This window comes from Lepidochelys kempii, chromosome 26 (genome assembly GCF_965140265.1).
Source record: "Lepidochelys kempii isolate rLepKem1 chromosome 26, rLepKem1.hap2, whole genome shotgun sequence".
Classification (NCBI taxonomy): domain Eukaryota; kingdom Metazoa; phylum Chordata; order Testudines; family Cheloniidae; genus Lepidochelys; species Lepidochelys kempii.
The window spans coordinates 9,481,966-9,626,144 of NC_133281.1; the positions used below are offsets into that span (position 1 = coordinate 9,481,966).

A 144,179-nucleotide genomic window follows, 5' to 3' on the forward strand; every position below is an offset into this window, starting at 1 on the left:
TTATCACTTGTATTGCGGAAGGTCCTGTGGTGCTCGGTGCTGTACAAACCCACAAAACAAATACGCAACACAAATACAGACCATGCCACAAAAATCAGGCAAATAAGCAATCGATTTGTAGCCTGGATCAGAAATTTACTTGCCCTCATCTCGACTAATAAATTACACACCAAGCCTCTGATCCTGCAATTAGATCCACTAACAGAGACCCCAATGAAGAATCCGGGCCTCCCCAGAGGCCCAGGGGCCTATGCTACAAGATCCAATTGCAGTATGACAGCCTTATTAAAGCTTTATAGAACCTCCAGCACTATACGAATCACGTGGATCATGCGGATACCAATTTCTTGCACATTGTGCGGGATCCATGTGACTCTAAAGGTTACTGCTAATTATTCTTGTCACAGAACATTGTGTCCTGTGCGAAGATCTAAGTTTAATGCTTAAGTAAGAGCGTTCTTGTCTTATTGGTTCAAAGTGTGAATTACCATTCGGAAAGGGACTGCTGGAGGATAAAAGTTTTGCGAGAACTGTCAGCTTCTGGGAAGTAGTGATTGGAATTTTCACTCTGGGCCATAAGGCAAAGAGAAACTCCAAGGAGAAGCAATTGCCAAAGGACTGAACATTGCAAAACAGAATCACATGTTTTGTCTTGTTTTTTTCCCCCCTTTGCTCTTTATGAAGACAGAAAGATTTAATTATTAAAAACAACAACAAAAAAAGACCTAAAGGAGCTTGTGTCAATTAAAGTGACTGATAGAAATGTATGATTGTTCTGAAATATTTAATACAGAGAATGGTGAATATTTTATGCAAGAAATATTTGTGCTCACAGAGGAGCCACATCTTAACATACAGAAATGTATATGCATGTCCAACCAGGTTTTTTTTCAAACTCCTGTGGAGAAGCCTCAATAAGGACTTGATCCTGCTTCACTGAAGTCAGTGAAGTTGGAATTTCCCTATTCACTTCAGCAGGAATGAGGTCATATGGCTAGATTTTCAAGAGAGATCTCAATATGTTGGGTGCTGAAAATCTGGCTGTAAGTATAACCATGGGACTTAAGTGCTTATTGCTTTTGGAAATCTGGGCCTCGTTTAGGTGAAAAATCTGTTCCCAATTGTGGATGCTGGACACTTGAGAATCTAGTTGATAAAAGGCTAGAGATAGGGGTTAAGCCACACAATTTGGATCTGGATTCCAACTTCCTGGAAGTTTGCGAATCATAGAATATCAGGGTTGGAAGGGACCTCAGGAGGTCATCTAGTCCAACCCCCTGCTCAAAGCAGGGGCAATCCCCAACTAAATCATCCCAGCCAGGGCTTTGTCAAGCCTGACCTTAAAAACTTCTAAGGAAGGAGATGCCACCACCTCCCTAGGGAACGCATTCCAGTGTTTCACCACCCTCCTAGTGAAAAAGTTTTTCCTAATATCCAACCTAAACCTCCCCCACTGCAACCTGAGACCAAATGTTTGGTTGAAGGCAAACCTCTAATCATGACTGAAATGCAGGGTGGTGGTGGTGGTGTTTTTTTATGCATTACTTTTTCTCTCCTATTTTTTGCTAAGGGAAAAGAGCACCAAGAATGTACAGCATTTACAGAGATTGATATAACCAATAGCAGCTGCTTTTGCATTTTTAAAGCACCTTTCATATAAGAACTTTCTACAAACATTAAATAAGCCTCATATCATCTCTCGATCAGGGCTCCTGGGTTCAAGTCCGTTCTCAACCCTGCCACTGACTCATTGTGAGCCCTTGGGCAAGACAACCTCTCTGTGCCTCAAATTTCTAATCCTATGTGGGCCCAACCTAACTCTGACTGAAGTCAATAGAAAAACTTCAGTGGGAGTTGCTTCGGGCCCTAAAGTAGGTATAACACCATGTGTAGCACCTAACACACAGGGGTGTTGTGAGGCTTAATTAACGTTTCTGATGCGACATGCAATCCTCACATACAAGTTTTCCAGAGAAGTACAAATGAGCAAAAATCAGGGACTGCTGAATAGGAAATACCTTGCAATGAATGGCTCAAATGGTGAGATAAATATGTTAATTATTTTGCATGCTGCGCAGTTTCAGAGAACCACCCCCAGCTTGCTGACCCAGCAGGTAATTAGGCTTCCCCTGACTGTAATATCTCAGTACAACCAAACTTCTAAGAACCAATATGAAGATTATTATTTTGAATCTCTGACACACACACACACAGATTCAAGAGCAATTCCATGCCAATGTTAGATCAAATGTAGTAGTTCACTTACAATACCAATAACCAAGCTTGAACTCAATTTATGAACTGGATTTCATTGAATCACAGAATATCAGGGTTGGAAGGGACCTCAGGAGGTCATCTAGTCCAAGCCCCTGCTCGAAGCAGGACCAATGCCCAACTAAATCATCCATGGATTTATATAAAGGTTCTTTCAGTGCTGCTCTCTTCTTTAGGTACCTTTGGGGAAGTTTCCAGAAAGCTCCCCACTTTCCACTTAAGAAGTGGCTTTTTTAGCTGATACTTTGTGTCTGCTCCAAGTCAAAAGCTGTCCCATTTATTTAACCCGTAACATGAATAAAATGCATGTATTTTAGACAGCCACACAAACACAAAAACCACTCCGCTCTTGTGGTTTTGCTTATCAACCTGTATTCTTTCTGTTAGCACAACCCGACACAGCAATACACTGGTAAGCACTACACCAGCCCAAGTTTAATCACTCACCTTGAAGATGGCAAAATAAATCTTTGTTAAGGTGAAACACAGAGATAAACAAAAGTAAAAGGTGGCACTGGAGGTATGGTATTCTTATCATCATGAACTATCGAGATGCAAGGCCAAATCTTTCCTGCCTCTGTGTAAATCTAGAACAACCCAAATGAACTGCTCTCAATTTGTGTTACTCCAGGTTTATAGCGATGTAATAAAGCTGAATCTGGCCCTGACGCACCACTCAGCCTTCCTCCAACGAAGGCAGTGTTCACAAAAGCCCAGTGAAGCACAAACATATCGGAATCATCATGCACAAACAAATCACATATCGACAAAGCCCCACAGCTCATTTCTATCTAAAATATAACAAGTATTCATCCTCAATCTAAAGCAAAGGGTTGTTCCTCCCTGATGCAAAGCACACTTATTTTATATCAGGAACATCAAGTTTCACTCGCTTCCAAGGATTTGAACTCTGGGAGTTTATAATGGAATAAGTGTCCCACAATTTCCCGCCCCCGCCTCCTGCGTCAGAGCAGTCCTACCTGATCTAGGAGTAGCATTTCCACTTCCTCTCTAGATGACAAGTTCTCTTCAAGGAGGAGCTGCAAAACAAAGTTTAAAGTGAGTGACGGTTTGCCAGCCCTTGCAGATTTTCCTCCAATAAGGCTGCAATACAAAGTGGAGCGTCCCATGCTTCTGCACTAAGTTATGTACAGTAGTCTGGCTCTCCCAGTTCCTTGTTGCTATCTTTTCCGAGCACAGTTCCTCTCTTTACCTGTCACCTGCTCTTTCACATAACCTTATATGACAGCGAATAGATTTGCCTTTCTCCAAACATTTTCTCAGGTTTCTGACTACAGGATCTGATGCTTCCAGGCATGAATTACAAGATTTCTCTAGTTGCTGATTGAGACCATGGTACTAGCACATAGAATTGCCTCCCAAAAATGGTTAGTGTTAGCATGTCTCACAACCCCTTATCGATGTGAGGCTGCAGTAAATTCCATTCAGATAGACGTCTGCAGTACTGCCAATCAAAGCATTTGAAAATCCCGAAATTTGCATACAAACAATGAAATATTCAATATATTGGGTCTTATTTTTATGTTACTTCAGCTGCTAAACACAAAACTACTGCTCTACATTTCTGAGGATCTGACATGTTGCCTAACACAACCCAATAAATGGTGGTTGTGGTTGCTACGTATCACAAATCTAGAGCACCCCCACCAACAAGGAAGCAAAGGTTGTTTTAAAGAGAGATCCTACCAAGACCCCTGATAACACAATTCCAAAGCATTCAAGCTGACAGCGTCAGAAGAATGTTTGTGAATTACCATCAGTTGTATGTTTAGGTCAAATCCAAAAGAATTTCTGGATAGGCAACAGATGTCAGTGAGACAGATCAGTTTTATTAAGTTATTGGTCTGCATTTGAGGGATTTGGAGCATGGAAGTCATTATCTTGATGTGTCTCGCCATTTCAATCTCCATTGGCTTTTCAAAGACTACAGATTACATGCAGGTTGACTGCTTCCATAATCTGTGGCTCAACTCATCCCTGGTTTAGCTCCTTTGACTTCAGTAGAGTTACACTAGCAATGAACTGGACTCCAGCACCAGAGCTTATCTGCTGCCTCAGTTCATAGATCATAGAATATCAGGGTTGGAAGGGACCTCAGGAGGTCATCTAGTCCAACCCTCTGCTCAAAGCAGGACCAATCCCCAATTTTTGCCCCAGATCCCTAAATGGCCCCCTCAAGGATTGAACTCACAACCTTGGCCAATGAGCATTTAGTAGGCCAATGCTCAAACCACTGAGCTATCCCCCCGCCCCCCTTCACATTCTATCTCACATCAAACCAATCACCACCAACTGGTGTTTTCACTGCTGCCCTTCTGCATGTGGTTTATTAGCAAAAAAGAACACTTAAAGCCTTCCAGGCCTCTTTTCCCTGCCTTGCTTAGTACTTTCATCATCCATATCGCTCTTGATTCAAAAGCCTTTCAAGCCCAGCTTCCCCTTCCTGCTAACTCTCCTTCCAGGATCACAGTCCTTTGTGGAACTCCCAGCAAGGACTTCTCACCTAGCACACTCCTGTTCCCTGCAAGGCCCTCCTCTCCCAGATCTTTCATCCAGTAGTTCTGGAGAACATCACCTGCCCTCTTTCTAGTAGTCTCCCTCCCTGAACTCCACTGTTTCTCACTAGCTTCTGTAAACTACACTCCCCTGTTTCAGAACTACAAATAAACTTTCTCCGTGCCTTTTTATCTCCCAGCAGGCCACGTTCTGAGTCACATGGTCCCATCATGGGAGTTGCCCCCACCCTCTCCCTCCTCTTCTTTTCACCTGGGAAGGCAGGCTACACCTGCAACAAACCTCTTAAAGGGCCAGCTCACATTTGGAGATCCCTCTTTCCCTGCCCCTTCCGCTGCTCTTTTCTACAATACAAAATGCTGATAAAAGAATGTTTTATTTTAGAGATAGGCAAGTAAAGCTACTTGTTCCAAAGGCATCCACAGATACCACTTCATACACAGAATAGTCACCATTCAGTCAGAGGAAGAAGCTGGAATAGAGGCGATATCGCCCAGCTGCTTATAATACCGGGCCATGTTTTTCTCTCAGATCGACTCAATCTAGAGAAAGTCCACTGCAGTGGATTCTTCTGAAGGCCAATAGCTGCGAGGATGCAGGTGCACACGTGCACAAACTCCCAAGAGAGAACTAGCGCGCCTATGAACCTCCACTCCCAAATCCTGGTGTAATGGCAGATGTCTTGGCCGACAGACCAGGGATTGAGCAGGGAACCTACAGAGCTAAAAGCATGAGCTACTGCAGCTTGCATTAGAAAGCCAGACTTGGGGGTTGTAACAACACACGTCCTCTGCAGACCAGAACAGCGATGGACTTGTAAGACACACTCACTGGTGAGTTACTTTGGCTTCTAGCATAGAAAAGGAGAGAAAGCCTTTTAACATAATCCTGTAAAGCAACAATCCCTGGCAGAAGTAACAGCCACCTGGGGCCACTGACAGCTGTCTACATTAGCCCAACCATCAGGGAAAAGTCTGGCAACCAGTCATTTCAGGAAAAAGTAATGTGAAGTTGAGCCTTCAGCTGCTTTTGCACCTCCCTTCTGAGTCACCTGACATACAGACTGGACTTTGGACCTTTGCCCTAACAGTTTTATCATGGGATTAATATTTTAATTTCATTTTTAATGGACACGACAAAATTATTTGGACTTGTCCTGCAAATTAGATACTGGCAGCTCCCAATTCCCATGGTGAAATCAGAGCCCCTCAAAATACTTGCTCATCAACTCTGATTTGGCAACCTTAGATCCATACAGAACTCCTGAACCACGTGTTAAGGACAGTGGCCTTTCAGCAGGAAGTAACAGTGCTCTTAAGAATCTCTGGAGGACACTTTTCAAAGACACATTATGCAAGGCTAGGAATCTAATTCTGTCATTGGCATGATTAGAACCATCTCTCTCACATGCACAAAGAGAACATTCTGAATTTCCTGTAGTCATCACTGTAAGGCATAAGCATAACAATAGCATTTACATTAATTTACACCACTGGAGGCTAGAGAATGTTCTTTTATTTATAAATAGATACCCTCAGGTTGGGAATTTGACTATGCTTTAATAATATGATTAGGCAAGTGTACTTCTCTATGCCTGGAAAGAGAAATATTCTGAATGTCCTTCCACACTGGGTTCATTTGAAGGAGTAAAATGTAAGCTTGAATGCTATGGACTAGAAATATGATTATTCTTAGGGAGAACTATATATGTCATGTCATATAGGAGGTAGCAGTCAGAAATGGAGATGTGCATCAGCATGAGTGTAGGCTGGCATAATTTAAGGGAGTTGGGAAGTGTGATCAAGAGGGTAAGGCACTGGATGAGGAATCGTTAGTTTGGGTTTGATTTCCAGATCAAGAGGGTAAGGCACTGGATGAGGAATCGTTAGTTTGGGTTTGATTTCCAGCTCTAGCCCTGATTATCTGTGTGACTTGGGGCAAATCCCTTAGCCACCCTGTGCCCTCAATGGTTCCTCTGTAAAATAATAATATTTACCCACTTGTGTGAACTGCTTTCAGGACTACTGATTAAAGTTCCAGATCAGCAAGGTATCGTTCTGAGGTGGGTGAAATCTTGTTATGGGTTGAATTAAAAACTCTTTGAACTGATGTGTGAATAAATGTCCCATTTAAGAGAGACAAATGTAGGGTAGTGGTGGTTGGTGACTCTCTTTTGAAGGGGGATGGAGGCACCCATCTGCCAGCCTGACATGGAATCCCAGGAGGAATGCTGCCTGCCAGGGACCCATAACTGAGATGTTACGGAGAGACTGTCAAGGATCATCCGGCCCTCTGATTACTACCCCATGCCACTCACCCATGTGGGCATTAATGATCCTGCAAGGTATGACCCTGAGGAAATCAGAAGTGATTACAGGGCTCTGGGAACAAGGGCGAAGGTTTGGGGGTGCAGGTGGTGTTCTCTTCGATCCTTCTGGTCAAGGATAGGGGCCCCGGCAGGGACAGATACATCCTGGAGATAAATGCCTGGTTGAAAGGATGGTGTCACCAGGAGGGCTTCGCCTTCCTTGACAATGGGATGCTGTTCCAGGAAGAAGGACTGCTAAGCAGAGATGGGGTCCACCTAGCAAGGAAGGGGAAGAGCATATTTGGATACAGACTGGCTAACCTAGTGACGAGGGCTTTAAACTAGGTTCAACAGGGGTAGGTGACCAAAGCCCACAGGTAAGTCAAAAACTTGGAAACCTGGGAGAAGGGTCAGAATCTGGGGAAAGCATGGACCTTATAGTAAGCATATGGGAGAGACAAGAGAGAGCATAGGGTGGAAATCAAAATCTCAGATGTCTGTATACTAATGCAAGGTGTATGGGGAATAAGCAAGAAGAACTTTAAATGCTAGTTAATGAACACCACTATAACATAGTTGGCATCATAAAGACTTGGTGGGATAATATGCATGACTGGAATATTGGTATAGAAGGGTATAGCTTGCTCAGGAAGGACTGGTAGAGAAAAAAGGGAGGAGGTGTTGCCTTATATGTTAAAAAATGTACACACTTGGACTGAGGTTGAGATGGAAATAGGAAACAGACTTGCTGAAAGTCTCTGAGTCAGGATAAAAGGGGTAAAAACAAGCGTTATGTCATGATAGGGATCTATTACCGATCACCTAGTCAAGAAGAAGAGGTGGATGCGGCTTTTTGTAAACAACTAACAAAATCATCCAAAGCACAGGACTTCAGCTACCCATCTGTTGGGAAAACAACACAGCAGGGCACAGATTATCCAGTAGGTTCCTGAAATGTACTGGAGACCATTTTTTATGTCAGAAGGTGGAAAAAGCTATCGGAAGAGGCTGGTCTAGATTTGATTTTGACAAACAGGGAGAAACTGGTTGAGAATTTGAAAGCGGAAGGCAGCTTAGGTGAAATCGATCATGAAATGGTAGAGTTCATGATTCTAAGGAATGGTATGAGGGAGAACAGCAAAATAAAGACAATAGATTTCAAGAAGGCAGACTTCAGCAAACTCAGGAAGTTGAAGGTAAAATCCTATGGGAAGCCAGTCAAAAGGTAAAAACAGTTCAAGAGATTTGGCAGTTTTTCCAAGATACATTATTAAGGACACAAGAGCAAAGTATCCCACCGCGTAGGAAAGACAGGAAGTATGGCAAGTAGACCACCCTGTTTTAACCAGGAGATCTTCAATAATCTGAAACTCAAAAGAGAGTCCTACAAAAAGTAGAAACGAGTCAAATGACAAAGGATAAATATAAACAAACAACACAAATATGTAGGGACGAAATTAGAAAAGCCAAGGCACAAAATCAGATTGAACTAGCAAGATAGAGACATAAAGGGTAACAAGAAAATATTCTACAAACACATTAGAAGCAAGAGGAAGACTGAGGACAGGATAGACCTGTTTCTGAATGAGAGGCAAAAAAACACCAACAGAACATGTGGAAATGGCAGAAGTGCTAAATGAGTTTTTTGTTTCAGTTTTCACCAAATAGGTTAGTAGCGATTGGACGTCTAACGTAGTGAATGCCAGTGAAAATGAGGTAGGATCAGAGGCTAAAATAGGGAAAGAACAAGTTAAAAATTACTTAGACAAGTTAGATGTCTTCAAGTCACCAGAGCCTGATGAAATACACCATAGAATACTCAAGGAGCTGACTGAGGAGATATCTGAGCCATTAGCGATTATCTTTGAAAAGTCATGGAAGACAGGAGAGATTCTGTAGGACTGGAAAAGGGCAAATATAGTGCCAATCTATAAAAAGGGAAATAAGGACAACCTGGGGAATTACAGACCAGTTAAGCTTAACTTCAGTGCCCAGAAAGATAATGGAGCAAGTAATTAAGCAATCAATTTGCAAACATCTAAAAGATAACAAGATAAGTAACAGTCAGCATGGATTTGTCAAGAACAAATTGTGTCAAACCAACCTAATAGCTTTCTTTGACAAGGTAAGAAGCCTTGTGGATGGGGGAAGCATTAGATGTGGTATATCTTGACTTCAGCAGGCTTTTGACACTGTCTCACATGACCTTTTCATAAACACACTGGGAAATACAACTATAAGGGGGATGCATAACTAGTTGGAAAACCATTCCCAGAGAGTATTTTGTCCAGTTCTAGGTGCCACATTTCAGGAAAGAGGTAGACAAATTGGAGAAAGTCCAGGGAAGAGCAACAAAAATGATTAAAGGTCTAGAAAACATGACCTATGAGGGAAGACTGAAAAAAACTGAGTTTGTTTAGTTTGAAGAGAACAGAAGACAGAGGGGACATGGTAACAATTTTCAAGTACATAAAAGATTGTTAGAAGGAGGGAAAAAAATTGTTCTCCTTAACCTCCGAGGATAGGACAAGAAGCAAGGGGCTTAAATTGCAGCAAGGGCAGTTTAGTTTGTACATTAGGAAAAACTTCCTATCAGGGTGGCTAAGCACTGAAATAAATTGCCTAGGGAGACTATGCAATCTCCATCATTGGAGATTTTTAAGATCAGGTTAGACTAACACTTGTCAAGGATGTTCTAAATTATACTTATTCCTGCCACGAGTGTAGGGGGTCTGAACTAGATGAGCTCTCGAGGTCCCTTCCAGTACTACAATTCTAAAGTAGGTGAGGTGATATCTTTTATGAGACCAACTTCCATTGGTGGAAGGAACAAGGTTTCAAGCTTCACAGAGCTCTTCTTCAAGTCTGCTTTAAATCAACTGACGGAGAGACACCTAAGACAAAGCCTAATATAATCTGCCCGTGTGGGAGGCGGGTTCAACCGGGCATTGTAACCAAGTGGAGTGGGGAGAGAAGCCACAGAAATGGAGAACAGACTGAGTAAGAGATAGGATTATTGAGCAGCTGCAAGTGTGTGAGTGACCCTGAATCTAGGGAGAAGTATATTGGATATGGGGTGCAGGCTGAAAAAACTGTTCTTGATGCTGTGAGCAAAAGAAGCTCTTTCCTGCTTTTTCATTCCCTCTGCATTCAGACAAACAGGACTTTGTATATTCTTTGTAATCAAACAAAACTGCATCAAAAATATCCATCCCCAATTTCTGCTCCCAATAAAAACATCCACCGGGCCCCAAACTTGGAGTAGCTACTACAGTTGAAAATGGACCACAATATATATTTAAGCATCTCTCTGACCAGAAGCACACAAGGAGTCCCATTAACTTCAATGCAATTACTCACATGCTGAAAGTTATTCAATCGCCTTGCTGAATCTGGGCCTAAAACCACTAAAGAAATTGCAACCTTAGAAGTGACAGCAACCCATTACAATGCTTTGGGCAAGTCTTTACGACAAAATTAAGTCAACCTAAGTTATGTCCACATACAGCCACTGCAGTAATTAAATCACTTTTGCACGTCGGCACTACGTTCCTTGTGTTGGTGGTACGTTTCCTCATCTGGACAGCATGGGGCACCATGGGACGGCCTCTGAAAGGTAGCAACAGTCGACGTAAGCAACACAGCGTCTACACGGACACTGTGTTGACCGAACTATATTGCCCTAAGCGCTACGCCTCTTGTGGAGGTGGAGTTATTAATTCCGTGTCGTGGGCGAGTGACATCAGTTGGATCTACATTTTAGTGTAGCCATTGCTTTACGTCTACCTAACTCTGTCATGCAGTCCAAGCCTAAGTATGACTACCACAATTACGTGCCAAGGGATGGGAGGGGTTGCAGCAGGGAAAGCAATCAAGAAGTAGGGATGCTCCATCTTGCACTGACTTAGGGCCTGTCTATATTGGGTGTTTTGTTTTGCTTTGTTTCTTTGCCGCTGTATCAATGTAGTTATCCCGCTGCAGAGCTCCTTCATCTAGAAAAGCCCTTGCTGTACTAATAATTGATATCATTGCATACCACAAGTAATTGATATCATTGCATACCACACTGTCCTCCTTGAATTTGGCCTGGAAAGTCCTATTAGATCAAGCAAGTGTGTCTCACTGCAAGCACAGGATACAGGGTCAAGGATATAGATCAGGCAGAAAATGGCACACCAGTTCCATATTTTAAAAAAATATTTTTAAGAGGGTTTAGTTCCGAGAAAATAAGCTAAATGGAAAGACGGGAAGAGGGAGGGTACATTGAAAAGGAGGGGCAAGGGGTATAGGGCAGGGGAGAAGAGCATAAAAGGGGGCAAGAGTGAAATGAAGGTGAGGTGAAGGGGCTGTGACAGACAAGGAGGGATGGAGCAAACAGCCAATGAGCCCAGGGAAGAAAAAGTCCCGCCACAACTGTATTTACATGGCAAGCTTTTGGGTGGGCAGGGATTGTCTCCATGGGTTTGCACAGCACATAGCAGAATGGGGCCTGCTCTCAGCTGGGTCCTGGAATATAAGTAATATTCCCCATCTTTACCTGTCTTTTAAAAAAGGTTTTATTCATGATGTCAGTGCTTAAAAACAGAGACTTGTTTTGGTTCTTTGTCTTTAAACAAAGAGATGTAACAATCCCGCTAACATCAACAAAATGAGCACCCCTAATCCCCAGCTGTTAATGATTTTAAACCATCATTTGCATCGTTTGGTGAAATAAGCCTATTATGCATGCAGCGCCATGAGGATAGCTTCAGCACTCAATTCTACTTGGAGGTGGGAAAGGAAAAATTCTGCTGAGCACATACGTCATTGCTGACCATCCGAGAGCAGAACTTTTCTGACAATATTTGGAAATTCGCAAGGAGTTAACTTTATGTATGGACTTCAATTCCCAGATAATGTTATTAATTTATTCATTAAAACATTATCGAGTTATTGAAAAGAAAGCGCCATCCTGAGACTCAGATAACAGGAGCTCCGCTTCCCCTGTGAATGGAACATTCACTTTAACAGGACTTTTAACGACCACGAGTGTTGTTTAGTGGATTTATTATATTATTATTATTATTACTATTTATTATTCAATTCAGGCAAGTGTGGGGGGATTTTGTTTTAATTCTGTTTACACTTTTGAATTAGGTTTTAATCTCTTGGCATGTTTACTCAGATTATTTGTTTTACAAAAAGAAAATGCCTTAAGTGTAAATGAGGAAAGCAAGGCTTCTTTCGACCGGGGTCCAAATCTCATTCTAATTCAAATATTCCTTACTCCTTGGAGGGGAGGGGGCATGGGGGAAGGACACATGGGGGGTTGTGAGAGTACATATGAGTAGGTAGCTTTGCGATTAATTCAGACACAACTCAAACCCTTACGGCGATGCTGTAAATTCCGCAATTCTGAAGAACAATTGATTGTAAAATTAACTTTGGCCTGTTGAGACTCAGATACATTTAAAAAAAAAAAAACATTTTTAAATAAAAGGGAACTTTATCAAGTACCATGGCAAACCTAAAGCTGACATCAGCCACAGCAAATCAACAAGAATTCCCTGAACAGCAAGCAACATGCATTATATTTCATGACATTCCAGGAGTGCTTGATTGCACATTTATTTTCATTGCAGATTTAAAGAGCTCGGCGTGTTGGGTGCATTTTAGATGCCGAGCTCTTTTGAAAATCTGGCATCAGGTCACAATGGGATCTGCTGGGTCCTAAACACTTTTGTAAATCTTGTGCTTAAGTGGAGACTGAGCTCTTTTGGATATCTGGCCATGGGGTGAAATTTACACCTGTGCAGAAGAAAAGTACAAGTCTGTGCAACCATTAAAATTCCAATTAAACCCAGAAAGTGAGGCTTAAAAGGGACTTCCAAGGTGCATACGTTATGCATCGGTACTTGGCATGGGATGAATTCCACCCCTATGGAGAGAGAGTGCAGACATTACCTGAAAATATCCAGTGACCGTCGGATGTTTTATTCGCAGCAGCATTTAGCAGAGGAATTTTGCCACAAGAGTTCCTATCCACCTCCCACAACTCTGGACTGCCCTCGCTTTCAACACCATGGAGGCTAAACTCCAAGGAAAGCCCCTACAAAATCTGAATTGTTGTCTGAAGAAGGAAGCGGAGAACAACAGTCATAGCCAGTGCTTACATGAACTCGCAGATCTGAGGTACTGGGTTCTATCACTGTCTGCCCACAGAAGCTGATGGTAGCATGGAGACCAATCTGCAGGACTAATTGCTCTCACAATTGCAAGGCAGAAACCTCCAAGGCAAGGCAAGAAGGGACATATGACAACACAACAGACCTGTCAATAGGATATAAGTACACAAAATATGTAACTGTACCAAAGGATCATGATCCTGTGGCACAAAATCCTACATCTATGTTATTTACATGGTCCCCATTACCACTGTATTTGAGTCTCTTTATATCTTTAATGTATTTATTCCCCCCAACACTGTCTGAGGTAGGGAAGTGCTATTAGCCACCAATTACCAATGGGGAATTGAGTTGCCCAGGGTCCTGTAACAGAGAACTGGCACAGCAGAGAACTGAACCCTGGTCTCCCACTGGTCTCCCACCTATCCACTAGACCTTCCTTCCCTTCCATGTCCAGGTAAGAGCTATGAAACAGATGGGGAAGCCATTACTCTCATTAGACTGCACAATGGGGCTACTCATATGAATATGTCCTGACGACTATGATTAAGGGCTTCACAATGGGGCCACTTTTGACTAATCATCCTCTTTTTTTTTATAGAATTATCTCAAGATAATTTAAAATTGGACTTTATAGCCATAATCTTCACAGAACAGCAACGTTATTTCAGTTTCTGATGAGAACACCACTTTATATCCAGGGTACCTTTATACTTAGTATATAAAGGATTAGTATATGATTAATCAATTGTTAGGCATCCAGTAGGTTGCTTATAACCATCTATCACACCTCAAGTAGTGTTCTTATAACTAGAATGTGTGGGGGGACAAAATAGCAAATGGTTTCTTCACCATAAAATGCAATTTGAGGTCCATTGCAAGTAAACTCAATGGACATTAGGAGCCTAATGACCTTTGTGGATCTGGGCCTATGTTAACTCTGTGCCATCCAGGTATTCCTCCTATTCCCAGAGGAGCAGATCCACTGACCTTGTGGCCTCTTTATACCACAGGAGAAGTATAAAAGGGGTCATAACTCAGACCTTCGATTTAGAAAAGCACCTTGTCTAAATGCAAGCACAAGAACAGTCCCATTGCAGTTAAAGGAACTACTTCCAATTTTAAAATTAGATACTTGATTAATACCTTGCTTAACATTTTGGGACCTCTGAAGAGTTTCTGGCCCTCAATATTTTCTATTTAGAATGTATACCTTACCACTCTATATGTACAATAGTTAATAAGACGTTTCCAGTTTTAATTTTTGGAGCAATGGAAGTATTTAAAGAAAATTAATAGAGTCAGACTTAATTTACTCTTTTTACCCATGCTTGCAATCATTTTTCGCCATCCTCATGCTAGTTAGCTATTATTTTGTAAATGAAGGAGTTCATTAAAATTTGGTTTCACATTTAATTGTTCCTTATTGGAAATGTCAGCTTTCACAGTTCATTAATAAGGGCACTGGTGTAAAAAAAGAGACGGACTGAGGAAGCATGCTTCATTACAGAACTGTTGTGGGGACCATAAAGCTGTAGTTAAGGTTATGTCCATGGCTCTGTTACAAGCCCCTGTTGACCCTTCGTCCCTGGGATGAAATCACTGAGGCAATTCGCTGGAACCCAACAGATGTGCTTCTTTGATGGATGCTGTCTGATGGCAAAGGAATGAAACAGAATCCTCCCTAGCCTTCCAAGGGCCTGCTTGCAATCTGGCTGAAGGAAAAGGGTTGAGGTGGCAGCCGTCTTGTCATGGAAGGCGTGTTAAGGATTTCGAGAAGAAAATGGCTCCTTTCAAGAGGACCAAATGCTGCTTTTCCCTTCTGCTGTCCCCACCTCATTCCTGAAGCCAGGACAGAGTAAGCGTCCTTCCCTCTCTGAACTCCTGGAATCTACTCCCCTCCCTGGAATCCTGTCACACCCCAAACACAGCAGCTACAGAGGAGACCTTTACACATCTCCAGCATTGGATGGATAAACCAGTCGGTTCCCTTTAGAGTAAACCTACCAGACAATCTTCTTCCCTGCTCCAGACCTACTCCCATCATAGAATATCAGGGTTGGAAGGGACCTCTGGAGGTCATCTATTCCAACCTCCTGCTCAAAGCAGGACCAATCCCCAACTAAATCAATCCCATCATGCCCTCATCTCTGTGATGGAGAGAAGCCATGGAGGGGGTTAAAGTAAAGGGGATCAGAAAAATGGTTCTCCTTCCTGTGCCTGATCTGAGGAAGCAGTGCTCAGCTGGTGTTGCAAGCTGCCATCCACAGCCTCAGAAACAACTCTGACATCATAATCAAAAAGGCTGACAAAGGAGGTGCTGTTGTCGTCATGAATAGGTCGGAATATGAACAAGAGGCTGCTCGGCAGCTCTCCAACACGAGTTTCTACAAGCCATTACCCTCTGATCCCACTGAGAGTTACCAAAAGCAACTACAGCATTTGCTCAAGAAACTTCCTGAAAAAGCACAAGATCAAATCCGCACAGACACACCCCTGGAACCCCGACCTGGGATATTCTATCTACTACCCAAGATCCATAAACCTGGAAATCCTGGGCGCCCCATCATCTCAGGCATTGGCACCCTGACAGCAGGATTGTCTGGCTATGTAGACTCCCTCCTCAGGCCCTACGCTACCAGCACTCCCAGCTACCTTCGAAACACCACTGACTTCCTGAGGAAACTACAATCCATCGGTGATCTTCCTGATAACACCATCCTGGCCACTATGGATGTAGAAGCCCTCTACACCAACATTCCACACAAAGATGGACTACAAGCCGTCAAGAACACTATCCCCGATAATGTCACGGCTAACCTGGTGGCTGAACTTTGTGACTTTGTCCTTACCCATAACTACTTCACATTTGGGGACAATGTATACCTTCAGATCAGCGGCACTGCTATGGGTACCCGCATGGCCCCACAGTATGCCAACATTTTTATGGCTGATTTAGAACAACGCTTCCTCAGCTCTCGTCCCCTAACGCCCCTACTCTACTTGCGCTATATTGATGACATCTTCATCATCTGGACCCATGGAAAAGAAGCCCTTGAGGAATTCCACCATGATTTCAACAATTTCCATCCCACCACCAACCTCAGCCTGGTGCAGTCCACACAAGAGATCCACTTCCTGGACACTACAGTGCTAATAAACAATGGTCACATAAACACCACCCTATACCGGAAACCTACTGACCGCTATTCCTACCTGCATGCCTCCAGCTTTCACCCTGACCACACCACACGATCCATCGTCTACAGCCAAGCTCTGCGATACAACCGCATTTGCTCCAACCCCTCAGACAGAGACAAACACCTACAAGATCTCTGTCAAGCTTTCTTACAACTACAATACCCACCTGCAGAAGTAAAGAAACAGATTGATAGAGCCAGAAGAGTTCCCAGAAGTTACCTACTACAGGACAGGCCTAACAAAGAAAATAACAGAACGCCACTAGCCGTCACCTTCAGCCCCCAACTAAAACCCCTCCAACGCATTATTAAGGATCTACAACCTATCCTAAAGGATGACCCAACACTCTCACAAATCTTGGGAGACAGGCCAGTCCTTGCCTACAGACAGCCCCGCAACCTGAAGCAAATACTCACCAACAACCACATACCACACAACAGAACCACTAACCCAGGAACTTATCCTTGCAACAAAGCCCGTTGCCAATTGTGCCCACATATCTATTCAGGGGACACCATCACAGGGCCTAATAACATCAGCCACACTATCAGAGGCTCGTTCACCTGCACATCCACCAATGTGATATATGCCATCATGTGCCAGCAATGCCCCTCTGCCATGTACATTGGTCAAACTGGACAGTCTCTACGTAAAAGAATAAATGGACACAAATCAGATGTCAAGAATTATAACATTCATAAACCAGTCGGAGAACACTTCAATCTCTCTGGTCACGCAATCACAGACATGAAGGTCGCTATCTTAAAACAAAAAAACTTCAAATCCAGACTCCAGCGAGAAACTGCTGAATTGGAATTCATTTGCAAATTGGATACTATTAATTTAGGCTTAAATAGAGACTTGGAGTGGCTAAGTCATTATGCAAGGTAGCCTGTTTCCTCTTGTTTTTTCCTACCCCCCCCCCCCCCAGATGTTCTGATTTAACTTGGATTTTAACTTGAAGAGTGGTCAGTTTGGATGAGCTATTACCAGCAGGAGAGTGAGTTTGTGTGTGTGTGGGGGTGGGGGGGATGTGAGAACCTGGATTTATGCAGGAAATAGCCCAGCTTAATTGTCATGCACATTGTGTAAAGAGTTATCACGTTGGATGGGCTATCACCAGCAGGAGAGTGAATTTGTGTGGGGGGGTGGAGGGTGAGAAAACCTGGATTTGTGCTGGAAATCACTTTAGATAAGCTATTACCAGCAGGACAGTGGGGTGGGAATAGGTATTGTTTCATATTCTCTGTGTATATATAAAGCCTGCTGCAGTTTCCACGATATGCATCTGAAGAAGTGAGCTGTAGCTCACGAAAGCTTATGCTCTAATAAATTGGTTAGTCTCTAAGGTGCCACAAGTCCTCCTTTTCTCACTGCCATTTCAATTTCCTGTGACCACTGGAAAGCCCTTCTGGAAAAAAATGCCCTGTAACATGATGTTGCCCCGTGGCCTCTCTGGTGCTCGTTCCTCTTCCCCCTGCACGGTAGAACCCTCACAATTCCATTCATTCCTGCTGCTTTAGCCTTGGGATGAGGACCAGGCTAAATGAGGGAGAAAGCTGGTTCTTGCATGAGTTCTAGTGCAGTGCATCAGGCTCCAGAAGTTTAGATGAACATCTAAACCTTTGAGGTGCTCATCTAAACCTGACCTGTAAAATGGAGATAATTCTTCCCAGCCCCACTGGATCATTGCAAAGGCACATTCCTTCATGTGAGATATTAACACGAGAGCTGCACAAATAACTAGTTTTTCAATTCACTGTCAGTACTGAGGGGAAAAAATAAATGTGATACAAAGTGAAAATTCCAACAAAGAATAGTGGTGAATCGAAAAAGCGGACAGATTTTGTCTTGGGTCAAACAAAACCTAATTTCATTTTCCATTACAGCTGCTCCACTTCATATAACATCTTGCATAGTCATTGGCCAAGAGAGAGAACGAGTCTATTGCCTAGTGGTATAGCAAATCGAAAGAGCGAACCCAAAACCAAAACATTTAGTTTCTGGGAGGAGGAGACACTTGCATTCCAGTTCCTACTCCACATCAGGCAGAAGAAGGCATCAAAGACAGGTCTTCCACCTCCCAGATTAGTACCTTAACCACTCAGCTAAAGGTTATCAGGGAATCAGCACCACTGACAATTTGGGGGAATCAAACCCAAAACTATCTGGTGAATTCATGTCAAAATTGGTCATAGTTTCAGGTCAACTGAAAGTTCCTTTTTTGTCAAAAACTATTTGTATGAAAAAAATTGTCCAGCTCTAGTTAACGTACTATGGTGATGAGTGCCATAAAAGAATCCTTGTACATACACAAAGGAACATTTTGGCTTGCATTTTTATGCATCTATTCACTAAGTGCCTCTGAAATAATAATAAATATTAAAAATGTATTTTAAAGAATGGAGCAAAATGGAATGTGACTGAAATAATCTATCATCTTTACAGTTTTGTCTTTAATGAAAGTTGTACAGTGTTTTCTATGCTCTGCAGAGCCTCTCTCTCTCTCTCTCTCTCTCTCTCTATATATATATATATAAAAGCAGTGAAACACTTGGGAGAATGATTGACGTGGATATCATAATGTCACAGTCATCTGCTAATTGGAATACATTAAAGTTTAAGCTTGATCAAAATTTGTCACTGTCAGCCGCCAGTTAATATTAATAAAGTAGATTACCATCAGAACTACCGCCCCTACCCCCCCCCAAAATCCATGAGATCTTTATGACGTAATCAAGACTAGCAGTTAAAACTGATCTATAAATCTAGCAGCAGAACACTGCAGTAATATGTTATTAAAGGAACGTATCTTGCTATTCATCCTGTATTTTGGATACTTTCTCTCTAAAATGCTTGCTAACCTCATTTAGCTCAATTAGCATTTATGAAACACTTTCTATGAAATGACTTTGACTTTGTGTTATCAGTCTGCCTTGTGCTACTTGCACTTATTTAAATGAAGGGATCCCTATAGTTTTTTGGGGCAGGAGGAATGCAATTTCATTTCTTAAACAAGTAAATAGCACATAGAGAATTGTCGGAAAAATAAGAATTATAAATAGGCTTTTATATATTAAAGTTTAGCCTCTCCCCGCAAAAATACAATATCTGACAAAGATCAGAGTTGCTATGTGGGGAATTCATTACACATCTAAAAGGTAAAATTGGCTTTATTTGCCAGGTCCCTAAGAGTGAAAAGTTATGCAGTGTTGCTTGCAGAAGGAGGTATTAAAAGTCAGCTCCAAGTCCCATTGAACTCAGTGGAAAAACCTCACATTGACTTCAAGCGGCTTTGGATCAGATGCCAGAAATAAGGACTCTTAGGTCCCATCCCCAGCTCTGCCACAAGTTTGTGCCCCAGTTCAGCATGGCATTTAAGCACATGGTTAACTTGAAGCGTCTGCAAAATCCCACTGAAGTGAACACGGTCTAGAGTTTGGGACTTTAAAATGCACTGCTGAACAAGACCACTGGGGTGTGAACTTGGCCTCGACACTCAGGGCCTGATTTTCAGCCGTGTCAAGCATTTACAGATCCCATTTTCTTTACCTGGAGTTGTATGTCCACAACACTTCCGAAAAACAAGCCTATTAACTTTTCTGTGCCTCAGTTTACCCACATGTGAAGTGGCAGAATAATAATGCACCATATGTGGGTATTGTGAGGCTTAAGCTAATGTTTCTAAAGCACATTCAGATCCTCAGAGGGAAAAGGCTATATAAATGCAAAATATTGTTATAATAAATATGCAAAGGTACAAACCATAACGTTTTTTCCTTCCCACGCAGCATAGGAGAATGTAATATAAATACTTACCAAGGTGAAATTACCCATCCTGGAGATACTATAAATGGAAAATTCTAACATGATATTTTCTTGGATGAAAGCTGCTACGCAAGTGTAAATTATTATCATTAAAATAATAATTTCTTTGCCATGTTTAAGTTTTGCAGCTTGCACTGGAATTGAAAACTGCTCCCCGCTCAATGAAACCGAAGGGTATAAAGTAAGTTTTCCCATGGCATTTGGGCTCCATCTGAATCTGATAGCCCACGTGATCAGCACAACACAGAATATCTCATTAAGGAAAGAAAAAGACCACAGGGGAATGACCCAAGCCATCTGATGGCTTGTAAGTGTCCCATATGAAATAAGTTCATTCGTTTCTGGGACAGATGTCCACTCAGAACTTGTCAGAGTTAACATCCATACAGCCACTACTGCAGCTGGCCATTCCAGACACCCCTGGTTAGCACTCTCATCAGATAGACCAAGAATTGAAGTGAGCATAGAGGTTGAACTAACCTCTCAACCCTGTAAGTGTTCCTCCCAATAGCAAGGTAGAGATGTGTTGGCCGGGACAGCGTAAAGAAGCCTGCCTGGTGATTATAGCTCCTTCAGAAAGCAATTCAGACACAAAGGATGCCTCTAGTTAGAGCTGGTCAAAAATTTTGTGATTTTCTTTTAATGGGAAGGGCTGATTCAAGTTTCACAGGAACATATTGATTTTGTTAAAATTTTCAACTGGAAATTATCTCAACATTTTATTTTGATGAAGGCCAAAATTGAAACATTTTAACTTTTGCATTACAGAACACAATTCTGATCAGGTCGAAATAAAACATTTCTGATTATTTTGTTTTACTCAGGTATATACCCAGGGTCCTGGCTGGGTGGGGCTGGTCTGTGCTGACACTTCACTGCGACTTCAGCTAACTTTGTTGTAACTAGATCAAACCTAGCTTGGGGGTCTACATGTGCTACAATCATACCCCAGTGGCTGCTTGGGTATGTACCCAGGCAAGCAGGGCTGCAATCCCTATTGCAGCGTGGGCAAAATTTTGGTGTCTGAGGTTCAACCGAGCACCTTTTATCAGCACAAAGTTCACTTCAAAAAAAATTGATGTATAAATGGTTTATAAAGGGCTAACGATCAGTAAATGTTGAAAGCATGTGGCAGACATAAGTATTATGCGTTAGTGATGAATATAAGTGCAATGATAAAAGGTGTTATGTGTACTAAAATGCTTATAAGAAACCTATTGGCCTGCTGGACTCTATAGTAATATAGCAACGGGTTCAGTATAGGGGTAGCAGGGTAAAATATCCTGGCCTGTGTTACACAAGAGGTCAGATTAGATGATCCACTGGCCTTACAGTCTACAAATAAATAATTAAGGTATCTAGTAATTGTGCATTAACCCTTTATAAACTATTTATAAATGGAACTGCAGTATTAAAGCGACCCATATGGTTAGAAAAAAAAGCATGTTATGAAGTTTTAAACAAATCCTTTGCTTTTCATGCTCATCACATTTTACAAGCTCAGCTGAATTACACTATGCTGTTTATGGAGAGAGACTCATTTTTATCCCTGCCATTAGCTGACCTTTTTGGTGCACCTTATTTGCCATCAATCATGTCCTAAGTGCAGCGTAATGCTCTCACGTATCATAGTTCAAGTGATGTAAGCCTTGTCTAAGCAGTGTTCCCTTGTTTACTGCTTATGGAGGGTTGTAACCCCGCTCACGAATGGTCTGTAACTGCTGCAGTTTCATTTCCTTTTGTGACAAAGTTCCTTCTCTACCTTAGGGGATCCTGCACTTATTGGTGGATTTTCTCACCTCAGAGGTTCACGGCAGCCCGCAGTTTGGCCACTTTCGTGGCTCAAATCTGCCGTTCACTCAGTTAGCCTCATCACTGGCCAGCATGGGGAAAGGAAGAAGAACAATCCCTGAAGTCTTTGCTGATCCACCTAGTGGATCGGGGAACAGGCCAGAGACCTTCCCCTCTGGTGGAACCCACAGTCCAGGTCAACTCCTCCGGTATCAAGTAGGGAGCTGGGGGGATGGAGGGATGGGGGGAAGCCGGGCCCGCCCTCTACTCCAGGTTCCAGCCCAGGGCCCTGTGGATTGCAGCTGTCTACAGTGGCTCCTGTAACAGCTGCTTGACAGCTACAACTCCCTGGGCTACTTCCCCATGGCCTCCTCCCAACACCTTCTTTATTCTCACCACAGGACCTCCCTCCTGATGTCTGATAATGCTTGTACTTCTCATTCTCCCAGTAGTATGCCTTCTCACTCTCAGTTTCTTGCTCCCAGCTCCTCACACACACCACAAACTGAAGTGAGCTCCTTTTTAAACCCAGGAACCCTGATTAGCCTGCCTTAATTGATTCTAGCAGCTTCTTGATTGGCTGCAGGTGTTCTAATCAGCCTGTCTGCCTTAATTATTTCCAGAAAGTTCCTGATTGTTCTGGAACCTTCCCTGTTACCTTACCCAGGGAAAAGGGACCTACTTAGCCTGGGGCTAATATATCTGCCTTCTATCACTCTGCTGTAGCCATCTGGCCCGACCCTGTCACACTTTGTATGTCAAAAACAATTAGAACTTTAATTAAAAAATGGAACAAACAACAACTAAAAAAAATTGTGCTTCCACACTACCATCATGTAATTATAAACCAAAAAGGTTCAACACAATGAAAGCGGCTACAGGCACTTCAAAGGTTGCCCAGGTGTCAGACATGGAGCTCCCACAAGACAAACCCTTAAATAAAGAATACGACATTCAACTTAATACTAATGCAAGCACCCACTGAAATGTCTCATTTTCTCAACAAGCTAGCACCACAAAGAGACCAGATGTGAAACATCACAGATGACAACAGCCATTATATCCCACATTGTTGAAGAAGCATGGTCCAGGGGACAACGCACTAGACAGTGACTGAAGGGACAGATCCTCAGATTGTGTAAATTGCTGTAGCTCCACTGAAGTCAATGAAACTATGATTATTTACGCCAGCTGAGGATATGCCCCACCGAGTTCATAGAATCATAGATTATCAGGGTTGGAAGGGACCTCAGGAGGTCATCTAGTCCAACCCCTTGGTCAAAGCAGGAACAATCTCCAACTCTTCTATCCCCAGTTCTATTGCCCAAGCAGAGCTGGAAAGCCACTTGGTACAATCTGCTCCTAGCTCATCATACAGCATTTGTTTATAGTGCTAGAGGCTCCAATGAAGATCTGGGCCCAGTTGTGATATACATTTACAAACACACAGTAAGAGTGTCTCTGTCCCAAACAATTTAGTCTAAAACAGAAAAGATTTAGAAAAGGGTGGGTAAGGAAAATGAGGTACATCAAGAACAAGTGACCTGACCAAAGTTGCCCAGCAGGACAATGTCTGAGCTGGGAACAGAACTCATGTTTTCCCAATTTCCAATCCAGCATGCTGTCCACTGGACTACCTTCTTTTCTATAGCTGAACTGCTATTGTATCTGGGGGCATCACAATGTGTCTACAGCACAGAATACCATCTGCTTAGGATGATCATCAAACAACAACACGAGGATGCTGTGACAGAGTTTACAAGGAACCTGTATAAGAAATACAATTACAAACCTCTATTTTAAACCTGCTGGAACAAAATTCTTGCTCTTAAGTACTCTGCATGCTGTCTGTCACCAACCACCTGATTGCCCAAGATTTTCAAGGACAGGAGCCTAAAGTTAGGATCCCAAGTCCACATTGAAACACTAAATTCCTAAGGCCATATTTGAACATTTGCCTGATTTTCAGAGGTGCTGAGCAGCGAGCAGCACCCAATGACCACCATATCATCAAAGTTCAACAGAGGCTCGTGGGTGCTCAGCATGCTGGAAAAATATCAGGCAGGAGTCGAGGGTCGAAAATTCAAAAGTATGTGTGGTTTTGGAGTACAAGACCCACTGAAATTCAATGGGACATTCAACAGGAACTGTATGCCTAAAGCACTTATTATTTAGGTTGTAAGGTCTTGGAGGCAAGGAGTGTCTTTTTGTTGTGGGTCTGTATAACACCTAACACAATGGTCCATGGCTGGGGCGCTGATGAATAATTTAGGCACTTTTGAAGATCCTACTATACATCCCTATTTAGGAGCTTAACTTGACTGTTCCTGTCTTTTAAAATCTTGGCGTATTTTGATACCGTCAGTCTGGTCCTTAATCTGGAAGAGGCAAGTTTTTAAAGCTTATAAAGATGCAGATGGGCACCTAGTGGGATTTTCAAAAGCACCTACCTTTCAAAATCTCGCCCCAAAGCATCTTTGTTGTGGAAAGATGTGCCCCTTGCCATCCAAAATATATAATATTTCAGATTTCATTAGAGGCAATGGGAAATATTGTGACAGCCAAGTAAAGTGATAGACAAGGTAGAAATCATTCTATAAATATAAAATGTGTTTCCTAATGATTAGAAAAGTGATTGCTCACCCGCAGAGGCTGGTGGGCTATTGTGAAACACAGAAGGCAAACCTTTTGTGTGTACCATGTAAGACTGCAATATTTGCCATTAAGCAGGCGAGGTGCTTGCATCCGCTAGGCTGGCAACTTTACTTTTTAAATGTTGACCAGATGGTCAGTTGCTGAGCAGTAGCAATATGATGGGGGGGGGGGGAGAGAATGTAATTACGAGAGCGTGTGAAATTCGGCTGCTACAACTGCTATAAAATGTCTGAGTAGCAGCATATTTAGATTCCATGCACATAGGACAGTGCATGCATATGAAATATAACTGCCTGGAAGGAATTTTCACTCAGTCACTCTCTTTTTCTAGTCCCCTTTGCCTTATCACTTATGAAATGCTGCAGTACAAGAAAGTCTCAGGGGTGAACAGAAGACTCAGAAGGTGCTTGTTAATGAAAAATAATCGTTACCTGGAGTTGATTAAACAATGTATCAAATCGTAAAATAAATAAATATAAACCAGAGATTGAAATGATGGCTGAGAAATGAGCCAGGACGTGTTGGTTTAAGTATTCTTCCCTTGTCATGAGTAATTAATTTTCTCCAAAATTTATACTGGAGAACTGGATGCCACATCTTCCCTTCGGCCACATTAATTGTTTATTAACATACAAAAGGACCAATGACCTTTCAAATCTCATGCTTATTGTCCCTTGTAGGCAGGAGAAATGAGCCTTGTCACAAAGAGCAGCACTCAGGTCCTTTTTTATTTTGAGGAAAATAACCTTTTAAGCAATGAACTCTTCATCAACGGCATTCTAGACAGCATACTTTAAATATAATAATGATGGGGCTAGATGGAATATTCTGTTAATGTGCTCTTCACCTTTTGAGACTCCGTTTATTTAAAAACATAATAAATCATTTTGAAATTATTATTGAATCTTATACGATGACAGAGATTTCAAGATTTTAAAAGCATACAATAAAGTTTTAGGACTCGGGGTTGAATGTCAGACACTGAAAGTAGTAATAGATATTTCATATTTATTATGAGTAGGCATGTCTCAGCATTGTGGTAACGAAGGTCCAGATTTTTTAAACGCAGTGTTCTTGTAGCCATGTTGGTCCCAGGGTGACAAAGAAACAAGATGGGTGAGAGAACATCTTTTATTGGACCAATTTCTGTTGGTGAGACACACAAGCTTTCAAGCTTACACAGAGCTCCACCTGAAGAAAAGCTCTGAGGAAGCTCAAAAGCTTGTCTCTCTCCCTAACAGAAGTATTACCTCACTCACCTTGACTCAGATTTTTTTTAAAAGGTATTTAGACATTAATCTGTTCAGCACTGCGAGGCCTCAATGATTTAGATGACTAAATCCCATTTTCAGAAGTGACCTAGACATCAGGGGCTAGATTCACAAAAGGACTTAGGTGGCTAACTAGGCTCGCCAACCCCCCAGGATTGTCCTGGAGTCTCCGGGAATTAAAGATTCATTTATGTCATTTGATAAAACTTCCAGGAATACATCCAACCAAAACTGGCAACCCTATGACTAACTGCTGCTTTAGGTGCCTAAATGTCGGAATCAGGTGCCACTGGGATTCACAAAATGCCCGACTCAAGCTGCCGCTGAACCTGTAAACACCTGAACTCACTTTTCGAGGCCGCGCGGCCCTGTACTGAGCAAATGGATTTTTTCCACGGGGCAATGACAGCACCAACCTTTGGTTGGGTCTAGTTTTATCCCCCACTCCTCATTTTGCTTTTCGTAAGACTTCACAATGTATTACTTTCCTCAGGATAAATCTTTACCTTTTCTAGAAGCCCTGATCAGAGCCATGTAGCTCATACTTCTTTATTATCTTCCTAGAGAAAAAAAATATGTAGCTCATTCTGACAACTGAACAGCAAAGTACTTAGTAAGTCCTACTGCAAATGGACACTAATGAAACACACGAAAATTCCAAGAAGCTCTGGGAAAGTAAAAACCAAAGTATTTGAAATGTTTAATACACAAGATGTTGAAATCTGTAAAAGTAAGTAAAGGGACTGGATAGGCCCAGACAACTGGCAGCTGAGCCTTTCATCTAAAAGTCACTGGTTTGAATTCAGTCCATAAAATCAGTAACCAAAAGATGCAGCCAATCTCAAGGTGATCGGTGCTCTACATGAAACGAGCTGGGGGTCCCAGTAAATATTAAGAGGAGCTACTAATCATCATAACCAGTCCTCTTGTTGGCTGTACCAGCACAGAGGCAGAAAAGTAAGCTTCTATTTACGTGAGTGTCTTTAGCAATGGCCTCAGCTCCCTATCGACATCACTGGGAGTGGCAGTTGATTAGCGCTGGTCAGAAAATGGAATTTCTCTTCCCGGGAAATTCCAATGTTTTGAAATTTGTTTTCATTCCATCTCAGAAAGAAAATCAAAAGTTTCCCATGGAACTAAAATTATCCCAAAATTAGATTCAGAACCATCAACATATTTAGTTTCAATAAGGTAAAAATAATATAAAATGTTAAATATAATTTACATAACATTAGAATATTTGACTAATACAAAAGTAGAAACCAAATTAAAAAAAAAAACCTTGACATTATTGAAATGAAAAGGGAAAATGTCAAAAAACTATCAAAAAATTAACTGAAATCAACATGTTCCCACAAAAGCTTTTGATTTTGATGCGACCACATTATCTGATGCACGAATTGGACACAGTCTATGTTAGATTAGCATCTCACAGGAAATGTTTAGCACTTCATACCTTTAGGGCTTGATCCTGACACCCTTTCTTCTTTGAGTACCTCAGTGACTTCCACAATGAGAGCTTCATATGATAGTTACTCATTTTGGTTGCGATCCTGAGAAGTGAAGAGGACCTGCACGTTCCACTGAAATCCATGGCTATTGCAGGCACTCAATACCGTATACGATCAGACCCTTTATATGGTTCTTCTGCCTTCTTTGGCAGAGCCTACATTCAGCAAAACACTTAAGTATATGCTTAAGTCCCACTGATTTAAAATGAAACTTAAGTATGTGCTTAAGGGCCAGAATTACAAAGTCATTTAGGCACCAAAAGATGCAGATAGGTGGTAGAATTTAAAACAACACGCAAGATGAAAGTCAATGGGACTCAGGTGCCTAATGGAATTTTCAAAATTGCCCATCTGCATGTTTAGGCCCCTAAATAAATTTGTAAATCTGTCCATAAGGACTTTGCTGGACTGCAGATGGGGTGCTCAACACTTGGCAGGACTGAGCCCGAGAAGACCTTGGCCTTGTTCCCCAGGCCAAAAGTATAACAATCCACAAACTTACAAGGGCTGAAACCATTTAATGTTTCTTTAGCGAAGTGAAGAGAATGGAAATTTTGACAGTATTTTATTTCCTTCGCTCTGTAGCAAGAACCAGTTGCTACCTGATTAAAGTCATCCGCAACTGACAGATTTCTGAACCCAGCAAGCTGTTCGACATGAAAGCCTTAGTCCATTAAGTTGCTAATCCAATTCATGCTAATGTTATATAGTGTAAATTTCCAATTGGGCACCTGGTAAAGGTTTTGATCAAGAACATTTGTAATTGATTTAGCAATCTCTTTGTGTCCTATTTTCTTTATGTCCAGGCCACGTGGGCATTTTGTGAGCATTCAGAATTACTGTAGTAAAGCCATTCGTTAAGTGCCACAGAACACCCTCCTAGAAGGAAAGGTTTATTCCACACGACTTTCATATATATCTATTTGGGAAAGGGAATGATATATTTTGCCATTTATTATGCTGACATGCTCATTTAAAGTTTTATCGTGTCCCAGACTCACACTTGATTGGATCCCACTGATTCATCTTGACTTGTAAGTTTTGTTTCCTTGGAGCCTGAAGCAGTGATCCCAAAGTTCTCCATGATTTTTCTGGAGATGTGAAGCGGAAAAAAGGCAGGGAAGCCTTTATTCAGCAAAACGTATAAACACATGCTTATTCCATCTCTCCATGTCAGAACTTAAGGATGTGCTTCACTTGAAGTACATGCGAACATCCTATTAAAGTCAATGCATTGCATCAAGTGCATTGACTTCAAAGTGACGTCAGCACATGCTTATCCAAACAGGGATGCTTTCCTGAATCAGAGCCTTAGTCTGGGTGGGTTGGGTAGTGGGTGTGGCCATTTGGGGATAATTGTCCAATTTGTGCATTGAAGATTAGTTTGTACAAGCAGCCAAACATATTGATGGGCACCACCATTTGGAATAGCTCTAAACACAGACTTCAATCCTGAATTAGAATCCATGCGGTTGGACCCTTAGGCTACTGTAAGTCCCGTTAAAATCAAGGGGGCACTGCATAGGCTCAAGGATTTGCTTATGTGGATCTGAGCTATACTATAGACATACAGAGTGCAAAATTTTACAAATGCCTAGGTGACTTAGGAGTCCAAGTCCAATTTCCAAATGTGACTTAGGCACTTGGAAGACTAGGTCCCACGGAAAGTCAGCAGGACTAACCGAGTGATCTTAGATCACCGCACGTTTCCCATCACTGAACATATTTATTTGCACAATGCCCTTGCGAGGTAGGACAGTGCTATTCTCTCTATAGTACAGATAGAGAACTGAGACACAGAGAGGCTAAGTGACTTGCCCAAAGTCACTTAGGTAGTCTGTGGTTCAGGAGGAAATTGAACCCAAGTCTCACAAGTCCCAGGTTAGTGCCCTAACCACTGGACCATCCTTCCTCTCCAAGGTTCTTAGGTTCCTAAGTCACTTTTGGAGGGGGAAATGGGATTTAGGCCCCTAAATCACTTGGGCACATCGGTAAATGCTACCCATGTGTCTGATAAACTTAACATTCTATTTGTCCTGCAGGCAATGCATTTTTACAGGAACTCTCCATTACTCAGTGGCATCAAAGGATCTCAGACCTCAGAAATACAAAGAAAGCAGTATATGGCATCTGCTGCAACAAAACAAATATTGCTCCATACCAAATACATATTGCTTAACCAAATATACATTATACCACCACATACTGGGATAGGTGTAATGAAATGACAACCTCTCTGTAAGGTTTAAAGCCTACTAAAAGTGAGATGTTTCAGACAATGTACAGGAAGAAGGATAAAAGCTTGCAAGGGAATTTTCTAAACTGTTTCGAGTTCATCCCCTTGTGGATATCTTATCTGAATGAAGCTTTGGATCATTTTAACTTGATCCCTTTAACTTACAGCTCTATCTCCTCCACCCCTTTGAGGTGGGAGTCCTTGGGGCTTCGGTCAAAATGTATTGCTGTAAGGCAACTAAGAGAAATAGTGCCAACATACACATACCACAAGTAGGAGAACAACTTTAATAGCCAATTCCTTCAGGGCCCAATTATTTGCCACAAAATTGAAGGACTGGGATACACTTCCGACTTCAGACACTTCCAAGCCTACTTTATTTTGCTGCCGCATTCCAAATATTAACAGACGAAGAAACAAACATTTTACCTATACTACGGGAGAGGCTCCTTTGCTGAAAGTGAGGTTATTTAAAGTTCCAATACAATGTTTTGGTCACTGACCTAATAATGTCCTGTGCCTGGCGCATAATTAAAGCACAGGACCAAATCTACCACTTGCAGAGTTTTGTTTTAAATGTTAATTTTTAGAGCGTCCCTGGCTATGAGTTTCAAACGCGACTACTGATTTTGTGTGCCTTAAATTGTGTGTGCGCCACTTGACACAATTTATAAGGCTGAGTTTTTCTGAGTATGGGAGCTCAGCATTAAAATATATATATATATGTCTTCCACACTCTGGAAACGTGAGCTTTCTTATAAATTGTCTCAGGTTGAAAACTCAAATCCTGAATCACCCAAAGTCAATTAAAAAAAAAATCCTGGCTTCTAAGTTTAAAAAAGCAGCTCTCTCTTCAATGAAAGTGACTTTTTAAAACTTTGCTCTGTCATTTTGTTCACTTTATTTATAATTTTAGCCAAAACGGAATATAAAAAGGATTGTTTAAAAGAAAAAAAACATTAATAGACTCCAGAAATTTTATCGAGTCTTTGAAGATCTGAACTGCATTTGCAAAGTGCAGTACATCTTGTTGAACTCAAGTTCAATTATGACCAGTAACTTTGTAAGACAAGAAACAAAACTCGTTGAATTATTTTTTCTCCCCTTGAATAAGGCAAGACCGCAAAGGAAATACAATGAAATTTGCATAAAGCAGATGAAAACACCACCACCACACAATATGGATGTAAAGTTCTACAGGGAAACTAAGTCACTATAATCTGGTGACTCTTACAGGAGTGAAATGAAAAGACAAAAGCTAATGGTCGATATGCATGAACTAAAAGAAAGCAAGAATAAAAATGGTAGAAAACAGTTGTAGTGTAAAACGTAACATGGTCTCCAGCAATGGTCTCAAGCTGCTGTGGGGGAGTTCTAGGCTGGATATTAGGAAAAGCAATTTCACTCGGAGTGTGATGAAGCCCTGGAATGGGTTACCTAGGGAGGTGGTGGAATCTCCATTCTTCGAGGTTTTTAAGGCCTGGCTTGACAAAGCCCAGGCTGGAATGATTTAGTTGGAGTTGGTCCTGCTTTGAGCAGGGGGTTGGACCAGATGACCTCCTGAGGTCTCTTCCAACCCTAATCTTCTATGATGCCTCAATGCTGGGTCGAGCCAGCCGAGAGATTTAGAAACCTTTTGACACTTTTGGACTCGACTATCCAGACAAGGGGGATTGTGATGTGGGGTGACAGATGTGTGTGATTATGAGAAACATCAAGCACTAGTAGGAAAGGTCTGAAGAGAAAGATGATTAGATGATGCTGGGGAGCAGACTTTATGGATAGGAAGGACAGATAGAATGTGGCAGGGGATGAAGATAACCTACAATGGTTCTGATGCATGTGGATAAACTTCTAGGGCCATATTCATCCCCAGAATAACTCCACAGACTTAAGTGGGGTTACACCTGGGCTGAATCTAGTCTCTCAAATTTTGGACTCTCAAGTTCCATGTCAGTCCACTATACACACACCATGTAACCTTTGGCAACCCACTTAGCCTCTCTGTGGATCACTCTTTGCATTTGTAGAACAGGGTAGCAATACATGTGGGCATCAAACCACTGTTGAGACGCTCAAGCAAGAAGTGTGATATTGCAGTGTCCAAGAAGAGGTGTCACATAATTGCAATTTAAGTACCAGCCATTTGTTTGATTAAATTAAAATTCAGAAACATATTCCTTTGTGTGTGCCAAAGTCAAGTAAGTAGCATAACTGAATCTCTCTGATTGAATTAAAATTATCACAGCCAATCAGCAACATTTCTTAATTTCCTTATTAAGCCTCCTCTTTCTGTACAGCTAGGTGCTGGAAGGACAGCACTGGTAGTAACAGAAAAGCTTTGGGAAGAGAAGTTCTTTCACCATTGTCCGCTTTGTTTGCAACACATTGGGAAGGGAAGCACTCTGCACCTAAAAATGAGAACCAAGAGGTCTATGGAAATAAGCAAGCCACAACAGTGCGTTATATTAGAGTTGGAGTTCAGAAGGAATTGGAAATGATGACCTCCTGAGGTCCCTTCCAACCCTGATATTCTAGTCTATGATCATATTGAACAGAGAAGTTCAAATGCTTGCCAGTCGTGGTGTCTACAGAATCTCCTCATTATCATAATGGCTGTTTTATTGGCTTGCCACACTTCTTTAGTGACTATTATTTCCACTCAGACGCTTTGTGAAATGTACCAACAGAGGGCTCACCCCGTCTCATTAAACAAACAGCCAGACATGTCCATAAGGAGATTAATTCACACCAGAAAACACCGGGAGGAAGGATTAAAACTTTGAGGTCTGGATATGGGCCTTGAAAGAGGTGCAGAGGGGCTGGAATAAGGATTTTTCAAAGCACATGGGGCAGAGTAGACAATGCTACCCCACCCTGCAGAGCAGCTGTTGGCATGGGTGGAGGGCCAGGAGGGGAGAGCTCAAGTTGGGTGGGAGAGGGAGCGGTCGGTGTGCTTTGCAATCCAAATATTGTGGGCTGAGGGGCAGCCCACAATAAACCGTAAATCACAGCAATCCCTGGGGAGCTAGAACTAAGGACGTGCAAATGTGGCCTGAAGTGACTTTTAGCTCCTTTCTTGCCATCCACCTCAAGGTTGTGCCTTCTCAGCTGCATCTGTTAAGAGATGCAGCCCAGAACCTGGCCCTCAGTCTCCAGAATCAGTGTCAATTAAACTCAAGGAGCACGTTCCATTCACTCCAGCCTCCTCTTCATACTGCTCACCAGGCTCAGCTTTTGTACTAAGCTTTCAATATATTTAATAAAATTAGCCAAATATTGATATTTCATCCCCAGAATATGAGGAAAGGGTGTGTGTTGAGATGATCTTAAATGATATGCAGGTGGGGGAAGGTATCTAGTATTTGCTTTTCATGAATAACTGAAAATGCATAAAACCGGGATAACCAGTCAGCCCTTAAAAAGACAAAGGCAGCGTTCATGCCATGCTGAAGAGTAAATATTCATGGTATTTGGGGAGCACATGGTTGAGAAGGCAGGCGGCAAGAAGGTTAAAACAAGTTTTTCCATCCAATATTTTATTTGCATCCAGTCACTTCACCTGCATGCATGTTACCTTAAATAAATCCCATAACCTGGGTTCAGATTCTGCAAAGTGCTCAGCACTGGGACACGGGAATTGTTGCAATGGATCACAGCCACAGTTCATCTAGTCTCCTCTCTCCAGCAGCGGCCAGCACCAGGTGCTTCAGAGGAAGGTGCGAGAGGCCCTCAGCAGGGAATGAGAGATAATCTGCACCCCACATTACATCTCATCCTGGTCTCTGATAGTCAGAGATTGCCTTAAGCCCTGAAGCAGTAGGTTTAATACTGCTTCTCAAATGTAGGTTGTCATTATTTATAACTCTGGATCTTCTTGATAGTCATGTAAAGCACTGAAGCTGTTCAGCAAAGTATGGGATCACACCCTTGATGAGTTGAAGGTGGGACATCTAAGTACCCAAGGTTCCTTTTTTAAACCTCAGCCCGAGTCTTACATATTAACACTGAACAGAAGGGGTCTCTCTGGGGGCTAGACACTCATTGGGATAACAAGGAATTTGCTATTATACATACTATGATAGCACCCAGAGCCCCAGTCAAGGACCAAGACCCCCAAATGCTAGACACTGTACATAAAGACAGACCCTGTCCCCAGTGAGATGACACACAAGATTAACAAACCCCTTCTCCTGAATGTTTAACCACTTTAGAACCAAGCCACATCCAAGAAAATGCTCGGGTAGCTTTCCTTTATAACTTATCAAGTCCCAGAAATCTGCCTATTGTCATTAAGTCTCCTGGCCAATTGTACACAGGTACCTAGATCTTGGATCCAATCATATGACATGTTTATCTGACCTAAACCTCACTAAAGCCAAAATGACAAGATGATGCATATTCTTCAGGAAAGTAGTATCGACTTCCAAGACATACAATTAACAAAAAGCCTGTATTGGGAGGGGAGGGGTAGAAAGCAGCAATCTGAACAAACTCTTGGACTATCTGAGTATGCAGCATCAAGAAAGGTGTCGATGATCCCAAGGGACTAGGTTCCAATATTCATTCTAACAGGCAAACCAGGAAGAGGAAGAAAGAGACCCAGCTAGGTCAGAAACATTGCCAGATGGACTGGTAACCAAAGGAGAGTGGAAGTTTCACAACTCTGTCACAATGGTGAAAGATGAAAGGTGGTGGTGGTCACTTGAAGAAAACCTCTCTGAGGTTTCAGAGTAACAGCCGTGTTAGTCTGTATTCGCAAAAAGAAAAGGAGTACTTGTGGCACCTTAGAGACTAACCAATTTATTTGAGCATGAGTTGAAGTGAGCTACAGCTCACTTCATCGATATGCATCCGATGAAGTGAGCTGTAGCTCACGAAAGCTCATGCTCAAATAAATTGGTTAGTCTCTAAGGTGCCACAAGTACTCCTTTTCTTCTCTGACGTTTGTTCATCACTAGTTTCCTCTGTAATAGGTGTGTTGTTATGGCCCACTCAGAGCAACGCAGCGTATAGATTTTCAGGCTGGAATTTATCTAGAGGAACCTATCTTGCCATCCATCTTTATTGCATTTGGATGACATAACTTGTCTATTAGCAGGAGTGATAATTAAGTGAGAGAAGGATTTAAACAAAATAAATAATGTGGCTGTCTCGAACAGCTATTTGTTGCTGCAAAGCAGCATTCTCTCATATATATTTGACGCTTTGGATCCAATTCTCAGTTACTAAGGTCCTTTTATGCCACTTTGCAGCAAAAGGGGCCACAATGAATTGGGACGGGGGGGTGAAATGCCCCCTAGAATGCTCCCTCCATGGGGTGGGGGCTCTCTAACAAGCATACAGTCTGCAGAAGGTTTCTTCCTCAGCCCTTGGAGTGAGGAACATAAATCAGGGAGTAAGGGACGTGACCAGAATGAACTACACTACAGCTGTTCTCTGCCTTTCAGAACCCATAAGGAGACTTAGGAAGCAGAGAGTAAGTTGCAACAGCCTTAGGGCAGCCCCAGCATACAGGTAAGCACGAAGATAGTGGAAAGGCACCTTGCTCCCCTACTTCTCTGTTCCTTCCCCGAGCACAGGGGTGGAGTAACTGAGGAATTGGGGTCTCTGTTTGTAAGAACATGGGGAGTAGTAGTTGGAACAGGCCACTGGGAATCAGGACCTCTGGGCTCTATTTCTAACAGTGGCGTTGGCTTGCTGTGTGATCATGAGCCAATCATTTCAACTCTGTGACTTGATTTCCCCTTCTCTGAAAAGGATGTCAACACTTTCCTGCAAACAGGTTATCACAAGGCTGAATTAATGTCTCTGATGCCTCCCTGCATCCTCAAGTGGAAAGGTTCTAAATTCGCTTTGGCCACGTTGTCATTAAACACCCACAATGGTAACGCAGTGGTCAAGCATTGCTAAGCAAGAGACAATTAGTTCAAACTCTGCATCAGATTTGCACCATTCCACAAATCATTTATAGGCTACGGACCAATTTCAGACCTGGTGGAAAGCATGTGAAACCCCACTGAATATAAATTCAAAACACAGGCAACCTTAGAGGCTAGGAGGGGATCAACCTTGGTCCCATCTCATCTCCCAGCTCCTGTGACTCATTACAACTCTTCTCCAGCAGTACCTCACTCCCCAGCTTACTGTGTATCTGAAGTTCTATTGGCAGCAAGCTCCTCCTGACCGTTACAACTCAGGCCCACAGGTCAATGGGAAGCAATTAGCTCGTGAGAGAACTTGTTTCCGTATATAGGGCACGAGACGAGAAGTCAGCAGTTCAATTCCCAGTTCTTGCACTTAGCTGTTCAGTGACATCGGGTCAGTCACTTAATCTTTTCGTGCCTTTGTTTTGCCCCCATCGTTGGTCTTGCTGAGTTAGACTGCAAACTCCGTGGAGCAGGGACTGTCTCTGCATGTTCATTTACATCACCTTGCACAACGGGGCCATGATCTCACTTGGGATTTCATGAAAAGCTGGGTGAACAACAGATTTTCCAGTTCACTGGAAATAACAAATGAATTGAAAAAAACGTATTTGGGGTCAAACAGCCATGAGACTTTTCTAAAGTTTCAGTGAGTGCAAATGTTGAAAAACAATTCATTTGGGGTCAAAACATCCCAACATATAGCATTTTGATTTTCAGCATTTTTTTAACAATTTAAATTTTTAAAAATAAAATTAACCCTCAACCATTACTTCAAACTGAAAATTTGAAACTTTTCTTTTTTAAAATGTCGAAACAAAACATTGACTTTTGGGGTGTTTTGTTGGTGTTTCTCTAACAACGATTTGGCAAGAGGGAAACTTTTCAGGGTTGTTTTTTTCAGTGTCACTAAATCTACTTTTTTCTGCGAAAAACGTGTTTGTCAAAATGTTTCGCTCAGCTCTACTCGTGTGTGATACTGCAAGAATAGGGTTGGAGCTTAATCTGCTTCTCCACAGATAAATCCCTGAAGAGAATGCAGAGCTTCAGCGGGAATTGCACCGGTTTACATCAAGATTGGACTTGGCCTGTAGAAGTGGGAAAAGACAGTTCAACGGGGACAGGCAAGTTAATGCTGCAGGTGATTTCTGGCTGAGAGACGGCTGTTATGAGGACACGGGAGACAGTTTAATTTGCAATGGAAATGACAGAGGAATATCAGTGGATTCATCTGTCACATCTGTCAGACCACCAGCTGTATATGTTGCCCACGGCAACAGCGGCATTGCTGGTTTGGCTTGTTGTTGTTGATTGCTTTCTTCATGCTAATTCATTCTACTGTACGAGATTGTTTCAGGGGCTCATCTGTTATTCGTAACAATAATAATCATCCTTGCACTTCTGCCCAAGGAACTCAAGACGCTTTACAAACATTAATTAAGCTTCACAACACCCTCAGGGTAACAACTTTTGAGAGCTTCCGTAAAGGTCAGTCGAGGTTTGGTCTGAGAGGAATGAAGGTCTTGTGGTTAAGTCACTGGACTGGGCAACAGAAGACCTGAATCCAGTTCCCAGCTCCACCAGAAACACTCCATGGTACGTCTACACCGCAATAAAAAAAACCCAGCGACACTGAATCTCAGAGTCTGGGTCAATTGACTGGGGCGCGGGCTGCAGGGTTGATGTTCAGTTTCGGGCTCAGGCTGGAGCCTGGGCTCTGAGACCCAACCCTGCCGAAGGGCATCAGAACTCAGGCTCCAGCTTGAGCCCAAAGGTCTACACGGCGATTTTTAGCCCCTGGACCCCAAGTCAGTTGATACGGGCCCGGTGTGGCCATGCCTCAGAGCTTTTGCTGCAACGTAGACGAGCCTCCGTCTGTCTCTCTCTCGCTCTCTGCCTCACCGGACAAGTTGTTCGTAGCATCTAAACCAACTCAACGTTGTTAATTGTGTGGTCCTTTGTTTTGTTATCCCCCCCCCCCGCCGCCACAGGAGAAAAGAGCAAGAAATCTTCAAAAATTGACATTTCTCACCGACTGGGACTCTGGGTCCCTAGGACTATGGCGGCCTACAGGGGCACAACAGGGTCTGACATTAGGAGTCGAGAGCACAGAAATAATAACAAATAGACACATTTGGTCCAGTTCTGTATTTCCGATGGATAACAGCAGTACACAAGCTAAAATACACCTACCCATCTACATTGTAGCAATTCTGCAAACAACGATGCAAGAAAATTATAAGGTACATCTGAAGTTCTCTCATCAGAATTCCTCCTATAAAGGTGCATGGAATACAGGTTGTATTTCATCGCTCTGGGCTCACTTACTGGTATTTTTGACATTCCTTAATCCCATGCTATATATATATATATATATAAAAAGACAAGCTGTTCCTCTGCTTTCGAAGTAGCTGAAGAGGCAGTAGAAAGGGTAATGGTTCTCTGAATTTGCATGACCTTAGGGCCTTAAACTCATCCCACACTCTCCATGTGGGATAGTTCAACTGCTAACCAACCTCCCTCGCTCAGACTAATGTGCTGTGTGAAATAACACACCTGTCTGTTTGAGAAGAAAAGAAGCATCTCTGTTGATTGCCCATGTGCTGCATTCCTTGTTTCCGGATTTACAGGTTTCTCACTGCTGTTTTGCATAATTAATTTGCATTAAAAAGGAGTCATGCATTATTTTGCCAATGTGATATTTGCCCAGTCTTAGCGCTTCCTAGTGTTGGGGACACTGGGGCATGGCCACTAGGTAACTCGACCACGAGTGTTGATGAAGCCCCCTCGCACTAGGCCCAGGTGTCCTTGGCCCCCCCCTCCTGCCTGGAGGCACTCGCAGCAGCTCTGCATACTAGGCCCAAGTGTCCTTGGCCCCCCCACCTGGAGGCACACACAGCAGTTATGCTGAGAATCTGCAACAGTATGTTGCAGAGTCAGACTGCCTGAAACTAAGCAAGGCCAAACAGGGGAGATATGGAAGAACAATGCTGAATAAAGCAGCTTTATGTATAGTTTAACAAATGATACAGAGAATCAGGGAACTAGCTGGGAACTGGATTGGCTGGCTATATGGATACTTGGGGCAGCTTGCTATTGGATAAGTATGCTGGGAAAAAGGATGTATAAAAGCCTGTGTAACTTCCTGCTCTGTGTGCAGGATTTGAGATTTTATTCTCCCTGTACCTTTTTGCAGCTGCAAATAAACTTTTCTGCTTCTCCACCCCGTTGTGATTATTGGGTGTAGCACACCAGGTAACGAACCACTCAAGCTGTTGTTCAGCCTCTCGGCACTGGGTGCCAGCAACACTAGTGCCACTCACTAACCAGAAACAGTAAGTGAATTCTCACTACCAACTCGTGACTAACATTGAGAGCAAAGGGAGAAGTCGTTAGATTTTCATTTGCTTATTGTTCGGTGGCTTATTCCTTCACCCAATTACTTCCCTGGTCCTTCTCGCATGAACAGAGAGCAACAATACCCAAAGTCCAAAGGTGCAAACAATTCAATGTTTATTGGGGTGAACTTCCAGCAAGCATGAATCCAGTTTCCTTCCTTAGTGTCCCCCTTCCCAGCTCTGACACCACAGAGCCTTATTTGTGTCCCTGTTCCCATTCCTGCCCTTAGCTAAACATGATTCCAATTTCCCCATCCCCATTCCCTGTTCCCATTTCCCCCACCCACACACACTCACACAGTTCCTGATCAACTGCAGACTATAAAGTAAAACTTGAGTTCTGCTTAGCTATACCTTAACCAATCATTTTACGGAAATTTAACTAACCAATCCAAACATATTGTAACATGATTATTTAACCAATTATATCCCACCACCTTAATTAGTTTACACCCAGCAAAATTAATTATACAGCAGACAGGAACAATCACAGAACCGGACAGGGATTATACAGACAAACAATAGCAAAGTGGGAACTATAATGACAAAACAATACAGAAGTGAGGATTTCACATCCCAGCTATTGTAAAAAGAAAAGGAGTACTTGTGGCACCTTAGAGACTAACCAATTTATTAGAGCATAAGCTTTCGTGAGCTACAGCTCACTTCCTCAGATGCATATCGTGGAAACTGCAGCAGGCTTTATATATACACAGAGAATATGAAACAATACCTCCTCCCACCCCACTGTCCTGCTGGTAATAGCTTATCTAAAGTGATCATCAGGTGGGCCATTTCCAGCACAAATCCAGGTTTTCTCACCCTCCACCCCCCCACACAAATTCACTCTCCTGCTGGTGATAGCCCATCCAAAGTGACAACTCTTTACACAATGTGCATGACAATCAAGTTGGGCTATTTCCTGCACAAATCCAGGTTCTCTCACATCCCCCCCACCCCCATACACACACAAACTCACTCTCCTGCTGGTAATAGCTCATCCAAACTGACCACTCTTCAAGTTTAAATCCAAGTTAAACCAGAACATCTGGGGGGGGAGGGAGGGTAGGAAAAAACAAGAGGAAACAGGCTACCTTGCATAATGACTTAGCCACTCCCAGTCTCTATTTAAGCCTAAATTAATAGTATCCAATTTCCAAATGAATTCCAATTCAGCAGTTTCTCGCTGGAGTCTGGATTTGAAGTTTGTTTGTTTTAAGATAGTGACCTTCATGTCTGTGATTGCGTGACCAGAGAGATTGAAGTGTTCTCCGACTGGTTTATGAATGTTATAATTCTTGACATCTGATTTGTGTCCATTTATTCTTTTATGTAGAGACTGTCCAGTTTGACCAATGTACATGGCAGAGGGGCATTGCTGGCACATGATGGCATATATCACATTGGTGGATGTGCAGGTGAACGAGCCTCTGATAGTGTGGCTGATGTTATTAGGCCCTGTGATGGTGTCCCCTGAATAGATATGTGGGTACAATTGGCAACGGGCTTTGTTGCAAGGATAAGTTCCTGGGTTAGTGGTTCTGTTGTGCGGTATGTGGTTGTTGGTGAGTATTTGCTTCAGGTTGCGGGGCTGTCTGTAGGCAAGGACTGGCCTGTCTCCCAAGATTTGTGAGAGTGTTGGGTCATCCTTTAGGATAGGTTGTAGATCCTTAATAATGCGGTGGAGGGGTTTTAGTTGGGGGCTGAAGGTGACGGATCGTGGCGTTCTGTTATTTTCTTTGTTAGGCCTGTCCTGTAGTAGGTAACTTCTGGGAACTCTTCTGGCTCTATCAATCTGTTTCTTTACTTCTGCAGGTGGGTATTGTAGTTGTAAGAAAGCTTGACAGAGATCTTGTAGGTGTTTGTCTCTGTCTGAGGGGTTGGAGCAAATGCGGTTGTATCGCAGAGCTTGGCTGTAGACGATGGATCGTGTGGTGTGGTCAGGGTGAAAGCTGGAGGCATGCAGGTAGGAATAGCGGTCAGTAGGTTTCCGGTATAGGGTGGTGTTTATGTGACCATTGTTTATTAGCACTGTAGTGTCCAGGAAGTGGATCTCTTGTGTGGACTGGACCAGGCTGAGGTTGGTGGTGGGATGGAAATTGTTGAAATCATGGTGGAATTCCTCAAGGGCTTCTTTTCCATGGGTCCAGATGATGAAGATGTCATCAATATAGCGCAAGTAGAGTAGGGGCTTTAGGGGACGAGAGCTGAGGAAGCGTTGTTCTAAATCAGCCATAAAAATGTTGGCATACTGTGGGGCCATGCGGGTACCCATGGCAGTGCCGCTGACTTGAAGGTATGTATTGTCCCCAAATGTGAAATAGTTATGGGTAAGGACAAAGTCACAAAGTTCAGCTACCAGGTTAGCCATGACATTATCGGGGATAGTGTTCTTGACGGCTTGTAGTCCATCTTTGTGTGGAATGTTGGTGTAGAGGGCTTCTACATCCATAGTGGCCAGGATGGTGTTATCAGGAAGATCACCGATGGATTGAAGTTTCCTCAGGAAGTCAGTGGTGTCTCGAAGGTAGCTGGGAGTGCTGGTAGCGTAGGGCCTGAGGAGGGAGTCTACATAGCCAGACAATCCTGCTTTGGATACTATTAATTTAGGCTTAAATAGAGACTGGGAGTGGCTAAGTCATTATGCAAGGTAGCCTGTTTCCTCTTGTTTTTTCCTACCCTCCCCCCCCACAGATGTTCTGGTTTAACTTGGATTTAAACTTGAAGAGTGGTCAGTTTGGATCAGCTATTACCAGCAGGAGAGTGAGTTTGTGTGTGTATGGGGGTGGGGGGGATGTGAGAAAACCTGGATTTGTGCAGGAAATAGCCCAACTTGATTGTCATGCACATTGTGTAAAGAGTTGTCACTTTGGATGGGCTATCACCAGCAGGAGAGTGAATTTGTTTGGGGGGGTGGAGGGTGAGAAAACCTGGATTTGTGCTGGAAATGGCCCACCTGATGATCACTTTAGATAAGCTATTACCAGCAGGACAGTGGGGTGGGAGGAGGTATTGTTTCATATTCTCTGTGTATATATAAAGTCTGCTGCAGTTTCCACGATATGCATCTGAGGAAGTGAGCTGTAGCTCACGAAAGCTTATGCTCTAATAAATTGGTTAGTCTCTAAGGTGCCACAAGTACTCCTTTTCTTTTTGCGAATACAGACTAACACGGCTGTTACTCTGAAACCAGCTATTGTAAGTGAGTTCTTGCCAGACAGGATGCTATCGAACTAAGCTTCCTTTTACATCTTCTAGGCACTTCCCTTTCTCTGGAGGCAAGAGGCATTAATTAGGACAGGACTGTATTCCTAATGGCCCAATAGCACCGTATTTCAATGTGACTAGTTTGGAATGTGAGGAGGTGACTGGTCGCTTGCCAGTTTATGGCTGCCTCTGTTGCTTAGCCAAATGCCTTAGCCTAAGAACAGGACCTCAGACTGTCACATTAAGGGTTTTTTTTTTATACCTCTATAACTAGCCAAGTGATAAGAATACACCTAAATTCTTAGAGTCTAGGCCTTTACAGACAGGCCTGAACACTTATTATGACTGAGCCACATTAAAACACCCAACAAAAATCCTTAACCTCCAGAGATTTTAAAAAATAAATAAAAACATCCAGATTGCAAATCCTCTACAGATACTTTCAGGTTATCAAATATATGTAAACAACAATAATAATACAAGAACTTATCACAGATTTTTATATAAGGAAAAAATGCAAAATTTGTGCCTGGATATGTGTGTATTAAATACACCCATATCAATATACATGTAGTGCGCACACACACACACACACACAAAGACACACTCTCTTATCTGTGGGCTGGACCCACCATCAGCTTCCTGGTCCCAGGAATATAGACACACAGCATGGGAGAAAAAGTAGAGGTCGTGAATGACTCGTATTTTGGGTGCCCAACAGGAGACACCTTGAAGTGGCCTAAATTTTAATAAGCACTGAGCTCTCATCTTCTGAAAATCAGACTCCTTGTAAGTGCCCCCAAGCTGGTCTCCCAAACATGGAGGCACCCAAAGTCACTAAACATTTGGAAATGCAGTCCATATAAGGGCAATTTTCTGAAAGTGCCTAAGTGGGTTAGGAGCACATGGTCACCCAAGGGTCAGTGACAAAGCTGGAAATTAAAGGCCAAACGAATCCCAGTCCAGTGCTTTATCCACTGGATGATGCTGCCAGATGTTTTTCACTCCTTTCCTGGCATAGGTGGAATTTTAAAAGTCCAAGACTGTACAGGCTCTATGGTTCAACCCAGTCATTATTTCCTTTCCTCCTGCTAGTACGGCCTTCCAATTTTCTGGTCATTGGATCATGGATGGGGTATCTGGTCAGGGAAATTTGCTGCTCAGTGTTTGTGGGACAGCTGCTTCTTTGTCTTCTCACCTTAAAAGCACTCATGGAAAATTGAGAGAGAATTTTCAAGTCATTTCCCCAGCCTTCTGGCTCCCAGGAGGCACCAATCAAAGTCCTGTATTTATTTCATCAAGACGATAGCAGCAATCTTGAGAGCTGTGTGAATTCACAAACATTTACCTGACAGAATCTCTGTATCCCAGAATAAACATACAAGTCCAAAGCAGATTCCGCTTCTGTGGCAATGCAGCTGTTCTGAGCTATTATTAAGAGAATATAAACACCACCAGCAAACCATTAAATAAAATACACTCAGTATAGGCCAATTTGTAGCCCTTCTCCCCACCAGAGCAATGTTGGGAGGGATGAGTGGGACCAAGCTTATAGTAGCTTTCCTAAGTCATAACTGCACAGGACAGATGTAACTATCTCCATTATGAGTAGATAGAAGACCCGGGACCTTCCGCACAGCCACTAAGCTATAGGAGTAACTCGGTTAACTGGGTAGTCGTTGCAAAGGAACCTACATCCTAAAGGTATGTCTACACTGAAGGGCAAAAAAGGGTGCGTTCAGCCAGCTAACCCATGTTAAAATAACGAAGACACAGCACCTCTGCTTTTAACTTGTGTTTGCAGCTCGAGTGCAACACCAGGCCTCCCTACACAGGAGTTGCTAACCCAGCTTAAAAGCAGAGTTGCCATATCATCATGGATATTGTAACACAGGTTAGCTAATCCAAGTTAACGCTCCCCCCCCCCCCCTTATTTTATTTTCCTTTTTTCAATGTGGACAGTGAACCAACCACTCAATTAGCCAGCATGTTGCACAGACATAGCGAGAAGAGAGCCCAGTTGATACAATACATTCAGTCGTTCCCAAGTGACTGAATGTCCTTCACTACCCGACTGCGACTGCTCAATGCAAACTGGATTGTGCCAGACTCAGTTGGTGGGCATATTACCTTCCAGAGCTCTTGAAACACTAGTCAAATGAATGCTGCCACTGGTCACCGACAGGGGATGAACCTGGGATCTTCAGCACAAAGTAGTGCAGACTTCTGCCACTTCAGCTGAAGGAATAACTCAACTAGCTGGCAGAAGTAGCAGGACCACTAGAGGAAGATGCGACTCATGCTGTACAAAGCATGTTACACTAGCCGTCGGAACCTGGCGCAGGTGCAGTAATGGGACCGATGTCAAAGGACAAGACGGAAAGAATAGCAAGCAGAGTCTTATGGTTAAGGCCGGAGGCTGGGACCTAAAGAGTCTGGGTTCCATTTCCAGCTCTGAAATAAATGTCCTTGGGCAAGTCACTTCATCTAGGCGTCTCTCAGTTACCCAGCTGTACAAAAGGGGGACACTTACTACTATTATAAGGGCAAAATTGATAAGAAGGGCTTAGTTATTATGGTGATGAAGGCTGTTCCTAGGCCCGCAGCCATGGTGCCCCTTGTGGGCCAACAGGATACTCCTCGCTATGTGGCAGCATCTCTGGTGGTTGGTTGCTGCCTCGCATGGGGTGCAATGCAGTGGTGCTCTAGCTCTCCGGCTAAGGCACGCTTGAGACCCACCCCTTTCTGGGGTCTTAAATTCTAAAAATAAAGGAATGATAAGAAAGCAAAAAACAAGGCTGTCTGGTACTCGTGGCCTATCTTCAGACAAACACGCCTTCGGTCCGTCTCCTTGTGCTCGGTCGTCCCATCCACCAGGACTCTCATCCAGGCAACATGCTGTCTAAACCTCTTTGCTGAAACCAGGCTTCCTTCAGCAAGGAAGAAGCTGAGTTCTGGTCTCCCTCCTGATCAGCTCCAAACTGAGCTGGGCCCTCTCCATATACAATATCTGCTGCAGGTGTAGTGGGGCAGAGCCAATTGTGTCCACAGGCCCACATTATAGCCCTCCTTCCAGGCCAGGGCACAGAGGCCAGTTCAATAACTAGATGACAGGTGTAGAGAGACTCTCCTTTCTCTGCCTCACCTCAAATATCCTGCAAAACAAGCTGGAATTTAGCCCTGGGTTAAAGTTACCTTCGAGATGCACAAATTGTGCACCTTCATTGTGTTTCTGATCCAAGAAGGCTGTATCCTGCCACCTCTCGTACTGTGTGCGTAAATTCAGTGTTTGCATTAAGAACTCCTTGTGATGACTCAGAGGCTCTTAGCAAAGATGTACAGCAATGGATTCCATGACAGACGGCAAGTTCAATAACGAGTTATTAGGGAATTAAAGCAAAAGGCATCAGTCCACCCTAGAAACCAAACACAAATGACAGAAAATATTGCCACTTACACCTGACACCACTGCTGGCATATCTGCATTTTGTAAAGCTATGTAATTCCATGTTCTTTTCTGTTTGCTCTCTCTTCCATGCAGGATGTTATTTACTGATTGTACAATGCTTTGTTTGTTCCATTATTCCTTATTCACAACTGAAAAAAAAAATAGTTAATCAACAAAGAAGAAGGGACAAAAAAAACCTCAACAACTACGAGCTAAGTGCCTGCAAAAAATGGTTTATTTTGCATAATCCCGAAATGCCCGTACAAAGTGCTTGCCTGATGAGTCAAAAATATTGGCCTGCAGATATAGCAGGCTTAACTCTGACTTCTGAAGGCAGGCAGGTGCTTGGGGAAAGCAGCACCGAGGTGATTCTGCTTGCTATCACCTTAGAAAGATTTTAAAATTTTCACTTTTTGTGCCAATTCAAGGTATTTCCATCTCCAACTTTTTCACAGGACATAACATCAATTTTCCAACCATCTCTAATAAAACATGTTCTTCCTATATAGCTGCCTTAGGTAGTCGCAGGCGGGAAGGGAACGCAAGGGTGACAGTGGACGAGAAGCTGGATATGAGTCAGCAGTGTGCCCTTGTTGCCAAGAAGGCCAATGGCATTTTGGGATGTATAAGTAGGGGCATAGCGAGCAGATCGAGGGACGTGATCGTTCCCCTCTATTCGACATTGGTGAGGCCTCATCTGGAGTACTGTGTCCAGTTTTAGGCCCCACACTACAAGAAGGATGTGGATAAATTGGAGAGAGTCCAGCGAAGGGCAACAAAAATGATTAGGGGTCTGGAACACATGACTTATGAGGAGAGGCTGAGGGAGCTGGGATTGTTTAGTCTGCAGAAGAGAAGAATGAGGGGGGATTTGATAGCTGCTTTCAACTACCTGAAAGGGGGTTCCAAAGAGGATGGCTCTAGACTGTTCTCAATGGTAGCAGATGACAGAACGAGGAGTAATGGTCTCAAGTTGCAGTGGGGGAGGTTTAGATTGGATATTAGGAAAAACTTTTTCACTAAGAGGGTGGTGAAACACTGGAATGCGTTACCTCGGGAGGTGGTAGAATCTCCTTCCTTAGAGGTTTTTAAGGTCAGGCTTGACAAAGCCCTGGCTGGGATGATTTAACTGGGAATTGGTCCTGCTTCGAGCAGGGGGTTGGACTAGATGACCTTCAGGGGTCCCTTCCAATCCTGATATTCTATGATTCTATGACCTGGCTAGAAATAAGAATGCTACTCACCTAGGCTCAGGGAAGAAGGAGGGGAAGCATTCTCTGCCTCCTTGGGTGGGGTGGGGTGGGAAGGATAAGGGGCTCCCTATACGCACTTCCCCATGGACACAAGACAAAAATATGACAAGAACATCTCTAGCACAGAGACGTGTGGTTCAATTTAATTCTGCAGACCTCAGTAGCCCTAGGTAACGACAGGGAGGCCCTCTGAATAGCTAACACTTCCTAATGCAGAAGTAACCTGTACAAACAAAATCACATAATGGGGAGTTATGTCAGCATGAGGCTGTGATTGCAAAGATAATTGGCTGATGTGGGGGACGGATGCAGGAAATAAAAAGTATCTGTTCTGAGACAGACCTCGTGGGAAAAGAAAAATGGAGAGGGAGAAATCAGGAGGAAAAAAAACCACATCCTGTTGGTTGCGCAACTGCTTGTCTGAAAAGCTGCATTTGTAAATATAGACAGCACCACATTCAAAGTCTCCCTGACTTAAGTGCAGCTTTGATGCGTGAATTAGAGTTTACAATCACATTTTTCAGCCTCCTTAAAAATTGATTATTTTCAAAGCAAAATAGTAGAGCCGAATGAAATGTGGAATTTCCTGAAGAACAGGGGAAAAAAAAAAATCAAAAAAATTCATTCCTACTCAGAACAAAAAGTTGAAATTTCAAAGTTTCCTACAAAAGGAAATCTCCTCCCACCTCCCCCAAAACTGTTTGTTTTCAAAACATTTTGATAGAATTGAATCAGTATTTTCAAATGGCAAAATGTTCCCTCAGAAAGTTTCCAACCAGATCTACAAAACAGAATACGGAATTAATCAAATGTGTAAGTGTAGTTTGACTTCTGTATTGGAGGGGGGGCAACTCCAGTCAGGCCAATGGGGCCGCACGGGGGACAAATTCCATGCCTGCCTGAGCCTTGCAGTTTGAGGGAGGAGGGGCACCCCTCCCTTTCCTCCCCAAACTACACGCAGGGTCAAATAATATTACTTAAATAATAGAAAAAGCATCTTCTGTATACAGTGGCTAGCACAGTGGGGTCCTGGTCCAGGACTAGGCCTCCTATATGTTATGATGGTAACAACAAATTAATAATCATAATGGCCTGGATTGACCAGTGCTTCACTCCTGTTTTACACCAGAAATCTCCGCATAACTCCAGTCAGTTCAATTTGGTATTTTTTTTTCATAGCTCTGTCCTGTTTCATTTCACCTTTGGCTCCTCTTCATCTTTCCTCCCTTCCTGAAATAATTCAGCACCCTCTGTCTTACCCTTCATTCCAAAAGCTATTTAGCCTGATGTATAAATATATTATACTAGCTCTTATTTTAAACACACATTGATACACACAGAGATGGTCTCTTCTCTGTGTTTGTAGAGCACCCAGTGCAAGGGGGCTAATCCTGACTGGGGTCTTCGGATGATACATAAGATAAATATTGGCTGCAACATACTTTTATAATATGTGTACACGCACACACAAATATGTAGCATCCTCCCAATTATCTGAATAGCATGGAAGACAGATTTTATTTGGATACAACAGGAGTTTGAATAATGGAAAGGGCAGAAGCCATTCAGCAGCGAGGTGGACTTCCCGGCAGACGGGTGCATGTGTCATCCTCCTCTGCCTCACTGTCCTGGCCAGGGGTCTCCATTTGGCTGCAATGGGGCTAAGGCTCTCTGCACTGCTGCAGGGCCGACGACATCCAATCCCTACAGGCGTAAGCTGCAAGGCAAAGCAGAGATTCCGCGGCAGGACTCCGCTCTGCCCTGCGACGACTGCAGGCTTCCCCAAACCCCACGCCTGCAGGGATCGGGTGTCACCAGTCCTGCAGGAGCACAAGGAGCCTTTTGCAGCTCTGCTCCCTCACTCTCTTGACATTAGGGCTGCAGAGAGCTTCCTGCAGTCCCACAGCAGTCATTGAGCAGTAGGACGGCCTCCCTAGCACCCAGGGGCTCCTCCTCCTCACAGTCTCGGCTGGGGCGGGGGTCTCTGCTCTATTATCCAAACCTCCACATTATCCACCTCCCTTCCTTGTCCCCCAGTATGAGATCTTTGCTGCAGGGGACACGTACCTCATGCTGGGGGACCAGGAAGGGAATTGGATAATGACGAGGTTCAGATAATAGGGTTTCAGATAAATGGGTGTATGCTGTGTACGTGGACACACATTTTATTTTTCATATATGTAACACATCCATCCATCCATCCATCCAAAGATATGGATAAGATCAACCGTCAAATAAAACAGCTTATGTTAAGGTTAATAATACCACTCAACTGACAACCTCAGGGGCTGGTATTTGAACTCACGATCAAATGAAAGAGTAATACGATTTTAGAATAGTGGTGGGTTACATCTGAAAATAATAAACACTCAAATAACATAAAGCAATGGCACCAAGTGATACAAGGAAGTGAAATAAATCAATTAAGAAATAATATTACTGTCAGCTTGGGACACCAGCCTAGTCAGTGTGGTCATCAATCAACAGTTGTCACTACAGTACAAAAACAATCACTACTTTTTTTAAAAAAAGGGTATTTCCACTCCTGCTGCCTTTGAGCTTCCTACATGAGGAACTTTCCAGTACCCTCTGAGTTACCTAGCTTCTTTTTATGAAATCATAAGCCCGTACTTATAAGAGCTAAAAAGGAATCGCTCTCTGAAAGCTGGGTCATCAACTAGTACATGTACCTACATGTTTTTTTGCAAAGGTCTGGTGCAGATGCACTCATGGGAGTCTGGCAATGGACCATTACCTTGATTTGGTTACCCACGGAGAAGACACTTAGCCGGGAATTGAAGTGCATTGAAGCATCATAACTCAAAGCTTCGAAAAAGAGATAAATTAGAGCCAATACTAACATAAAAGGAGCGTACACAGTATCACATTTTCAAGTCTGAAAGAAAAATGTAACAAGCAAGGATGGCAAATGACTGCAGACAGAGAGATGAGAAGACTGAGGTGTTCTAGGAGCAAACAATGAAAGGAATAGCCAGGAACTAGATTGAGAACACCAACTTAAATGAAACACAGCAAGCGAGTGACAGAATTGGCAATAGAATCCAAGAGTAGAGCTTGCTGGAAAATAGGTTCCCCTCCCCGCCATGGAAAATGTGAACATTTCTGTGAAAAAACAAAAAACAAAAAATTTCCATTCAGAAATGCTGCCACGTCTCATGGGAGTTCTTGTTCAAATGCCTCATGCTCCAATTGTCCTTTCGAAAGGCTCCCTGGATGGACTACATCTCCCACGATGCACCAGAGGTCTTCTTCCTGGTAAGGGGAGTTCGTTGCAGCATAGGAGTTGATGACCATGGTGCATCACAGGAGATGTAATCCTGCTGGGGAACCAGACCCATGGATGAAAATGGGGACATAAAGAAACCAAACTACAACTCCCATGAAGCACCATACCACACTATCAAAATTAAAATATTTTGGGAGCCTTTTTTTAAAAATGAGAAATTAAATTTTCCTGGGAAAGCAAACACACATTAATTGAACATCCAATTTTCCTTCTAAAAAAAGTTTCAACTGAAAGTTTTTGACTAGCCCTACTGAAACTCTGATGACTAGATATGCTACTTCACACAGAGAACAATATGGGAAAAAACGTATAGAGACCAAATATAATGGCAGCAAGAAGCAATCAAAAATTTCTGAAATTTCATTTTTTGATTAAATTATCACAAAAGTTTTCCACTGAATTTTCAACTTTTAAAAACTACAGACCAAAGTCTTGGAGCCTCAACCAAAGAGATGCCCCCTACCAGAAAGGAGAATGGGCATTAGTAAAGCAACAGTTCTTATTTCTATAGCACATTAAAAATGTAAAGCATTATGTAAGTCAAAGGCCCATTGTGCCAACGGCTCGTTAGGCTGACAAGGTTAAGGCACATCAGTTTCATAGTCAATGGTATACAAAAAGAACAGGAGTACTTGTAGCACCTTAGAGACTAACAAATTTATTAGAGCATAAGCTTTTGCGGGCTGCAGCCCACTTCATCGGATGCATAGAAGGGAACATATAGTAAGATACATATATGTATGGTACAGCTAAGTTACCATACAAACTGTGAGACGCTAATTAGTTAAGACGAGCTATTATCATCAGGAGAAAAAAACTTTTGTAGTGATAATCAGGATGACCCATTTAGACAGTTGACAAGAAGGTATGAGGATACTTAATATGTGGAAAAAGATTCAATATGTGTAACGACCCAGCCACTCCCAGTCTCTATTCAAACCCAAGTTAATGGTATCTAGTTTGCATATTAATTCAAGCTCAGCAGTTTCTCCTTGGAGTCTGTTTTTGAAGCTTTTCTGTTGCAAAATTAAATCTTTTACTGAGTGGCCAGAGATCCATCAACCTGGGAATCCTGGATGCCCCATCATCTCAGGCTTTGGCACCCTGACAGCAGGATTGTCTGGCTATGTAGACTCTCGCCTCAGGCCCTACGCTACAAGCACTCCCAGCTATCTTCGAGACACCACTGACTTCCTGAGGAAACTACAATCCATCGGTGATCTTCCTGATAACACCATCTTGGCCACTATGGATGTAGAAGCTCTTTACACCAATATTCCACACAAAGATGGACTACAAGCCGTAAGGAACAGTATCCCCGATAATGTCACGGCAAACCTGGTGGCTGACCTTTGTGACTTTGTCCTCACCCACAACTATTTCACATTTGGGGACAATACATACCTTCAAGTCAGCGGCACTGCCATGGGTACCCGCATGGCCCCTCAGTATGCCAACATTTTTATGGCTGACTTAGAACAACGCTTCCTTAGCTCTCGTCCCCTAACACCCCTACTCTACTTGCGCTACATGGATGACATCTTCATTATCCGGACTCATGGAAAAGAAGCCCTTGAGGAATTCCACCATGATTTCAACAATTTCCATCCCACCATCAACCTCAGCCTAGATCAATCCACCCAAGCGGTCCATTTCCTGGACACTACTGTGCTAATGAGCAATGGTCACATAAACACCACCCTATACCGGAAACCTACTGACTGCTATACTTACCTACATGCCTCCAGCTTCCATCCAGGACACACCACACAATCCATTGTCTACAGCCAAGCCCTAAGATACAACCGCATTTGCTCCAACCCCTCAGAAAGAGACAAACACCTAAAAGATCTCTATCAAGCATTCTTAAAACTACAACACCCACCTGCTGAAGTGAAAACACAGATTGACAGAGCCAGAGGAGTACCCAGAAGCCACCTACTACAGGACAGCCCAACAAAGAAAATAACAGAACGCCACTAACTGTCACCTTCAGCCCCCAACTAAAACCATTCCAGCGCATCATGAAAGATTTACAACCTATCCCAAAAAATGATCCCTCACTCTCACAGATCTTGGGAGACAGACCAGTTCTTGCCTACAGACAGCCCCCCAACCTGAAGCAAATACTCACCAGCAACCACACAACAGAACCACTAACCCAGGAACCTATCCTTGCAACAAAGCCCGTTGCCAACTGTGTCCACATATCTATTCAGGGGACACCATCATAGGGCCTAATCACGTCAGCCACACTATCAGATGCTCCTTCACCTGCACATCTGCCAATGTGATATATGCCATCATGTGCCAGCAATGCCCCTCTGCCATGTACATTGGCTAACCCGGACAGTCTCTACACAAAAGAATAAATGGACACAAATCTGACATCAGGAATCATAACATTCAAAAACCAGTAGGAAAACACTTCAACCTCTCTGGCCACTCAGTAAAAGATTTAAGGGTGGCAATTTTGCAAGAGAAAAGCTTCAAAAACAGACTCCGAGGAGAAACTGCTGAGCTTGAATTAATATGCAAACTAGATACCATTAACTTGGGTTTGAATAGAGATTGGGAGCGGCTGGGTCATTACACGTATTGAATCTATTTCCTTAAATTAAGTATCCTCACACCTTCTTGTCAACTGTCTACATGGGCCATCTCGATCATCACTACAAAAGTTTTTTTTCTCCTGCTGATAATAGGTCATCTTAACTCATTAGCTTCTCACAGTTGGTATGGTAACTTATCTGTATGTATATCTATCTATTTATCTGTCTTGCTATATGTTCCCTTCTGTGCATCCGATGAAGTGGGCTGTAGCCCACAAAAGCTTATGCTCTAATAAATTTGTTAGTCTCTCAGGTGCCACAAGTCCTCCTGTTCTTTTTGCGGATACAGACTAACACGGCTGCTACTCTGAAACCTGTCATGAATGGTACACAAGAGAGTGATGTGGCCAGTATCATGTTCAGCTGTCTTTGACTGCCCTAACCCAGTGGATCAGGTACCCATTTTGCAGTTGGATGAACTGGAGGTAGCTTTTCAGTACGAGGTCAAGTGATACGCACAACCTTCAGGACTGCAGTCGAGTGCCTTAATCACTCAGCCACCGCTGCTCATGCTGTTTAAGTGTTATTACCATTAAAAATGCTTCCAGAATTTAAAAGGCCAACCCTTTGCATTAAGTATATATCTTAGAACATAGTTAATGTACTGTACCAAGATGACAGGTTTCAGAGTAACAGCCGTGTTAGTCTGTATTCGCAAAAAGAAAAGGAGTACTTGTGGCACCTTAGAGACTAACCAATTTATTAGAGCATAAGCTTTCGTGAGCTACAGCTCACTTCATCAGATGCATATCGTGGAAACTGCAGCAGACTTTATATATACACAGAGAATATGACAGTCTCTACGTAAAAGAATAAATGGACACAAATCAGATGTCAAGAATTATAACATTCATAAACCAGTCGGAGAACACTTCAATCTCTCTGGTCACGCAATCACAGACATGAAGGTCGCTATCTTAAAACAAAAAAACTTCAAATCCAGAGTCCAGCGAGAAACTGCTGAATTGGAATTCATTTGCAAATTGGATACTATTAATTTAGGCTTAAATAGAGACTGGGAGTGGCTAAGACATTATGCAAGGTAGCCTGTTTCCTCTTGTTTTTTCCTACCCCCCCCCCGATGTTCTGGTTTAACTTGGATTTAAACTTGAAGAGTGGTCAGTTTGGATGAGCTATTACCAGCAGGAGAGTGAGTTTGTGTGTGTATGGGGGTGGGGGGGGATGTGAGAAAACCTGGATTTGTGCAGGAAATAGCCCAACTTGATTGTCATGGACACTGTGTAAAGAGTTGTCACTTTGGATGGGCTATCACCAGCAGGAGAGTGAATTTGTGTGTGGGGGGGGTGGAGGGTGAGAAAACCTGGATTTGTGCTGGAAATGGCCCACCTGATGATCACTTTAGATAAGCTATTACCAGCAGGACAGTGGGGTGGGAGGAGGTATTGTTTCATATTCTCTGTGTATATATAAAGTCTGCTGCAGTTTCCACGATATGCATCTGATGAAGTGAGCTGTAGCTCACGAAAGCTTATGCTCTAATAAATTGGTTAGTCTCTAAGGTGCCACAAGTACTCCTTTTCTTTGTACCAAGATGATTCAGTATAGAAGGCACCCTCTTCGCAAAGTGAAAAGTGGTAAAGAGAACAATGGAAAAATAGCCAAAAAATTAGGAACACATGCCTGCTTTTGCGTATGCCCAGTCATAGGAACACACAACATCTGATATATGCCTGCAAGGCAGAGCTGCATTAGCATAAACTCAATCTTAATGTGCACACACACAGATCCAATGTTTGTAGGCAGGGCAGAGTTGCACAAACACAATCATGGATCTGCATGGGGATAAAACATCCAGTGTACACAGACATAGGTGCGTAAGAATTATGCTTGGCTCGTGTATGCACGTTGTGGGCTGTGAGTGGCTAGGGAAAGGTGTGCCCCTTTGGAAATCTGATTCATGGATTATTGTCACTGAGTCAAAGAGAGAAGGGGAAAGAAAAGCATGTGATAACTGTAGAGATGGGGCCAACTCTGGGAATTGCAAGAGCTGTAAGTGCAGTTCCCCTAATGGTGATAATGTGGCATTAGTTAACACACTGAAACTCACTTGACATTTTGGGTGACAGACAAAATACAGGGTTTTGGACACAAGAATTAGAGGATTATTTTATTGATCCCTGCATTAGACTTGTTGTACTACAAATGCTCCCCATTAAAAATTCCTTCATGGAGTGAAATAAGCCAAGTTATTATTCAGAATATGCCAAGAAGTACAAATGAGCCAAAAAGAGTTCAAGAAACGCGGCTAGCTCCAAGAATTTGGTATTTAGACATCTGACGAGAGAGCATGCTTATCTACTAGTTCAAATGTGATACTCGTCGTATGCTAGCTTGCAAATACCAACCCTCCTTAAAGCGAAGCTTTTGAGAAGGGCATCAGGGCTAAATCCAGCTCCCATTGACTTCAATAGGAGGATACAATTTCAAGTAAGTAAAGGACAATATCATCAGAAACCTAATGGGGCAGGATCGGATCCCTGATAATCAGAGGGAGCTTGGCGATGGACTTCAGTGGGCATAAAATCCAAGTTTATAAAAATACTAGTGTGCACACACAGTTCACCTACTGAATCAGGGCAAAAGATGGAACCACCTCTGCTGAGTTTTACACTGCACAGCGAAGGCCCATCGGGCTAGATTGCTATGCCTTTGCTCGCCACCCTGCAATCCCACTCAAGTGCACAGGGCTATGTTGCAGAGTAAATTATTACTCAAGCAACTGCACTCTGGTCCACGATGTTTGTTCCATAACAACTCATATCATCTCAGCTTCGAAACACACACATACAGACACAGAGGCACGGGGGTCACCGACTTCCCTGAAAGCGGTTTAGTTGTTCTGTGTATGGAAAGATCAAGAAGCCTCAATACTGAAAAGGGAGTGCATAGCATACCCCAGAGCTTTCCATCATCAGGCAGAACTCTCTGTTAGCATGTAAGAATATTTGGTAGAGAGGAACTTAGTCGCAGATCCACCAGGCATTCCCACTCTGTAAGGGGCACAGGAGTGCGTGTGAGGCTGAAATAAGGCTCACTATGCTAGTGGCTTCCAGAAGGAACCTTCCTCAACAATCCCTTCAGACCTCCCCAGCTCATACACTGTCTGAGCCAAAGCCCATTGTAGTCAATGGGAGTCTTTCCCTTCACTTCTGTGGGTGTTGGATCAGGTCTTGACTTAGGTCACAAGCTGGTCTTGCATGTTCCACACGCTGGGTAACAACATAAGAGGGTTCCATGGTTCCTAAAATTAAACTGGCTTTTCATTAAAAACTATTTTCAGGGAAGTGACAACTGGAGCTAGCATTCTAGCCATGTGTATACACACTGGTTTCCCGGTGCTTCCTCTAAACTCTTCCCATCTGCAACCCATGTTCCTCCCTTCAAGTTCCATGTAGGTTGCTGCAGCTGGGGAAAAGATATGCCTCTTTACTTCCCATGAGAAAGAATCTCTGAGAAAGAATCTCTTATAAATCAGAGCCCCAGACAATCTGATTGGATACAGATGAATCATAGAATATCGTGGTTGGAAGAGACTTCAGGAGGTCATCTAATCCAACCCCCTGCTCAAAGCAGGACCAATCCCCAATTAAATCATCCCAGCCAGGGCTTTGTCAAGCCTGACCTTAAAAACATCTAAGGAAGAAGATTCCACCACCTGCCTAGGTAACCCATTCCAATGCTTCACCACCCTCCTAGTGAAAAAGTTTTTTTCTAATATCCAACCTAAACCTCCCCCACTGCAACTTGAGACCATTAGTCCTTGTCCTGTCCTCCTCTACCACTGAGAACAGCCTCCCTCCATCCTCTTTGGATGAAGCCAGCAAAACGCACACTTTGTCCTAAACTCATGCAGCAGGGTTGATATGAGGAGAAGAGGACAAAGCTAAAGGAAGAGAAGCAGCTTTTTACATTGGAATGGCTTTGATTCTGCATGGTTTCTGATGGAGCCTAGAGGCTTTTAAAATGTAGCTTGCAAAAGAATTTACGTCTTATGATAATCCCAACTGTTTTTTCCTTCTTCTCTTCTCTGAGAAATATAAATTAGTCTGACGATCAATTCTGTAATTTTCAGCTGTCAAATAGCTTAGAAGCAATTTAGTGATTTGTATACTTCACTTCGCACCCCTTAACTGATGGCAGGAGATGATATAAGCATATTGAGTCTTAATAATCTATTCATTCCCCTGATCAAACTGAGGGAATTAGAATCGCAAATCTCTTTTCAATGTTAATTACTTTTAAAACAAAAGAAAACATCTATTTTTCTGTTGGGTCCCTTCAATTCTATTCTTGTATTGTATTCAAATAAGAAAAGCTAACAAACCAAGGTCCAATCCTGAGAAATACTGAGAGCCCTCTCTTACCACTCATTTCAACAACAGAAGTTAAATGTACTAAATGGCTTTCATGGTTTGTCTAATCATTAATCCTTAATAACAATACCACCAAGCTCTTATCTAGTGCTTTTCATCAATAGATCTCAAAGTGCTTTAGAAAAGAAATCAGTATAATTACCCCCATTTTACAGCTGGGAAAAAGTGGAATAGGGCATTGTGGCAGAGCCAGGAAGAGAATCCAGGTTTCCTATGACTCAGTCCAGTTCTATGCACCAGCCTTCAGTGTCTCTCATTGGCTGCAAAGAGATTATTCATGTGCATGAAGTTAAGCATGTGATTAAGTATTTGCAAGATCAGCACTTTATTTTGCAGACAACTGGCTTAAGGCCCTGTTGAGGAAGGTGCTGAACGGACATATAGTAAGTGACAATCCTTGCCTCAAAGAGCTCACAATGCAATAGTTTCTAAGCAGCAGCATGTATATTTAGTTTCCCAGTGGTATTGTTGTCAGATCCTTAGCAGGTGGGGGTGGAGGGAGTTTTATGCAGAAAAATAGAAATATTTTCATGTAGAAAATAACATTTTAGAGAAAGGCCGAGAATGGGTGAATATGAAAATAATTTAAATACCAATGAATGTGGGGCCAACCCACTTTATACTACAGTAAGCAGGTGCTGAATTATACCTGTTGCACAGTAACAGCCACCTCACAGAGTTGTGGGGATAATTAGATGGTGCTTGTACACCTGTTCTGAAAAGAGAGCGCTCCAAGGTGCTTTTGGTTTTAAAGATGCTTACTCAAAATCCTCATGCAATCAGTTTACACCTGGATGATGTAACTCCATCAGAGAGACAGACCGTACAGAAAGATCCTTGCACTTTGGGACCCTATTCCCTCACTCTAGCCTCCAAGCACTACAGCAAGAGACTATTGATACAGTGTGGGCTCTTTTTACTGTTTGTCCAAGAGACCACATCCATTTTTGAAACAGGAAGGAGTGAGCATGGAAGCCACATTTGAAACTAGTGATCCTTGCCTGGAATCATAAGTGGGTTAGTATTTATACCCAAGCATCTTCTGTGAAGCTTCCTTGACCAAAAAACCCCAAATGCTGGAATATCTGCTCCTCCAATCATATTTTATTCATCTGCATTAAGTGGCTAACTTCTGGCATCATATCGTAGAAGTTTGCAATGGCAAATTCTTAACAGATCATCTAGTTCCATCCTTGTTAATAATTTAACGTCTCTTCTTAAAACAATTATTTGCTTGCAATACATGCTGTGTGCTAGTTGCTTACTTGTGACTTTGTGCCATTTATTGTTTTCTTGCCGCACACTCCTGTTACTATAAAAATAAAATACACTGCAATCTCCTGCCAGTGGAGGATTGTTCCCTTTAGAACATTATACAACACTCCTTCCAAACTAGTTTTAAACATTTCAAGCAATGGGGCTCCTGCTTTTTCCCGTAGGAGTCTGTCACACATCTTACATAGCTTTAAAGACAGTTTTATTTCTGATTTCAGCCAACAATGAGTTTTTATGGCTAATTTATAGGCCCCAGAAAATCAGAATTTCTAAGGAAAGCATCGACAGGACATTAACTGCAGTGACACAAATGCATGTCTGTAATATTTTCAGACTAGGTAAAACCTGATATAATCTAGGATTTACTGAAGTATCCAGGTGCATTGTGCAAAATGGCCTGTCAAAGAGGTTCCAAGTAGATCTTTGTGGTCGTGAGTTATCTCTGTTTTAAAGGGAAACAGCAACTCAGTAAAGCATCATTACTACTTTAAAGCATAATGTGATTAATATCAATTCATTCCTGAAAAAGAAAAAAACAGACACCCAGAAGCATCAGCTTTACTTAACTATATTTCTCAACAGGCAGTGCAGATAGTAATGTAACACTGTGGGGAGACTGAGGAATAAATCAGTGTGCCCTTCTGCTATTGTATTTGTTTATCAGGTTCTTGTTCCAAGAAGAGGAGCTTTGTTCTGGTCTTTTTTTAATTTTGTGTTATTAATGGCATTATGAAAGGAGCACTGCGAGGCTTTGGGTATTAGTAAACTAAACTCTTGGGCTTTCTTCGCAGATAAACACTTCCTTATCTCTCAGGTTTCAGAGTAACAGCCGTGTTAGTCCGTATTCGCAAAAAGAAAAGGAGGACTTGTGGCACCTTAGAGACTAACCAATTTATTTGAGCATAAGCTTTCGTGAGCTATCAATTGGTTAGTCTCTAAGGTGCCACAAGTACTCCTTTTCTTTTTACTTATCTCTCAGCGCATGAAAACGTACCCAGAGATCACAGCACTTGTGCAGTAACCTTTGCTCAGTCATGAACGGCATTATTCCTCATATAGACTAAAGGGGGCTGGGAAGATTTGGACTCTGTGGGGCTTGGATCCAAAGGAGCTTTTAAAGAGATTCAGAATAAATGAAAAGCTTTCTGGTATTATTATTTGCCTATGTAAATATTAAACATGATAGCAAAGCAAATGATAACACACAAAGCAGATGAATATGATTGATGGTACACTAAATAATTTTCAAATATCCAGGATTTTCAGGAAAGGGTAATATGTGGTAGATGTGCATTATTGGATATCCATACTACATATGGCCCCAATCCTACAAGGAGCTCTAATTCTGAAGAGCCCTCCACCTGTATGGAACCTGACTGAAGTCAATGGGGCTCTGTGGAGGTATTTATTGCATGGCGCTTCTTTCAGAATCAGGGACAGTATTCGCTTGCGGTTACTGGGACCAAAGAATGCTGCTGAGAATGTAACTATTCCCATGGTGAAGAGCAGCACAGTTCTACACAGTGCTACGTGAGAACAACGAAGGTGTTCAGACGCCCAGGCTATCAAAGCAAGTGCCTGTCACCTATGCTAAATTCAGGGAAGATTCCACATTTATTAAAATAAATGTAGTCTTAGTGTGTGTCTTATTACAGGTCGGGTTGCCACAGTATCACAGAGAAGTGTCTGATTTGCATAGAGCACCTGCAGCTAATGGATCGGTAACTAATTAAAAGTGGTCTCTCTGAAATTAAACATGCTTATGGGGATAAATGGGAATTTTCATCTTCGTTACAGGCTTGTGCCTTTGTGACATGAAGAACCTCCACTGCCACTGAAGTCAAAGAGGAATAGGCCCAGGTTCCCAACACTTGCCAAGGGCAGGCCTTATTTTGTATGCCTGATTGTTTAAGGAGACAGAAAATACGATCTTGTGGTTAAAGCACTAAAATGGAAACCAGGAGATCTGGCTTCGATTTCCAGCTGTGTAACAGACTTCTTGTATGATCTTAAGCAAGTCTGTTCCTCTGTGCCTCAGTTTCCCATCCATACAATGGGGATATTAATATTACAGTTGCCTCAGCCTTCATCTGTCTTGTTTATTTTGAGGTCTCTTACTATGTACATGTACAGCACCTAGCACAATAAGGCCCTGACCTAGTTGTCATACACATAATAAAAGAAACCAAGACAGACCCCATGGCTGCAAAACACCAATCTCTTGCTCTGAGAAACTTGGCACTTGGCTCCATCTAAAAATCAGTGGGCTCTGAAAGCTATCCAGCATCTCCAAAGACTAACCTTTGGTGTTGCATGAGCATTTGAAAAAAAAAAAAAAAATCACAGTGACCCATCTTCTATCAGCAGGGGGAATGGAAGTAAAAGGCCAGGTACTTAGAGGTCTTTTTCTGTTTATAATTTCTTTTGATTCTCAGTTGAAATGATTTTTAAAGCTCTGCAAGCATCTGAGAAACAACATTTTTCAAGAAGATACATCTTGAAGATGGAAATGTCCCAATGAAACCTGTCATATTATGTTTCTTCTCAGAGCCTACGGGTTTTCTTAAAAACAGCAACCACCACCACCAACAAAAAACCAAACAAAGAATGGTATTTGAGGGGGACAATATTCAATTTTGAAGGCTCAATGGGAGACTTAGAATAAATGTTTTTAAAGTTGTAGCTCAGATTTGTGTTTCCTTGACAAAAATAGCTGTATTTTATCTCAACTAAAATTTTATAGGCCATTTAGAACTTAATGTGGAATGTCAGCTTTGTTATTGTGGGGGAAAAATAGGGAACCCAAGTTCTTTCTTTTAGTAATTTACTGTGCATCTACTCAGATTTTCCTTATTAAAAAAATTCACCAGAATTCTTAGACTACGGGACAAAAAAATGGCATAATATATCACTGAAGTCTGCTCAGGAAAGTCTGTTTTTTAAATATCTAAAGAATGAGACAGATCTAGCTCTATATTTTATGAAAAAGCTTTCTGAATTCAGTGCAAGATCTGAACGTTGTGCAGTAAATAATACATACGCTGAAATACTAACTACATGATCTTATCATTTTTGCATAAGACCCCTGCATCATTAAGTACACAGGATGGGTAATACTCACTGAATGGATGTTTATTCAATATTTCTGGTTATCCTCATCATTAAGTGGGTTTTTCTACGGTGTTGTCATCATAGTATCCAGGTGCTTTTCAAGTATTTATGAATTTATCTATGCCACATCCCTGTGAGGTGAGGTGACATAATCCCCATTTTACACAGGGGGAACTGAAGCACAGAAAGATTAAGGCCCAAAAATGCCAATTAATTTTGGGTGTCCAATTCAAGAAGATTAGGGCCTGATTTTTCACAACTATTTACTGCATTTTATTATACTTCATATGTTCAGAGCAGAGCTCCCAGTGAGTTCATTTGCAGTTGTGAGTGGTCAGAAAAATCAAACCCCAGGTATTTTTAAATCAAGACTGGACTTTTTCTAAAACATATACTCTAGTTCAAACAAGAATTATTTCAGGGAAGTTCTATGGCCTGCAACATAGATGAGGTTACATCACAGTGGTCCTTTCTAGTCCTGGAACTGATGCATTTCTGGATCTCAAGTTGGATACCCTGAAAATGAGGAACATGTAGGGTCATCTGTGCAAGTTTTGGTTTCCATAAATGGCCAACCATCATACATGAACTTTGTGGTGGTAGAAGGAACAGAATCCAGTTCTCCAGAGTGGCATTAATTGCCTTAACCATGAGACCGTCCGTTCTCTTCCTGCAGTTCCCTGTCAATATTATACAGCTGCCAGACTTTTGCAATAAATGATGCAGGAGTTCTAGACATAACCCCCTGCTTCACTACACCCCTTGTTTTGTCCCCAGAGTAGGTCCACCTTGTGCACAGACTAAGGCAGGAGTCCTGTGGAATAAAAATTGCATGGATCATGTATTTAAAGACTGTATCATAACACCTACGCACAAGGGGGTCAGATTCAAGTTGTACATGCAGCCTTAATGCTGTCATTGCCTAACTTTTGAGTGCTTACAGTTGCAACCGTATGCTTCTTCGAATTAAGGTTTTCTTTTAACAAAATGACGGCGGACATTGACAAATATGTGAAGGATGGATCAAGGTAGAAGTTCAATTATTTAGCACGGTACAAAGAGTTATAGCTATGCATCTATGTTTAAAAGAATACTGATATCTTTTTCATGATTAAATTCTCCCTTTCCCTTTTCTTTAAGCTTTGAGGGGATTATCCCTGTAAAGTGTAAATCAATTTTGTTACGAACATTTCTTCTTCTCTTTTTGGTGCGAACACTGCTTTACGGTTGTATAGTTGCCTGAGAGTGCTGTGAACAATGGCCCGTTATAATATCGTGACTTTGAATGCAGGGGCAGCAAGCAATGGTGTATAGTTAGAAGTAAAAAAGATCATTGAAACTTTTTTTAAGAAGAAAATAAGTGAAGCACATAACTCTCCAAAATGATACTCTTCTTCTCTGATACAAGAGCCTATGATTCTGTGACCGGGTACTCTGTTCACTACGAGCAAGGTTGTTGCCTGAAAAGAAGTTTTCTCTCAGGTTTTACAACCTGCTGACACCAGGCACAGTAGATGCACACGAGGACACCACTGACACTAAGCATCCTCTCACCTGCTTCCTCTTCAGCTTTCTAATGTCCTTTTGTTGTCAAAGGCCATCACAGAGGTGCAGTGTTGATGGAAGTAAAGCTGTCCAGGCAGATGGTGGAGAAAAGTTAATTGATCCATTGGGGCAGATAATGAGCTAGCCTCAGTGTGGGAAATACAAGGAAGTGCAGCTTGAGTTCTATGGTAAAATGGCATTCGCTGTGGAGGAGTTTTCCCGTTTGTATATTTCCTGCCATTTCGGTGTATTTCACAATGTGTATCCAGATTGCAGTTTAAAGACTTCACATGTACTTAAGGTGCTTCAGTTCCTAGATTTGTCCTGGGAGAAGAATGGAGGGCATTTTAAGTGCGACTACCTTTTTTGGCACCAAAAACAGAGTCGTAAGAATGGCCATACCGGGTCAGACCAAAGGTCCATCTCGCCCAGTAGCCTGTCTTCCAACAGTGGCCAATGCCAGGTGCTCCAGAGGGAATGAACAGAACAGGTCATCATCAAGTGATCCATCCCGTCACTCATTCCCGGCTTCTGGCAAACAGAGGCTTTACGGTTGTATAAATGCCTGTGAGTGCTGGGAACAATGGCCCGTTACCATATCGTGACTTTGAATGCAGGGGCAGCTAGCAATGGCATATAGTTAGAATTAAAAAGATCATTGAAACTTTTTTTGAAAAGAAAGACTAAATAAAGCACATAGGGATGCCATCCCTGCCCATCCTGGCTAATAGCCATCGAGTCTTTGAATCCAAGAGCAAATGGTCTCTCCGCTATCCCCAAAACAGCCTGTGTTAAGAGGAAAAGGTTTTCTGCATTTCTCTGCTGTTGGTTTCCGGCAGGAGATAGGGAAAACTTGGGCTCAGAAAAACGGCTGTATTTAGCACTGGGAAGAGAAGTGATCCAGCTGTGCAGCACGCAGGGAGTATTGGTTTGGTATTGGCAATTGGGCATTCGAGGGTTGAGATTCTCAGATAGTTTGGCCGGAACATGGTAAGACTTGTTAATGCACTATCCTTTTGGCCACAGAATCAAACAGATCTCTTGCAAGCACCTTAAGCACAGCGTGCTCACTGTGCACCACAATCTGGATTAGTCTGAATACACATCAGATATGCAGCCCGTGAGTTCTCCTTTCAGTCCTCAGTGATCACCACTGCAAGTGTAACCACATAACAGAGGATGGCATTAAGTAGATGCAAGAGGAAATTCAGATCTCAGGGAATGTGAAGACAGAGGAAGGAAGGTTCTGGTATTTCACACATAAGAAACCATTCTGAATTTATAGAGGGGCTACACATTAAAATGCGCGTATTGCAGATGCCAAGAAAATACTGGAATCATGAAGAAGCACCAGAACCCCTTTCCCTTCCAAACTAATGTGGCCATTCTTTCAACCTGTGTAAACACAAACATTCATACAAAGGGTTCCTTCTCTTTCATAACCTATACTCTTAGGAAGCAGAGCTGTTGCAGACAGCTGCTGACAAGGCAGATATGACTCAGCTGGGGGCATTTGGAGGCAGCATGGTCAGCTGAATTCCTTATTGTGGTTTACAAGAGAAGAAGAGGGTGCTATCTCGACTGTCCTACCAGCAGATGCAGAAGTAGAGTAGGGGTCTAGCAAGACCTCATACTGCCAGGCTTGTAAAAAGCTGAGAAGTGCTGCCAGGATCCTTAAAAGCAAGTGCTTTGGTTAGGACCTCCTTTCATCTGCACTGAAATCAGTGGCAGTCTCTTGATTTAAGTGGGAGTTCAACTGAGCAAATAGGGTCTAATTCAGAGCCCACGGGAGTCAACAGGAAGACTCCCCTTGACTACACTAACCTTCGGATCAGCCCCCTTAATACTCTCCATGGTGCTGTCACTATCTAGCTCCCCGATTTCCCCCACAACAAGCCAAACCGAAAACAAACTCCCCAAGAGAACTCCTTACAAATAAGGAAAGTTAACTTGGTTATTTCACTTCTCTGGGAACCAAGATGCTGATTGCTGTAATTATACTGGAAGGCAGTAGAGTCGATGTATTATCAGAGCTGCTAAAAATATGGGAAGGAGGATATACTCATGGCAAGAGAATTGTGCAATGCAGTACACTGCTGCAGGTGTTGCTGAGCAGCTTAGGTTTTTTTAAAAATATTAATTCTGGTACATTTTGTTTCAAGAAGTGGGAATTTTCACTGTTTGCCTCTGACAATTGGCACTAACTTTCATTTAGAGCAAAAGCCACACAGGAAAAAAATATATTTAAATCCACTCGAATTAGTCCTCTCAGAAAATTCCTATAGAATTTCATGGAGATGAAGCCTTTAAGGATTCTGGAGAAGATTAATAGCAGTCTATACCGTAAATCTTCTGGATTTTATTATTAAAAACATAAAAAGCCTTTCCTACAGAATTTCATAGCTAATGAAATCCTTGCTACAGAATTCTATTGGCTTAGCATTGTATAGTCGACTATATCGAATACTCTATCGGGGATTTTGGCTAGGATTTACAAGGGAACCTAACTCAATTAGATGTCTAAATCTCTTAGGCGCCCTTAGAGAGAGAATTTCAGCTGGAATTCTCTGTGTTGGTTTAAAAATCCTATAGCAAGGGTCCCATTGGCTGGAGAAACTTGTAAAAGCCTTTAATGCTCATCACCCACCCTCTGCACTAATACCTGAACTGTGAAGTGAATGGTGCCCATAGAGAACTGAGCAGCCCCATATTCCGTGCTATAAATCGCAGTTTCTGGAGGTGCTGCTTCAGACAGTGGAATTAGAGACAGGCCAAGTGCACAGATGATTTCATAGGTGATATTCGCTCATATAGTGGTGTGAACATAATATCCAAATTTTCCCCTCAGCTCTAAATTTCTGTCCAGTGAAAAATATATGAGGGACCCCGCAGAGTTCACGCACAAGAGGTGCACCATGCTAGTTTTCCCAGAGCACAGAGCCAACACACAGTCCAAGCTTCAGGCTTGGCTTCCCTTGGAGGAGATTCTTAGTGCCTGTTCTTACAAGCTGCTTACCACCCGCAACTCCCAGTGGGTTCAATGTGTGATGAAAGCACTTAGCAACTCACGGGAACAGGGCATTATCGAGCACATCCATAGATGCCCGCAATGCATGATGCAGACGACACTCTACATATAGACCAACTGGCCTAGTGGATGGAGTCGTGGTGCGGCGTTCACGAAACCTCTGTTCTATTCCTGGTTATCAGGAGCAAGCTCCTTCAGCTGAGCCTGAAGATTAGCCAGTCCATCCTCCAGACAAATTAATGGGCTCAGATGGGTTGTGGTAGGGCCTTCTATTTGACTGAAGGGAGGAGCAGGACCACTTTTTAAGCTCAGCAGTAGCAACAGGTAACTGGCTACTCAACGATTGTACCTGGAGCTGTAATCACTCCTGTGTCTGCCTTGTTTCAGCCCTATTCCTGTGTGCTCCAGCCCTGCTTTGCTGCTTGTTCCTGACTCTGGCTCTGACCCTTGACTTTGGTTCCTGGTTCCAGCCATAGGCATGACCGCCCATGCCCCTGTCCCGACACCAGTTTTGCCACGGGTCTGCTGGACAACCTTGGGCAAGCCACTTCATCTCTCTCTGTGCCAGTTTACCCATCTGCAAAATGGAGATCACGACACTGACCTCCTTTGTAATGTGCTTTGACATCTGCTGATGAAAGCAAGGTGTTATTATACTTTGGGTTACTAAGCCTGCTGGCAAGTTACTTTAAAGCAAGAAACCCCAACAACGAGACAGAGATTTTGAGTCAGATCTTCAAGTGGAGTCAATTGCCACAGTTGCACTGAATGGATTTACACTAGATACGGAACATAGATTTTTAAGGCCAGAAAAGGCCTTTATGATCATCGAGTCTGACCTCCTGCATAACAGCCACAGAATCTCATCTAGTAATTCCTGCATTCAACCCAACAACTTGTGGTTCAGCTGCAGCAAACATATTTACCAAGACAGCCATTCAGGGCCTTTGAGTTTGGAGGAAGCAGATGAGCATTAAGTACAAGTTTTTGATTCACTTTGAGGACTTCAACGTTGTGCTCATTGTCTTTGGCAGGCATGCTGTTGGGAAAACGGTTCTCCTCCTCTGCTATAAATCTTCCATGTAGACTTTTAATTAGAGTAGCATGTTTGTTGCCTGAGATAAAGGCACTTGGATGTCCCTTAAAGTCTGGGTTATAATCGTTTGGATGCACTTACAATAAACATGGTATTTGTATACGAGCCCTCTGCATAAATACAGGGGAAAATATTTTATTGCAATAAAAGTTTACTCATGTTATTGAACATGATGCAAGTATTGTGTTCAGGAAATATCGACAAGTTGGGTATTTGGTCTGTTGCTTCCTCCACGTAGCAATGGATGAAGTAGGCATTATTTAAGCAGAAACATGTTGGTTTTCAACTTGCCATTTGCTGGATATAAAGTGCCAGGTAAAATGCTTTTTGTATTACACAGAGACAGGAGGAAATTAACTGAAGATAGGCATTTGCAATGGCTTAACCCTTAACCTTACCACACTGCAGCTGATCAGAAGGAAAGAATGGTCCATTTAAAATACAAGAGTAGAAGCCATGAGCTATCCCTCCTGTCCAGATGAAATCTACATGACTTGCCTTTTTGCTGTTAATATGCCTCAGTTTCCCCATTGGTAGAAAGGGGATAATTATCTGCCTCACAGAACTACTGTAAGGCTTACTTCATTGCTGTTTGCAGAGCATTTTGAGATTTCCTGATAGAAATGCAATGCATTGCTACAAATCTGTGGTCAGCTAGGATGTCCTGGCTGTCACTATGCGGCAAGCCCAGAACGTCACAATAACAGTGGAAAGCGTCCACTCGCTGTTTGTGGGATAAGATCTATGCCATACTCTTGAGCAGCTTCAGTTCCATCCAGTAAAGGGCAGTGACGCCCACATGCACTAGCCAGTTCATTGCTGTAGGTCATTAACTAGAGCTGCCTGAACTTCTCGCAACCAAACCTATAGCCACACGAGCCTGACAGTTTGGGGGCTGGACACATAACCTAAATCAGCTTTGTTAAAAATCAAGGCTGTATTTCCCTTGAACGAAATGAAATCCCTGTGATAACAGAGGTAAGAGGACAACAAGTAATAACAAAAGAAATCAAACATAGTCACTCCCTTCCTGCAGTACAAAGGGAATTCTAAGACTTCTAATTTTTTGTTTTAAATCTCTAGTCTACATACACTGCACAGCATAACCACGCACGTTTGAAAGTTGCCATTAAAGTGCCTCAAAACTGTGCAAGTTATTTTTGGATCCTGCTACTTACCGTTTCATACAAGAAAATTAAAACAAAAAAAGATAATACAAACAATCAATACCATCAACAGTGATGCTAACATTACAGAGGCAAAAATTTTAGTATGTTTATTTTTAACAGCATCTGCCAGATTAATTTAAATGGATGTACCACCTTCATGTTCTGACAGAGCAGTCTGCATGGGTGCAGGAGTTAGCTGACATACTGTAGACTGAAAGATCCAGGCTTGCAAGATGGTCTATCCTAGAATGAAAATTCTCACTGGGACATTTCTTTTTAAGATCACTCCTTTTGCTAAACTCAGTTTGATCATCATGCAATATAAATTCTTCTAATTCAGGAACACTTTCCAAAGAGATCAGGGCCAGATTTTCCAAAGCCCTTAGCATCCAGCAGTTCCCACTGTCACCCTTATGGTCAGATTTTCAAGAGCATTCAGCACTCAAAGTGCGCCCACTATGCTGAGCAACTGGAAAAATCTGACCCCGTTTGTTCAAAAAGTACCCAATGCACAGTGTTTATGCTAAACTTCACTTTCAGGTATTTCCCTGCACTCCTTACTCAACTGAGACTTCCATTGACTGACCAAACATGTCAGGATTTTCCTCCCAGTTCATGAGGATTAGCAAAATGAGACTCTGTCTTGCTGCTGATTCAGCATAAGCTTTTTTTTTTTAAAAAAAAAAATCCTTTGATTCAGTTATATTAACAATCAAAACAATGTATTGATTATATCAAGTTAAATTTAAACACCCCAACCCACTCAAAGCCATTGGGTATTTGGCTCGGATCCGGTGAGAACAGCCATAACCATGAGATGGTCTCAGTTGTACCATCCAAAATACACAGAGATGTGCTACTGGATTCCTAAAAAAATATATTCTCCTATGGGCCTCTATTTTTAAAAGCACCACAAATTGTGTATGTGGAAGTTGGGAGTCCTACGACTGAAATATCAAAAGATGGATGCACAGTCAAGTTGAGGGATGGTTGATACAGTTCTGGTTCAGTCCCTCACAAATCTAGGGAGCAAGATGTGAATTTCAGGTCTGGATCTCAACTTCAGAGTTGAGGCTCACCTCTACCACTTATAGATATGCAAGAAAAAGGAAGTTGATATGTTGTACTCCATGAGAAATCTTGCAATTGTTCATGCTTTCTCTGACACACAATCAGGTGTGTGTGTGCGTGTGTGTCAGTGTGAAAGAGCCTTCTCTTTCGCTGCTCCTGCCATCTTTGTGTGCATCTGCATCATTTACTTAAAATAAATAAATAAAAAATCAGTTTATGAGCCTCTCTTCTTTCTCTTGTCTGGTGTTCATTAAATGATCTCCCCCTGCCCACTGTAACTGTTTTGTACAGCATGTGCTTGCTATGCATAGCTCTTATTTACAGCCTGGATTCTGCAAGGGGTTAAGCATGTGTTTAGCTTTAGGTACTGCAAATAGTCCCATTGACTACTCTCATTTTATAAAACTAAGCACATGCTTCAATCGTGGCAGGACTGGGACTTATTTTAATTATATATTCAGTCTGGGTCTCCTATGAAATTCTCTGAGCTACTTCATACTTTAATGGGAAGACTGCTATGCAGAAAGATTCAATTATTTTTCCTTTTTCCCCTCATCAAAGATCTGCGTTCACAGATTCCAAGGCCAGAAGGGACCATTGTGATCATCTTGTCCGACCTTCTATACAACACAGACCATAAAACTATCCCAAAATAATTCCGAGAGCAGATTTTTTAAAAAAACAACAACATCCATTTCCGATTTGAGAAGTGTCAGTGATAGAGAATCCACTCCCAAAGAAACTGCAGCATGAAGGATTTGGAGAAGGCAAATTCTGAAGACACACTTCCATAATACAATCCGGAAATTCCAATATACCAATAGATTGCTTTACTCTCTTTATTCTAAAAAATTACTCCAATTCACAAACCTCTCAGTTTAAAGCATGAGAAACTTGCTGATGTTTAGATCCAAACCCTTTCCGTTAGCAAAGGAAAGCACTTACAAAAAATGCCAGTGATGCTCTGTGGATAGTTCCGAAGGGCAAGATGTGCCGGCTGCTTAAAATCAAACTAGGTCTGAATAAAAGAAGCTATTTTCATAGGCCACCACCTGCACCACATTTAAATAAGTTATATTGCCCAGATAGATCTAAAAACACGGCTTGGCATTTCATTATTCTCCTGTGTCTTGGTCCAGGATGAACAAATGTGTTTTGGAGTTGGTGTTTCATATGTAAATGTATGGTGACTTTCTTCATTACTGGCAGAGTGAGGGAAAGAAAAGCAGCTGTTGAGGAGATGGTACATGTTGTATAACTTATTCATGTGCAGCTGGATGGAAAAAATAGAGAGATAGACCTTCCACAGCAAGGAATCAAGTGGATAAAAAGATAAAGGCATAATATGCAGTGTATGCCAAAGTCAGAGTTTAGCGTTACTTAATTGTGTCATCTAGCCTCTAGGTGCATCTTTTGAGAGTTAGACATGGGTGGGAGGCACAAAGGTGGGATTAGAGCCGGGTCAAACATTTTCCTGTCAAAACTATTTTACAAAAGACAATTGGGTTTGACAAAGCTAATTTTATTTGTGGGGGAGAGGGCGGATTCTCTGCTTTCCCTGGAAAACTCCGGGTATTTTTGATTTTAAAAAAATAAAAAAAAAATCAAGCACACAAATCTCAAAATTTTTCAGCTGAAAACTAATTTTTTTTTATATCCAGATTTTTTATTGAAACTCGGTTTTCCATAGATAATATAAATTTAAACCAATTTTTCAGCAGAAACTACCCACCAGCAACGTTTTGAATGTATTTATTTATTTACCAATTCTAGATTGGCTTCTAACACTGAGAATGCTTAGAATTAGGATTTTGATTTGGTCCAGATACAGACTGTGAGTAAAATCTTTCCCCTATAGAAATCAATGAATATGCATTAACTTCAGTAGACTCTGGATTTCACCATACATGTGAATTCCTAACAGCAGGGGTCTGATCGCCATTGGATATTAGGAAAAACTTTTTCACTGGGAGGATGGTGAAACACTGGAATGCGTTACTAGCGAGGTGGTGGAATCTCCTTCCTTAGAAGTTTTTAAGATCTAGCTTGACAAAGCCCTGGCTGGGATGATTTCAATGGGGATTGGTCCTGCTTTGAGCAGGGGGTTGGACTAGATGACCTCCTGAGGTCCCTTCCTTCTATGATTTACTCTATACCCTTTTAAACAGCCCTACTAGTGCAGGGGAGCCTTCGAACGGACGGAAAAATAGAGACCGTCAACAACCCAAATCCCCTTTTTATTAAAAAAAAATTCTTCTCATTTCAAAAGATTTGTAATGACTCATTTTACTTATTTAAATAAGATTGAATTTCCCCAATTTTTCTTTAAAAAGAAAATATTATCAAACACATTAACATTCATTTGTAACTGGAAAGTATAGTATATACCAAACAAATCTATATAGTAAATACAAATATAGTATATACAGATCTTCCTAAAACTTTATTAACACACAGTTAGAAGGATTCTAATTGTGCTAAATTTTTAAGGTAACACATGGGAAGGGAGACCTGACAACACTGCGATTATTTCTAGAGCGATCTTCAGCAATGACAAATACTTGAGGGCATGTATTGTAAAGATGGCTTATTTTGTAGACATTTGGCAACCTTTTGTAAAGGTGGCTTATTTGTTTCCATAGCTTTATTATACAATTATACATGTGCAGAGGCAAATCTGCAGCAACTTGTGATGTCAAACTTTCTTAACCCATTTCCTGAGGTTTGAAGATGTTTTGCCTGGAGCAGGTCAACTCTACTAATTAAGGACAAAAAAGCAAACCCAAAGTTTATAACTAGTTTCAAAGTGAGTCATCTAGATGGGCATTTGATATTCCAGAATTACTTGATCTGGTCAGACAAATTTATACAAGTTAGAAAACACTTTTTAAAAAAAGATAAATGGGCCAGATTCTCATTAACACTGAGGTCCATTACATCACTCTGGAAGTGAAAAGAACACTTAAAGTGAGTATGAATTTAGACCCATTTTAAAATTATTTTACAATTCCTTTAAGATCCCTTTGGAAAAGAACGGGCCCAACTATGTTTTATAAAGGCATATTACCATAAATATACATCAGACTGGATTTCCAAAGGCATTGAGCATCCCAGTCCATGACTTTAATAGGCTCTGCTCAGCTCCTAATGTTAGTTCAGCATTCGTGAAAGGTACAGAACTGACAAACCTGAAGTCCCACCCTGCTCCCAGTTGCATTAGGAGGAGAGGAGTAGGCCCCTTGAGATTGAGATCCAGTGTTTATCCACAGGACACGACTAGGAACTGGTCTAAATCCAATCCATTCATTTCACATAGGCAAAAAGGAGCAATTAACCGGTAACAACTTTTGATCACTACCAATATGGGATCGATTTGACCTGGTGACTGAAAGTCATGGATACCTCAATGCCAACTGGCAGGGGGCCTAGGAGGTGTATGGAGTTTTACAGGGACGCCCCACCCTGGGTCATATGTATACACAATTGTTCACCAAAGGTTGCATGCAAGGTCTCACAAAAATTTCAGTACCAGGCAAATTGTTTGAAACTATAGTAAGGAACAGAATTAACAGACACATTGATGAACATGGTATGTTGGAGCAAAGTCCATGTGGCTTTTGTACAGGGAAATCATGCCCCAACAATCTACTGGAATGCTTTGAAGGTGTCAACAAACAGGTGGAAAAGGGTGATCAAGTTGATATAATGTACTTGGAATTTCAGAAAGCCCCTGACAAGGTCCCTCATAAGAACATTAGAAAGGCGATACTGGGTCAGACCAAAGGTGCATGTACCTTCCAGGATCTTGTCTTCCGACAGTGGCCAATGCCAGGTGCTCCAGAGGAAATGAACGGAACAGGTGATCATCAAGTGATCCCTCCCCTGTTCCCCATTCCCAGCTTCTGGCAAATAGTAATAATACTTCACCAAAGTAAGTAGTCATGGGATAAGAAGGAAGATCCTTTGATGGATCAGAAACTGGTTTAAAAAAGATATAAAGCAAAGGGTAGGAATAAACTGTGAGTTTTCACAGTGGAGAGAGGTGAATAGCGGGGTCCCCAAGGGTTTGTACTGGGACCAGTGCTGTTCAACACATTAATAAATAATCTGGGGAAAGGGGTGAACAGTGAGGTGGAAAAGTTTGCAGATGATACAAAATTACTCAAGATAATTAAGTCCGAAGCAGACTGCAAAAGGTTACAAAGGGATCTCACAAAACTGGGGAACTGGGTAACAAAATGGCAAATATAATTCAATGTTGATAAGTGCAAAGCAATCCACATTGGAAAACATTCTCCCAACTAAACAAAAAATGATGGGAGTCTAAATTAGCTGTTATCACTCAAGAGAGAGATCTTGGAGTCATTGTGGAGAGTTCTCTGAAAACATCCACTCAGTATGCCGTGGCAGTCATAAAAAAGCTAATACTGTTAATAACCATTAGAAAAGACATAGATAACAGGACAGAAAAAGATCGTAATGCCTCTATGTGAATCCACTTTGAGTACTGTGTGCAGTTCTTGTTTCCCCATCACAAAAAAGATTTTAGAATTGCAAAAAGTAAAGAGTAGGATAACAACGACGAGGGGTATGGAACAGCTTCCCTACGAGGAGAGATTAAAAAGAGAGTGGGACTATTCAGATTAAAAAAGAGACGACTAAAGAAGGGATCTGGCAGAGGTCTACGAAACGCAAGGAGCAAGTGACTAGTGATGTGTTATTTACCCCTTCACATAACACAAGAACCAGGGGTCACCCCATGACATTAATAGGCAGCAGGTTTTCAACTAACATAAGGAAGTACTTCTTCACACAACACATGGTGAACCTGTGGAACTCGTTGCCAGGGTATGTCGCAAAGGCCAAAAGTATAACTGGGTTCAAAAAAGGAATTTGGTAAATTCAGAGGGGATAGGTCCATGAATGACTATTAGCCAATATTGTCAGGGACTCAACCTCATGCTCTTGTTGTCCCTAAATCTCTCATTGAAAGAAACTCGGACTGGAGGACAGGGGATGGATCACTCGATAATTGCAGTGTTCTGTTAATTCCTTTTGAAGCATCGCGCACTGGCCACTGTTGAAAGACAGAATACTGGGCTAGATGGACCAGTATGGCCATTCTGATGTTCTTATACCTCTATTGAGAGTCAGTGGGCATCACTCATTGTGAAATGTATGTACAGATAATAATTTAAAAATATCGATACTAAAAATTATGTTCTTAAGGTCTTGGAGTTAAGGCAGGTCACCAGATGACACCACATCTCAAATGTTTCTTTCAGGCAGGAGGTAACAGATACCTATCTATCTGGCCATGTGCATATGGTATACTGTATGCTTCACAATGTATAGCTATTTGTATTCCAAAGCAGGGGCTAAGTAAGAGATTTTGAGATCTACAAGAAAGGAAAACTACATGATGAAACACACAACATGGGGGTGTCCTGTTTATGAACAAAGGAACTGTTGTTATGGTATACCTTGGGGTGAAAGGAAACACATGGAATCCTTCACTTAGTTGGCAACTGACAGTGTGCTAGTCTCATGTCTGTTTAAACACTAAAAGGATTTTGGGTGAGCAATACTCTGCAAGACATGAGAGTATCTTGTTCATGAAGTCTACATTCTAGAACGGTGGTACAATTTTATTTTCTAGGTAACTGTTTCCCATACTTCTACTTGATATTTCTTGAATCTCTACACTTTGTTAAATAAACTTATACTTGATTTCACTATAGACATATCTAAACCGTTGTGGGTCAATTGAAGCAGCGATGTGAGATGGACTTGGTAAACTGGGCTGTACTGTTTCTTTGGAAGCAGCAAATCTATGAATCCTAAGTGTCCACTGGACCGGGGACTGGACACTCCAGGGAGATGCTTGGAGGCCTCAGATGTATAGATAACTTGTAGAGTAAAAGTGAGGCCTAGAGAGGAGAACTTGCATTGCCCATGGCCAGTGGAGCTTGGCCTACATCATGCACAGACAAGATTTCCTCACATTGAGGGCAGGTGTTTGTGAGGTCTCTCATATCCCTGGGTACCCCGGGAAGCAACACAGCGACCTACAGGTGAAAAGCGCCAGATCACATTAAGAGCCTTCTGCGTTGAATATTACATTGGATTTTGGTACTATAGAAGATTATACCCACTCACTCGCGTAAAAGGGAGAGATGGCTGAACAGCAGCAGCCCATCCCATCATACTTGTTCTGGTGTGTAGTCCTTGTTTCCTTGAGCCATGCTGAACTCGTTCTATTCCAGAAGGGGTTTGGCGATGAGAGAATGGCTACCGCTTATGTGACCCGGGACAGACAACACAACAGATATGGGAAGGACTGCTTGAAGGCACTGTCACCTGCCGACAGAAAGCAGAGCCAAAGGATGATTAGCAGAGGCAACATTTTGGGAGGAGCTGATTTTCCACCATACAGCCCAAACAATTCTTCACAGAAATAGAGAGATTTTAGTTTTTGTTAGAGATGAGATGCAAGGTCTGGGTCTAGGTTTATATCCACATCTAATTTCCCACCACACCTGGCAGGGTTGGCTTGGGTCTAGTAGTGGTAATAATTATTATTTGCATTATGCTAATCTGAGATTATCAGGACCTGATTGTTTTAGGCACTGTGCAGACCACAGCCACAGTCCCTGACCAATATTACCTAGCTCTTTTTCTCAGTAGATTTCAAAGTACTTTACAAAGCCGGTCAGTGTCTTTATCCCCATTTGACAGCTAGGGAAACTGAGGCACTGAGAGACGTGATTTGCCCAAGACGACCTAGCAGACCAGTGGCAGGGCCAGGTCTCCTGAGCTAGCACTCTTTCCATTAGGCTCCAATGAATTTCCAGGATAAATAGACAAGGTAAATAAAAAAAAGATATGAGGAGAAACACAAGCAGAGAGAGGTGAGGCAATACGTCCAAAGTTACACAGCTGTTCAGTGGCAGAACCAGGAATAAAACTCAGGTCTCCTGAGTCCCAATCCAGCAGATGCAGCTTTGGATCACTTCAGCACAGATTCGGACTCCAAACCATTCCCTTCCAAACCCAGGCATATTCAGCTGATCTGAGGTTCTATGCTGGACTGGCATTTGATTTCAGTCTTTCTAAAAGATCTAATTCTACTACAAAACATTGCACAGCACGACGCTCAACGGAAGCCCATGAATATTCCTTTCCTTGTTTCCATAATTTTCTCTCTGTTTCACCTCAGGCAAGGTAAATCACTTGGCTTTTCAACCAACTCTGTTGAAGGCAAGCATTATGAAGAGCTGCTCAGTATTGTTTATCATTGGAATCTAACTCAATGTTTTTTGAACACACACATGAACGTTTATTAAAAGATACAAGTGTTACCGGTGTCCTACAAGCATCATAGTGACAAGCTCCCTCTATGTACTTAAGGAACAAATACTTGGGAGGCTTACCTTTGTTGATAGGAAGCCAAGGTGTACATGGTTTGAAATTAATTATGCAGTTTTAACGTCACAGAGAAAGGAGGACTTAAAAAAACCCAATATTTTAAAGGCTTGAGAGTGGGATGTCTACTTTGATGCTGCTGATGGGCATCATACCTAGACTGGAAGCTCTTTGAGGCAGGGACTCTCTTTTGGTTCTGTGTTTGTACAGCACCTAGCACCACTCGAAGTCCTAGGACAATACAAATAAAAAAAAATAATCGTCCTGCGCTTCATTCAATCGTCCTGCCCTGCAGTCATTTCAAGCATGCCAAATAAGCATGCAGTCCTGCTGATCTGGAATGGCAGCATTTTGCATTTGACTTGCAGTGGGATTTAGGATCCTTGAAGGCGGGGGAGGGGGGTAAATCTACAATACAAACACACGCCAAAAAACAAAAAAAAAAAAACCCCCACAACAGCAAGCCTGAGAGCCTGAGTGGACTCATGCTACAGCGCTACAAATAGCAATGTAGATGTCCAAACTCAGGCTCTGAGACCCACCCCACTGGCTGGGTTTCAGAGCCCGAGAGGGAATGTCTACACTGCTATTTTTAGCACCATAGTGCAAGCCCCGTGAGCCCAAGTTCATAGTCCCAGGCTCTGAGACTCCAGACTGTGTTTGGTTTGTTTTATTTTTTAATATATATTTTTACATTGTAAACATACAAGAAGTCTCTTAGGTACTTTTGAAAATTTTACCCTGAGCCATCTGCTACTGCAGCCAGGTAAAGACGACCTTCTATAGCTCAGCAACAAAGAATGGACATGTAACATGTAATTTACAGCAGTTTTTGCAAATAAAAAAGAAAATACTGCAACGCATTGGGGCAGATTTGCAATGGCTCAGAGGCCTAATGCAGGAATAAGGGCACATGCCTGTGAACCATATAAGGGCGAGCCCCTGTACAAATCTGTGGACTCAGCAAACAAGAGTCAACCTCAGCAGCAACCATGAACATAGAAGATTATCATATTGTACACTTCTTTGAAGCAGCCTCAGTAATGTTTCCTTCTGTTCCCTGTCGAGTTGCCCTGACCCCTCCATGGAAATAGGTTCTCGTACATGGCTTTTCCTGAAATGCATGAAAGTTGGCTGCAATGGTGTCAATTACCTTTGCTCACAGATTGATTCTATCTGATCCTTTTTTGACGAGCTTGTAATCTATTAATGAAACCATTTCAGCTCCATTAAAAAGAGCAAGTTACTCATAAAATAAAAGCACACTTATTCACCAGCAAAAAAAAACAAACAAAAACAAACCCCACACCACTCAGATACACTGTAATATCTAAAAATTAGCCTAACTCTCCTATTATTCCAGAGACTACCTGATTAAATTAGCCTCTGTAGTTTTAAACAGCATGTGATATGCATCCTAAAGGAAAAAAAGAGAGCTGAAAATTCCAATGGAAAGAATAAAATGTTAGAGGGGGTGAGGGTGGGGAAATGTAACGTTGACCTTAACAACAAAATACCCTGTAATCTCATAATGCAAGAACACCTGTCAATCCACACAGCAGGAGGGGCCAAGTTATCAATCTGCGCTTTGACCCTTTGAGACTGCATTACAAGGAAGTCTGTTTTCTTCACGAAACACCCCAGCATCCCGACAATTTGTAGGTTGGCTAAAATATTCCAGTTTGTTTTCTCCCAGTGTGTTGCCTTGTTATTTGTATCAGCTGATTTAGAAGGTCAGCCACTCTAGTCCAGCATCTAATGGGCAGATGAAACACAGGGGAGGCGTAATTGACTTTTTAAATTGCAATACTTGTGAGGAAGTTAAAGCAACATAGTGGGGAATAAATCATTTTTTTTTAGGGTGGGTAGAACTATTCATTTCAATAGGACCTTTCCCCAGCTAATGTTAAAAAAATGGAGAGGACAAAACGATAAAGATATACAGGGACCCCAGGAATGATGCATTAAGGATTTATATGAATGTTTTTCAACCTTTTCAGATTGGTGACCCCTTATCGAAAAGAAAATATGTACATGGCCTCCTTGATTATAAAAGTAAATAATATAACGTAACCATGATACACCTACAAAGCATGTGTGTATGCACAGGTGTGTGTTTCAATGGGCTGACAGAGAATACTTGACCACAAAGGGTAAAGCTGCACAAGGAATGGAGGGAATGAGATTTTTCTTTGCTTTGGAGTGTAATAACATTTTCACAACCCCTTTTGTTGCCTTTCATGACCTCTGGCAGGCATCATGACCCAGCCACTGAGAGGCACTGATTTCTATGTTTCATTGGCCCAATACTGCAATTTGGAATTTTGGTTCACTGAACATAAAAGAGCCAACGTTTTGTTGATGTAATCATCGCAGACACTTCATTGGCCTGATCTGTCAATGGCAAACAAACACTTGTGGTTGTCTCTCTTTTGGAGTTGCAGTGACTCAGTGATTTTTTAAAAAAAACTTTCCATTTGTTCAGCCACACGAAGTCTGTGATGGTGCCTGGTCACCTGAATTGTATTTTGTGGTATATTCAAAGGAATTAAAAAAACCAAAACAAAAACCCAGCAGCAAATCATCTATAATTGGTGGCTTTATAGACCACAATCAATTTTCTTATCTGTGTACAGTGAAATCATGCCCCTCCCGCCCCCCCAGTTCAACATGTTCTCTATGGATGGGAGGTTATTTTGATGGAAGACTGTAATTAGAACTGCAGCAGACCCTTTCGGATGTGAAAGGTTGAAAACATCCTCCTCCTAGCCTGATGGATAGTGCACTGAACTGAAACTTTGAAGACCTTAGTTCTATTCCTGGGATTCTTCACTTTGAAGCTTTTTGGCTCTAAGCCAGGTCTAAGCTCACTTCCTTGGACGTTTTAACTTCAAAAACTTTAAAGTGAGGACTGCTAACCTCAGCTCCAGCTCTGACCTCCAACGCACAGATTGCGTCCCCCCACTGGCTACAATGGGAAGTGCAGGAGTTGATTTAAGGGGGTGTGCGCCTCTGACATTTACAAAAATAACACTACAAAGAGATTCTCTAGGGGAGGTCTAAGAAGGCTCAAGAAGAGTCAAAGGGATATGACAGAACAGCATAGGACTCGCTAAGTGGGTAGAAGGGACTATTTCATTACCTCAGGAACCTTGAGAAAACTCTTAGAACCATCACCACTTAGGTGAAGGAGAGTACACGTGTGGTTGGTATGTTATTCAAGAGCTATAATGTGGAGGCACCTGGAGACATGAATCAGGGTCATTGTACAAACACAGAGATCGACACGGCCTCTTACCCCAAAAACGTAAGTTAGGGGATTCGAATGGAAGAGTAGATCTTTGGACATGACTAATAACGCTTAGTTACAAATGTAAGGCCCAAGTCTCATTCTCATGTGCCAGGAGACGGCATGACCCCGGAGACCTGGATTCTATTTCCAACTCCACCACGGACCTGCTGTGTGACCTTCAGCATTCTCACTTCAACTCCCGGAGTCTCTCCTTCCCCTCTTCCGCTTTGTCTGTCTTGTCGATTTAAACTGAAAGCCCCTGAAGGAAGGAACTGGTTCATTTTGTGCTGGCATCCATCCACATGCAGAATAGTTTCAGTGGAGATAGCATCCTGTGGATTTACTCTTTTGTAGCTCAGAGCAAAATCGGAGCCTCCCTATCTAACAGCAATACATCACTTGATTGCTGAAGTGGCTGTGGGGGTTCTCACAATAGAGGCTGCATGACTAGTAAGTAAATGTTGTTTCTTTGGGCTAGTGAAATATGAATACTGTGGCTGGACTGACTACTTCATTGATTTAGCCTTCCCCTTGCTGTCAGACAGGCAACAGAACATTAAACTATAATTCAGCCATTTGAGCCTATTTTCTGTGAGGCATTATTGATTGCATATGTAATTGGGTAGATTTAAGGTGGATGAGGAGTGAATTCGGAAAGATTATTTTCCTCCTGCACTAGCGTGCACTAGTCTTTTAGAGCTCTGTAGATAGACAGACAGACAGAAACCCCTTTTCTGCAGCAATCACGTAAGGGAGCTATAAAATTAATTTGCATGAGGAAGATTGTATTCTACCAGAGGTGAAAGCACACTGCTCCATACATTTGGGGATGTTTCACAGTAATGTGTTAAACCAGGAGGTGGGCTAAAATGGAGCAGCAGCATAGCCTGATGGATAGTGCACTGAACTGAGATTTTGAAGACCTTAGTTCTATTCCCAGCTCTGCCACAGGCCTTCTAGAAGACCTTGAAAGTGTCTTTCTGTGCCTCAGTTTCCCCACCTGTAAAATGTTGAAAAGATACTAACCTTTTTTGTAAAGCACTTGGGAATCCATTGATAAAAAGTTCAATACAAGAGTTAGGTATTATCACCATCCAGGACCGGTATTGCACTATATAGCATTCTTCCTCAGGATAAGGAATACACAGTACAAATACTCCTAGGCATATCATACCTGTTTCCGGGAGCTCTCTGAGGGACCAGTCTCTTTCTTATACTTTGGCAATGCATGTATAGCTTGCCTTGCCAATAATTCTTCTTAAGATTTGTGTGCACGAGAGAAAGAGGAATTGAATCTTGTTGCAGAAAGCAATTGTCAACCAGAAGGCTAAAGTAGCCCAATCCAAGCACCATAGAGGAAGGGAAAATATCCTTATTTGTCAATGCATTTTGTGTTTCTTAGAAACAAGTATACACAAAAAACTGCGTTTTCATGAGAATTAACCCCATAGCAAAAAAAGGAATAAGCTAAAAAGGATATAGAACATAGTAAATCAGTAAAAAATTCACCATATGACAAATCATCTGGTGCCCATTGTAATGTGTGAAAAAAATTACACTGTATACAGTCTGCCATTGTCTAACTGAAGAAGAAGACGACGACGACAGAAAAAGGAGTGAGGATGCCAAGCCTGACCTTAAATCTGATTCAAAACTCCTATCAGTGTTGATCTGGAGTACCAGCACTGACTTTAGCCCGCTACACTGCGGCTATTAACCTTCTATACTGCAGACTATGTCATTAGATACCAGGAAGCATGGATACTTAAGTCATTTAGTCTGAGAATTATATCGGGAATCTTGTGAGAACACCTTGTGAGTGTGAGGGCTGCAGAATTACCTGAGGTTAGATAAATAACTCTGAAATATTTGCATGACTGGCTTCTGTACTTGCATTTCAGCTTCTAGTCAACACAGTGAAAGGCATATGGAAGCTGAAGAACTGACTCTCACGTACTTGGCATCTGCAGTTCCATTAAGTTCAAAGATAAAGGGTGTTCAGCACCACTAACAGTTACACAAACTTACTGATTTTTTCTTAAACTAAAAAGCCAATTATGGTTTGAATTATAAGAGAAGGTTATGGCCAACATATCCCACATATGTGCTGATTAGAGACTGCCCACTTTGTCCCTCTTAGGAAGTTTAAGCTTGGCCTGCGTGGCTTGAGGTTACTGATAGGATATAGGAAGAAGTTTGCAATCACATTCTTTGCTACAACCAGGCTAGAGGAGCAGCAATATGTAGGTAAGCAACTTCATCAAGAGAGAGAGTATAAATGGCAGCAACCACCTAGAGAAAGCTTTAAGGCTCAGGCTCAAAAAATCTACTGTATGCTTTTTTATCCAATTAACTTTTAAACTAAAATAAAGACAAACTTACTCTTTTTTGGTAATGCTGGTTTACAAATTTTTGAGATAATTGTTTGCGGGCTGGGAGAGGAAAAACGGAATAACAGAGACTTGGTGGGATAACTCACATGACTGGTTTCAGAGTAACAGCCGTATTAGTCTGTATTCGCAAAAAGAAAAGGAGGACTTGTGGCACCTTAGAGACTAACCAATTTATTAGAGCATAAGCTTTCGTGAGCTACAGCTCACTTCTTCAGATGCATATCGTGGAAACTGCAGCAGGCTTTATATATACACAGAGAATATGAAACAATACCTATTCCCACCCCACTGTCCTGCTGGTAATAGCTTATCTAAAGTGATTTCCAGCACAAATCCAGGTTTTCTCACCCTCCACCCCCCCACACAAATTCACTCTCCTGCTGGTGATAGCCCATCCAAAGTGATAACTCTTTACACAATGTGCATGACAATTAAGCTGGGCTATTTCCTGCATAAATCCAGGTTCTCACATCCCCCCCACCCCCATACACACACAAACTCACTCTCCTGCTGGTAACAGCTCATCCAAACTGACCACTCTTCAAGTTAAAATCCAAGTTAAACAAGAACATCTGGGGGGGGGGGGGGTAGGAAAAAACAAGAGGAAACAGGCTACCTTGCATAATGACTTAGCCACTCCAAGTCTCTATTTAAGCCTAAATTAATAGTATCCAATTTGCAAATGAATTCCAATTCAGCAGTTTCTCGCTGGAGTCTGGATTTGAAGTTTTTTTGTTTTAAGATAGCGACCTTCATGTCTGTGATCGCGTGACCAGAGAGATTGAAGTGTTCTCCGACTGGTTTATGAATGTTATAATTCTTGACATCTGATTTGTGTCCATTTATTCTTTTACGTAGAGACTGTCCAGTTTGACCAATGTACATGGCAGAGGGGCATTGCTGGCACATGATGGCATATATCACATTGGTGGATGTGCAGGTGAACGAGCCTCTGATAGTGTGGCTGATGTTATTAGGCCCTGTGATGGTGTCCCCTGAATAGATATGTGGGCACAGCCCCGCAACCTGAAGCAAATACTCACCAACAACCACATACCACACAACAGAACCACTAACCCAGGAACTTATCCTTGCAACAAAGCCCGTTGCCAACTGTGCCCACATATCTATTCAGGGGACACCATCACAGGGCCTAATAACATCAGCCACACTATCAGAGGCTCGTTCACCTGCACATCCACCGATGTGATATATGCCATCATGTGCCAGCAATGCCCCTCTGCCATGTACATTGGTCAAACTGGACAGTCTCTACGTAAAAGAATAAATGGACACAAATCAGATGTCAAGAATTATAACATTCATAAACCAGTCGGAGAACACTTCAATCTCTCTGGTCACGCGATCACAGACATGAAGGTCGCTATCTTAAAACAAAAAAACTTCAAATCCAGACTCCAGCGAGAAACTGCTGAATTGGAATTCATTTGCAAATTGGATACTATTAATTTAGGCTTAAATAGAGACTTGGAGTGGCTAAGTCATTATGCAAGGTAGCCTGTTTCCTCTTGTTTTTTCCTACCCCCCGCCCCCCCAGATGTTCTGGTTTAACTTGGATTTTAACTTGAAGAGTGGTCAGTTTGGATGAGCTGTTACCAGCAGGAGAGTGAGTTTGTGTGTGTATGGGGGTGGGGGGGATGTGAGAACCTGGATTTATGCAGGAAATAGCCCAGCTTAATTGTCATGCACATTGTGTAAAGAGTTATCACTTTGGATGGGCTATCACCAGCAGGAGAGTGAATTTGTGTGGGGGGGTGGAGGGTGAGAAAACCTGGATTTGTGCTGGAAATCACTTTAGATAAGCTATTACCAGCAGGACAGTGGGGTGGGAATAGGTATTGTTTCATATTCTCTGTGTATATATAAAGCCTGCTGCAGTTTCCACGATATGCATCTGAAGAAGTGAGCTGTAGCTCACGAAAGCTTATGCTCTAATAAATTGGTTAGTCTCTAAGGTGCCACAAGTCCTCCTTTTCTTTTCACATGACTGGAGTACTGTCATGGATGGTTATAAACTGTTCAGGAAGGACAGGCAGGGCAGAAAAGGTGGGGGAGTAGCACTGTATGTAAGGGAGCAGTATGACAGCTCAGAGCTCTGGTACGAAACTGCAGAAAAACCTGAGTGTCTCTGGATTAAGTTTAGAAGTGTGTGCAACAAGAGTGATGTAGTGGTGGGAGTCTGCGATAGACCACCAGACCAGGGGGATGAGGTAGATGAGGCTTTCTTTTCTTTGGAAGCTACTAGATCGCATGCCCTGATTCTCATGAGTGACTAATTTTCCTGATATCTGCTGGGAGAGCAATACAGCGGTGCATAGACAATCCAGGAAGTTTTTGGAAAGCGTAGGGGACAATTTCCTGGCGCAAGTACTAGAGGAGCCAACGAGGGGGGCGCTTTTCTTGACCTGCTGCTCACAAACCGGGTAGAATTAGTGGGGGAAGCAAAAGTGGATGGGAATCTGGGAGGCAGTGACCATGAGTTGGTTGAGTTCAGGATCCTGACGCAGGGAAGAAAGGTAAGCAGCAGGATACGGACCCTGGACTTCAGGAAAGCAGACTTCGACTCCCTCAGGGAACGGATGGCCAGGATCCCCTGGGGGACTAACTTGAAGGGGAAAGGAGTCCAGGAGAGCTGGCTGTATTTCAAGGAATCCCTGTTGAGGTTACAGGGACAAACCATCCCGATGAGTCGAAAGAATAGTAAATATGGCAGGCGACCAGCTTGGCTTAATGGTGAAATCCTAGCGGATCTTAAACATAAAAAAGAAGCTTACAAGAAGTGGAAGGTTGGACTTATGACCAGGGAAGAGTATAAAAATATTTCTCGGGCATGTAGGAATTATATCAGGAGGGCCAAATCGCACCTGGAGCTGCAGCTAGCCAGAGATGTCAAGAATAACAAGAAGGGTTTCTTCAGGTATGTTGGCAACAAGAAGAAAGCCAAGGAATGTGTGGGCCCCTTACTGAATGAGGGAGGCAACCTAGTGACAGAGGATGTGGAAAAAGCTAATGTACTCAATGCTTTTTTTGCCTCTGTTTTCACTAACAAGGTCAGCTCCCAGACTGCTGCGCTGGGCATCACAAAATGGGGAAGAGATGGCCAGCCCTCTGTGGAGATAGAGGTGGTTAGGGACTATTTAGAAAAGCTGGACGTGCACAAGTCCATGGGGCCGGACGAGTTGCATCCGAGAGTGCTGAAGGAATTGGCGGCTGTGATTGCAGAGCCATTGGCCATTATCTTTGAAAACTCGTGGCGAACCGGGGAAGTCCCGGATGACTGGAAAAAGGCTAATGTAGTGCCAATCTTTAAAAAAGGGAAGAAGGAGGATCCTGGGAACTACAGGCCAGTCAGCCTCACCTCAGTCCTTGGAAAAATCATGGAGCAGGTCCTCAAAGAATCAATCCTGAAGCACTTGCATGAGAGGAAAGTGATCAGGAACAGCCAGCATGGATTCACCAAGGGAAGGTCATGCCTGACTAATCTAATTGCCTTTTATGATGAGATTACTGGTTCTGTGGATGAAGGGAAAGCAGTGGATGTATTGTTTCTAGACTTTAGCAAAGCTTTTGACACGGTCTCCCACAGTATTCTTGTCAGCAAGTTAAGGAAGTATGGGCTGGATGAATGCACTATAAGGTGGGTAGAAAGCTGGCTAGATTGTCGGGCTCAACGGGTAGTGATCAATGGCTCCATGTCTAGTTGGCAGCCGGTGTCAAGTGGAGTGCCCCAAGGGTCGGTCCTGGGGCCGGTTTTGTTCAATATCTTCATAAATGATCTGGAGGATGGTGTGGATTGCACTCTCAGCAAATTTGCGGATGATACTAAACTGGGAGGAGTGGTAGATACGCTGGAGGGGAGGGATAGGATACAGAAGGACCTAGACAAACTGGAGGATTGGGCCAAAAGAAATCTGATGAGGTTCAATAAGGATAAGTGCAGGGTCCTGCACTTAGGACGGAAGAACCCAATGCACAGCTACAGACTAGGGACCGAATGGCTAGGCAGCAGTTCTGCGGAAAAGGACCTAGGGGTGACAGTGGACGAGAAGCTGGATATGAGTCAGCAGTGTGCCCTTGTTGCCAAGAAGGCCAATGGCATTTTGGGATGTATAAGTAGGGGCATAGCGAGCAGATCGAGGGACGTGATCGTTCCCCTCTATTCGACATTGGTGAGGCCTCATCTGGAGTACTGTGTCCAGTTTTGGGCCCCACACTTCAAGAAGGATGTGGATAAATTGGAGAGAGTCCAGCGAAGGGCAACAAAAATGATTAGGGGACTGGAACACATGAGTTATGAGGAGAGGCTGAGGGAGCTGGGATTGTTTAGCCTGCAGAAGAGAAGAATGAGGGGGGATTTGATAGCTGCTTTCAACTACCTGAAAGGGGGTTCCAAAGAGGATGGCTCTAGACTGTTCTCAATGGTAGCAGATGACAGAACGAGGAGTAATGGTCTCAAGTTGCAGTGGGGGAGGTTTAGATTGGATATTAGGAAAAACTTTTTCACTAAGAGGGTGGTGAAACACTGGAATGCGTTACCTAGGGAGGTGGTAGAATCTCCTTCCTTAGAGGTTTTTAAGGTCAGGCTTGACAAAGCCCTGGCTGGGATGATTTAACTGGGAATTGGTCCTGCTTCGAGCAGGGGGTTGGACTAGATGACCTTCTGCGGTCCCTTCCAACCCTGAGATTCTATGATTCTATGAAAAGGATGCCATGTTTTGTTAGGACTGGTAGTGAGCCAAAGAAACTTGTCTGATCTCAAATAAAGATCAAATTCAAACAATTAATACTCCACTCATTAGTTGTGATGGTTTACCTACAGTCAACAGTGTTTTTCAAGATTTCCTGATACGCATCTGTTCTTAAACCTCGGCTGTCAATCTCTGGTGTTAAAAGCTTTCAGATTCCATCTACATGAGAGGTGCATACAATATGTTTAAATTCACCTGATTGAATAACTAAGCATAGTTTATAGTCTCTAAGAGCTTGTCTACCCCCTGGCTTAATTTAAAATCAGTTCAGATAAAGTGGTACAATGTGTGTGTAGACTCTCTAAGCTAGTTTTAAACTAATATATTATAGTTAAGCTTCTTACTGTAAATTTACCAATGAAAGCTAAAGTGATATAAACCAAGTTTAAACTGAAATGAGTGTCCATGCACAAAGTTGCACTGGTTTAATTGAAGTGCTTCAACCATTTGCCATTTTCACATAAAGGTCTGGATACTCCAATTTGTACTGCTTTTCCCCAAATCCCTTTGTTGAGATACACCTATTTAAATAAAATAAGCACTGATGCACATAAACCACATTGCCTTTGGCTTGCCACTTCACCCAATCTCTTCTCAAGATTCAGAAAGCATTAGGGAAACTAACTCATGAATATATTTTCCCATTCAGAAATCTATCAGATTTAGAGGGAACTAGACTTTGAACAGTGACCACTACCCCAACCTTGCAATATTCCAGTGCAAAGAAGCTGAGCACCAGCCCTATAGAATAGTATCACATTCAGGTTACAGGGAACACAACAATAAAAACCATCATCATACCATACAAAGGTCACCATCTCTTCGAGCGGCTTCAGCCAGAGTCAGCTCCTTCTTGCTACTCATGCCACACCCATCATCATCTTGGTATGCCCACAGCAAACGCATGCTTCTTGAAGTCACACACTCTCCCCGCCAGGCGACCTTCATTGTAACTTAATCCCCAACACCTAGAACATTGCCAGACTGTTTGAAACGTTGTCTGTTCATAACGTCTACCAAAATGCTGTAAGGGATGTCAAATTTCTGTTCCACTATTTGATGGCAATGAAACAACAAAAGGAAAGATCCTCAGATGGCATCAATCAGCGTAGCTTTGTTGAACTAACTCAGTTGTAGAGCTGATCAGAGACCAGATTTTCCATCCCATGAAAATTGGAGATTTTCTAACAGTCACCCTGAATTGAGATGAAAAGCCAAACTTCTGATTCTTTTTCATAAATAAAACTCAAAAAAAAAAAACACCCAAAACCCAAAAGATTAGTCTGAGGTCAATCCAAACATTTCATTTTGATTTTGACTCCAACTGTTTTTATATAAAATAAATGTTGAAGTGAAGTTGTTTTGAATAAAATCAAAATTATTCTTTCTGAAAATGTCGAAATGGGATGCTCTGACATTAACAAATTCCCATCTTTTCAAAACGAACATTTCATTGAAATTGCAACAATTTAGCAAACTAATTTGTTTTCACCAAAAGAACAGTTTTCCATTGGAAAATGCTTCGATGACAATTTTCCAACCAGCTTTACTCAACAGCACTAAGCTGATTTGCATCAGCTGAGGATCTGGCCTAGAGCATTTCCATTGTTCAAGCAGTTATTCACTGTACAAATTCACAGCAAGATTTTGAATTATTCACTTAAGTAGCCTTTTAGTTTCTAACTTCCACATGATTACTCATTTTCCTGATAACGAAACGTGCAATCTAGGTCATCTAAAAAGTGCTGAGAAACACTGGTGTGCAAACTGGGACTGGGGCAAGTTGTGTCACGTTGCTAAAAATAGTAGCAGACTGTGTCAAGTTTTAAAATAAGCTATGCAACTTTGTGGTTTAGAGCAACTAAACTTTTCAAAGCCGAAAAAGAATTCAAGATCATAGGAACCGGTGGTTTTTAATAGCTCAGCACTCTTGACCGAGGAGCCCGATTGGTTGAGAAACGTTAACTAACTGAGCCTTTCATCACCCGTATTGGGTAGTGTAGTGATTCCATGGCAAAAAATTTCATGTCATCACCAGGAATAAAACTGGAGCCTCCTCTTCCAAAGAAGCAGGCAGATGCTATGTCATGTAAAGGTCAGTTGGCTGCCAGATCTCATTTGGCTGCAACAACAGTATGATTTATTGGCTTCTGTGGGCCATTCATTAGAGCCGATATCATCACACACACTTAACTTTGGCTGGCTGATCATAGGGTAGAAACCAAGAGTGCATATACTCCCTCACCAGAACATTACAGTAGATAAAGATTGTCATACCTAGTTTATAGACAAATGAAATGAGTCACAGAAAGATTAAGCAATTTGTCTAAAGCCACACAACTCCCCGCTGCCAGAAGGCAGCTCCGAGGTTCCAGTCTTGGCTCCAGTCCTACAACAGGACCTATATGTGCTGGCCCTTAAACCATCACAGAGACCCATCAACTTCAGTGGAAGCCTTTGCAGATGTAAAAGCCCACCTGCATTCTATTGCAGAATTGAGGCCCATTTAAGCATTAGACCATATTGCCTGATAATATTAAGTCAGTAACCTTTTCCATGACTGTGTAATACAGGCGAGGATTTTAGGAGACACTGAACAAGACAGTGTGTGTTTAAAGTCCGGGAGTTAGACAAGCACAAGGTGTGTCAGTGTCCAGCACCCTTAATTTAAAAAGTCCCTTTGCATTCACTACATGAAAAGTCCCACCTCTTCTATATCACGAAGACTATTTTACAAAAGATGTAAACAATCCACTTGATGTGGTCCTTTGTGAGAAAAGCATGAAACATCAGAATTGTGAATGCTGGCACACAGCACCACAGTGAGTTGTTCCACACTGACACCAGGCAGGAAGGTTTGTCACACCCTTGGCTGCTACCGGCATAGCTCTTTGTAGCAACTTTCTCACAAGGAGCTGTGCGCGTGATGGACAGTTTTGATGGACAGGAGATGAAAAGGAGGTTGCCTGCAGAGGAGAAGGCAATGGCCTAGAATGGTCCTAACGTATAATTAAAATGCTACTATTCCCAGGTGATGTAGTTTCACGAGTCAGCATACAGATCTGGTGCTCTAAAATTTATTGCACCGTGCTTCTGAATATAAGGAATGAGACAGAATTCAAAACCATGAGCTCCAACCTGGCGAATGCGTACAATGCAGTGCAGATCAATTCCAACAATTAAACAGGTGCTGGTGCGACAGCCAAAGTTGTCCAAAGATGACTAGTGATTTTGAATGCTGAGTTTGAAACGCCTTAAACGGACCCGATTTTCAGAGGGCAGGCTCAGCGCTATCTGACAATTAGGCCTCTTTAAAGGTGTCAAGCTGGACAGCCAAAAAAAATAAATAAATAGCGGCATCCAATGTAACGACATATTTCTGAAAACCATGGCCTTTAATTGTTTTGAAGTGAGTGCATTTCATGGGCAGGAGGCTACTCTTTTTCAAAGATCTCTCTCGTAAAGTGACCCCATTTATTTGAAAATCCAAGTACCCACGATGCATCCATCCTGCACTGTAATTTATAAATGCCTATTCTGCAAAGGCCCGAAATTTGAAAGCTTCATGAACAGACATTATGACAACATGAATCACAGTAGCAAACACCGTATATCAAAAGCCATAGAACGGAACTGCAGAGATAATGGAATGCATCTCTGCAGCCGCTATTGATTTACTGAGTGAAGCATAAGGAGGAGAGAGACACACAACACTGAAATTCGCTACATGTTAAGTGAAGAGACTATAGAAAGGAGGATGTTTAGGTAGTTAAGGTACTGGGACTCAGGTCAGATGCAAGTTAATTGGCCCCTCCAGGAATAGACGGCTACCTAGTATTTAATAAAACCTGCTATTTGGATTGGGTGACTCAATAGTATATTACTGGAGAGATTTTTAGAAGCCCAGAGGACAATAAGGTGCCCAGCCCTCACTTGACATCCATGGGAGTAAAGGCAACTACCTCCCATTTCTCCCTTTGAAAATCTCCCCCTATACAGTGCCTAGTGGCACAGAGATCAAAACCCTTTTTTGCTACATGCCATACTACACATAAGAGCCCACTTCTACACTGAAGACCTTATAATGTGAATAGACAATAAGTGGGAGGGGAAACAGAGTGACAGAGCCAGGCACAGAAGTCACATATCCTGATATCTGATCAGATATCCTATCCCTAAAGCCAAACTGCCTCTCATGCTGCCTGAGGTACAGTAACCTTAGAAGAGGCTCGGATACAAATCCTAAGAAAATTGGGAGATTGGGCCACAGAGAGAACCCTCAATGAAGGAAGAGACGTTTCATGAAAATCTGTTAAAAATACAATAAAAAATCCCATTTATATTGCTTCCCAAAATACTCTCTTCTGCATGTTTAACTTTCTCCTATAATGGCTGATAACAGTGGTGAAATGCTCAGTGAATTTGTAAACCAGGTGCCTATAATGTGGCATAAAATGTTCATTATGCAAATCTGATTGCTCAAATCTTCATATGCAACTCATTGATTTATACTCAGGCTGAAGACACTCAATTCTTCGCCTTTCCTATGAGAACACTCTGCCACATTTCTCGAGATAATTGTTTACATGCCAGAGAAAAACCTTTCAGAATCCAGGGGGGAGAAAACAACTCCCCTCCTTCCCCGCCCCACACCCCTCAAAAGAAAAAAATCAAACAGCTCGGCAGTAGGGGGACAAAAAGTTATTTCAAGAATGGATTTGAACTTCTGGCTCCTTGAGCTAAGTGGGGGATGGATTGAGCAGATAAGAAAGACATCAAAGTTCGGTCTTTGAAACAGGGTCTGAGCGACATGTTCAGCAAGCATTTTTTTTTTAAAATAGCACTGATGTTGTACATCAAAGTAACCCAGTTGTTCTTCCCAAATAGAGGTTAGATTCTGAATACTTGCGGGTTATAAGAAAGAGGAACAGGGCAGTGGAGAGGTATGAATAGAAAATATCTGCCAGGAGAAAAATAAAAAATAAAAAAGGTAGAAATTGAACTTCACAAGGGCATTGTAGTCTTTAAGAACATCTTAAATTCACTCTTTTGAGCTAAACTAGGGAATGGACAATGGATACAACTGGGGAGGGAATGTGAACAAAGGACTGAGAAGCAGAAGTCTCAGAGCTAGATTCCAGTCTTGCCAACTAGAGCTGGGCAAATACCTGATTTTTCAGTTCACTGACAGCTCTGGGAAATCAGAGAAAAAACAAAACTCAAACCACCTTGGTTTGGAGCCAATCCAATTCAACCCAACAATTCAGAAAAAGAAATGAGTGAACCAGACAATGCCATTTTGGCTTGAAGGAAACAGGTCATCCATCCAGAAATGTTTTGTTTCTGGCCACATTTAAAGGGCTAGATGCATAAAACGTGTCCCCATGCTTATAACCTTTAGTTCAGTGGTTGGGGCGGACCCTCACCTGGGAGGAGGGAGACCAAGGCTCAAATCCCCTCTTTGGAGAGGGGATCCGAATCTGCCTCTCCTGCGAGAAGGGATCCGAATCTGCCTCTCCTGCCTGTCTCCAGGCTATAGAGCCATTCTTCCCTTGTGACAGAGCATATATGACTATTCATATATCTTATGCAAAGTGCAACAGCTTCATCAGGAGAGATGGAGAGAGACGCACATGCTGTATTTGAGGCCATCCCTCTATAGCATGGGTCTTACCTATCTTATTGCTGTATCATGGGGTTTAGGTAATGTTTGTAAATATCTGAGAGATCATCAGATGTAAGATCATGGCCTGAATTCCCCATTACACAAATACCCCATTGTCGTTCATAGGAATTGAGTAGTGTCCCTTTAAATTATTTGGGACCCTTCTCTAGTGGGCCTTTCTGTCTTCTATCTCGGAAGCCGCTTGATCCTAACAGAGCAACCGCATATATATGTAGCTCGGTCTTGTATGCATAAAGTTAATAAACCCAAAACATCCCCACTTCATTCTTGATGTTATGCAGAGAGCCAAAAAATGCAACACTCTTATATCACTCTGGCTGCATAAAAGGATCTTAATGTGAGTGTGACAGATATCGCAATCCCATGCAATATCTGTGGGGACCACTGTATTAAATTTATTAATTGTACTCCTTCGGGGGAGGTGTACCACAGCTCCTCCCGGAACTAGAAACAGTAGTGGGTGATTAATGCTTGTATGGGAAACAGCAAATGACTCCGTAGAGGTACAACCTCCTGGGGTGGCTGCCATATACTGATTCAAACTGCATTTTCCAGAGACCGATAGGCAACTAAAGGGCTTTTCGTAAATAAAGGAGAGTTTAAATTAACACAGGGCCTTCGTTCTGATCCAGCAAATGGACATGAACTTTTGTCCAAGGGGGCCCTATCCTGCCCAAGGGTTGGAAGGACTTGGGCCTACTAGAGCTCCTAAGACTGATGTGTGTTTCCTGGCATATTTAGTGTGCATGGAAATCTGGGTTTTTTAAATCTGTTTTTCTTGTAACGCTTTTATTTTAAGAATAAATTTATTACTAAAAGAGCTGTAAGGTGACTTCTAGCTGTTGGCATTACACGGCCCATAGCCTCGGAGAGAAACGAACACATAGGAGCTGGCCAGTAGACTGGCTTGTTGGGGCTATCACAGAGTCTGGTAAGGGGCTGTGCAGAGTCAGAAAGCAGTGGCGTAAGGGTTCCTACCCAAAGATGAGTGATAGCAGGGCTCCTGAGACCTGACTGACCACTCCAGGACTGGACCGTGGAGGGGGAGTAAAAGTGCAGTTAGCCTTCAAACCGTGACAGTGAGCATGAAAGTAATGGATACCTGCTTCAAGGCCCCTTTGCACTGCCAGAGTTATGTAAAGTGGCTTTAGTGTAATGAACATCAAATCCCTTAAGTGTGAAAAACACTATGTCGGGTCAGTGGATAAACTTGCTTGTAATACTTGCTGGCGTACAATAACGGGACCAGCACCATATCATCTGTACGTCTCCAACCATAATGAAAGTGCATATCAAAGCGGCTCTGCTGCTTTCCAAATCACTGTTTTTAAGCAAGAGCCTATGTGTCACTGGGACTCATTGTACTCTGAAGTGCGGTTAACAGAAATGGCTGTAGCATATTTACTGTATTTTCTTGTTCATCCTGACCCTTTGTATTTTCGGTTGGCAGGGCACCCAGAGAGGACACTGATGTATTAGTGACGACAAACTTTTTTCTTCATCCAAAAAATGCGCACCTGTCATAATTAGTCACTCCCGATGATGTTTCGATAAGGAGGTGCCACTACAAAGAACCGATGTAAAGAGCTGCTAGAGGGAGCCATTTGCAGTGCACAAGTTTTATTGGGAGTACAAAACCCAGCAACTGCCATCGGTGAAAGAGACAAGCATTTTGCAGACGTGTATCTGTGGTGAGGAAAAATTTTGCAGGGAAAGTTTCTCAGGTGCAGGATGAGAATTCCAGGGGTAATGGGGATGTGTGCATGTATGGGGGAGGGGAGGGAGCTGGTGTTCGGGCATTCACCTGGGACGTGGGAAACCCAGGTTTAAGCCTGGCTGAGTCAGAGGGTCTCTCTTTTTCTCAAGTTTTCATGGAAAAAAACAAAAACAAAAACAAACCACCACATAAGGGAAAAAAGTCTTTTTTTCTGCATTAGAATGAAAAATTCCAGAACCCTTAAAATTTTCCACAAGGAAGCAGTGCTATTTTCTCAGCAGCCCTACCAAGAACTATACTATATATTAAATGTCATCTTCTGGAATTTAGCCTATTTACACACAGAAAGATCTCAAACACTTGTGTAACAGCCATCTCCTTTGCAATAAGAAAGGAAAGACAACAGGTGCCTACCAGCAAGAAGAGAAAGACACAGCTGCCAATTGCAAAATGGATTTGATGATAGCTGCTTGGTTCTGTCAGGTTAAAGGGGCCTCCAGCTGCTGGGAAACAGTCCCTTTAACAGGACAAATTCCAAAGTGGAGGAAGTCAAGGACCAATAAGTCCTCCCCCTTGGAAACAGTGCCCATCATAGGCAGCCTAATGCAACTGGAAAACTTCACTCTGTCAGAAAAGCATATTAGCCATTCTAGTCAAACGAAATGAGACACAATCAGTTTTGTTTCATTCGTTGCTTTTAGTGAAACAGTGTCTTTGCCTAGTTACAAAGAATCCCATTATCATGAAACAAAACATCAGGAGTAATACAAAGGGATAGAGGGCCCCGTAGCAAGAGATTACAAAGATGCCTCTTAAATCCTAATGTTTTATTGATCTGTTTGAGGTTCTCCAAGTCTGTTTGTTTGGTATGATAAGTCCTTTCAAATCTGTCCCCTTTTTGTGTCCTCCACAGCTACTTTATGGCCCCTTTGCACTGCCAGACTGGTGTAAAGGGCCTTTAGTGTAAATGAAAATCAAATCCCTGAAGTGTGCAAATTCCCAGGTGTTCTGAACTCTCTGTTTACTGTTCCTTGCACCTCTGTTAATATCAAAGCTCCTGAGCTATATCTTCTAGTTCAAGAGCATAATAAATCATTGCAAGCTAACAGTTAGTTTGCATGTGTGCATATCAGAATTAGAGATGTCGTCTAGGAGTGAGCCAGGACTCCTGGGGGTCTTACCTTCTGCTCTTCCACTAACTGGCTCTTTGCCCACTTAGATCTTCATCTCTACAAAGGCTTAGGCATGTGCTTAACTTTAGGAAATCTGAGTAGGGCCATCAATAAAGAGTGGGTAAAGTGAAACACACATTTAAATCTTGGCAGGGTCAGGGCCTTAACTTCTCCGGCTATGTCTACACTACAATTTACTTCAGCATGACTTACGTAGCTCAGGGGTGTGAATAACCAGTGACGTAAGTGCCGGTCTCCCTCCGACCTAGCTACCACCTCTTGTGTGAGATGGAGTTATAAAGCTGGCGGGAGAGCTCTCTCCTGTCAGCTTAGAGCGTTTTTCCCCATTGCAGCAATTACTGCAGTGTAGATATGCGGTCTGTGACTCACCAGTTTATCTGTTGGAGAAGCTGGGTGTGCAATACCATTTTTCTACCTGACAGTTGATTATTTTTAATTGCTTGCTGATCATTTCAAAATTTAAAAACAATTGTGTTCAGCCCCAGGAATGCAATTCCACGTTGCAACCAGAGATTTGATAAGAAGTCAAAGGTACAGTCCTTATGGTACTGTCATAAAAATCAGAAATTCTATTTATCATTAGTTTCCTCAGTCTTCAGGGGAATTTGCATCCTACAGCATATGGCAGGAGAACAAGTACTACCTAATCTTATTAATATATTGAGTATCAACAGGCCATAGGCATGGATTGGAGAATTAAGGCAGAGAGTGGCACAGAGAATTCCAGGGTACGTTTCCTGGAGAGATACTGAAGAAGAACAGGTTTCAAAGTGGTAGCAGTGTTAGTCTGTATCAGCATAAACAACAAGGAGTTCTTGGTGCCACAAGAATTCCTTGTCGTTTTTGAAGAACAGGCTTTACTGGCGAATATGTTTAGAATCTAAGGTCATCACAGCTGATGATAATGTTTTCCCCAAGATCTAACTGATATGCACTGAGATAAACAGAACTAGCAAGAACATCTGGAAGAGCACCATCCATGGTTCCCACTAGTGTTACAAGCAGAACTAGAAATGAGCCCAAACCCCAACTCTTTCTACTTCGGTTCTTATGTGGCCCCCATAACGAGTATCTGAGCACAACACAGAGTCAGGAACTGAACCCAGGTCACCTGAGTTCCAGTCCGGTGATTCAACCACGTGTCATTCTCCTCAAGTGTACGCAGAGGAAGTTCAGACCCAATTTGCGTCCGAACTTACAAATTGGCTCCTCCCTCTACCACCCAAATCCTGTTACTTAAAAGCAAGCTTTGAATCTGCCTCCAAACATTGCTATTCCAGTCCAGATTGAAGCACAAACAAACAGAAACCACTGGCACTGGGTAAGTGGTAGTCTACAATAGGAAATGCAGTGCCATAAATAAGACACACATGTGCCTAGGTAGACCCTTTCAACACATGGCATTTCTCCCTCTCTCCCCTCTTCCTTTTCTTTCAAGGGAAAAAGACAATCCTCGGTGTCCTGATGCTGTAGTGGAAATAGAATTTGTGACAAATCTGCTTAACAGCAATATATATATTATTGTTCTTCCCTTTGTGCTAAGCATAGGTGCCGGCTCTGTGAAATCACTTAGTAGGTTGCGAATGAAGCATGAAATGAAAAATCCTCGCCCATTGCACAGAGAGAATACAGAGAGAGCCCTATAATTTATAATGCTGTGATATGTGCTGTGTGTTAGACTAACAAAGAAACAGTTAGTACCTTGAAACCTTCAACCTCTACTTTCTCTTTGTATCATTTCCTTCACTGTAGCTGCCCCTTCTTCCGTAGCTAGGCTGAAGCATCAAAAGAGAAAGAAGATCCATTTTCCTTCGCCTGAAAGAAAACAGCGGGTCTGATTCAAATTTTACACTGGTGTAAATCCATTGATTATTCATGTTTCACTCCAGTGTGAGAGAGGTGAATAAAGTCCAATTTAAAAAAAAAAAGATTTTCATATATATTATTTTTGTACACACCCACATGCATGAACATCCACAAACCCAATGCCTTCGTTTAATCTTTAAGAAAACGCATTAAGATCTCCTTGGTAGAGTTTGTTGCTGGTGTTCCTTTTTTCCACTTGACCTGCTGAGACTTCGTGCTCTTTTATCTCGGTCATGCTGGAAATAAAAAATAATCCCATCTTCAACTACTTTCCAAACACTAGGACTTCTAAGTTTTTTCTGACACAAATTCTCCTTATAACATTTTTTTTTTTACATGACATGTGTTTTAACAAAGGGAAGAAAACATGAAGCCTGTTTTCTGCTATTGAAGAGCATTTGCCAAGGAGCCAAATAAAAACAAGTGATAGGCTCAGACGGCACAGTAGAGTTTCTATCCCAACCTTAACGAGCGTTCATAATGAAAAAAGGCTTCTCTTAGCCGAAGTGCCGACAATGAAAATGAGAACTCCTCTGTCTCGCTACTCCTGCCCTCTCCCTGCTGCTAGTTTATATTCAGCACCTTCAAAGGAACCAGTTTCTGGTTGCCAATGGTGGGAGGGATAGCTCAGTGGTTTGAGCATTGGCCTGCTAAACCCAGAGTTGTGAGTTCAATAGGGGGAGGGATAGCTCAGTGGTTTGAGCATTGGCCTGCTAAACCCAGGGTTGTAAGTTCAATCCTTGAGGGGGCCATTTAGGGATCTGGGGCAAAAATTGGGGATTGGTCCTGCTTTGAGCAGGGGGTTGGACTAGATGACCTCCTGAGGTCCCTTCCAACCCTGATATTCTATGATTCTATGATTAAACTATTTGATTGCTGAGCTGCAGAGTCACAGGTGGTGATTCTCCTCTGACGTCTCTCCCAGCAGCAAAGAGGTGGTTTCCAGTGGCCTAAAACAGGGTTTTAACCAAAACCTCCTTGCACCAGGTGTAAAGTGGGACTCAGCTAGCCTCTTACAAGGTTGAAAAGATGAGAGATTTTCCTACACTAATAGGGGGTTGGACTAATTCACTTATATTCATGGGGAAAAAGCTCATCAGATTTAGTAAGCACAGCCAGGCTGCTCAACGTAAAGGGGGAAGTTACTGAAAGCACAAAGGGCAATTTTGGTACCTGATTCCCATTGAAAGTTAAAGGGCATCTGGTGCCTGACTCCCCACTTTGAGTCTTTGAAAGCCTCGCCCAAAGGCGAGAAATTTTCCAAAAGTCCCATTGACTTTCACCGAGACTTCTGCTGGGATTTGAAAAGGACTCTAAGTAAGCCACGCTTGGTCTACATTTCACAGTTTTACTGGCATTGTTGTGTTGGCTTGGAGCGTGGAAAAAAAAATTTAAAAACTTACACCCACTTGCCGACATACTTATGCCAGCCACACACTCAGCGTAGACAACTATCCTCTGCAAAGCGCTTTTGACAGCACATGTAATATAATAGTATAGTATGTAATATAATACAACATTATATACAAGCTAATGTTGTATAGGGAGGTGTATAGTTATCTCAACAGAACTCCTTTTGCTGGCATCCACTCCATCTCTACCAGAGGGCTTTGCCGGCATAGCTATAGCAGCAAAGGCTCTGTAGCATCGACAAGCCCTAATTTTCTTAGGCTCCTTTGAAAGCCTCACCCATAGGCTCTGAAATGCCTCAAGATTTTCATAAAATCATAAAAACGTAGGGCAAGAAGGGACCTCAAGAAGTCCAGCTCCCAGCACTGTGGCAGGATCAAATAAACATAGATCATCCCAGACAGCTGTCTGTCCAATCTGTTCTCAAAAACCTCCAATGACGGGGATTCTACAACCTCCCTTGGAAGCCTATTTCTCTCAGAGACACGACCAGAACTTGGGCAGTCATGCCTAATGGTCAGAGCTCTCGGGGTAGGCAGACCTGGAGGTTAGAGGAGAGCCGAGCTAGAGTCTCGGATCAAGGCCAAGGGACACCCGGGAGCGTAGTTGGGAACAGAGCTGAGGGTCAGAGCCAGTGATCAGAAGTCGAATCCCAGAGCCAATGGGTGAGCCAGAGACTTGACCAGGAAGTAGAGCCAGGGATTTCGAGGATGGTCACTTCTGACCAGAAAGAGAGAAACTTGGATTGAAAACTTGACTTTTCAACAAAATTGTGTTTCATGAAAACATTTCGACAGTTTTTTGTTCCCATCCAGCAATGCCCCTCTGTCATTTACATTGGCCAAACTGGACAGTCTCTACATAAAAGAATAAATGGACACAAATCAGACGTCAAGAATTATAATATTCAAAAACCAGTCGGAGAACACTTCAATCTCTGTGGTCACTCGATTACAAACCTAAAGGTGGCAATTCTTCAACAAAAAGACTTCAAAACCAGACTCCAACGGGAGACTGCTGAATTGGAATTAATTTGCAAACTGGATACAATTAACTTGGGCTTGAATAAAGACTGGGAGTGGATGTGTCATTACACAAAGTAAAACTATTTCCTCACGTTTATTCCCCCACACACACTGTTCCTCAGACATTCTTGTCAACTGCTGGAAATGGCCCACCTTGATCATCACTACAAAACGTTTTCTCCCTCCCCTCCCCCGCTCTCCTGCTGGTAATAGCTCATCTTAAGTTATCACTCTCCTTACAGCGTGTATGGTAACACCCATTGTTTCATGTTCTCTGTGTATATAAATCTCCCCACTGTATTTTCCACTGAATACATCCGATGAAGTGAGCTGTAGCTCACGAAAGCTTATGCGCAAATAAACGTGTTAGTCTCTAAAGTGCCGCAAGTCCTCCTTTTCTTTTTGCGGATACAGACTAACACGGCTGCTACTCTGAAACCGGACGAATTTTAAGACCCCAAAAGTTGTTGCAAAATGGAATTGTCCTCAGGCCAGCTCTGCTTACAGCTTGCAGAGATCCAAAGAATGAGGAAATACACTAGATCGAAGGGGAAAAATAGTAAAAAAATATGCAAAGAATTCACAGCTTTCATTTTTCATGTTTCCTGTTTGCAGTTTTCCTTCTTTCGCTGACCCCACCCTCACCCCTGTTTCCCAGGGGAGCAAAAATGTTAAAAAAGGGCAAACGGGGGGAAAACAAAACCCTTTTGAAGAAAAAAAATCCCTCTTCAAAACCTCTGGAGTAGAAAGTAATTTTGAATTTTTCACTCTCAGTAGCAGTGGTAGAAAAATGGTCAACCTTTGACTTGGGGACATAATTAGGGAAAGAGCAGCTAAGTAGGATACACCATTATGGTCCATGTATATCCACTTTAAATGACGTAGCCCATCTCCCACATCAGCATCCTAAGGAACAGCCTTTCCTAGAATATCGTTAGATCTGCGGTAGGACAGCCATAACGGGATGTGCATTTAGCGGAGAAATACAAGCACAATCTGCCAGACTGCATTAAAATCCAGCTTGTAAAACAGAGTAACATTAATTCTCTGTAATGAAATAATGATGCCTGGAGGCCTGTTTTGCATGAAGAGGCACGTGTGTCTTGCTAGTGTATGTTGCCCCAGAGTGAGGCGACTGACAGAACAATAATTCCATTAGGTGACCCTGCCCGTCGACTCAGGGTACCAAACAACTATTTTAAAATAAAAACAAACAAGGGAGAAATAAAGGACTGAAAAACAATGCTTTCTTTCTCCCAACTTTTGTCTAGTCAATTTACATTCTATCTCTGTGGAACAAAGACTGTTCTTACTGTAAAAAGAAAAGGAGTATTTGTGGCACCTTAGAGACTAACCAATTTATTTGAGCATTTATTTGAGTACTCCTTTTCTTTTTGTGAATACAGACTAACACGGCTGTTACTCTGAAATCTGTTCTTACTGTGTGCTTCTAACAGCATCTAATACAATGATAACACATTATTTATTAGTCCTAATGCAGTAGTACTTCTATTCTCCAGCCGAGATTACGGCCCTATCGTGCTTGTCAATGCACGCGTGCATTCGTAATGAGAGAGAGTCCCTGCTCCAAAGAGCACACAGTCTAAACAGCAAAGAGAAGCAATGGCTGGGAGAAGAAACAGAGACTGACCCAACGTCAGTGCGAGAATCAGGAATAGTAACCACATCTCCTGAGCTCCAGTACAGTGCTCAGTCCACAAAATGACACTTCCCTTTCTCCCACCTTTTTGCCTCTTCAGTTGTGTGTTCTTCCTTGCAGGAATAGTCTCCTACTTAGGGTAGGTCTATTCTGCAGTTGAAGGTGAGACTGCAGCATCTGTAGACATACCCTAGCTTTGATCTGGGTAATTACTCAGGAGAGTAGCCAATGATGAAGCCCGTGCTGGTGCAGCTTCACTGTTTCAGTACCCACTCCAGCTAGACCAAAGCTAGCTTGGGTACGTCTACATGCGCTGCTGCAATCACACACCCCAATTGCAGTGTAGACACATCTCAAGTGCATGTACAGTGCCTAGCACAAAGGGACCCAGATGTTAGCTGGAGCCCCTAAGAGCTACTATAATTCAAATAATATTACTTAAAAAAAAAAACAGGTAGTCCCTCTGAAAACATAGGAGGGATATGGGAATACAGGATTGTATGCTCTTTTATGCCAGGGGTGATGATGATGGGTGATCACTCATTACCGAGTATGATCATCTTCCATGGGAGTTATGGGTCCTCAGGTGGCTAATAAGGCCAGTCCTTGAACCATGAGTTCTATTACAATGAGGGCAGATGTTTTCAGGCTCAGCAGGAGGCTGTTTACCATGACTGGAGACCAGCCGCTCCTTCCTCCTGCGCCTCTTGTCCTCTTTGGCTTGTCGGCGAGCAAGTTCAAAATGCAGGGGACCATCACGTAGGACTTCGCTCTGTTTTCAGTGATCCTGGGCAAGTGTCTCCCAAGTATCAATGTCAATATTACTTTATTATTAAAAAGCCAGGGGTATCCAAAACATGAAATCCAGCCTCACATCTATACTACCATTCACCTATTCTTCTTCAATCCACTTCTAACTTTAACGCGGTTTGCCCTTGTTCAAAATATCTGGAGATCCTCGGTCTGGCAAAACTTCCCCAGGAGCGAGTGAAGAATCAAAACCATAATGCAGTACTTTTATTACACACCTGTCAGCATTTATTTGTTATCTTCTCCTTGTCGTGGACGGAGTGGAGTCTGACACTAACAAGCCAAACTGTGTTGTTCAGGAGTTTATTACTTTATGTTTCAGCCTGCTCACAATCTACCAGACTATGCAATGCATCCATGCAGAATATCCACAGTATTGCATTTAATCTAGTTAGGAGTCAACACAGATTGTATCCATCACCGATAAAAAAAATAATAAGATAGCTTTCATAAATATGTACAAGCAACTACAAAACTCCATCTACTCCACTCTCAGTGTCCTGGTTCTCTGGAGATGGCATTATTATTATTCCTCATCCAAATAACTACTACATCTCAATGATAAAGCAGAAGATTGTGTGTCACTTGCTAATAGAATTAAAATATATGTAGTGGGTAAGAGGTCACAGAGGTGTCTACACTTTGCGGTGAGAAGGAATTTATTATCTAGGCACAGATGGATGAAATAAGACTGGGGAGTTAACAGCCAGATTTGGAAATTTTGTTGCTGCTGTCAGTTTAATTCAGTACCTGGTTCCTGCAACAGTCTTTTAAAGCATTTAATAAACAGAGTGGCGATCTTAACAATCTAGTGGAATCATCCATGTCTGGGTTTTTTTTACCCCGCAATTGTTATTTGCTTGCCTGCCTCTCATGCAAAGCCCCTGGAGGTTCCAGGATAATATATGGAAATCACTCGATAACCTAGCTGCGTAGTATTCAATTCCCAGAGCTGCGAGTGCATCCCCAGCAACAGCGGTGCGACATGGAACTTTTAATATTTTTTTTCCACCAGTGCAATTCATCAACTGACTTTTTATTCATTATGCCAGGACAGCAATGGAGCTATTTTCAGGACGGATTGCAAATGAACAGTGAATCAGTGCAGCAAGCTGCCTATTGTTTCCTTCTAAATTCTTCCTGAGCATGAATTTAATGCTGACAAAGAATGAGCCCCCAGTGGGCTCAGGTGCCAGCCTAGGAGACCCTGGTTGAATTTGCTACTCTGCTAAAGACTTCCTGTGTGACCTTGGGCAAGTCACTTAGCCTCTCCGTGCCTCAGTTCCCCATCTGTCAAATGCAGATAATAGCATTTCCCTACCTCAGAGACCGTGATCTTCTGAGGTTTCCCCCATCACCAACTAACCTATGTCCTCATCTTTTATTGTTTCTCTTCTTCAGCAACACTAAAAGGAGGGACCTCTTTGAGTCCCAAGAGGTTTGTTGGTTTAATAAAAAGATTACATACCCACCCTCTACACGTTTCTTATTTATTGTTGATTTGACATGTCAGGTTCCATACTCTGCACGACAAGGTAGAGACATTCTTTGGACTCACATTGGCAGCGAGATCAGGTGGGCCTTACTAGCAAAAGGTGGAGAGGCAAAAACTCTAAGGCAGATGGAATTAAGGATAGAGGCTGAGGTGGTTCTTTAGGAGGAAGATCAGGCTCAGGTTTGTGTTTTTTGCCAACCAAACTAACTATAAAGAAAATTCCTGGAGGGAGGTAAATTTGGACCATATTCAGTCTGTGTGAAATATTAGGAGCAGGGTCAAAATGTCACCTGCTTACAGTACTTAAACTATCATGCCAATATGACAGATCATCTAACATGCACATTCAAACATGCCTTCCCACCTGTATCTAAGCATGCACATCCTAATATAATTTGTTAGAAATGGTGAAAGATTCTCAAACTGTGTTAATGCTGATGCAAAACACAGAGCCTATTCTCATTCTAGAAGCCACATCCTATTCTACTTAGAATGCAAAGTGCCTAGAGATGTAGACAGCACTATTTATGAACTTGGAAACATTTTCCTTGTGAGTTTATAAAGGTACTGAACATTTCATTTAAAGCACAAATTTGCTGAAGATTGTAGTAATTATGATTTCAGGAACACAAAGTCAAGAAAAAAGCAAGACAAGAAATCACCATTTGCTGTTGCCAGACTCAGGAATTATCTGGAAGGCACAGAATGCTGGTCTCAGAATATATTGAATACATGGAATTCAGCGTGTGTGTCTTTCAGCGTATGAGAGAAACAGGGTGCAGTGCTTTCCCTTTGCATTTTCAGTAGGTAGAAAACAAATATGCTTTTTCCTTTTTCTCACTTCGCTTGTGGGGCAGTCAGAGCTGTACACAAACATCTGTATCAAACATGCATCCGATGAAGTGAGCTGTAGCTCACGAAAGCTTATGCTCAAATAAATTGGTTAGTTTCTAAGGTGCCACAAGTACTCCTTTTCTTTTTGCGAATACAGACTAACACGGCTGCTACTCTGAAACCTGTATCCAACAGGTGCTCTAAAATCTTTGGAACAGCATTATCCCAAAAGAGGAAACCAAAACATATCTCCAACCACCTGGAGCACTTTTTTGAAAAACAAAAACAAACATACAATGGTAAAACCAACCAGACAGAAAAGCTGGGGCAATCAAGAGACAGTCTCAGTAAGACAGCACTCCAACAGAAGGTTATGAACTGCAGTACAAACCATCGGAGTCTTCAGAAATTAAGGTTATGATCTATACAGACCTAAGCTGACAGTGGAAACATCGGTAGCCAAGGGTGTGCAGTGAACAAGCAGCTTGCAATCTTCTTGTGCAGAAGTGTATTCCCCAACACTTAAAAGAGAGCAAGTGCCTAGCCCAAAATCTAAACACATGTAAGATTTTGCACACAACGTGTGCATGCCCAAGTAGACACAAATATAATTACAGTACATTTAGCTTTTAAATCTGCTTGATTGTGTTGAGGTTGAAGAAGGCACTGGTGCACTTAGTAAACCCCCAGCCCTGCCCACTTATTTATACTCTCTAATTCGGGACAAATTCATCTCCAGAGTCAGTCAAGGGGCTCTGAACCCAATAACACAAGGCCTGTTGAGTCTGCACACCTACATGTTAACCATGGAAAATGTCAACTATTCCGAGCTACATGCTCACTGACCTAGTTTGTGAAAGTGGTTGTGCATGTCATACATTCAGCTGACTTGCAGAGTTTTGAAAGTTCAATCCTTGGTATTTAATTGCCTGATCCGAGATCTTGGTTATAAAAATGAATATTTATGTACTGTGTGTTCATGTGGACATACCTGCATGCTGTTCAAATATTCTTGGACTTGGGTATCGAGCATAGGTCATCAAGAGCTTGCTTCTCAAAGGACTGAAGGAAGGCACTGGTCTCTACATTCTCATCCCCAAAAAACTTTGGGAAAGATTAATAGTCCTAGTCCTTTAAAACTTCTCTTATCCCGTAGGGTGAAGGATGGAAGATACCTAGGGAGGTGGTGGAATCTCCTTCCTTAGAGGTTTTTAAGGTCAGGCTTGGCAAAGCCCTGGCTGGGATGATTTTGTTGGGGATTGGTCCTGCTTTGAGCAGGGGGTTGGACTAGATGACCTCCTGAGGTCCCTTCCAACCCTGATATTCTATGATTCTATGAAATTGCATTGTATAAACACCGATTTCTTGTAAGAAACACCCTTCTTGCCAGACAGGAAGAACTACGAAGGGCTGTATGGAATCCGTGCCTTCTCTGAACATTATTTTGCTTCAGATCCCCCCACTGATAATTATTATATGTCAATTCTTAGAGTAGATTTGCAAAGAGAAAACTGCATGGTTGTATTTGACATCTGCATATTTCTTCCATGGCTTATAATTCTGCACATAGACAGCTGCCTGCTTGTGTAAATCTGCCATTTGACTTTATGGATCTCATGAGTTATAGTGCAAGCAGCCCGGCTTTTGTGTAAAAATGGTGGAATTAATGAGACTCAACAGTGCGGGGCATTTTTGGATGAACAGGTACCTAAATGTGAGCAGATTGAAGGAGACATGGATACGCTGTTTGACTGCGAAAATTATTAGTAGTAACCCCAAATGATTCATATAGAATAGGATGTTTGCCTGACGCTATCTCACCTGAAGCTAAATGCCTTTGAAGCAAACACCTCAATCTTTAAAATGCATTTATACCCAGGAAAAAGGAAGGGAATTGTCCTTCAGAGATCCCACAGACTTCTTAGACTCCTCTGTGTGCCAGACAGGCCTCAGTTATCTTGACATTCATTAAGAGACGATTCCGGAGGTCATGGATTCTGAATTTATTATGTATTCCAATAAAGTTACGTATTCCAATATAAAGGACTTCTCTGCCTTGAAAATAGACTGGGGGTCCTGGCATGATCCGTCTGTGTAAAAAGAGAATTTGTCAAGACTGGATGCAGGAAACTGGAATTATCCAGTGGTCTTGTTCAGGGATATTAGTGGCAGGGGAGGGGGGGAATTTCTGGTGGAGGCTGTCTGCTTTTAACTGGAAGGAATTATGAGAAATGAATGGGGCCTGTGGCCACATACCTCAGGCTGTGATATTGTCTGTTCTCATAAGTTAAGCAAGCTTGTGCCTGATGAGTTCTTGGATGAGAGACCACTGAGAAACATGGAAATGGGGCAGGGGGAGGTTCAGTTGGCAAGGCTCTTCCTCTGAATCATTCCCAACCCAGCATTTGTGGAATATTGCACGGTGGGAGGCAGTCTCTTTGAATGAGAGGAGACACTGAGTACCTGAGGTTACTACATTTTACTATGGTGCTACCCCGAATGAAGGTATTGGTCAGGATTGGCCAAGAGAGCTAAATCTCCTAACTCCATAGACCTGAGGTTCTGAGACTGTGTTAAAAATTCAGAATGAGGAGTTCATTGCTGAAGAAGTGGGCTTCAAGGGAGCAGGAATGAATTTCAACAACAGTTTCTTATCTGAACATAATAAACATTATGAATATTTGAAAAGGGATGAATTAATATTTAAGGAAGCATGTCTAGGGATGAAAGCACAGAACAGGGAGTTCCTGGGTTCTATTTCTGCTTTCAAAACACTTTTTAACCTCAGCCAGATCATTTAGTTTCATTGTGCCTTGATTTACCCATCTGTAAAATCAATGAAATACTTCTTCCTAGAGCTGTGCCAAAAAGGTTACTCACTGTCTCATAAACTGTTGATTATGTCCATTACAGGTAGGCATATTAGTACTGGAACTGGAGAGACTTTCCCAGCAGTACCCAAAGGGGCCACCCCACTCACAGCTAAGCTCCTCATGCTCTGAAGTGAGGGTATAAAGCAAAGAATTGCCCCACCTCTCCTTCAGTTCCTTCTCACTGGAAGATAGTGATATACTCCAATGTGTCAGGGAAGGAGGGTGTAATAGACACAGGCAACACATCTTCAACAGTCAGTTACAAAAAGGTGAGTAACCATTTTTGATTCTTCGAGTGCATCTGTCCATTAAACCATAGGTGACTCCCAGGTGCTTATCCCAGTCAGTGGGACTTGGAGACTGAAGAGGAATATAGGACTGCTTTCCCTATGCTTGCATCTTCCCTCGCTGCAGCAGACAGCGTGTAATATCTAGTGCAAGCATGAATAGAAGACGACATCGCCACCTTGCAGATGTCCATAATCGGGATGTATGCCAACACATGTTGCTGAGGGGGGATGCAGTGTGGTTGGGAGACGTTCCCCCTTTGACAGCACAACACATTGTGATGCAGATGGCAATCCATTTGGAGAGTCTGACGTGTAACTAGTTGACCGCTCAGATGCTCAGCACAAGAAACAGCTGGGAAGAAACCCAAAAAGATTTTGTCCTATTAAGGTAAAAAGCAGGAGCTTGAAAAATGTCCAGGGTGTGGAGCCTCACCCTTGTGAGTATGTAGCTTTTGGAAGGAAACTGGCACATATAGAGATGGAATCAGGTAGAAATAAGGTATCACTTTCAAGAGGCACTTAGGGTGTAGTCTAAGCTAAACTTTGTCCTTGGATAAAACTGTGCGTGGCACAATGCAGTTCTCACACCCTCCTAGAAGAGGTGAGGGCCACAAAGAAAGATACATTGCCAACAGGCAAAGGCTTGAAAGGAGGGTTAATCAGAGCAGACAATGCTAAATTCAAATCCCAAGAAGGAGCTGAGTCACTGACAGTCAGGAACAATCTATCCGGACCTTCCAAGTATCTGGTCACAATAAAATAAGCGAAAACAGTCTTACCATCTATGCCAGAGTGGAACAGTGAGATGACCGCCACATGTCCCTTAATGGAACTGATGGTTACACCTGACTCCTAAAGGTGCAAGGATTGTCCAGAACTGACAAGGGGATGCCCACACACCTTCAGCATAATGGGAATATGCAAGCACTCAAAGAAGAATCAGTTCCCATTTGGTGGGAAATACCATGATTTCAAAATTTGTTTTCATTCTAAATAATTTAGAAATTTCCTGTGGAATGAAGTTTTCAAGAAAAAAAATTGCTTCAGGTCAATTGAAAGTTTGGTTTCGATAAAATCAAAATGTTTTAAATGATCAAAAACTAAATGAATTTCACATTATAACTTACAATATAAAATTTCAAAATCAAAAATCAAATAGTAAGTTTTGGAGATGTGCAAACATCTTGAAAATGCTTCATTTTGACTTTTTTAATGAAATTTCATCAAAATTAACATCCCCAAGCAAAAGTTTTGAGTTCAACAAAACAGCATTTTCCAATGGTGAAGTGTCCATCAGCAAAATTTTGACCAGCTCTACTAATTGCCCTGATTCATGTGTGATGATGGAAAGCTTACTTAACGCATTTAATATATTTTAAGATTCTAAGGCTTTCAAGACTTGGATATTCTTGAATGAAAATGAAGAAGAGGCAAAAGTATTTTGTAGAATAACGTGAAAATTTCTCTAAGTGGAAGCGTTCATATTTATATGAAGCACACTTGACTTTGCTTGTGTTGTTAGAAAGTGAGCTGTTCCACCAAGAGAAAGTGTAATACACGGCTATCTTAATAAGCCTCTCCATGTATAAAGGCTTTACTTTCTGAAACCTAAAAAGGAAAAAAGAAAGGGTGAAATATTACACCTTGGTCCTTGAGGAAATTTCAACCCACAAGATATTCTCGCTGCCATGAATAAAAGCAGAGACAAGGTCTAAGACAAGGTTTCAACAGCAAGGGGGGGGAGGGGGGGGAAAGGAGGCATCAAAGGGGAAAAAAAAAAAAAGATTAACAAGTTTCATCCCAATAGCAAATAGGATTTTTTCCTGCCAAGGTTAGCTGACACAAGCACAAAAATGTAATAGCTATAAATTTGTCTCCAACAAGATCTATTGTCACTTTCAGATGACGGAACCTGTTTTATCATCCAACTTTTAAAATATATACACAGAGCAAGACATGCGATTAACCTATACATTTTAACAAGATTACACATACGCGGTGTAGTATTTGAAGTGAAAATAAAATCTAGTGGGTGGTTAACCATTTCTTCAATTAAACTTATTTTCTAAAGTTTGAATGAAAGACTCCAGTGCATCTTACTCACGCAAGTAAATCCTACATAAATTGATAGTGCTCCTTGTGAGACTAAAGTGAAGCCAGATTTGGCCTTCCTATGTACAGCACTAGCTAAGGCATGCAGAACAGAATCTCACCCATAGAACAGAGAATGAGATCTTTTTAAAAAGTTTTGTTGAACTATCCTATCCGAACTATCTGTAGCAGAGACAGCACTGTGCATTAAATTGAATCGGATGGCTCTAAAACCCACACAAATATGGGCAGAACATGCCCCCCTCCCCAATTTGGAGACACAAAAACGAACAGCGGGTTTTTTTTAAGTGCATCAGAAGCAGGAAGCTGCTCCCAATCACAGGGGTCACAAGACAACCAAGGTACCAAAGGGGCACTCAATGAAGACAAGGCCACTGTCGAGAAGCTAAATGAATTCTTTGCTTCTGTCTTCACTGCAAAAGATGTGAGGGAGATTTTCACACTGAGCCATTCTTTTTAGGTGACAAATCTGAGGAACTGTCCCAGACAGAGGTGTCAACAGAGGTGGTTTTGGAACAAATTGGCACATTAAACAGTAATAAGTCACAAAGACCAGATGATATTCACCAAATAGTTCTGAAGGAACTCAAATATAAAATTGCAGAACTTACTACTGTGGTCCGTAACCTATCATTAAAGCAACCTCTGTACCAGATGACTGAAGGATAGTTAATGTGACATTGATTTTTTTAAAAAACACCTGCCATAGGAATTATTTTGGGGAAGTTCTCTGGCCTGTGCCAGGGGCAATCCTAACAACTACAGGCCAGTAGGCCTAACTTCAGTACTACGAAAATTGGTTGACACTATAGTAAAGAACTCATTTATCAGACACACTGATAAACATGATTTGTTGGGGTAGGGTCTATGTGGCTTTTGTAAAGGGAACTCATGCATCACCAATCTATTAGAACACTTTGACAGGGGTCAACAAACACGTGAACAAGGATGATCTATGGATATAATGTACTTGGACTTTCAAAAAGCCTTGGACAAAGTCCCTCAACAAAGGCTCTTAAGAAAAATGAGAAGTTATGGGATAAGAGGAAAGGTGTTCTCATGGATCAGTAACTGTTTAAAAGATTGGAAACAAAAGGTAGGAATAAACGGTCAGTTTTGTCAGTGGAAATATGTAAATAGGGGATTCCCCAAAGGATCTCTACTGGGACCAGTGCTGTTCCACACATTAATGAATGATCTGGAAAAAGGAGTCAACAAAGCGAGGTGGCAAAGTTTGCAGATGATACAAAGTTACTCAAAATAAGTAACTCCAAAGCAGACTGCAAACAGTTACAAAGCGATCTCACAATCTGGGTGACTGGGCAACAAAATGGCAAATGAAATTCAATGTTGATAAGTGCACAGTAATGCACACTGGAAAACATAATCCCAACTATACATACAAAATGATGAGATCTAAATGAGCTGTTACCAGTCAAGAGAGAGATCTGGGAGTCATTGTGGATGTTTCTCTGAAAACATCTGCTCAATATGCAGCTGCAGTCACAAAAGCAAACAGAATGTTGGGAACCATTAGGAAAGGGAGAGATAAGACCAAAAATATCATTATGCCACTCTGTGAATCCATGGTACACCCACGCCTGTGTGTGCTGTTCTCGTTGCCCCATCTCAAAAAAAGATACGTTAGATCTGGAAAAAGTACAGAGGAGCGTAACAGTAATGACGAGGGGAATGGAACAGCTTCCTGACGAAGAGAGATTAAAAAGATTGGGAGTATTCAGCTTGGGAAAGAGACGACTAAGGAGGGGATATGACAGAAGTCTATAAGATCATGAATCGCGCGGAGCAAGTGAATAGGAAAGTGTTATTTACCCTGTCACATAAAACAAGAACCAGGGGTCATCTCATAAAATGAATAGGCAGAAGGTTTAACACAAACATTGTGTACTTCACCCAACAGTCAACCCGTGGAACTCATTGCCAGGGGATGTTGTGAACACCAAAAGTATAACTGGGTTAAAAAAAAAGGAATTAAGTGAGTTCATGGAGGATAGAGCCATCAATGGCGATTAGCAAAAGTAGTCAGGGACACAACCCCATGCTCTGGGTGTCCCAAGACCCATGGCTGCTAGAAGCTGGGACTGGACAACAGGGGATGGATCACTTGACAATTACCCAGTTCTGTTCATTCCCTCCGATGCATCTGGCACCAGCCACTATCAGCAGCCAAGATGCTGGACTAGTTGGACCACTGATCTGACCCAGTATGGCCATTCTTTTTTTCTTAGTATGTTTCTTTCAGGGCTGAGTCAGAAATTCACAGACTCTCGAGACACATGCAGTTGGAATAATCAAGAAGTTACTGTAATTGTGCTTGACCTTTTACAAACATCTAACACAGAAAACCAAATTTTGATGGTTCCTTTGATGGTCACTGAAGAAAGATTTTACTTCATCAAGAGCTTTTTTACTTAATAACCACCACACACATTCTTCCTGCTTCTTTTATTCTTGATTCCTTCTACACTCCAAGACACAGGACTTTGTACATTTCTTATAAACACACAAGACTGCATCGAAGAAGATACCAAACTCCATCAATTTCTACTCCCAACAGGAAAATCTCCAAGGCCCTTAACTTTCACTAGCTGCTCAGGTCAAAAAAGGGGAAAAACACTAATATAACATGAAGTTATTCTTACTCAATGCAATTAATCACATGATTTAGGATAGAGGGAATGATAATTATTTCATAGAGTTTGAGAAATCGGGGTTTAAAATAAATAGATCCAGAACTTGAAAAACAGACTGTAACAGAGAGGGCAGTTGATACGGCCAATATACAGTACTTAGGACAAACTTGCAGGTCTTGCACATATTTAGAAATGACACCTGTTTGCCGCAAGCTCTCAATTGACATCATTTCAGGATATCAGGTTGTGGTCAAAAAATCCTTACAGAACAGCAGAAAATAGTAAGATATTTCATATTTCTTTTGCGCTGAAAAAAGATTGAACTGACTGTTTTGAATTCATGGACACCATGAGCTAGAGTTTTCAGTGGGTGGTCTTATTATTTCAAGTGGTGACACTAATGATCATGCTAGGAAAAATTATAGCAGTTATATCTGTGAAATGCTCTTGAATGAATGCTTTGAATAGAATTGTAAATGTTATTCTTATATGACATACCCACAAGCTCAGGACAATCTGGGTTTCAGTTTGTGATACTACTTGCAAAATCCCAATATGCGGGGCATCTAAAACAATCGTGTACATTTCATTAATGCATTTTTCTAAGCTCAGAGGAAACCTTTGCTCTTGCTGAAATAATTTTTGCTTGAGTAATGTTCTCATAATCTTTTAAAACACCCACAGATGGATACTTGCCATCCATTTGATGTGCTTTGCTTCTTACCTTGAGGTCTGGTGTACATCCTTGAAGCAACAACACTGAAAATAATAGTCCATGTAACAGCCAGTCCTTTGAAAGTAATAGCCTTTTGAGTACATTTTTATTAGCCACGCTGCATGGGATTTCCCCCAATGGCACTGGATGGTCCAAGGTAGGAAGAATAGGACTCCCCTTCCTCTTGGCTTTAAGATTTTGTCCACCATTTGTAACACAGGAGACTAAAGCAAACATTTAGTGATCCCATTACACATTCCTTGAACCTCAACAAATGCTAAATGCAAAGATCTAAAGCTTGTAGAAATCAGTCGACAAACTTCTCCGATTGACTTAAATGGGCCTTTAATCTACTCATTTCAAGTGATGTGAACATTAGAAATCTGGAATGCAATCCAGTCACGGAAGTTAAGTGGAGTCAGACTGGCACAGTATTTGGAAGGGAGACATGAGCTCTTTTGCATATCTGACTCTACAGGTTACACATTAGAGGCACTACAGAAAAGTAGGTTGTCTGGAAACATGAGCACAGAACCACACAGGCTGTTGTTTGCAAATGCAAGAACAAACTGGAAGCCACTTCTGAAAGTCAGGAGCTATAAGTCAAATCTCTAGAACCTATCGGTAATATTATGCAAAGTGCCATTAAGAAAGCAGGCAATAAAACAGGCTTCCATCCTACGCTGAAGCAGAGCCAACGGTTGCCAGCGTAAGTAATTCCAAGAGACACTTTCTTTGATGGAAGAAACAGCTGCAGAACTCCAATGAGCCCCTCGAGGGGCAAGATGCGTGTCGGGGTCTGCTGATTCAGACTTGACAAATCTGCGGAGGAGGAACTTAGCTGGCACTTGTTGCCCTGTCTGGCGGCTCGCACTGCCATTTGCCTTTATGGGGCTTGGCACGCCATTACTCATGATCCTTGCAAACATTACTCATCGAGCTGCCTTTTAAGTGTAGTTGTGTGAGAACTGTAATAACTTATTCCTGTGTTTGTTCAAAGGCATAATGGAAGAGAAATGGAATTAAAGCCACAAAGAAACACACTGCTGGATTGTAATGGCTCACTCAGCAAATTATCCTGAATATAAACCGTTGCTAAGTACGGGAAACAAAGAATTGATCCCAGTTGTCCAACTGGAGTACAAATGTGGTAAACTCCTCAGCTGATCGTAAGTAAACAAACATTTTCAGATGTCATTAGCCAAATGCATCCCTGGTGAAACACTGTTGATTTCACTATAAGAGCAGGTGAAAGATGCTGCAGGGATAGACCAGGAGACCTGTAATTGTCTAAAAAAAATAATGGTTAAATAAGTGCAACAGGTAGCGTTTTCTCACCCTATGGCTCACCAGCATCCTTCATTCTCAATCCCTTTGCCATTTCATTTCGTCTTTGCCCATTCTGCTATGACTGCCGACATATGTTACGTAGACACAACTGTCCACCAAGGAACTGCCCTGAGGTCACAGATCCATTTCACATAGGCCACCCAACAGCCATGGCACAGTATAAATCTTTTCAGCGAGCCACTGCTTCTAACCCCAATATATTGCTAGGAATGCTGTTTGCCTGGAACACCATGAGACCTCCCTTCCCTCCGCCTCCCTCCCCCCTGCTCAGTTTTATATTTAGACAATAATGAATTATTGGAGACACATGCTGGGAGCACGGTTGAGCAGTCATGCACATAAAATAGAACACAGAACCTACAAGAGGCACAAGCAGAGAGCAGGGATATCCTGACAGGATTAAAAAGACTTTGTCCCCTCTGGGGCAGCTCCTCTACGCTCATTTTGAAAATTGTCTTATATTCTTAAAGACACGTTTAAAAATATATACACTTCGATAAGATGGTTTCAGCACAAGAGACCACAAGGAAAGAGGAAGTTTTCCTATTCCTTTTTGGAACACGTCTGCTTATTTCTATGACATGGCGTCTATCAGTCAGACCCTCCGTTAGTGTGAACCAGTGCAGTGCAGCTTTGCCATTTTGCACCAGCTGAGAAACCGGCCCTATAGCTTTTTCCTGATGTAGGAATCTACAAATCAACAGAGTCACAGATTTATTGTGGGGTATATATAAAAGGGGCTTGATTGCTAAAATTGCCTGAATCCAGCCAAATTGACACAGAATTTGCTGTCTTCTGTGCCCACCCAAGGGCTAGATGATGATGACTTCACCCATAAGTAAGATAAGAGATGACAAATAGCTATGCTGCCCCAGGCCAGGCTAAGGAAGCAAAAAAAAGGCTAATGTAGTGCCAATGTCTAAAAAAGGGAAGAAGGAGGATCCTGGGAACTACAGGCCAGTCAGCCTCACCTCAGTCCCTGGAAAAATCATGGAGCAGGTCCTCAAGGAATCAATCCTGAAGCACTTACATGAGAGGAAAGTGATCAGGAACAGTCAGCATGGATTCACCAAGGGAAGGTCATGCCTGACTAATCTAATCGCCTTCTATGATGAGATTACTGGTTCTGTGGATGAAGGGAAAGCAGTGGATGTATTGTTTCTTGACTTTAGCAAAGCTTTTGACACGGTCTCCCATAGTATTCTTGTCAGCAAGTTAAAGAAGTACGGGCTGGATGAATGCACTATAAGGTGGGTAGAAAGTTGGCTAGATTGTCGGGCTCAACGGGTAGTGATCAATGGCTCCATGTCTAGTTGGCAGCCAGTGTCAAGTGGAGTGCCCCAGGGGTCGGTCCTGGGGCCAGTTTTGTTCAATATCTTCATAAATGATCTGGAGGATGGTGTGGATTGCACTCTCAGCAAATTTGCGGATGATACTAAACTGGGAGGAGTGGTTGATATGCTGAAGGGCAGGGATAGGATACAGAGGGACCTAGACAAATTGGAGGATTGGGCCAAAAGAAATCTGATGAGGTTCAATAAGGATAAGTGCAGGGTCCTGCACTTAGGATGGAAGAACCCACTGCACAGCTACAGACTAGGGACCGAATGGCTAGGCAGCAGTTCTGCGGAAAAGGACCTAGGGGAGACAGTGGACGAGAAGCTGGATATGAGTCAGCAGTGTGCCCTTGTTGCCAAGAAGGCCAATGGCATTTTGGGACGCATAAGTAGGGGCATAGCGAGCAGATTGAGGGACGTGATCGTTCCCCTCTATTCGACATTGGTGAGGCCTCATCTGGAGTACTGTGTCCAGTTTTGGGCCCCGCACTACAAGAAGGATGTGGAGAAACTGGAGAGAGTCCAGCGAAGGGCAACAAAAATGATTAGGGGTCTGGAACACATGACTTATGAGGAGAGGCTGAGGGAACTGGGATTGTTTAGTCTACAGAAGAGAAGAATGAGAGGGGATTTGATAGCTTTCAACTACCTGAGAGGTGGTTCCAGAGAGGATGGTTCCAGACTATTCTCAGTGGTAGAAGAGGACAGGACAAGGAGTAATGGTCTCAAGTTGCAGTGGCGGAGGTTTAGGTTGGATATTAGGAAAAACTTCTTCACTAGGAGGGTGGTGAAACACTGGAATGCATTACCTCGGGAGGTGGTAGAATCTCCTTCCTTAGAAGTTCTTAAGGTCAGGCTTGACAAAGCCCTGGCTGGGATGATTTAATTGGGGATTGGTCCTGCTTTGAGCAGGGGGTTGGACTAGATGACCTCCTGAGGTCCCTTCCAACCCTGATATTCTATGATCAGCAGCTGTGACTCCATCTATCAACAGTCTCATAACACAGCCCATCACTGTGGTATCTGAGTGCCTTTGAGGATCATAATCCCTTCCCTGGTCCCCCTGGCTCAGCTGGGGAGTAAACTGCTACTGGTCCACACCATCAGCAGATTACTTATCTCTGCTGCTTTTTCTCCCCTCCACACTCAGACCAGCAATGAGTGCAGCCCATGCAAGCGTGTATGGGAGCATCTTATGCCCCTTTATTCCCTTGTGGTCACACAGAATCTATGGCCACCTTGCCCTAAGCAATCTGGACGTTTAGTGCCGAGCATGCAAAGTCAGAGGCTGCTTTTCAGAACTGAATCCCGTGCCTGTGCTATGTATATGAAATATTGATAGACTAATGGCTAGAACGCACAGCACAATGGTACTGTGAGATTTCTCTCTATCAATTATACATCATAATTCTTTCTTACCAGAAGAAAACCTTGGCTCAAGATTGACACTACATATAACTGTTTTGGGGGTACTCAAGATGTTTCTATCTTCAGCTCCTCAGAGAGAAATCAGGCTGTTGCTTAGAGATACCTACATTTCTGAGTCACCTGGATTGCGTGGGGCAGGTTGGATTGGAGGTATTAGCTGAGGCCAGGAAGTCTGTTCTGATCTCAGCTCTGAGCATTGATTCATTTTGTGATCTGGGGCAAGTCATTTTGCTTCTCTACGTCAATTCTCATTTGTAAAATGAGGATAATATTACTAATTACCATTCTTCAAAGGGCAGTCCTGAGCGTGTCTGTCTACACAAGCCATGTATACAGAACGATAGGAGCTAAATGTACTTTAATGATGAGTGCAAATACAAGGCCACTTGACATACGTCAAAAAGGTAAACTCACAAAATAGTAAGATGGAAGCCTTTAAATATAAAGGGAAAGCATTGCCAAGAGGCATAGTTTGGGGAGGCAGATATATAGCTAGAGGCTCAGCATCTAACACCCACCACTCAGGAAAGATCTTTCCGACAGTTCTGCCTGGCACAGCACTTGTTGCTAACGAACCATAATCAGGGACCACACAGTGCCTCTGTAACCCACACCCGGAGAGTACGGGTCCTTGTTCCTTCTCTTGGGTGGGCCACATAAGGTTATAATGGTCTGCTGTAGCTGCTATCCAAAGAACCCATCGCTCATGCTTTTGGCATTCAAGTTCCTGAGTGTAAATGCTGCTGCTAACCCAAGCACAGGTACAGGCAAGGGTCACTTACATCTCTGCCGTTTGGCTTACCAAAATGAAGCACAAGCCAATGTCTCTGGCAGCCCTGTGGTTGAAAAACAACTTGGATCTATGTAAAGTATCCAGGTACTGCCAGAGAGTTCTGCAAATATTTGCCATAACCCAAATAAAATTGCACCAGAAGATCCTGCCATGTTCTTTTAGTGACTCTCCTGGCTTGGGGTACATTCTGTTCCATTCCCTGCCATCCCGCCCTGTGGTTCCACTAGACTTTAATTGTGATGCTCCATTGCTCTTTGGTGACTCCACACTGGAGCGCTGCTCCGTTCCATGCCTCTAAATAACAACTGTCAGAATGAACATTGTTCCTGGGATTTGCATTGCAACCACCAGTGATGTTATTTCTCTTGATCTTTCTAATTTGTTTCCAACACTCATCCCAGTAAGCTACTCCAAATGGCAGAACTTAAATAATATAGTTAGTACTTGAGTGGATAACAAGATAAAAGCCCCCCACACACACACACACTTGTTATCTTTCTATTAGGTATCTCTGAGAAAACAGGGCTCATTTTAAGTCATGCCTAGCCTTGATTATTCTTTGTAACTCTAAAAATCCTCCAGCCTACAGCCCATATGAAAGCCACCTACAAAACCCACCTACATAACACAGTGCATTTTACTACCCAGCGATTGGCCCCCTGGGGGCCATTTGTAACATTTCAGCCTACAAATTTACCCAAATTGAAAGCTAAACTGCAAAAAAGGAGGACTTGTGGCACCTTAGAGACTAACCAATTCATTTGAGCATGAGCTTTCGTGAGCTACAGCTCACTTCATCTACTGCATACATCCGATGAAGTGAGCTGTAGCTCACAAAAGCTTATGCTCAAATAAATTGGTTAGTCTCTAAGGTGCCACAAGTCCTCCTGTTCTTTTTGCAGATACAGACTAACACGGCTGCTACTCTGAAACCTGTCAACTGCAAAAAGTGAGTCAAAGTTAATAAAGTGTCACAATAACCTATAACAATAAATGTTGCTGGGAGAATGGACAAAAGGGAGACAAAGGCTGAATTCATCCAAAGTGGCCTACTGATATAATTCAAGGACCGTATTAAGATCATGCCTGACAAACAAGAGAAATTTGGGACCAGAAATCAATGAACCAAAATTGGGGTGTTGGAAATTAGGCCTATTAGTGAATAAAATAATGAGGGGATGGGCTATTCCACGCATCACTCCCTTTTGGGGTCCCTAAAGAAAAAGCCTTTGGGAGAAAAACTGGCAAATGGAACCAGCTTTACCAACATGGCTGCCACCCACACCATCCCGTGTGTCCCCGGACCTTCCTCATCTGAATTCTGAGAGATGTCTTGATCGGCCAGGCCAGAGAGAAGCAGCCAAATGACATCACCACCTCCATCAAATTCAGCTAAAACCCAAATACCACCGAGAATGTGAGACTCTGTCTTCCCCACCCTCTCCCCGTGTGTTCTTTTCCTTCCCCACCTCATTTCTTCTCTTTCCGATCTCTCTCCTTTTGCCTTCTGTCTGAGAACAGTCTGGATTACTTGGCCAAGACTTTATATTTTGAAGAACTGCCGTTAGCCTGTGACCACAGGGAGATCTCTCTTGGTGTGCTCTCATCTCCTTTTGTCGTCTTAGGAAACGGGATCAGACTTTCACAATAGCTCCAGCCCATCCCAGAAAAACGCCTTCCGTCGTTGTAGCACGTCTACCCTGCAGCGTCACAGCTCTGCTGCTGTAGCATCAGTAGTGTAGTTATACCCATACGGTGGGCCAATGAGAAGAAGAGACTCAAAGCCAGGACTGGGCCACTAACACAGCTGGACAAGTCACTTAACCTCTCTGTTATTCAGTCGGAGCACTCGTTCGGTGAGGCTGAATATTTGTAAAGCACTTTGAGACCCTTGGATCAAGATGTTCCCATAAGTACCATTTTCTTGGCAATAAACTGTTAACGAATATTAAAATAAGTGATTTCAACCGTCTTTAAGGAGAACAAGGTACAAGAGGCCTTTTGGTGACTGTCTTGAGATTTCTAGGATCACTCCTATGTAAGAGTATGTGCAATGCAATCAAAGCTGTAGCATACGGCGCTACAGAGAGCAGTTAAAGTTGCAGAAAAAATCAGATGTGGATCCAAACTCTCCCCTTAGTCAGATCCTGGGTTTTTGTTTCGTGTCTGTAACATAAAAACCAGCTGCAAAGTTTTGGCCTAGACACATGCAGGATCCAGGAGTTTATATTGGATCTATATATAAGATAGATACAGGGAGCTAGCCTCTGCAGTTACCATATATAGATTGAGAGAGAAACCTAGACTCTCTCCAAGTTTGGATAAGCTTCCGGAGACATGTATTAATTGAAGCAGGCTTATGAAATATTTAAGCCCCAAACTGGAAGTTATATCGTGGGGAGGGGGAGAGTGTAGAGATGGAGGAGAGGAGGAGGGAGGGGAATGACACCCTGGATAGTTTTGATAGCAAATCCACAACAGCAAAAAGAATATCTGAACACTAAAAAAGACTCACTGTCAAACAAATCCAAAACACTTCTCTTAAGTTTCTTCACATCGTTCACAGTTAGAACTGCCCAGAAAATGGAATTTCCTTTTGGTGGGAAATTCTGACATTTCAGAATTTGCTTTTCTTGTGATCAGAATGGGGAAAAAAAAACCACCAAAATTTTCCCAAGGAACAAAAATTCTGAAAGATGTTGACACTGGACCATCAAAATGTTGTGTTTTGATAATGCTGAATTGTTAAAATATCATACATAATATTAAGCATAATATATTTATTACATATACCATATAAATATATCAATATTTTAAATATGTAAATATAGTATATTGAATGTGCTATATTAAAGTATCTTAATATAATATGAAACTCCAAAATGAATTGAAATGAAGTCAAAGCTAAAACATTTTTATTGCACTGAAAGGAGAGATTTGGAGCTGTTCATTTGAAAACTTTTCAATCAGCTCTATTTATAACCATTTTAGATTTGAATCTGCTCTGGACAGTGTCTTCCTAAATGTTTGTGCTGCACCCGGCATATTTTGAGCACTACTGCAATAAGGAAATCAAATAAATATTATCAAAACACAAATAGATAATCATCTGTTTCAGTCTAGACATTAGAAAGAAAAAAAATTATATGACGTCTCAGAGAAACGGTGCACATAAGAAATGAAACAGAGAATGGCAGTTAGCTGAACCCAAGCAGGGAAAATCTCAATGTTTCCATGCAGAGACAATGCCATCTCTTTTTAAATTGGATTGCTATTTACAGCTTGGATATTGACTAACATTTTCAGAAGTGCCTACGTGATGCGGGAGCCTGAGTTCCACTGGAAGTCAAACAGACTTAAGCACCTCTGAAAGTTCTGCTCATTATGTTCACTAAAAATATGCACTTCATGCAAGGATCTGACCGTACCCATGACAGGTCAATGGGAGTTAGGCATCCAATCCCCGCAGGCCTCTTTAGAGAACCCCAACAGTAGACACTGCAGTGATGAGGATACTGTTATGGATCATGTTAAACCTTGCTATAACGGGTCAGACATAACCTGCCATTCAGGATCAACCTAAAGAAGCCATTGTCCTCAGACAGCTTGGAACAATTAAGAAGCCTCCACCTGAAACATAGGCTTTTGTCTCTAGTCAAAGACAGGCACATCACAGGCCACTCAGGAATATGAACTATGTGGACAGGGGCTTGGACAGAGAGACAAAAACAAAAAGGCAAGCAGACAGACCTGAGAGAAAACTAGCAGGATGCTTTTGGGCACAGGGTGTTGGCTGGAAAGGCAGGTTTGGAACAGTAAGCAAAGAAATTCCCTCCTGCTCTTTGATTCCTACGATGTTCAGGGAAACAGGACTTTGTGTATAATCTTTGTGTAAACTGCATCAAAGAAAATTCCTGGCTCTATTGTCAATTTCTCCTTCTAACTAGAACAACCCATAGCGCCCTAAATTTGTCTAACTGCTCAGTAATGCGCGTAAAGGGTAGAGTTCCTAAGTTTTGCATACAGCACACACAAGACAGTTTGAATCAGGTAGATATTAATTGCAGCATTAAAACCTTTAATACATACCTGTCTTCAGTGTCCACCCCCCCCCTCCATTTTGAAATGCAGTAAAAACATAGCTTAGGGTAAAGCATTTAGCTCTCAGGGAGCTGATAGAATATTACTATGTTCAGATTTCATGCACGGCCTGCTCTCGCAGGTGCAGAGCTAAAAGAAGACATCTCACTATTGACTAGTTTATCTCAATATAGCATCTTGCAACTGCTTTAGTTTGAAATGAACTAGCTTTAAGAAAAAAGATCTTTAAAAATATACTTAATCAAGCAACAGACCCTGATATGATCAGGCCGGTGTTTCTGAACATTTTTCGTACCATGTTACCCAGAACAAAGTTTATATACACACATACCAATTGGCACTCTGATGCTCAGCACCTATGAAAATCACTCATGCTGCTACAAGAAAAGGACTTGTTAGTCTCTAAGGTGCCACTGGTACTCCTTTTCTTTTTGCAAATACAGACGAACACAGCTTCTACTCTGCATGCTGCTACAGTGAATCTTGATGATAATTGTAGCAATCAATCCCTTTGTGCATGCCCCTTTCTTGACCTTTCTCTGTACCTTCTTTTATGTCCAGAAAGCACCTTGTACACTGCAAAGAAATGTGATTGCCCCCCTCTTAGGTGCCCTGAACTGATATATAATTAGTTAATATCAAATAATAATGAAAACAAGGCCCAAACAGTGTGGAACTTTACAGCTTTCAGCGAGGCAAGCTAGCTAAGACCATGTGGACAGGAGCTTAAAAAAATGAAACCCCAAAATCAGCACATAACAAGAAAACCCCAGCACTCCAGGAACACAAACAAAAGTGACCACTGTAAAAAGGCAGCACTTTCCCTTTAAACATCAAGGCTAAGCAGGGAAATACTAGAGAAGATTATAGCCAGAGATAAATGTCTTATGAGATAGGGTTCAAGGACACATTCATCCCAGACACTGCTTCATTGTCTTTCAGATGATCCTTCACTCTCCCCATCATTTTTTTTGGTAGTTTGTTTTCTGTTCTAACACCATCTACAGGCACACCTCAACCACCCAGAAAAGCGGATAACCTTTGAACACAGAGACAAGACCCCAGCTACTGCAAGCTGGCATTCAGTGCACTGGAGAGCAAAATGGATGAACAGATGAGAGTGTCAGAGTGAAGAATGTGAGGTTAGCAGATGAAATACTAAGGTTAAGGCCCACAACAAGTGTGTGAAAAGCCAGTCAGGTCAGTAGTGAATCTGTATACCAGAGTTTGGATGTTGGGGTAGTGTGATTTATCTTCACACAGCAAAAAAGGGGCCTGCCTTTTAAGGCCCAAATATAAATATAACCAGGCTTTCTTCAGCCAGACTCCCAAGAACAAAGATATAAATTGTGCCTCACCTTGGCAAAACATTCTCAGAAGAAAACAAAGCCTGATTAGTTCTCTTCACTCTGGGTTTATTCCCATACTTCTTTCTTCAGTGACCACCACATGTCAGATTCAAACCCCAGCTCCAAGCACAGCATCCCTATTAATTAATTCTCCACAGCTGCCGCAACCTAGCTGCACAGCACTCAGGGAACACAGCTGTGGCCATTACTGTCAGCCAAGGAGGAAATGTAACCCCTTCCCTGCCAGTTTCTGGGTAGTGTCTATACACCCCATTCCAAAGGGGAGAAAAATAACTAAAGGAACCAAAAGAACCAAGGAATAAAAGTGACATGAAGGTGGCTATTGTCAGCCATTCATTAGAGGGTAAAGACTGTACCTGGTGAACAGACCAAGAGCTTAATAGGTAAAAGTACCAGTTTCTTCAATTTTCTTATTCCCCATTTCATTTTGCATAATCACAGCACCTGGGACTTGGTGCCAATGACTCTTTTAAACAATCAGCTCAGTGCATCTAAGAGGGGGACAATCATTTCTTTGCAGAGTGAAAATTAAAGTGGAAAAGGGGATAGAGAAATAAATTGCAAATAGCAAAGACATTACTGAAAGAGGCAAATGGCAGTTCAATTCAGAAGCTTTGCAAAGTTAATTTTTAGTTCAAATTGCACACAGTAACTATATAATATACCTTATTGTACATTACTGCCACTAGGTTACACTTTAAAGGAACAGGAGACGTTGTCATAAATGAAGGCAATGAAAGACAACTCTGATTGTCTTTATTCTGCAGCAAATCTCTCTTGCTGGGGAAGAGAGAACATATACTCTTCTTTTATCGTTTTATATACTATATTCTGTTGAGTAAGCTGATAAATTACAGTGAAAGTACCCTTTAATGGAAATGCAGTATTCTTGCAAAAATGCTGATAAACATGTTCCTTTGGAAACTGAATGGGTAATGCTCTCAGTAGGCTGTGATTCATTATTTGGTTGAAGACATGCATCACTCCAAATTAATACACCAGTATGTATCTAATGCAAACACAACAGCATATTTTCCTGGTGAAGACAAATAGCAAAAAACATTTGTGATGGGTATGTCATGTATTTAAACAGAAACTTCCTGGTGTTTGAACTTAATTCCTTGAGCCCAAGTTCCTTTATGCCACAGCAATAACAGAGAAAGGAACAGGAAAGTCCGTATTCAGGGAACATCATTGTTAATATTTATTTCCAACAGACAAGATAATGAAACAAATTGACCATTTCGGGACAATTTATAGGATCAATATTGCAAGCTCTTAACAGGCATAGCACTTACTAGCAAAAGGAGTCTAAATTATTGCATGGTAGTAATCACTACACCTGAGAGGAAAAAGTGTGCACAAATCTGGGAGCTATACTATGATCAGGAAAGAGAGAGACAGGGCGAAATGTTAGATCATCCCTTTCCTCCTCAGCAAGCGCAATATGCATTCCCTGACAGAAGACAGATATCAAACTAATTCTACTGCAGATCTTAGCCAAAAGGTACACAAGGGATACCAAAGCTGTCTTTACCAGCTCTCTTCGGGGTAAAGCTAGTCAGGTATTTAACTATTCACATCATAGTAACTCAGGATGGATGCTAATCACATAGTTTAATGCAACACTGGAGGATGTTCATTTCCATGGTGATATACATTGTTCAAGGAGTTAAACAGAATAGGAAAGGAAGAAAAAGGAATTTGGGGCGGATGGGGGGGAATTACTTTGGCATAGCTGGAATGTGGCCAGAGCACTGCTGCTAATACCCCTACTGTGAACTCTTGCAAAACGTGAAACTTGATCTTGACTATCCATAAGTGGCCAGGACATGACCTTCAGGGGTCCCTTCCAACCCTGATATTCTATGATTCTATGAAGAATTGTACGTGTCATCCAAAGGAAGAGGCCATCTATAGCACCCTACCAGGATTTGGGTTTAGCACTCATTCTGAGATGAATTACCAGCACTTGCAAGCCCTGAGTCTAAAACCCACATCTACTGACTCCTAGAAGGCTGCTTGGTCCACACCTCCATTAGGCAACTGTGGTACAGCAGTGAACAGCAGCCTGGAACCCTGCAAACCCAGGCTTCAGAGGCTGCCCCACCCACAGAGGCCCTGATTGGCAGCGATACTGGGTCCCCTCATTGGCTCAGGTAAGCTATTTAACAGCTGGAGGAAACAACTTGAGGCTGTCTGTACAACTAAATAGATGCTGGCTGGCTGACTGACTACTGCAGGCAGACCCTGCTGTGTTTCTTGATATCTGGCCTTGCACTGGGTTCCCTTGTCCAGCTCCTAGGCCCTCGCTCTCACCCTGCCTCTGCTCTGCTACTCCCACATCGGCAGATGGATTGGGGTTTCTGACTTGGCACTGCTCATGGGCTCCAGCCTGACCCTTTGGTCTGACACCCCGGTGCTGTCTGTGGCTTCCGGCCTTGACTCATGCCCCACAGCTGGGACCGTGAAAAACACCACTTCCTACAGCATGCTGACTTTTTCTTAGACATTTTCCATGCTAGTGATGACCAGGTCCAACTTTTTTTGGTAAAACCTAAGATAATTGTCTCAGGTGGTACCCATACAAACTGAATTCACACCATGTTAATTCTGAGACACAATCTTCTTTTGGCCTCAGCCATGCTTTTCCCCGCTTTCCCCCCCCCCCCCCCCCATAGTCCCACAGGACATACAGAGTGCAAGCTCAAAACAAGCAAGAGCCCTTAGATAGGTATCAGATGAAGTATATTTTGCAAAGCAGATAATTTTCCTTGCAAGCCCTATGCTGTTCTTCCATGGATAACTAGAGCACCATCCACTCAGCTCCACACCAAGTTGCTCACTTAAGTTTTTACCAGGTCAAAAGAATATGTTGGCACAAATATACTGGGCTGAGTTAGTGGCGTTTTTTTGTTTTGTTTTGTTTTTAACTGGCTGCCAGAAAAAAGCAAAAACAAATCATGTATAATTCAAACAAGCAAAAAAAAAAATTAATTGCAACTAAAAGAGCTGTTTATGTTTTGGTGTTTGCAAATATTATGCTGTAGGTAACAGAAAACATCCTTCCTTTTGTGAAAGACAGCCAAGAATTAACTAGAGGCAAAGGAAAAGATAAAGATGATCTTTAAAGGAGGAATGTGCGGAAAGTGCCTTTGAGCTTTCTTTGTTGTGCCAGATTATATCTGCCAGTGGAGCGTAAGAAAAGTAAAACCTATTTAAAAAAAATGGGGACAGATCCTCTGCTGGTGCAAATTGGCAGTTCTCCATTGACTACCTTGGAGCTCTTCTGATTTACATCCACTGAGGTTCTGGCTCATCCTGTGTGTGTTCTATCATAGCCTAAATCATTCACTTCAATATCTCATATTATACAGTAGGCTGTTTTGTGCTGTTGCTTTCCGGTCCTCTTTCTCCATAAGAAGAGCAGCTAATTAGCAGGCACCAAACCGGATGACAATTGGAAAGCCTGGCTCATGTCTCCTTTTTAAAAATTTCCTTTAAGTGGAGGCATTTGCAGAGTTACCAACTAAGCAGATTCAGTTGATGCACTCTTAGGGCTTGAGTCTCCCTCTCATTCACACTTGTGCAAGTCAGGAGTCACACCAGTGGTTCCAATAACATTTTGCACCACAGAGCATGTACTGAACAGAGTATACTCCAGATACAGTCAAAAGCAAACCAGACACGCAATTCTGTGCATGTCTTTAAAAGTAATGTTCTAATGGGTAGGGATGGATGTCACTGGATGCAGGGTCAGAGTGTGACTTTGACTATACATGTGTGCAAGGAAACAAAAGCCAGCTTCATAACTGTACTTAGACTACCTGGATCTTAGTTCCAGACAGATAAAAGCAAGTGATGCTACTCATTTGCTTACTACTTCCCCAGACCAGATGGATGGGGAGTGGTAAGAAGTCAGTGGTACCTTGGCTCAACAGCATCTACTCTTAAGCCAGCATAGTGGAGCCAAATAAATGATTCTCCTGCTCCACAAAGCAAGGAAGAGGAAGCAGGGATGTTTCTGAGATACGGTGTCTCTAGGGACTACTCCTGAAGGGAAATGTCTTACATGACCCTCTGCTGAGGCTTGTGCCTACAGTCTCAATCTAGCCCATAGTAAGGTTTAAAAACTGGCTTTGTTTCTTTGCGTGGCAGGTATGCTGGTAATAAAATTGAGTTCTTCTATTTAACATCCACTGGCTGCCAGGTCCCCATCTCTTGCCAGTTGAAGGTCTGGGAGTTGATTTTCAAAACTATCAATGGGTGAGGAAAGACCTGGCTATAGCCATGATCGTATCTCCATCCACTATCCACAAAAAAGAGGACCATATCCTCAATGGGTATACATTGGCAAAACTCTACTGAGTCGATGGAGCTATACCAGTTTATGCCAGCTGGGGATCTGGCCCAGAGTATCTTCAAGCTCATATAAACTACTTAGCATTAGTTTCAAAGACTGAGGTTGAAGAGGCTTTGACACATGATCTGGGAACATCAGGAGATAGACCTGGATGCAGTGGCTTGAATAATCAGCTGGAGACCATTATCAATTGAATAGGTAAAATTCTAGCCCCAGTAAAATCAGTGGGAGCCACAATTTCACCCCATAGGACAGTATCTTCAGAGCCAAAGGTGAACACCAGTTGAATTAGCTTTTGACTCTGTTGGTTAGATTCTGCTCTCCCGTACACCAATGTAAATCAGGTGGTCATTAGTCAGTGGAGTTACAGTAGGGTAAAATTAGTTCCAGTTCAAAATAAGGCCCAATAAATTGAAATGCACAGAGGTGGAGAGGAGCAACCATTGAGAGAGGTCATTATATTTCCTTCCACCAATATTTCAATGAAATATACACCAACAACAAATCAAACGCCCATTTACTATCTGGACAACAAAATTTTATTTACAGATCACACAGTGGTATTTTACAACAGTTGTGTGTGTGTTTATCACAAAAATGTCCCCCAGATACATGGTTTATAAATGCAATTGCTGAATTGTACTCTGTAACACTCAAGATAATCCTTATCCTACTTGTTATTTAGCAGTTGTTCTGGACTCTGCTTAATGCAGAAGAATTGATCTTTCAAGAAGAGTCCAAAACTCCTGACAGATAAGATTCAAGTTCCATCAGGCAGAAATGTTAGTCTAAAACCCTATCTGTGAATGAACACAACCGTTAGCCAGGAAGAAATGTGGTAGGCCAAATGGGGAAAATGTAAGATTATATTAATGGAAGGGAAATTGAGGGCAGTTGTCAGAGCAGAAGCTTACTTTGAGGAGGGCATCACAATTTCTAGGAAGAACAAGACTATTATTGGCCTAAGCCATAGCCAGAGGTGTAAATGCTGGCTTAGCTGGTCTGGATCAGCCCAGCACAGAGGGAATCTTCAGTGGCATTGTGACGGGTTGGATCACAGAAACCCCCTTAGGGTTGACAATTGATGTGCCAAGACTACTTCTGCCCCTGCTTTCCCTGCCAGCTTGGGACTCCAGCACCCTGTCTTGCTGAGCCAGACACGCCCAACTGCTCCAACACAGTCCCAGGGCCTGATCCACGTGCCCCAAAACTGCAGACCTAACTGAAAGCAACTTAAGAAGTGTTCCTGCCTTTAACACTCAGATGCCCAACTCCCAGTGGGTCCAAACCCCAAATAAATCTGTTTTACCCTGTATGAAGCTTACACAGGGTAAACTTATAAATTGTTCACCCTCTATAACACTGATAGAGAGCTATGCACAGCTGTTTGTCCCCCCGCGCAGGTATTAATACATACTCTGGGTTAATTAATAAGTAAAAAGTGATTTTATTAAATACAGAAAGTAGTATTTCAGTGGTTCCAGTAGTAACAGACAGAACAAAGTGAATTCCCAAGCAAAACTAAATAAACCCGCAAATCTATGCTAACACAGTAAGAAGCTGAATACAGTTAAAAATCTCACCCTCAGAGACGTTCCAATAAGCCTCTTTCACAGACTAGCCTCCTTCTAGTCTGGGTCCAGCAAGCACTCACCCCCCTGTAGTTACTATCCTTTGTTCCAGTTTCTTTCAGGTATCCTTGGGGATGGAGAGGCTCTCTCTTCAGCAAGCTGAAGACAAAATGGAGGGGTCTCCCAGGGGTTTAAATAGACTTTCTCCTGTGGGTGGATCCCCCTCCCCCGTGTAGAATCCAGGTACAAAATGGAGTTTTGGAGTCACATGGGTAAGTCACATGTCTATGAATGACTGAGTTTCTTACCAGCCAAGCCACATTCCTGGGAAAGCTCAGATGTGGACTGGCATCTCCAAGATCCATTGTCCGTTAAGTGCTTCTTGATTGGGCATTTAACTTGCACATTCCTTTCTCAAGAAGCTGACCAAATGCTTACAAGGGCTACTTAAAACTCAAGCCAGTACACACCCAATATTCATAAATTTGAACACAAAAATGATGCATGCATACAAATAAGATTAATAGATTCAGTAGATCATAACCTTTACAGAGATATGCTACATGGCATATGTAGCATAAAACATACTCTAGTTATGTCATATATACATTCATAAGCATATTTCCATAAAGCCTTATGGGGGGCACCGTCACATGCATAAACCAGTAATATTTCCTCTGCTACTTTCCCTAGCTCCAGAGATAATTTTTTTTCCTCCTCTAGAGAGGGGTAGTGATTTACGGCTAGCCTTTACCATGCTATACTGTGCTGGCGAGCAAATAAGTGCGGACTGAGACAAGTCTCTTCCCAGTCCCTGTTCACCGCCACTTACTCCTACACATCAGCACTCCTGCCCACACAAAGGTGTAGGGGAGTTCTTACTCCTTTGTTACTCAATTGCATCGATGCATAGTCCACATCACAATCTAAATCACAGAGCTCTGTATGGATATTGCTCTTGATTTTGCCTTTGCTCTGTTTCATTTCATGACTCCTAGTTACCTCCCCTTGGAGCACACTAAATAATCTTTTTCCCTCCATGGTGCTTCCACTTTTCAAGTATACGCTGATGGTTATTATACCCCCCAGTTTAGTCATCATTTACCCAAGCTATACATATTCAGTTCTTCTAATCTCGCCCCTTGTAAATCAAGCTCTCCATCCCCTGAATCATCTCCACTACCCTTCTCTAAGTTCCCTCTAGCAGTGTGGTCCTTCTGGCATTGCCATCTATTCCCTCTTAGTTTCTATTCGCACTGCCAACCACTCTCATTGGTAACAGAAGTGATATATCAAACATTGGGATGCACCATATATTTTGTAAATTACAACAGTCGTTTTGTTGTACTATTCTGACCCATTTATGATGTTGTTTTTATTCTGCCTGTTCATTTCATTCCTCTCCTGCTCACAAGCTCACTAACCTGCAAGGAAGGGAAGGATGACCAGATAATCAAAATACAGAATACTAAAAAGGTCAACATAATACAGCACAGTACCTGAGCTCCTAGAATATATTAGGTATTAAAATTTCGATATCTTATGCTTCTGAGAAGAGAAAGAGAATAAAAAGAGCAAAGGATGGAACTTTAATCCATTCAAGTGTCAAAGACTGAAATGAAGGAAGAGAAAGGTACAGTCTGATCTACACATTTTAAGATCTTCTAAGAGGATGGGTTGTCCGTATCCACCATGAGTTAAATATGGAAAGAAATAAAGGCCTTCTGTGCCCAAAAGACATGAGGTCTGGTATGAATGGCCTGCAGAACCTGGGGCATGATCTAAAGTCCACTGAAGTTAACAAAAAGACTTCCATTGACATCACATGGGCTTTTGATCAGGCCCTGTTGGGACAGGAAGAGCTACAAAGCAAATTTCATCATTGAAGGTCCTTCATTGAATGTATCCTGCCTCAGAACCCAGATCTTCAGAATTAGGGGCTGTTAGTGAAAGCACATGAGCTCATCACAACTGTTGGGACAGCATGCACAGAGTATGAGAGAGAGCTTCAAAAAAGAATTTAAACCACACAGGGCATAAGGGCTTGACCCTGCACCACTGGAATGGGAGCCAAAGGGGGCTGTTAAGAGCTATATGAAGACCCTTGACTTACACTCTTTGGAGCAGTGATGTATATAAGCATGAGACAAAGCCCAGTCTTACTACTTATATAACTATAGCGAGTAAAAGGCCCCAACTAGAATGGTGTTGGTTCTGTACAAACAAAAGTAGAGAGAGCCCTCGCTCTGAAGACCTTACAGTTTAAACAGACAAAACAGATAAAGGGCGGGAGGCGGAAACAGATGCATAAAAAGGTGAAATGACTTGACCAAGGTCACACAACTGATCAGTGGCAGAGCTTGGAACAGAACCCAGCTCTCCTGAGTTCCAAGCCAATATCTGGACTATGCTGTCTCTCCAGTCAATAGCAGCCTTTACTTTGACTTAAATGGGCTTTGGATCAGGCCTTAATAGACCTCCAGCTGATTCTGCTGAGCAAGCTGGAAGAAGGCTTTTTGTGACAGAGTGCACTGCAATAATCCAGTCTGAAGTTTGCTGGTAAAATGAGAGTTTCCCCAAGCCCCTGACCTGACCCTTACTTCAAAAGCAGGTACCATTAAAGCTGCTTCAGTGGGCTGCCTGGGCTGCAGTTCAGACAGCAAAGCCAGATTCTTGCAACGGAGATTTCAATCATCTGCTGCAACACAAACCCCTAAGTAAGCAGCTTTCGTGGAAAGATTCAAGGCCTCTGTCTGCTTTCAGTTACATGGGTGTAAATCCAGACTACCATCAACAGAGTTACACTGGTGTAACCAAATGGGCAAAGGCTCTGGGATCCCACAATGCCTGGGTACTCCCACAAAGCAGCTGAAATGTAGTAAAAACAACACACGCAGTGGAACTCCCCTTATACTGAAGCAGACTGAAAATCTCAGGGTATGCGTACCGTGCAAAGTGGTGGCATAATTAGTAGCTCAGGTAGATGTGCCTGCACTCGCTTTGATCTAGCTAACTCAGGAAACGTAGCAGGGAGGATAGGGTGGCACTGGCTGTACAAGCCCACCTGGTCCTCCCGGGCCTTGCTCGCCCATGCTGCCAGGTCCTCCTAAAATTGCTCTTTTTAGTGAACCAGAATAGTTTAGAGACCGCCTGGTATGTTTACACAAGCTGCACATTACACTCCTGGTTGCAGTGTAGATGTAGCCTCAGATTGTTTCAAGCCATCACAATGCGCCAGCTGCAGTCTCTGTCTGCATGGAGAAGTTATTCTGTGAAAAATACTATTTTACTTTGGAAGGGATCCGCTATATACTGAATCGTGCCAATGTGACGTCACATCCTTGGGAGTGTCATCAGCAATAGGGACTAATCCTGGGACCTCTGTATCGAAACGCAGGGGCCGCTGCTTCCTGAGCTGAATCTCTGAGCTCTCTCAGCCAAGCATGCAGCTGGCTCATCAACCTCAGAATCAGGGGGTAGCCGTGTTCGTCTGTAACCAAAAAAACAACAAGGAGTCGGGTGGCACCTTAAAGACTCACAGATTTATCTGGGCATAAGCTTTCGTGGGTAAAGAACCCATTTCTTCAGATGCATGGAGTGAAAATTACAGATGCAGGAATTATTATACATGAAGAGAAGGGAAGTTTCAGAGTAACAGCCGTGTTAGTCTGTATTCGCAAAAAGAAAAGGAGTACTTGTGGCACCTTAGAGACTAACCAATTTATTTGAGCATAAGCTTTCGTGAGCTACAGCTCACTTCATCAGATGCATATTGTGGAAAGTGTAGAAGATCTTTTTATATACACACAAAGCATGAAAAAATACCTCCTCCCACCCCACTCTCCTGCTGGTAATAGCTTATCTAAAGTGATCACTCTCCTTACAATGTGTATGATAATCAAGCCGTCACCTTCAGCCCCCAACTAAAACCCCTCCAACGCATTATTAGGGATCTACAACCTATCCTGAAGGATGACCCAACACTCTCACAAATCCTGGGAGACAGGCCAGTCCTTGCCTACAGACAGCCCCCCAACCTGAAGCAAATACTCACCAACAACCACATACCACACAACAGAACCACTAACCCAGGAACCTATCCTTGCAACAAAGCCCGTTGCCAACTGTGCCCACATATCTATTCAGGGGACACCATCACAGGGCCTAATCACATCAGCCACACTATCAGAGGCTCGTTCACCTGCACATCCACCAATGTGATATATGCCATCATGTGCCAGCAATGCCCCTCTGTCATGTACATTGGTCAAACTGGACAGTCTCTACGTAAAAGAATAAATGGACACAAATCAGATGTCAAGAATTATAACATTAATAAACCAGTCGGAGAACACTTCAGTCTCTCTGGTCACTCAATCTCAGACCTAAAGGTCGCAATATTAAAACAAAAAAACTTCAAATCCAGACTCCAGCGAGAAACTGTTGAATTGGAATTCATTTGCAAATTGGATACAATTAGCTTAGGCTTGAATAGAGACTGGGAGTGGCTTAGTCATTATGCAAGGTAACCTCTTTCCCCTTGTTTTTTCCTAACCCCCCCCCCCCCCCAGATGTTCATGTTAAACCCTGGATTTGTGCTGGAAATGGCCCACCTTGATTATCATACACATTGTAAGGAGAGTGGTCACTTTAGATAAGCTATTACCAGCAGGAGAGTGGGGTGGGAGGAGGTATTTTTTCATGCTTTGTGTGTATATAAAAAGATCTTCTACACTTTCCACAGTATGCATCTGATGAAGTGAGCTGTAGCTCACGAAAGCTTATGATCAAATAAATTGGTTAGTCTCTAAGGTGCCACAAGTCCTCCTTTTCTTTTTGCGAAGAGAAGGGAGTTACCTTACAAGTGGAGAACCAGTGTTGACAGGGCCAATTCGATCAGGGTGGATGTAGTCCACTCCCAATAATAGATGAGGAGGTGTCAATTCCAGGAGAGGCAAAGCTGCTTTTGTAATGAGCCTCGGAATCTGGCCTAGACACCACAAGAGGAAAGAGCACCACACTGAGTGGGTGTGGGTTACATGACCAAACTGCACTCACAATGCTATTAGATAAATATCCAATTATGTCTGGTTCAGCTACAGCTTCGTGTGCTCCGGTGGCCTGTTGGAAGATAACTCCTAACCGTGGCATGATTGCTGATGCTTGGCTCTTACAGAGATCTACAGTGCATTATCGAGGAAGGTCATTATCATTGCCCCTGGTTTACAGATGGGGAAAACGAGGCACAGAGAGGTGAAGTGACTTGCCCAGGGCAACACAGCAGGTCTGTAGCAAAGTCAGGACCCCTCGTCTAGGACTCTATCCAATGGGCTGTGCTGCCTCCCTGTCCCAATTTGCCAAACCACTTTCTTCTCTTTAAAATCTTCCTCAAGACACATTTCTTCTGCATTGCCCACCTGGTGTGAGTCAAAAACAAAAGCTGTTCCTTTCTCTGATGTGCCTGCTTCCCTCTTCAATGGGGCTTAAGCACCTATCCTGCTTTGGTCCTTTTATAAAGCACACTAGACTAACCTGGTAAGTTGCTTGACCAAAGTCACAAAGGAAGTCTATGGTAGGGCAGGGAACCGAACCCAGGTCTCATAAGTCCTAGTCTCTAACTGCTGGACCATCATCCCTTCATTTAGGAGGAAGATTCAGGAGAAGATTGCTTATATGAACCTCACTTATCACTCTGCCTCTGTAATATGAAACAGGGTCATGTTTCCAGCAGATTTCAGATAAATGAGATTTGGTCTCTCCATCTGCACCTGCCTGTGCATAAGGGAAGTCAACCCTTTTTAAACAAAAATATTAATTTCTCAGACTGGAACTAGAGGAGTTTGTTGGGGACAGAGGGGCAGCTGGCTTTCCAACGACTGGCTTTCAGCAGGAATTTACACATACATTTTTACTGCAGGACATGTTCATTCTCTCAGAAGCACCTGGCATTGGCCACTGTCAGAAGACAGGACACTGGACTAGATGGTTTGACCCAGTATGGCTGTTCTTGTGTTTTTATGTTTATCCTCTTGCAGAACTTGCCTTGTCTGTAAAAGACATCTGTGACCACAGCTGGCAAGCGACTTGAGTATATGTTGCATTCTACACCCAAGGACAGACATCCAGATCTTGGACTGCAAGGTCAATGGAGCTGTAATGCTTGATTAGATGAGCAACTAGAATTGGTCAAAACCTTTCAAATGAAAAATTTCAGTGATGGAAAATGTATCTTTACCAAAAATGGAAATGCATGGAAAATGTCTATTTCATTTAAACATATCAGTTTTCCACTCAGCAGAATCAAAGTGGGGGGGTGCGGGGGGGAAATGCTTCAAATAGGCATTTTGAAATGAAAGTTTTGATTCAAAATGGCAATTCAAGATGAAAAATTCTATTCTGAGATGTCAAATTATTTCCATCAAAAATAATGAAATTTTACATTTTGACATTATCAATTTGAATTTGTTTTTTGTTTTGTGAAAATTTTCCATATTTCAACTTTTTGTTCCAATTTGGAACGGAAAGTAGGTTTGAAATGTTGCAATTTCTGACAAATGGAAAATTCCATTTTTTTCAAAGAGTTCTTTTTCCCAAAGCCTTTGGGACAAAACAAAGTTCTAATATAATGCAAACAATTGTTTAATGGCACGTTCAATAGAGTACACAATTGTAGTACCAACAGACCCTGGTCATCGGGATCGAACCTGGGACCTGTGGAGCTAAATGCGTGAGCCTCTACTGGCATGAGCTAAAAACCACATGACTCATTAAACTCTAAGTGGTCTTGGTGCCACTAGAGGGGGACAGAACACCATACCCAGGAGGCGTGTGGGTTACACAATGTTTTAGCTGTCCTGCTATTATAGGGGCATAACTGCAAAATACAATAGACAGTGACTTTGCTTTACAGTCTTACCCATTATTTATAAGGTCAGCAATGATATAAACTCTGAGTCTTAACTACATGGCAAGGGACAGTTATCAGGCTGCAAGGGAACTGGTGAATAATGGAAAACTTTGTCCTTTGGCTATGCATCTGCAGACTGAGAGCCGATAGATGGATCGGTAGTGGTGGCAAACCAGGACTTCATTAATCAATTACTTTCATTTTTCATAGTGGTGTAATGAATATCCAGAGACTGTTTAATGCCAAGCATGGGGAATAAATAAAGCATAGCAACTGTATGTTTGAGAGTGAGGATCTTATGCAAACTGTAGAAACATGACACTGATTTTTCAGTCACTCCCGGTGTAGGAATATATCTGTTTCTCTAATGCATAGGAAAGCAGAGGTATTCTGAGCTGCAATTTAAGTTTGAATATGTATTCAGACTTGCCCAAAGTTTGAAGCTGTTATGTTGAGCACTGGTTTTGGGTCTGTTCTTATCAGAGTTCTAACCTAAAGCCAAGGTTTTTAGCAGTCACCACAGCGATTGGAGGGAGGAAAAAGAGTGGGATGCCATTTTTTTTGAAGCCCCAGCTTCATGCATTAGAGGAGCCTGCTTTTCAGAAAGAACTGAGCACCCACTGAAAATCAAGCCCCTTTGAGGTATCAAGTGCCCCCCCCCAAAAAACAAAAGCAAAAACCTAAAGCTCCCCCTCCAAAAAAATCGCTAGTCACTTCTGAAATTCTTGGCCTAACTGCACGTGGAAGACTTTTGGATAATTTGAATTAACTTCAGCTAAATATACAGACTGAACTTTTAAAAACTCTCTACAGGAAATTGATGGTAGATGGGCATGTAGATCACCAAGGAGGGGTGAAACAGCTCTGCCTGATTCACCACTGCATTGCACTTGTATTTTATAATGATGTAGAGTTCCAACTCTATTAGAATCACACCCTGTCATTCCACTGGAGTGACACTGTGATGAATCAGGCCATTAGACTGTTCCATCCTCATGCAAGGCAGACTTCTGAACTTTTAAGGTCTGCTCATCCCCCAAAATGTGTCCCTCTATAATAATAGCAGTACAGAAGCTCAGATTGTGATGCATGTCCAGGACTTAGCTTAATATTTGTCTTTTATTCGTATGAATATTTATGCCATCAGTGAGATAACTTTCCAATTTCATTTACTTGCTTCAAAGAAACTAATCAATACCATAGTAAATGCTACAATATTTGCTCACTTATGGGTTCAAAATAAAGTCACACTGGAGAGGAGGATATGTTACCATAGGAATAACCATTCCTGCTAAGACACAAAATATTACACACGTTTTGGAAGAGATGGAATTCATGTAAAGTATTTTTTTTAAAAAAAACTGCACAAAATGGGACAAAGCTCCCTTGGGTTCCCACCTATCACAATTATCTGAGAGAAAGAGAGAGCGAGAGAGCGAATCCCATTATTTATCTAGGATCAGATTCTGTTCTCAGTGACACCAGTATAAATCAGCAGTAGCTCCACTGAAGTCATAAGTAGCCACCTGGTAGAGTCAATCCAACACCACAGTCAACTTGGCTATTAAGCTGCACAAATCATTGCCAGCAGAGTATGTGAGTGGAACTGAAGAAAAACAGTCAGGTTTCAGGAGGGACCTCGATTGCTGAGAGTCTACAGGCTCAGGAATGCAAACTGGGGCCATGTGCTTGCCAGATAATCAACGTGTTTAATAAAGTTCTGTTGAGTGTTACGCTGCATTCCGTATGCCTAATAAAAACAACCCAGATCTACTGCTCTGCCGTGCAAGGCTCCGGAAGTGCTCCTACATTAGCTACATTTGGTTTTGCCCTGAACTATAATCTCTCAAAATTCTGTTATGGTCAGAAAAGGACTATGAAAACATGTCACCTTCTTACCTAACAGTTTGTGTGGATTCAGTGTCCTCTCTCTCTGTTTAGTGCAAAAACAAAACATAAGCGTTAATGACTTTTTCCTACGTGTTAGTACCGCAGAGGCAGCAGAGCAATAGAAGGATGAGTTCGATTAGATTCTGGCTCATGCATCAACAACAGATTTTGTAACGAAGGCCATGTCCACACCAGGGCTTTGCTCTGATTTCAGTCAGTGGTGGCCAGGCACCCAGGCAGACCCCTAGTGTAGACAAGATAATTTGCTATAAACCAATTTGCACCAGTGCAATTTACCCTGGGTGCAAGCAGCCGTGTAAATAGGAGCTTTCCCCTGTGTACATTAAGGCTGGTGCAGCTGTAGCTCTGGCTGGTCACTGAAGGCTGAAACAGGTAGACAAAGTCTAACTTTACAGTTGCAGAACCAAGTTCTGCTCTCAGTTACACCTGCAGAGAGAAATGAAAATAGGACACAGGATAAAAGGTAGCCGACAGAATGTTTTTCCTGATGATGATGTATATGCAGAAAAAGCCCTTTGTACGCTGTGTATGTGTGACAGGTTTCACAGTAGCAGCCGTGTTAGTCTGTATTCGCAAAAAGAAAAGGAGTACTTGTGGCACCTTAGAGACTAACCAATTTATTTGAGCATAAGCTTTCATGAGCTACAGCTCACGTATGCTCAGATACATTTGTTAGTCTCTAAGGTGCCACAAGTCCTCCTTTTCTTTTCTTTTTTTTGTGTATGTGTGGTTTGCAGTCCTAATTAGCTTTTTGGCAAAGGGCCTTTTGCCTGCTATATGTTTGTACAGCACTTAGCACAACAGAGAACAGAGTTGAAACTGAAGAACTTAAGCAATAATGAATATGTTCAATAACAGGAAATACCTAAAATGCAGACACACACACCCCTCCCACCACGATGACAATTTTACAGAACTGCTTTTCAGACAAACTTTAAAGCACCATGATGGAAGAGATTAAAACACCCTTCGGTAAATTTTTATTGGGACGCCAATATGGACTTCCTAAGATGTGCCCAAGGGGCTAACTCCCGATGTTAAGATAGGGAAGATTCCAGCATTCCAGGCCAAATCCTCAGCAGGTATAAATTGCCACAGCTGCATTGATCTCAGTGGAGCCACATGGATTTATACAAGCTGAGACTCTGACCCTAAATATTTAGTTCACCTATTTGATATTTGCTGAGTTCCAAGATAAGCATCACCTACTATAGAAAATAAACATCTAGTCACGTACCTTACCATACGACTGAGGCACTTTGTCCCTCTTATTTAGAGAGCAGGCCACAAATGTTGTAACTATGCTGAAGTACAATACTAGCTTGTTCTCCAAGGAATCACAATAAATTTATCAAAAGGACACACAGTACCCAAGCTCTTATCTCTCGATTTATGGGGGATATTACATCAGCAAAATTGAACTCGGAAACAGAGCAGGAGCACACCTCAGATAAAGCCAGCAGCCCGCAAGCTCTCATATTAACCCACCCAGTGCTGAAATATACTTGATAACTAAAAAGTCATACCAATCTGGCTTAGAAAAGCAATCGGCACTGTATCTGACATCTCATTCAGACTATGAGTACCTTAAACCAAGTGATCATACATTAGTGCATATGCCAAGGTCTTGCTCCAATTTAGAATATTTAATTTAAAAAAAACATTAAGGCTGGAATTTTCAAATGCATCTAAGGAGGTAGGTACTCAAATACAATGGGAGTTGGGTGTCTAACTCTGTTAGGCTCCTTTGAAAATCCCAGCCTCAACTGAAGGTTTAAGAAATGCATAGAATCTTGAGAGAGCCCTCCCCATTGGAAAGACTTCTACTGTAAGTCGATTTTCTGTTAATGAATTTTGATGGTGGAAATGGGTGAATAATTCAAAGGAAAACATTTACTCAGCAGATTTAGTCACATTTCTATCAGCCGTTTACAATTTTCTAGAAATTATTCGCTCTTAAAAATGATTCACTGAATACTTTGTGAATAATTCTTTGTATATCACTAATGTGTGAGTGGTCTGCTGTAAGCATTTAAGAGGTGAACCACACTGGTTGGTTTTGAAGGGGCTTAGACTGATATATGGTCTTGTGGTTTAGGCAGTAGACTGGGATTCATGAGATATGAGGTCAGCTCTCGTCTCTGGCGCAGATTACCTCTGTAACCTTGGGCAAATTGCAATCTCTCTATGCCTATCTCACTACCTACACTGAAGGGTAACCCTCCACCCTGAGAGGAGATAGCGAGGTTGACAGACCTACTTACGGACTCTTGAGGAGGTGGATTACCATCGGCGTACGTAGTGCCTACACTGAAGTGCTATAGTGATGCTGCTGTGGCATTTCAAGTGTAGACACAGCCAGCTGCAGTGCAAGTGTTCCCATTATGCCTCCAACTTGGCCTGAAAATACAACTTTTAGGGGTGAGAGAGAAGAGTCACGTCTCCACCCCAGTATAGGCCCTGATCCAACTTCCATGAAAGTGAATGGAAAGTGACTCCTCTCGGAGCTGGATCAGGACCTTAGTTTCCAACAGCTAATGCCAGTTGTAAAGATATAGATACCTGGCCATTGGGAACTGTACTGAAAACACCGACTCACTTCCCACAGAACACAAAATAGCCCTCACCCTGGAAGTACTTTGCCATCAGTTCAAATCCAATCCAGGTTGGCAGTTATTGAATCTAGCAATGAAAGGTTCTGTGTCCTATGATTCCCTGATCCCTATTTATATCATTAACTGTTGATAATGTTGAGCTACTGGACATTTATATGGTGGAACATATGGAGGTGTATCCACAATCATGGCTAACTCTGTCCCTATTTCAGAGACACAGAATTACAAGCTGCCTTTGTATTTTTGAGCATAGCAATTTTCTTTCCTCTGGGGAAACGCAGAATTTGTGAGCCTAACAAGATATTTGTTTAAAGTTTGAGCAACTGAAATGTTGCTTCTCTTGGGAGGCACAGACCCCACTGACTACATTTTAAAAGCAAAAAAAAAAAAAACCCCAAAAAACCCTAATGATGGATAATCCTGTCATCATACAGGACACCGGATAGGACAATTACGAGGCAACACAGATGCTAAGGATATTTGGATGTGTTGACAGAGCTCTAGACGATCATTACTAAAGTGACAGTGAAATAGGAACTAGAGCCATATGTTTTATGGCTCTCTTGTACCCTATTTCTTAGGCTGACAAAACATACCTACTTTTCTGTTTCTGAATTGATACTGAATTCTCAGCATCCAAATCCAATGACTACAATACCAACCTATTCATTTACATTTAAAGCAGTTAAATCTCTTTGAAGAGTCTATTCTTCTACTCCATTATCCAGAAAAGACTGACAGTAGTGAGTACCAGAGGGCTATGAGGTCGGTAATTTATCCCTAGACTACTCATTTGAATATGGATCAGGTCAGCCAAAGTGACCTAATATTATTGGACCAGAAGATCCTTAGCTGATATAAATGGGTGCAACAACATTGACTTCAATGGAGCTACTCTCATTTACACCAGCTGAGTAGTTGGCTCATGTTAAGGGGCTTCATCAAATAAATAGGGTGGTGTCTGCCAGTGCAGACTAATGTCCCCTTTACAAATTCCAGTCAAGATGCACTGATCGCATCCTTGTTGGCTGTCACAACAGAGAGGTCAAAGGTTATTTCCTAATTTTCCATGACAGGGTTTTCTTGCACCTTCCTCTGAATCACCTAGTTCAGGATACTGGAGTAGATAAATGGATCATTGACCCAATCCAGCATGGCTGCCCTTATATTCTCACATCTGGATTAAGCTGCTGTCTTTGTTTGTTTGTTTTTGCCTTCTCCTTCCTGGATCTCTGTCAAGATGCCATGTGTTCTCACTGACTGCCAAACAACAGAAATATCCACAGGAGTTTCTGGGCAATTTCCATTCTTACTGGTTTATCGTGGTCACGGGGGTGGAACACACAATCAGTGATTTATTGAGCGGGCAACTAAAGAAAATTAACATTTCCACTGCCCTCTGAAGAGCAGACAATACTGTTGCAATGTTTGGAACACTTAATTCTCACCATAAAGGGATCGATCCACACACTATTGGGCCCAAGGCTTACTACTGTGAGAATTCCCATGGGTTTGGATATGATTCATGACTTGACTTGGGCAAATACTGTTTTTTGTTTTGGTTTTTTGGCTCATTAGCAATTTCAAAAAGTCAAAACCAAATTTCCAAGTGACATTTTTGAAAATTTCCAGCAAAATCAAAAAGTAAAATAAAATAATAATGATAATAACCATAGTTCCGGGGCAAGTGAAATGTGTCATTTTGACAAAGTTGAAATATTTTTTTATTTTGACCATTTTTGAAATGTTTAAAAATACATTTAAAGAATGTTTTTACTGAAAAATCACTCCAAATAAACAAACAAAACCCCCCACAACTTTTTTCCCAAAAAATGTTTAAACAAAATGTTTTGAGGGGTTTTTTTTTAGAAATTTTGTTGTTGTTGTTTTCAGAACAAACAATTTGGTGACATGGACACAAATTCATGAAACATTTTGGTGTCACTAAATCTGCATTTTTTTTTAACCGAAAAAAAGTTTTGTCTGAAAATTTTTGCCTAACTCTGCCCAGGACTTCAAGAGGGCGATTCAGAGTAAGCTCTGTGCTCAGCAGTGAAGGATTTGCAGAATCAGCCTCTACGAGTGAATGTGGGACAGAATCAGGGCCATCCCTAGCTATTCTGGGGCCCTACGCAGCCCCCTCACAAGAGGGGGGCAGGCCTCCACGGGGGGTGGGGGGTTGGCATAGGGGGCAGAGGGGAACCGCTCTCACAGTACTGGGGAACCAGTACTCACAGGCGGTGCGGCTGGGGTTGGCGCTGCACTTCCCACCGTCAGTGAATGCAGACCTGGCCCTTCTGCAGTCCTCAAGGGAGTGGGGGCAGGGCTGGGGCGGAGCAGGGGCCCCAAATTTCCTGGTGCCCTACGCAGCCGTGTGTTTTGCATATGGATAGGGACAGCCCTGGGCAGAATTGAGAGAACCAATGTAACCATTTCAGATTGAGCTTCTAAAGCTTTAACTGGCTGTTAACCCAGCTGAGAGGTGGTCTGTCCTAACATCTTCCCCAATCTGTAAACACAGGGCTCCGCTGGATCGGAGGACAAGTCTCAGGGGACAAGTCTCACCTCTACCGGTTTTGGAAACCAATTTTCTACATGT

The 144,179-nt window shown here is 42.3% G+C and overlaps 1 long non-coding RNA gene across 1 annotated transcript; it reads right to left on the reverse strand.

Annotated features, from left to right (window-relative positions):
- Positions 1-3,252: 3,252 nt before the first annotated feature.
- LOC140903608 (uncharacterized) lies at positions 3,253-115,231 on the reverse strand. Its single transcript, XR_012156307.1, has 3 exons — positions 115,173-115,231; positions 97,792-97,905; positions 3,253-3,314 (listed from the first exon to the last, which is right to left on the reverse strand). It is a non-coding gene; the product is annotated as an uncharacterized lncRNA (long non-coding RNA).
- Between the last annotated feature and the right edge of the window lie 28,948 nt (positions 115,232-144,179).